The sequence below is a fragment of the Condylura cristata genome, unplaced genomic scaffold (genome assembly GCF_000260355.1).
Source record: "Condylura cristata isolate star-nosed mole 26May11 unplaced genomic scaffold, ConCri1.0 scaffold00008, whole genome shotgun sequence".
In the NCBI taxonomy this organism is placed as follows: domain Eukaryota; kingdom Metazoa; phylum Chordata; class Mammalia; order Eulipotyphla; family Talpidae; genus Condylura; species Condylura cristata.
In genome coordinates, this window is record NW_004567109.1 from 33,479,542 (window position 1) to 33,623,720 (window position 144,179).

The following is a 144,179-nucleotide window of genomic DNA, read 5'->3' on the forward strand; positions in this document are numbered from 1 at the left end:
ATACACCGGTGGTAAACATTTGCTAGCCATGGGACTACAGCAAGGAATAAGAGCACTCCCTGCCTATGGGGAGTTTACATGGACCGTGGGAGCCAGCCATGTAAATAACTAGAGGTGTGCATGAAGGCCACAACTGTGGTGAGCTCATGGTATTCGGCAAGGTAGGTTCTCCAATGCATTTGAAAGAAATATTTGCATTTGAGAGCAGTTTAAAATTATCACCAAACGTGTAATTTTATGAGCAGGGGTCCATGTTGTTATTGGAGAAGACACACCAGGGATTGAAATCAATCCTATTCCTCTCTGACTTAGTGAATTACCCCTAGAAACCTCTTTTTCTCCTGCCTCTTCAATTTATCCCTTTTTATCAGCTCTGTCTCATCAGCATGCAAACATGCTATAAAGTCAAACATCTTGAAAACAAATGCTATCAATTTCTACCTCCCTCTCATCTTTTTCCAGACAAACTCTCCAAACACTTGAACCTACTCTAAATATCCACTTTTTCTTTCTTCCTGTTTTGTTTTGTTTTGTTTTTAGTGTTTATTTTATTTATTTATACTTACTAGAGCTGGGGTGTAGGCCAGAGGTTCCAAGGTAGGCAGGGGTGAGAGGATTCACTGGAGACAGAGTGGGAGGCAGAACAGGTAGATTTACTGAAATCCACTGCTGAGGGGAGCAGCGGGTGAGACAGGAGAGGTCTGCTTCACCAAGTAGGTCAGCTTTTTGGCAGGGGATTGAACTTATTCTGCAGTGGCTGCTGCATAGTACTGAGACTTAACACCTGGCACCACCAGGGAAGCCCCAACTTCTTCTTCCTCTTGTCTCTCTTGGATCAATCATTGTGTTTTACTTTCACCACTGCACTGAAACAATATTGTCAAGTTGATGAAAGACCACCCTTTGCTAAGTCTGAAGGTGGATTCTTAGTCCTCACTTTTCACTAATTGACTCTATGGGTTGCTCCTTTCCTAAAACACTTCCTTCACTCAACTTCTAGGACTGGAGTCTCTGCTTTCTCCTCTCCCTTTAGTGAAATCCTCCTGCATGGCTGGCTTGCCAGGTACACTTCCTCTTTATTAGCCCTCACCATTGGAATGCACCAAGGGCTGGTCATTTCCTCTATCCCCACTCATCCCTTGGGGACCTCCGTCCAGGCCATTGCATTTAAAGAATGCTCAGAAGAATGGCCCATTAATATCTCTAGCTTGCTGTTCTGGATGCCTCTTTTGTCTTCTACTGGATCTCTCATACACAGTTCAAATATACTATATGTAAAAGAGAACTCTCTATTATTCCCACAACTTGGTTTCCTATTCCTCTCCCCTAGAATTCCCCATCTCTAAAAATGGCAACTTCAGCTTCCAATTGAGTCCAAAAGTTACAGTCATCACTGACTTCTCACTTGCCCCCTTAAGCCCTCATCAGCATAACCTGTTGCCTCTTCCTGAGAAATAAATAGATCCAGAATCTTCATTCTTACCACCTAACTGCATTCCCACTCTCTGAACAGCAGCCCTTTCTGACCTGATTGTAGCAACAGCCTCCCTGCCACTCTCAGACTGTTTGTTACTTACACGGGAGCCAGAGTTAGCCCATCTCATCAGATTGCAGCTTTTTTTTTGCCTGTGACTGCAGTGTCACTCAGGTAAAATCTGAAGTTTGCTCAGCCCCTGTGAGACCCTCCTGATTGGGACCCCTCATTCTCCTCCAGACTCACCCTCCTTCTCTCTAGCCTAGCTGGTCTTCTTGGTATTCCACAAACATACCAGCATGCTCCACGTCTAGACCGTGGGGCTTCCTCTTCTTCCTCCCCAGATGTCCTTCCACGGCATGCACATGACTAGCTTCCCCGCTTTCAGCTTCCTCGGAAAGGACTTGCCCAGGGATCTGTGGAAAATAACCCACGCTGTTACTCTCTGCACGCTGCTTACATTTCCTTCACAGGGTTCATCACTGCCTGATAGTGTATTTATGCGACTGTTCATTGTCTCTCTTCTCTAGAATTTAAGTTCCTCTATAGAAAGTTGCTTTGTTTGTGACCTTCCCTCCAGGGTCCAGAATTGATGTTGATACCTCGTAGCTGCTCAGGAAAGAGTATGTTGGGAAATGTGTGTGTTTGAACCCCCTTTCTGCCTCTGACTGCCTGTGCCGAGGTGAATCACTTCACCTTTGTGCCTCAGCTTCTTCCCTCTGGAAGGAACAATACTATTTCTTGCCGTCCCAAATTCAGGAGAAGTTAAGAAAAAATACAATGAGATTTGGGCTGGGAAAGCATGTGGTGATGAAGACATAATGTATAAAATCAGGAAAATAATCAATTCCTTCCCTGTTTTGTCCATATTGTAAATTTACCTCGATACGAGAAGAATGTTATAACATACACAGACTCCTGTTTATCTTCCATGGCTTGATTTGGAGTGTGAAGAGGGGAGGGAAGAAACTGCTGTAGTTTGTCTGGTCCCCACTGAGGCCAGGCCTGGGGTGTGATCCAACCCAGTAATTGATACAGCTCTGTCTGTACGACGTGTGTGTCCCTCGAGGGCAGTAGCCATGTGTTTGAAGTTCAGGGTTGGCCTCAACAAGAGTTTACTGAATTGGGGATTGGACTTAATTGTATTTTGTTTGTTATGGCTGCTGAGGAAAAGACTCAGTGATGTAAGTGACTTGCCCACGGTCGTCCAGGTAGTAGGTAGTGTTACTGTCCTCTGCTGAAGCATGGTTAGTACCTCCTGCTTGTAAAAGCTCCGCCGACAGCATCAGGCTGCTCAGTTTGGGGTACGTCTGTTAAGCCAGACCTGGGCAATTGCTTGAGTCTTTGCACGCACATCTTTCCTCGGAGCAGCAGTTGGCTGTGTGATGCCAGCATAATAGCTGCTCTTCAGTGCTCTTTGTAGGAGCCTGGAAAACTCTTCAACTAGAGAGGGGAGGGAAAGGTCCAGGAGAAAGCCTTCTCCCAATCAGGCTTGAATTTGCAGCACCTCCCTAGTTTCGATGTGCAGTTTCACGGTTTCACTATGGCCACTGCAGTTGCTATGGAGACACAGCAACAAATATTTGGAGGCCTGTAGCACTTCCCTCTTCCCTCCCTCCCCTCCCCAAGCCTAGTCAAGAATGTTTGGGACAAGGCTCCTGCCCATCAGGCTGCTGTTTGTGGCTGAATGCAGCCTTTGTGACCAGCCTCCTGGCCTGCCACCAGGCTCCAAAGAGATGACTGGGCCCAGATCTTTCTAAATAGTGTTTGTGTTTTAGTTATCCACAAGGAGGGTGGGGGGAGCTTTATATAATTGTAAGAAAATCACTCAGACTGTGGCTGATTTTCAAGACCAAAACGATGTTAGCTCTCACTTTACAAATATCATTCAGGAGAGCCTTGGCAGGTCGCTGTGAGAACAATACAAGTTCCCACTCACTGAGCACAGACAGCTATGTGCCTGGAGTTCTGCTCTTCCAGGGCCCCCAGCCACTACACAGCCAGATAAGTCTGTGCTCCTCTCACTCCCAGCTCCCAGATGAGGAAGTTCATGCTCATGAAAGGGACACAGGTTGCTTGAGGACGTCAGGCTGGTGAGTGGTGCTGCCAAGGTTGACTTGTCCCATTGTTATAACAATTATTGGTGTGATGATGAAGTTCCCTAGATCTCTGCTGCACAATGGCTGGCAGGTTTTTTGAGCCCCTACCTTGCCCTGTGCTGAGTCAGTCTTGAGAGAAAAAGTGAGACTGAGAACTTAGGCCTTAGCTGGGAGTTCATTTTCTTTGTCTGTGAGAACTTGATAGGTTTGCTTATCACTGCAGGCCAGGCATTGTGTGATCTTACCGGAGTGTAAGATCAGCCAGCAGGCCCCTGGCTTCCCATCTGGCTCCAGTTCTTTTTGGGGGAAGGAGGCAGTGAAGGAAACTTGACTTAACGGCAGGTGTTACTTGAGGGTTAGAAAGGTACCATTGTCTCCTCAGCAATAAACTGCCTGATTTTCACCTGCTGGCAAATCGCAAATTCACTTGCCATTAAAATACTGGGTCATTGCTTCATTAATTTAATAAGTCTTTATTAAATACCTACTGGGGGTCAAGCACCGGGCTGGGTATTGGGGGAAAGAGAAATGAATAATATTTGTTTAACACGTATTTATTGAGTGTCTGCTCTGTGCTTTGGTTCTCTGTTAGGCCCTGGGGTTACCACACATTCCCTCTCCTCTAGGGAATTATTTGCAGATAAGTAAATAGGCGCTTGTATAGGGAGGATTGCATCTTCACTTGTAAGGATAAGGTGCTAAGGGATCACCCAGCCAGAGCACTGAAGTAGTCTCCACCTGCATGATTCACTTCACCAGCCATCTGTGGCTGCTAAACACTTGGAATAAGACTGGTCTCATTTGAGATGTGCTGGGGGTGGAAAACATACACTGAATTTCAGTCTCAGTACAGAAAAGAGAATGTAAAACATCTCACTAGAAATTTTAATTGATTACATGTTGAAATGTTAATATTTTTGGCTAGATGAAATATATCAGTAAATTAATTTCTCTATTTTTGTGTGATGTCTTTGAACCCACCCTAGCAACACTGTGATATATGTATTATTTTATCCTAGCATCATTTAACAGATAGAGGGATGCGCTAACAGGTCAAATGGCTTGCCCAAGGTCATATGACTTAAGGAGGGCAATTATTTGCTCAAAATCAGACAACTGAACCTTCCTAGAGAAAGTCCATCATTTATTTGGCTTGGCAATTGTGTCTTTATTGAACAGATAGTTATCTCTCCTTAGTATGTGTTCATCTTTTCTTGAGAGAGCCCAAGAGTATGTCAAAAGCATGAGTCAGTTCTGGTCACTAATCAACTTATCAAGGAAGATACATCCTGAAACCAAATCATTCCCGCCTGTGTCGGAGGATGGCAGTTGTCCCTAAATAGCTGCTCTCCCTTCCTTAACAACAGAATCTTGGCTTTTTGGCTGGCACATGGCTGCTGGAAATGAAGTCTGTGTTGTTTGTCCTCCATTACACAAGTGTTGTCATGTCACCAACTTCTGGTCCATTGGATACAAGCAGAAACAGTGTGTGAAATTTCTGGAAAGTTCTTCCATGGGAACATACCCTTCACCCCACCCTTCCTCCTCCTTTTTAGAAGGAGCACCCTTTTGGGCAGAAAGTAGAAACCATGCTTTGAGGAAAACAGCATGAAGACAGACGGAGTCTGGGCCACTGGCACAAAGGAGTGCTATCCCAGTCCAAGATCACCTGATCACCTGTCTCTGCACTTCTATTATAGGTGAAAGAATTGAATCTCGTGACTACCATGAGTTTTCTGGCATATACAGCTGAGTGTAATTTGAACACCATCGATCAAAAACATTTCCAAATATTTGGGAAATGAGATGGTTATAGTAGCGTTATCTGTGGACATAAAAAATCCAAAGCTAAATTTTTGGGAGTGTGTGTCATCTTTAAAACTTCACAAGGTCCATATTTTAAATCAATTATTTTTCTTTTTTTGTAGAAAGAAACACATGAAAAGAATTAAAAAAAAAAAAACTCAAGCCAAATTTTAGATGATGAAAATTTAGTTAATCTCTCTGTTTTGTAAATGAGATTAACATTGCATAAATGAATGTGTGTGCGCGTGTGTACATGCATGTATGTGATTTGATGGCAGTGGGTACAGGACTAACACACAGTAAGTGCTCAGTAACTTCTGCCTTTTCTTACAATCCAATATGTGTCAAACATTACACAAAGAACTAACGGGCACAATAGATAGTTCCAAGTCTTCAGGAAGATTGCTGTGGGATTGAGTAGATGAGTCCTGCAGGAAAACACAATACCCAGCTAGACTCGCTAAAAGTCTGCAAAGAATTTGTTAAATAAGAGCCAAAGTCACTCAGGAACTTTGAAGACAGACAGACTAATGCTTGAATCTCATGAACTGTTTGGTCTTTTCTGAGTCCTGGCTCCAGTGAGAACAATAATATTGACTTCCATGGAAGATTGTTAGAAGTATCAAGGTAACAGAAGCATATAAAGTACTAATCCAATGACTTGGGCAGAATAAATGATCAATAAGCGTGACTAGTACCATCATTTTAGGTTGAGGGGAATCAGAGAATGCTTCCTGAAGGAAGTAACTTCTATGTTCAGATCAAAAGATTGAGTAAAACAAGAAAAAACCTTCAAGGGGAAAGAAAGTACACTAGTGATCGTAATGAGGAGGAAAAGTAAATGGCAGCTCCAAGGACGCCACATGTTGGATGAAGGCGAGGGACTCGGGGAGTAGAGAGAGGAAGAAGACTTGGAGAGTAGATTGAAATTTAGCCAAGAGGGTCTTGAATGCTAAGCTGGAGTTTTGACTTCATTCTCTACTTACTGGGGAGCTGGAACAGATTTTTTGAATGTAAGAATGACATAGGCATAATGGGTGACTATAGCAAATTACTTAGCTTCTTAGAAGGATGATTAATAGAATGGAGGTTGGGACCATAATTAAGACAAAAGATGATCAAGGCTAAAATTAGGGCTTTGGCACTAGAATGGAGAGGAAGGGATGGCTCTGAGTTAGAGTTCCCTGGGCACAGTGACTGGGTAGGTGTGGTCCTTTATACACTCTTGCAAGAGACAGGAGTTGGCCCATTGGCACAGTTCTGTACCCAACCCATCTTCAGTCCACATGAGGTGTTTTCCAGACTGTACTCTTTGCTCACCTGTGGGATCCCCGAGCACCTCTTTCCAATAGGACAGCCCTGCTTTCTCCTCAGGTTCCAGGTTCACCTCAACCCATGACTCCGGTGAGAGGCTGACAGATTGACTCAGTGACCCATGGAGATGGGTGAGTCATGTCCAGCAGAACATGCCACCCTACCTGAACCAGAGCATCCTGTGTTATGGAATCTAGTAGAAAGGTCATCAGAACAGGTTTGAAGCAGCCTGACTCGGTCATTGGTAATTTCTTGATCTCGATACACAACTTTTTCTCCATCTAAAAAAAAAAAAAAAAAAAAAAAAAAAGACACCTCTCTTTAATATCTGGGGGAATAAAATTAGGTAACAAATTTTCCCATCCGTTCATTCCAGCACTGATGACTGGCACCTACTCTTTGCCAGTGTACTGGGGACAGAGGAATGAATCTTCCACCTTGAAGGAGAGCAGGTTCTGTTGGGTAAACAGATGTGTAAATCAAAGCACTAACAGAAATAAGCTTTTCAATATATAGTTTGACATTCACTAACTCACTTGGGTTGTCTCGTGTGAAGGAGAAACAAATTATATCCACTTGACAGATGAGGAAACTGTGGGTCAAAGTGATTTATTTGCCCTCTCTGATTTTCTCATATTATCCTGAGCTTAAATTTCCCCCAGATTGGAGTTTCAGGTGTTTATCTTTCACCATAAACTTTAAATTCATTTCAGAAAGGGCTAGCTTATTTCCATTTTGACTTCCACATCTAGCCCAGGCTTAGAAAGAGTGCAGACAGGCAGAAGGAGGGGGAGTGGAAAGTAGCCAATAGTTTTGGAGCACTGACCAAGGGCAAGCTTGGTTGTGTTCTTTACCTTTGTTGCTTGTTAATCCACAAAAACTTGGCACAGTGGGTAATATTGTTTTATAGGAAATGTGCCAGAGGCTGAGATGAGTTATGGGATCTGCCCAAGGTCACATTGAGAGTAATCTGAGAAGTTTCAAACTCAGAGATGGTTCAGGAGATGGGGTATGTATGTGTGTGTGGGGGAATGAAATGGGAGTGGGCGAACTGAGTGGCATGCCCACCATCCAAACCCAGACCAAAACAGAGTAGAACATTTAGCTGTTCCCCAGAAACATTGTCATTTATCAAACCTGGTCCTGCTTCTAGGCTTGCATTGGCATTACCTGTTCCCATTGCAGTACCCAGCTGCCCCCACTTGCTGAATAAATGCTTGAATGGGAGAACAAAGCCATGAAGAAATCACAAATGCAGAACTCTTGCTACATGCCAAGGCACTGGGGTAATCTGTTTATTTATGCTTTCTCTTTTCTTCCTCTCAGCATCATGGTGAAGTAAGTACCACAGTGCTCCCAGTTTTACACAGCGACATTGAATATTAAAGATTTGACCTGAAGTCACAAAGCTGGTAAATGGCTTTGAATCTGAGGCTGTCAGACTTTAAAGCCTGAACTAGTAACCACTATTTAAAGTGGTAGGTGCAGGAATGAATGTAACTCCCCAGCTCTTCTGAAAATGAGTCTAATATAAGGGTCACAGCAGTACTTGCTACACCCCCACCCTCTGCCCAGGATAGGGATGTCTTCCATTCACTGACTGGTCGGATTCCTTGTGAAATAGTCTTCTGTCTGCCAGTTCCTCTGGAAGGGTCAGAGCATTTTCCAGTCTCCTACTGGATCCAGTAATCTAGTTCCATATATGAGGCCTCCCCCAAATTATTTGCTGAAGAATTCCTCCAGAATCCCAGTAGAATATGAACAATAGAGGTCTCAGGAAAGCAGACAGGAAATTAGATGGGCCACTAGACTGTAAGAGAGGACAGGAAATTAGAATGTAAGAGAGTCTTGCATAAGTAACTTGGCAGTGATAATACAAATAACATGAACTTCGGTTGTATCACTAGAAGCATAGTGTCCATGAAGTTAGGTGAACTTGCTCTTACTCTGTGGTCAGATTGGAGCTGGAATATGGGGTTAAAATCTACTGCCACTCTTTCAGTTTTCAGAGTCAAACCCAAGCCTGTCCAAAAAAGCAGAGCCAGAATGATGGGAATGATGTCATTCTTATAAAGATTGAAGGACCCAAGTCTCTTTCCTGAGGAAGAGAAAAAGCGAGGAAGTTCAGAGAGGGGACCCACCTCTTCTCCATCTCTAAGCATGGACAGATGCTTTATTTCCAGAGGTCTTCTTATGAACAAGGCAGTGCATTTCTTCTGTCTGAACCTAGAGGAAATATAGGAACTCAAGAAAAGGAATAATAGAAAGCCAGACTTAGGTACAAATTGAATTTGCTTTTCTACTCATCAAAATGATAGCCAAAGTAGGAAGTCATTTTGAAGAACAGAAAACTTCAAGGAACTTCTGTTCTCTCATCTGTGATCCTGCTCAAGGTTCCCACTTTTCCTGACCATTAGTTGTCTTGCCTGAAAGTGCACTGGGTTCCAGCCTAGAGATTGTGGCCCCCCGTGAGGTACAAATGCTTTCCCACTTGACTGCTGAGCGTTGACTGCTGGGATTGAAAACTCAGCCTAGGACAACCTTGCCAAATTATTTTAACTTTTTGGTGCCTTATTTTCATGGTCTGAAAAATGGGGTGAATTTGTATAAAGCACTCAGAACTGGTATCAGTCCAGCAGCAACTGTAGCACCATTTGTAAATGACTGTGAACAGTATCTGGAAGATGATAGGTGTTCAAAGAAAGCTTCCTCTCTTTGCCCTCCTCCTCTTCCTACAGAGAATGCTTCTTAAGTGTCTGAAGTACGTCAGGAAAATGCAGAATTCTTCCATTTGCCAAAATAATGAAGAATACTTCTGGATGGCATACCATCTCTTTATAGAGATTCAAAGGCAACTCCCTTGAAGGAAGCACAGCACAAGAAAAAAGTCTACTCCTACTTGGAGAAGTTCCCCTTCTTAACAGTGTACTTTGCAGCGTTTCTATATCCACAACCTCATTCCCTTACCAGGACATGGCGGGACAGGCAGACAGCACCCCTGTGGGAAGGGAGGCTTAGAGAGGCTGTGTGACTTCCCCAGCCACTAGCACCTCAGTGGGTGAACCAGGACTTGAATTCAAGGCTCTCTGACTTCAAAGTCAGCAGCATGTATGTCGGACAGCCCTAGCCCCTGAGCCCTGGCCCCACATACCCTCCTGCCTGGGATTCTGTGCAGGAAAGCATGGGAAAGGCACTCAGCCAAGCTCCAAACCTGGATGCCAAACCTTAGCAGTATTAGAAATGCCCAAGGAGGACAAACAGGAGTCTGCAGCCTCAGTGTCTCTGCCAGGAATCTAGCCCTTGCTTAGGCCAACATTCTGTTTCAGGTGGTTGAGACAGGCAAGATCCAGAACCAAGCTGCTAATGTCAAAAACCCAGTGCTCCTACCAGCTTTACCCAACAGAACTTTCTGTGATAATCCTGTGCCGGCACTCTCTAATACAGTAGCCGTTAGCAGCATGTGGTACTTGCCACACAGCTCCTGAGACTGTGCTAGCATTATCCCTGTTTTATGTCTGGGTCAGGGAGCCTGTCACGGTTACACAGTTGGCAAGTAGGGTCGTTAGGACTCAGAACCGTCTTGTCTGGCCCCAATGCCAACTCCGTCACTACCACACTAGCCGCTTGTCCCACTCCCCAGGGAGGGTCTGTGCACCCTTCTGAACCCAGACAGGTGATTGGGTCATGTCTGCCTGTGCAGAGGGGCCTCCCTTCCTGCCAGGCTCCACCTGGACCCAACTCTAAAAGCCACCTGTGTTGTTCTACTGATAACAGTGTTTGTCCTTCCAAAGCCAGGACCATAAAAGGCAGCTTTCAAAGTCACTGCCGCAGAAATGTCAACACGAAGCAGAAGCCAGTTGCGGTTTCTGAGGTGCAATGTCACCTCTAGGCTGCCCCAGAGGCTGCCGAAAAAGCCTTAAAAGAGTCCAGGAACCTGGAGTCTCGACTTGCTCCTACCATCCTCATGCTGTGCTACCTCGGGCAGGTTTCTAATGTTCTCTGGCCCTTATGATCATCGGCGTTGTAAAGAGAGGCTGGACTTGAAGACCTGAAAGGCTGTCTATCCTTAAAATGTTTAGTGCCCTCCACTCCAGATCTTGGATGGTAACACCCATACATTCTGTGTAAATGGCTGTGAAATGCTTTTTGTAGTGATCTTCAAAACAAAACCACCCTCAAACCTGGGCCTGGCGTTTTTTCAAAACCTCCAACAATGTGGCCATTGAAGCAGCAAAGCTACTCATTAATATCTTGTAAAAAGTGATTTTTTGATTTTCTTAATGTAGAACCTCCTCACCCCCCACCCCAACACTGGCCTCAGAGCCCCAGAATGTAAAACCATAGTCAGACCACTAGGAATCCACAGAGTTCAGGTGTTTGGACAAATTGCCTGAACTTGAGAACACAGGGCAATTTTCTCAACTTTTAAAATGTTTTCTCCCTCCCCCCCTTTTCTGGGGTTTTCGCCCTGGCTTGTAACTTAAACCACAAATAAAGCCTTAAGCCTCTGGCTGTGAGGAGTGGGGTAGCAGCTGCCAAGAACAGCATGGTTCACGTGGGCCCCTTTTCTGCTGCTCTGGAAAATAGCTTTGCAGAGGATAGCAGAATGTGTAGTTTTCTCTTTCTTTTCTTATTGCCAAAAAATATTGCCTTTGTAGGGACTGGGGTAGGGTGTATGGTGGGCAGAGAGAGACCTGGCTGCTCCAGATGAATCAGAACCCTGTGTGGAAGCACATATCCCTCTCAGATGAACCCCTAATATCTTCTGTAATTCTTTCACCCTGGTACCTGGCTCTTATAGGTGTTCACTACATGTCTATGGTTGCATGGATTGAATTCTACTCCCTTTTTTGTTCTCAAAACTGCAGTGAGCATTCATAGCCTCATTTTGTAACTGAGAGAACCAAGACTCCATGAAGACTCTACTCAGCTGGGGTCCTCCAAATACAGGATTGCCTGGAGAGAGCTCAGGGTCTGGTCTGGGGTCATACGCACCTGTCTTTTCTGCATCTTTCTCTCAGCCACAAAGGCTGAGCTCTCAGCTCATAGCTGAAGCTGGGGCATATGACCGAGAAGGCTTGGAACTAGACTTCTCTTCTCTACCCTCTCACACAACTTCCAAAGTATCCTTGTGGAGATGATGCCTGTGATGGAAAATGTCAGCTCTTCCTCTTTCCAGTTTCCCACTGGACTTCACAGCCTGGATTTTTGCTCATGCCCCATAGTTGGTGATTACTGTTTATTGAATAAATGAATCATCGATGGTCCACAGACTATCCAACCTGATGTCACCTTCCTGACTTTTAAGTCTTCAAATCTAGATAGGGCTTGCCAAATCATTGTTCAATGAATGATTGAGTGGAAGAATATATTTTCCCTTTCTACACCTCTTCCCCTGTCTCCCTGCCTTGTGGTTTCTCTTTTGAATTGCCTGTTTCTGCTCAAGTCAAAGGCCTGGGACCGCCCCTTGGGCAACCCTCCTTTTATATGATTCAGCAAATTGGTTACTATAGTCTTTCAGTTCTACCTCTGACATATCCATTATGCCTGTCCTCTCCTCACCAAATCTGAATGCATGTACTTTTGGCCTTTATTGTTCAAAACTGTTAATTACAAGGAACAAAAACTTGCTTAAGCAAGTTTAAGGGGAGATTTAAGTCAGAATAATATAAAGACAATCAAGAATTGAAGGTGAAATCAAACTCTCAACGCCAGCAAGGGTGGAGTTGTCTGGACCAGGGCGCTCTGATGCTGCCAATACTCTTTCTCCTCCACCTCCCTTTCTGAGTCTGTTGACATCCTGACTTCATTCTCTTTCATCAACGTCTGCCATACCACAGGGATGCCTATATAGTCCCATCTCTTTAGCTTTAGGATCAGGGTGGGAAAAAAATCTCTTTACCAAATGCCCCAACAGGGTAACTCATGGGTGGAGTCCAGTTTGCCATGCAAGGCACACGGGGCCATTCCTGGACCGATTGCTGGAGTTGGCAGCACACAGAGGGTCTGAAGGGAGTTTGGAGAGGGTATGTCCTCCTTTGGTTGGCTATGGCTTCACAGGTGCAGCAGAGCCTGAGCTGAATTCCAACCTCCACTTAACCTGACATGATAGTCAACCTCCTGCAGGGCACAACCTGCATGACCATGCATTGGTTAACTTGGCAGGCAGCGGAGGGATTAATGTGCATTCATTCGCTTACTTTGATAAGATGGCCATAGCGGGCCAATCACTATTGCCAGGTAGTAAGATCATATAATGGCCTCTCTTTCCATTTGGGCCATGGCTCAGAGTAGAGGGAGAATTAGGGAAGGAGCACTTTCTCCAAGAAGGTTGCATATTCACAGACTCGGGGGATTAGATGAGATAGACCACCTTTATAATTCCCAAACCTGACTTCTTATTGGCTCCCTTCACTGATAGAAGGGGTTATATGCCCAGTTACTCTGTCCAAAAACCTGGGGGCATTCCTTATTTTCTTTTTAGCATAATCTCCAGAACGAGTCTCAAATATATTCTGATCATCTCTCCATTTATTTTGCCATTTAAAACCCTAAGTTAAGCAACTGGTATTTCTTACTTGGCTCATTACGATGGCCTCCTAACAAAATGGCTGTGAATACATCCCATCCTTGTATACACAGCATTTTGTAAGTGAAGACTATTACTGATCATCACAAAGTGGAGTTCATTGCTCTGCCTATTGAATTTGTGCCTGGTCAATGAGACAGTAAGCAGCATGATATAAACAAGGCTTGAAAAGTGGGTGTGGGCCCTCCCTGGTGGCACAGCAGGTTAAAGCACAGCACTAAGAAGCTAAAGTCGCTTCTACATGAGTTTGATCCCTGCCTGCCCCGGAGGTGATCCGAATGGCGCGGCAGATCTCTCCTGACCCGCCCGCTGCTCCCCTCAGCAGTGTACTTCGACCATCTACCTGTTCTGCTCCCCACTCTATCTCTGGTGAATCCTCTCACTGCCCCTGCACCTCTGGCTTGTACCCCAGTTCTGTATGAATAAATAAATAAATCTTAAAAAAAGAAAAGAAAAAGAAAAGTGGGTGTGTAAGTTGGGGCTTACTCTCTCTTGTTTTTGGCAACTCTGCAATCCCTACCATAGGGTGAAGACTGGGATGATAAGAGACATGGACTCTAGTCACCTCCATTGCCCCTGCTAATAACCAGCACCCACCACACACGTGAGCAGCGTAATAGCTGACTACAGTAATGGTACAAAGTTGTGGATGGTTGATTACATGGTAGAGCTCAATGACCCACCAGTTTTGCTTTCTTCAGCCTTCTTCTCAAGTATATCTTCATTATATTATTTATTTCATTATATTCATTCATTATATTATATTATTTCCTCCTTTCCAAACTTTTGATAATGCATCATCTACTAAACAATGAACAAATACTTTAGGATCTGGGTCCCAATTCTCTTTTGATTTGCCCCTGTCTTCCATCCATGCCCTCTGTCTCCAGACACACTAGTGGATTTGACATGCCTGTAACACAGCTCTACTCCTATGCTTGGGTGAAATGATACATGTGATACAGCTGTATCCCCATTTCTCCAGAGATCCCAATTCTTCCTTGAACATTTGCTCTTTTCAAGGTCCAGTTCAAATGCCCTATCCCTTGCAAACTTGTGCTGCATCTCTGAATGTATTTTTACTGATTTCTCAGCCAGTCTTCTTTTCTAGATTGGTCTCATCTAAAAGGTTAATGTTTCTTTGAAGTTTTCTCCATAGTACCTACCTGATATAGTGTCTGGAACACAAAGATGCTAAATTGTGAAGTCTCTAGCAGGCTTCAAGAGGAGGTGGGTATGGTCTTTGAGACAGAAGATAATGTGGTTAAGAGTGTAGGTTCTGGGACCAGATTTGTGGGTTTGAATCTTAAACCTTTATTTACCACAAATAAGGACTAAGGAAGTTACATAATAGTGCCTCAGTTTCCTTGTCTACAAATCAGGAACAACAGTTGATCCTGTACCATAAGGCAGTGGTGAAGAAAGAATTAAAATAGGCATAGAATTCTTAGGAAGGTGCCTGGCTAGAATGAGTGCTCATTAAAATTTAACCATTTTTTGCCATAAAAAATGATTAAGAGGAAGGAGGAAGAGGAGAGGAAAAGGAAGGATGAAGAAGGTGGGAAAAAGAAAATGATGGTCACCATCTTGATGATGGCAATGGTCCCAAAGATTCAGTTTCCTCTTGGAGGATTTTCCAGGTCTGTGTGGAGAAAGCACAGGTTTTTGATGGAAGAGATTGAAATTCAAGTCTCTGTGCTGTCAGCTGAATGTCATTTACTAGCTTATTTCCCTTCCCTGAGATTTGTGTCTTCATTCATAAAGTTGGGCGTGGCCTCACTAGGTTGTGAGGAAGTCATGAAATAGGGGATGTTGAAGGAGATGTAAGTTTTGGGCTGTTATTAAGATATTATTCTGAGAAGAGCTCATGGGCATAACCAGGCTTCAGGAGGGCTTTCTGCCACAAAATATTTGTTCTCAGGTAAAAACCTGTAATACCCTCCGTGGAATTATTGGTTTATTTTGTCCATCTCTGTCAATAGAGACTAAGCAACTTAAAAACAAGGGGCACTCTTTTTACTGGCAAGGCTTGAATACAGTGCATGACCCCTTACATTCTCTTTAAAATACTTTTTTGAATGAGAAATTAAGTGAAGAGTAAAAGGAAGGAGGAAAGGAAGGCAGGCAGGGAGGGAGTAAGTGAGTGTCATCAGAGCTCTGCTCTTCCCTTCATCTGGGACCCTCCCTACACCGCCAGACTGGCTACCGTGCTCCTTTCTATCTTTGCCTCAGAGTCCCTTGCCCTCTCCTGAGGCCCAAGGAGCTCTTCTCAGATTCACATTTTAAAATGCATTAAGTAAAACTCACACGATGCAAAAGAAGTCAATTTTTTAAAAAGAATTAACAAAATATATAGAAAAAACAAGCTGGTTATTATGTCTCTTTTGTACATTAGAGAATCAAATGGACAGGTCTGTGAGCTATTGAAATTGCAAAGTATTGATGAGCATAGACAGTTACTAGATAATATGCAATAACTTTAAGGTGCTATGGAAATATTTGTGAATTCTGTTAATGATAAATTTTAGATGCTGCTGATAATACTGATTTGAATTTATGTTCATAGTCGAAGGAAATGTTAAATTTTAGGTAGAGGTATGAACTTAAAGATGGGATTTTCCTCCTTGCCCAACACATGAATTCACATGGGGAGCTCCTGAAGTCTCATGCTAGGTCAAGAACCTCTGTGCTAGAATTACATGTGAGGTGGTGGGATGATGGGGCCTTGCCCAGGCCCATCCCTTTTGGGTGGGCTTTTACCCACGAGGGGGTGGGTGACTTCAGGGCTTTGATTTAGCAAGTCTATCCTCTGTCTTTTTCTGTATTGCTCTAGCTCTGGGGGCTAGAAGAAGTCTAAAGAACCCCTTTCCAGAGGAGGTGACTTCTTAGCTATGTTCTAAAACCAGGGAAAAGGGGTGGAGGAGAGGGGTCAGGGGAAGGACTCCAGGCGGCATGAAATAGTGTGTCTCATGGGAGAACTGGAGTGTGGTGTGGCAAGAACACAGGCTTCATGTAGGTCTGGGTGAAAATGCAGCAGGAGAGTTAGATGATGGAGACAGATTCTTAGGGGTCCTGGTTTCTAAGCTACAAAACAGACCCAACAGGAGGTGTGGCATCCTTGAAGAACTTAAGCAGAGGAGAGACTTGTCACAGTAAGATTTGTGTGTCAGAAAGATGGTTTTATCAACTGTGAGGTAGATGGGGGTTGGAGGACTGAGGTCAAAGACACCAGTTCGTATGTTCTTTTAGTCATTCTAGTCCTTGAAGACTGTGTTTCAGGCAATGTTGGAGGGTTAGAGAAGGGAAGATGGATACTGGGAACAAGGAAGACTTAGAACTTAGGGTGCTAATCGATGGGGGGTTGCAGGGAGTGGGGGGCGGGGGCCGAGGCAAAGTGAAAGTGCAGCTCAGCTACAGGGCCTACTGCCATGGACTCAACCCTGCTGCTGGCATTTCTTTGTCTTTGCAAAGGCCGCCTGCTCTTTCTGGGTGTTCTCTCCTCCTCAGCTGCCCCCCTTTCTTGCCTCAGATCACTTCACCAGTTTCACTTCTTCATCTTGCTGCAGGGCCTCTGTAGACATGGCAAATAATATCCGAGCTGCAGCCTGAATAGAATAACCTCTGTCCAACTGCCCTAGACACCTGAGATCCAGTTCCTGGCAGAGGCCCTGAGGCCCCTCTGGTCCGTATATCAGTCACAGAGCCTGAGTGGAGTTGTCCCCCAGGGAGCCGAGGCAGGACCTGAGTCTGGCAGCTGGGCAAGTCACAGAGAACTGGCTGTCCATCTGCAAGCCAACAACAGTCGCACTGGAAGTCAACAAGGGAAATGGAAAGGGAGAGACCGAGCTTTGGCGGGGGCGTGCGCCCTGGGACCTGTGCCAGTGTGAACACGGCTTTCCGGGTGAGGATTTCCCCCAGCGGAATGGGAATAGCAGCCCAGGGCAAGGCGAGATGGAGAACTGTCTGTGCTTTCCAGAAGGCTTCCTTCCACAGTCTTATTTATTTAAGCTTTGTACCAGCCCATGTATGTGCATGTGTGTGCACATGTGCTTGTGTGTGTGTGAGGCATGGAAGCTAGTAAGGCACAGAAGGTGGATGAGAAAGAAGAGTATTGGGCATGAGCACACCCCGCACCCTGGGAACCTTTCAGGTTTATCAAGTCAACGGTGGCTTTAGAGGGAGGATTAGGGAGGGTTAGGGATCAAGGAGGTTCAATGAATTGTCACTGTTTCCCAGGACGTCTCCATCCTGGCAGCAATGAGCCCCAGATGCATCATGGGAGGAGGGGATGGCTGCCGGGGTGGTCACCAGTATGGTTTGTCTCAAATCATGTCTCCAGCCTCCTCTCATGACATTCTCTTGCACGGACCTGAACCCTACACTCAAAGCAACATGTTACCTTAACCTGCTGGTGAGGATGAGGAGAAAAAGGTGCCTTCTCCCATAATTACATTCTAACTCTAATTCTAATTCTACCTTCTATTTAAGATTTCATAGAATGACCGTAAAACAATATTAGAAATTGTGCAGGACGTTGGGAGACAAGAGAAAATGGTCAAAGCTGACGTCTTTTTAATATACAACTTTCTAACCAATCAGGAATGCATCCTGGTCCCTTCTGCCAAGCTAACTGGTCACCCATGAAAATACCTGACTGCGCTTCTGAGCTGTCAGCCCTGTGCATGGCTCATCAGAGGCCGCCAGGACAGCTTTGTGGAAGGACTGGGAAAGGAGCATAAGGAGCTGTAGGAGGCCACAGAGAAGGTCAGTCCCCGTCTCCTGTGCTGGGACTTTCCCCATTAGGAATGCAGTAGACAGTCATGAAGTCAGAAACACAGCTGTGGTGTAGCCTGGGAGGAAGAGAATAAGAATGAGGAAGAGGAGGAGGAGGAAGAGGAGGAGGAGGAAGTGGAGGAGGGGAAAGGAAAAGGGCTGGGAGGGGAAGTGGGAAATGGGGTTGGGGGGTGAGGGGGGCGGAGAAAGAGGATGGTGGGATTAGCCATGCCTAATTACAGTCCCTGAACCTCTTACAGCCTCTGAAGAAGTCTGGGGAGGAGGAGGGAGAGCACTTCCTCTGAGAAGCTGGGAGGCCTTGTGATCTCCACACGCACATCCGGGGAAGCTTGGGTGGGGACTGGGGATGCGTGGCTCTAGCTTCCCACCAGTTCTACCACCTTGGGGTCAGACTCTGGGAAAACTGGCTACCTGGGCCAGCTCCAGTCCCTCTGGGTCCAGATAATGTGTCTCAAGAACAGGTGTGTGTGTGCAGTTTGCAGATGTGCAGCTGAACCAGGAAGCCACAGGACTGACTCAGAGACAGAGCTTCTAGCATCTGCAGTAAGAGGGACACAGGCACAGAGATGGGCAAGAAGGAATCAAATGCCATTAAAAAAATTCACAGTTGCAGAAGAGGTTTTGTACAGACTACAGGTGAGCTGTGCAAATAAAGGGAACATCCTTGCTGAATACCTACTTTGTGCCAGACACTGCGTGAAGTGCTGGAGACAAGGGAATGGTCAGCAACAGCTCTCTGTAGTGAGCCTGCTGGGGGCCAAGGGCTTCACCCCTCTATCCTATTTATTACCCACCTCCAACACCTCAGATGGGGATCAGTTTTCTTACCAAGAGGCTTAATCATATAGTCACTGAACACAGAGCCCCTGCATTTTGAAGCCAACTCATTGTATTGCAGAAAGGGAGGCTGGGCCGGGGGAGAAGCTTGTTACAATTCAGAGCCTCGGGCACACAGTGAGAACTGAGGCAGAACTGAGCCTTCTACCCTGATTTGTGGTCATGCTCCCCACCACACCCATGTTCTCCCAAATCCTCAGGCCTTCACTTTCAACGGCCGAGGAGAGGAGCCTCTGCAACAGTTTCAGGGGAGAAGCGGTGACTGGTGGGTTTCCCATCCATCGCTAGCTGCAGGGTGGTCCTCTCAACGATGCAGCTCTTTGTTTATCCCAGTGCACAGTCACAGTTGGCCCTCCCAGTGGCTTTCTGTGCCCTGGGCTTTGCTTGGCAGTTGCTCACGGCGGTAATGACAGTGCACCCACGTGCTGATAGAGACAGGAAAGAGCAGCAGGAGAGAGGAAGGAAGGGCCAGTGGAGCCTGGGCGGCGGGTGGGGCTGGGGGCAATGTTCTTCTGTGGAGAGTGGCTCAGGGGACTGGCTTCCTTGTAAACAGTGCAGCCAGCTCTAAAAATAGTCCGATCCTAGACAGGGCACGCTGCGCTCCCGGGTCTCCTGCAGAGCCTCCCCAGGGCTTCGGCCTCTGTCCTGTAAGGTCAAAGGGATGGGAAGAGAGCGGACTTGTGAAGAGTAGGATTTCCTGAGCCAGGAGAGTAAACTAATGTTTTCTTCCTCTGAAAAGTTGAAGTAGGACTTTCCAAGTTTTAGCAAACAACAGCAAAAGGTAAAAGTGCAGTTCCCCTGGGCCCTGTTCCCTCTGCAGTAATGGCCAAGAAACCCAGAGAAGGCCCCTGGCTTAGGGGTATATGACCTATTCACTCAACCCTTCAATGCCTCAGTTTCCACAATTATAAATGGAATAATAAGTGTTTACTTCACTTGGATGTGGAGAGAATTAAATGAGATGCTATATATAAGACTCTTAGCACAGTACCTACTACATAGTAAGCGCTCAGGTAAACACTTATTATGATATATGGGAAGATAAAAGTATCCCTGAATTCTAAGTTAAGATGTAGTTAAAGGAAATGTTAATAGGTAGGCAGAGAGAATGTTGTAGAGAAGAAGAGGCAGAAAGAACCTGGGTTTTAAGGACTCAAGCCTATTATTTGATGGATGGAGAAACCAAGGCCCAAGAAGTAGAAAGGAGTTGCTGTAGGCTAGACACTAATTAGTAGCTACCTGTAGACCCAATATAAAATAACCATGTGCTTAGACAACTAAAAGTCCTAAAACAGACAACTAAACAGGTACTAAAAGGGTGGTCTGTGTCTTCTAACTAAAGCTTAGGAGAATTAGACTTTCACGTATGCAGCTCTTTCAGTTTGTAAGGGAAGCCCAGACCTCAGATCACAGCTGGATGGTCACATGCAAGAACATAGCCAAATAGAACTCATCCTCTGAGTTGGCACCTGAGTTAGGCATCAATAGACTTCCTTATGCCCTTGATCCCAGGATCACAGGGGTATGTGGGGTGAGACACAAGAAGGAAGACCTTGGCCAAGACTACAGAAGAATCCTCTAACCCTGTGCTATATCCATTTTGGTAGACAGCAACCACATATAGCTTTTGCATCCCTGAAATGTGGCTAGTCTGGATTTCAGACACTTAATGAAAATACAGAATGCATAGCCTAAGGAATCATGTCTTTATAGATACTGATTTATTGACTCATTGGCTCGTTAATATAGTCTTTCTGTGGGGCAGTGCTGTTCTAACCATTGTATTCGTGAGAGAGCAGGCTGGGCCTCTGGGTATCAGCCTCTCAGACTGGAAATGTTAGTGGGATTCTTAAAGATAGATAGCTAAAAAAGAATGAAACTCCTTTACTCAGAACTTTCCCAGAACAAAAGTGTATCATGGGTTTTTTGTGACAGGGAAACTCTATAAAACATTCCCTGTATTCAATTGGTCACGGGATTTAAGAAATTTCAGGAAAAAAAAAATTTTGGGGGGGGGGGATTTTCACAGAGCATGATTGACCTGTAGTCATTTCTTATTAAGTTCACTCTTTGAGAATCACTGTTCTCAAGTCCTCAAAAGAACATGGATTTTGTTGTCAGACAACACTGAATTCAGATTCTGGCTCAAATCCCAGGTGACCTTGGGCATCTCACTTCACTTTCAGCAACTGTAAAATAAGTATACTCACCAGTATATACTGTAGCTTTGAGGGTCACATTTAAAAAACACCTAGAAAGTGCAGTGTACTGGCTGACACAGAATAGGTGTTCAACAAAGGTAGCTAATTCACTGAAGAGAGAGGGAAAGTGGCTTCACCAAGCTCAACGAGAGAGGAGTGACCATGGGCAGCTTCCAGTCTCTTCTGAGCCTTCCATTTCACCTTACCTTTCTTACAACACCAAATAAAAAATACAGTTCGGGGGGGGGAGGGGATGAGACAGAAGCTTCCTCAAATCTGGTGTGATTTTACAGGTCAAATAGGTTTTTAAATAAGATAAGTACTTCCTTCTTTCCTCCCTGTCAAAGGAAGCCACCGCCTGCCTGGGCAGGCTCTCCTGTCCTCTCCTCCTCCCTCTACTCTTGTTCCTGTTGCCCTTGGAGCCCCCAGCAGATGGGCTGCCCATTATCAGCCGGCTCCTGGCCAGAGAAGGAATCCTCAGGTCACATGTAGCTCTCTGAGGGAGGGAGACCTTGTACATAAACACAGCCTGTGCTGAGGAAGAGGTGGGGTTTGGGGGACTGGGGTTGAGGGGAAAGAATCCTTGGCATTTTACTGACTGTGTCAAGATTAAGGCCACCAAGTATAGCTCTATTGGCCATTTCTGTGAGGAATCACCAATTCACGCACCTTCCCTGTATGACAGGGTGGCCTTTAAATAGCCCTGCGAGCTGGGGCATTTCCCAGTGTGCAGCTGGCTTCATCCTGGCCTAATCCCCTCTCTGGGACTGACCTTTCACAGTTTACAGAGCACTTTATCTCCCTGTTCAGTGGAGTCTCACAGAACTCTCCAGCAAGAAGGGGGATTTATCATCACTCCTAATTTACTAAAGAGTAAACTGAGGCTCAGAGTGTAAGTGACTCACCCCTTGCTGCCTCGCTGGCAGCGTTGAGTTTGAGTCGAGAGCCACATAAATCTGATACCAGTCCTGAGGTCACCCATCACAGTGCAGCATCCTTGTCCTCTGCCCTGGGTATTTCTTTGTGCCCAGTATGGAGCTCTGGGCCCTGGGTGAGCCTCATTCCTGCTTGGGGAGACCCACATCTCAGGGAAGAGTGAAGGTGAAATGAATGTCATCGTAATTGTGCTCAAGGAGCAGAGCCCATCAAAAGAGGGTACATTCTCTGCCCATTCATTTACATAAAAGACTCTAGAAACACACGTTGATCTACAGCACCTGCAAACAGGTTGGGAGTTGTTTGGAAACGAGAGGCAGGAGGAAATCACCCCCTTTGGGGTGATGGATGTGTTCACTATCTCAATGATGGTGATGGTTTCACAGGTCTGTGTACTGGCTGGTGCACTTCAAATACCTGCACTTTATTGAATGGCAATTATACCTCCATAAAGCTATTAACAAGAAAGATAAGGGCAGGGAGGCATTGATGGAGGTTGGCAGGCATATAATTGAAGAACTCGAGGAGTGTTTTAAAACAGGGACACAAAATTCCACTGGCACTTGGGGAAGAAGAGATTCTTCCCTGAATTAGTGCAATTCTTGGAGCAGGTATTTGATCTGGTTCAAGATGTGGACAGGTATGTGTTAAGCTTATGAAAGATTAGAAGATGCAGGTGAGAGTTTTCAGACTAGGAAGCAACATACTCCTCCCCTTTTCCCTCAATAGTGGACGTCTGAGGTTAAGACTAACAGTTAACAATTCTTTCTTTTCTTCAGGAGTTCAGACTCACACCCTACTTGGCAGGCAGTAGGGTTTGCTAACAACTCCTGCCCTTCTCCCTCCCCACAGCATAGCTCATCCCTCCGGCCTCTGATTTCCTCTCTACACTTAACTGCCAAATGCTCTCTGGGTAAGCCACTGACTGAGGCACCCTCACTTCAGCATCTTCCAAACTCCATAAAAAAGGAGGCTTCTGGGCTTTCATGTGGGAATGCGATGGGATTCTAGATCCAAATTGAAAATATCTCCTTTCTCTTCTGTACCCTTTGGCTTAGTAAAAAATAGGTGAGCTCTGGAGAATTTAAATACTGAGTTTATTAGAGCATTGTGATAAAGCAGTAGGAAATTCAGGAAATGTCATGATGCTGTATACTGATTAATTGCTTAATGTGTTCTAAAAACAGTTCTGATCATGTCAGCGATAGCTTTTAAAACCTTAATTTGGGTTTGGATGATGCCATTATTCCTGTCTTTACCTAAGGGATTTTTCTAATGATATAAGAAACCCACATATGAAATTGTGGCTTAGCTTTTGCATTTCAATTTCCTTGGCATGTTTGTTGTTTTTAAACTGACCCTTTTCAAAAGTTTCTTTATGAATTAAATAAACCAGTCTGTGCCATTCCCTGCATCTCACCCTGCACTCAAAAGGAAGCTTAGTTCTGAAGTCGACTTGCCCACCTTGATTTAAGCGACATGAGTCACTAGAAACAAAATGTGGCATTTGAACAGCTGTTTTGGGTATTCAGAGTCCAGAGCCTACAGGTTTAGAGTAGGTTGGGGAGGGAACTAATATTTATTTACTGAACACCTCTGTGCCTGGCACTAGGAACTTTACAAAGACCATCTTTTTTAGTTCTTTGTGTAGTCCATTCGGGGTGTAAAGTGTTCTTTTTTGCTTTAAGATGTGTTTCTCTAGCACAGCAAGGATAAGAACTTGTCAAAGATCACAGAACTCATCCATGTTTGAATACAAACATTCTGATTCTAAAAGCTTTACTCTTGAATGCAGTCCTCTATCTTGAACATTACCTGTTTAACCCTTCCAACTCCAAGGCCTAGATCTCATTAGTATCAGATTTGTTTTCTAGTGGAAAAACCAGAAGGTCAGGGAAGTAATTTTCCCAAAATAAAGTAAAAGCAGACCCTAGATTTGAACTCTGTTATCCTGGTCTTGTCACTTCATTCATTCATTCATTCATTCATTCATTCATTCATTCATTCATTCATAAATAAGATAATGGCAAGTTCTTATTCTGCCAAAGGGACTGTCTTGTCCCTAGAGATGAAATACAATGTACAAAATATGGCCTCTGTTCTTTAAGAACTAATAATCTCGTGAAGGAAGCTAACACCTAACCCACAGGAAACATAATTTTGACATGAATGATGCTATCAGAGAACGGTACAAAGGAACATAGAGGAAAGAGCATCAAATTGCTTGAGTAAAGTTAGAAGGGAGGAGGCATTGCATTAATAACTCTCTGTTCCCAGGTAAAGAAAGAGGGGAGTACTCTGGGATGGGAAAGCAAGGGCCTGAAAGGATATAGTATAACATCAGCTCGGATTTTGAGTATCTGTTTACTTAAGTACTGTCTGTAGAATTCCCACCACTCTGTGGAGCAGGTATTATCCACACCTTTTTACAGAAGAGGAAATCTATGCATGTAGAGGTCTGGCTTATGGTCACACAGCTAGCATTGCAACTCAGTAGGAATTCAGCTCCAGGCAGTCTGGCTTTGGAGCCTGCTCTTTTACTCACGTTCTCCTAGTTTGGGGATACCTGGCAGTACCTCTTTATATGTGTGGTGGGCAGTGAGACTGACCATGTAAATAGGAATTAGGTTCAAAAAGTCTTCCTTTCTTTTTGAGGTCCCAGTTGTTCTTGATATAAGAACTTGGCATTCTTGGTATTCATGAAGTAATAATGTAATGTGTGCTTGGGGTTTGTGTGTGTGTGTGTGTGTGTGTGTGTGTGTGTGTGTGAAGAGAGAGAGAGAGAAAGAAAGAGAAAGAGAGATTGTGCATTGCAAAGGGATCTTTATCTTTAGAACTGGAGCTATATCTACTCACTGCAGTACTATTAGACATTTTATGCTCAGTAAGCTTCCTTAAGGTTCAGTGTCAATATTTGAATCCTTGTTTGTATTCCTCTTTTCCTTTCTAGACTGGAGGGCCCATGAGGACAGACCTCTTGTCTACCTGCACCCAGCATAGCGCCTGGAACATAGTAATAACTTCATAAATTATTTGTTGAATGAGCAACTATTGAATGAAATCTATGTATTGGAAATTTCATTAGAGAGTAAACAAATAGTGAGTAAAATAAATATAAACATAAATCTATACTGGTTAACAGTCACCCTACCAGGCGACTATAATTGGGTAGGAGGGAACAATGTGAGGGTCTTTTGAACATTAAAAAATGTAGGGATTATTAACCTAGATACCTAGATCAGTGGTTTACAAAATTAAGCTGTACTTTTCCAAGTATTTCCTTTTAAGGATTTTGATTCAGTGGGTCTGCAGTGGTGCTTGAAGTTCCCAGGTAACTCAAGTGACCAGTTTGTATTAGGACATGGCAAGTTCAAGTCCCTTCCTATTCTCATTTTTTGTTTTTCCATCTCATCCAGCTTTGCTTGGACACTGAGCCGTTGGGAGTTCACTGTCTCCCAAGGCAGGCTGCCCAGCCCAGAGTAACAGCAAAGGCAGTGGCAACAGTAAAGAAACCAAAGCGGAGAGCACTTATGCTGGGCACGGTTGCTGAATATAAGGACTACATGTAATTTACCCTCATTTTACAATGAAAGAAATTGAAACTCAGAGGTTTAGTGGTTTACTCAGTATCTCTGAGGTGGTGAAGAGCAGGGCTGGACTCAGGCCCACTTCTTCCCACCACCCCACTCTTCCGCTCACTGCTTCCCCAAGCAGGCCCCAGGGCAGGTCCTGTGAGTCTGGCTGAGGTGTGGTCACTGCTGTGGAGGAGAGAGGGCAGAGGGAAGCCCCGCAGTAGCCACGTTGTCCCTGGGACCTGCTGACTCCAGACTCCGCTCCGCCCAGCCCTCTTGGTCCTCCCCATAGAAGGTAAAGCCGGGCATGATCCCAGGAGAGCTGGCGCGCCTGGCTTGCTGCTGGTTTCAGTTTCTGAAGAGCCAGGCCTTGAACAAACAGGGCAGGGAGGAGAGTTCTGGAAGCCTTCCCAACAGATAGCAGATTAACTCCCTGCTGCCTGGGAGCCACCCACAGGGGAGCTCTACATTCTGGCAGTCCTAGTCTTCAAAGGGCGGAGGGGCTAGGGCCCCCCAGGCAACCCGAACCATCCCAAGCCAAGTTTATGGAGGTGCACACTGACCCACCAAGACACCGTGGCTTTGGGGCCACTTGAATGTCCAGTTCAAGTAAGGCTTCCTCCAGGACATCCAGGCTCAGGCGAAAAGGCTGAATGGGATGGCTCTCATCCTACCCTCCAAATATGGACCCATCTTCCTGCTTCAGCCTGCCTTTTCTCTCTCTCACTAGTGTGTTCGTGTTTCAACGTGTTAGCAAACCTCTTAGAATGTTTGTTTTCTTTCTGAGAAGGAGGTTGAGAGACATTGCCAAGACCAACATGAACTCCAAACATAGGGCATTCTCTGTCGGGATATTTTTCTGGACAGACACACCAGAGTCTGAATACCAGTCCTGCTTCTAACTAGTCAGTGACCTTTGTGTAAAACAATCTCTCTGAGCTTCATTATCCTCATCTATAAAATGGGGCTAATGATACCTATCTTTAAGATATGTTCTGAGGACTAGATTAGATAAACGTAGATTATACATATTAGGCATTTAGTGCCCTCAATCAATGGCAATTAACATTATTATTAATTATATTATTATTATGAATGACTAATAATGACACTTAGATTATTATGAATGCTACTGTGAACATAAGTGTGAAAAAATAGACCCAATTAAAATGTTTTACTGAGGGAAACAGTTTTATGAGAGATAAATAAAGAAAGAGGAGGAACACTGGGTTGGGAAATGTACACACATGATCTCATTTAATATTCACACGCTTCATAAGGCAGGTGTTATTATGCCCATTCTACAGACAAAGACATCTTGCTTCCTTCCTGGAGGTTAAATAACTTGAACACAGCACACAGTGAGCTAGGCCTGGCCTCCCTCTCTCTGGCTGGCTCCTCCTTGGTGGCCCATGGGCCCTAACCCCATCACACCTGACTGCCTCAGCTCCATACCTCCATCTGCAGGGAATGGCCTCTCTTCCCTTATTCTTCATGATGAGTAAACTCTGGAAATTGGGTAAAGGTCATCTACAGGTGATTTTCCTAAATCTTTTCCCTTCCCCCTCAAAAAGCTAAACAAACAGAAATAAATTCAGTCCTCTCTCTTTTGTTCTTCTGGTCCAGTTCAAGCGTGTAGCTGTGGCTGGGCCTTGTGGAGGCTATCTGAAAGCCTTGTGGAGGCTGTCTCTCCTGGGAATCCCTCTCTGAGGCCAGTACCCCATGTGGGTCCTGCGTATGGTTTTGCTTTGTGATGTCAGGAAGGTGCTATGATCAAGCACTCAGGTTTAGAAGCCCCACTGCCCTGCCCAGGTCCAAGTCTTGTCTTTAGCACTTGCTGGCTGTGAGTCTTGATGAGATGACTTCTTCCTACCTCCCTTTTGTCATCCAGAATGTGGAGACTGACAAGAAGATCAGCCTCATGAGTTTGCTGAAAGAATCAAATGAGTCAGTTTCTCTACCTACCTACCTATCTATGATCTATCAATCATTTATCTATAATAATGTGAATTTCTAAGTACTAGATGTCTAATGAATGAACGCAGGATCACACAAATTCTAATTTTTGCTTATTAACAGGAAACGACTTAAAAAGAACGTTACAGTGTTAACAGCGTGGAGCAAACATCAGGAGAGAGAAGTTTTTCTCCTAGATCTGTCTTTGACGTAATGAGTGAATTTGGACTTGTCTCTTCCTCTCTCTGAAGGCATTTCTCCTTCTGTCATAAGGCCATAGGACCTTGGAAGGGTAACTTTCAGTGGCATTCATGATTGCCTGGAGGCTTTTTCCCTTGTGCAAAAATAGGTGATGTGTTCATCATTGGAAACAAGAAGCTCAACCGCTGGCAGATTGTATTAACCATGATGGTTGCAAGTTTTCTACATTCCTGGCTCTGGGCCAAGTGCCATAATTGTCCTGTTTCACTCAAGAAATTTATAAAGGTTATTACTACGATCCCCCTTCTATGTGAGAAACAAAGATTTGGAGGTTCTAAGACATGCAGCAGGGTGTAGAATTTTTTTTTAAAAGATTTATTTATGTGTATAGAATTGGGGTACAGGCCAGAGGTACAGGGGCCTGTACCACTCAAATACCACTGGGGACTAGGGGCATATTAGCTCTCAAGACAGTTCATTATGAAATATCCTGAATACCTGTATAGGGTAAAGTTGTCACTTTAACATGAGCTTTTCATGACTTTGGACTTGGATTCAGGGAAGACATGATTTGGGCAGATGACTGAGGAGTAGGGGCTTATAAAATCTCCTGAGGGAAGTTTTCAGGAGCATATTACAAAGTGGATAGAAGAAAGAATGCTGTGCTCTCACCTTTCTGGATCTGGTTGGTCCCCTAATCCACAGTGTGCTTCTTGGGGATAGAGCTTTGGATGCCAAGATATTCTCATGTAGTTGGGATTGGGCTAAACTCAAAGCATCAGAAAGTTGTCCCTATAATTAATAGTCAATTAATTCCTGTGGAGGTGGTATTTGAGGGGTGCATGAGGAGAAGAGACACATTGACAAAATGTTGGAGTGCATTATAATTGCAACGATAATAAATATTGATCCTAAGGTGGTTGACTTCACCTGACACTTTGGTTTAATATCATCCCACAGATAAATAGTCTACTTGAATAACTCCAGAGACTCATCATCTCCTGCAGGATGCACTCTAAATATTTTGGGGTGGTATATGAGGCCCTTCAAATTTTAGTGTCAATTCACCCTTTCAGTCTCTCTTCTCACTGTGCTCTCAGCCCCACTCATTCCCAGTTAGAGAATTCCATAAGATTGTGTTCTTTAGTTTGAACAATTTATTTGCTGTATTGATGTTATGCTAGAATCCAACGACAAGACAAAGGCATTTTACAACTTGTTCAGGAATTGTGCCAGGACAGAAGTCTTCCCTGGGGCCCTTGTAGCACGTCATTTCCATTACAAGATTCCATGTCTGTGGAATGATATGCAGAACCCTATTCTTTGCAAAAAAACAAAATGTTAGCAGGAAGTAAGATGACCGTCTGATTGCGATTGTCCAAGAAGTTCTGGTTCACACTCAATATCCTGACATAAGAATCAACAGTTACCCTGTTGTTATCGAGTCTCCAGTGTGGAAGACACTTACTTTTTTGCGTCACTCTAGCTCTAGATAATCAAATAAGAGCTTGTCTAGGCGGGCACTTTTCTAACTCTTCATTGTCTGTAGGATACCATTTCAGTCTCAAACACACCAAAATAAAACCCAGTTTTGTAAAATATTTGTGAGATTATTTAGATAAATCTTTTATTTTATATTCCAAAGGGAGGACTCTGATTATGCATATGAAACTAACAATCCAAGAGACCCAAAGCATTTAAGTGATCTGACAGAAGCCTTTTGGCCAGTCGTTGGACCCTCTTCTCTGTTTCCATGCCTGTGACCCCTGCACAATGCCCGCTAATTCTTTTGAACCAGCAAAAGTCATTGATTAGCGTTGACTTTATAGGCTGGGAGTCAGGCAAGATGACTCATTTCCCCATTACTTGCTGGGTGACCTTGGTGAGCTACTTAACTTCTCTGAGGTTTAGTTTTCCAATCATTTTTTTTTTTAAGATTTATTTATTTATTCATACAGAACTGGGGTACAGGCCAGAGGCTCAGGGGAGGCGAGAGGCTTCACCAGAGACAGTGGGGAGCAGAACAGGCAGATCGAGGAAGTACACTGCTGAGGGGAACAGCGGGCGGGTCAGGGGAGGTCTGCAGCACCATGTGGTCACCTCCGGGCAGGCGGGAATCGAACTCATGCGGAAGTGGCTTTAGCTTCTCAGTGCTGTGCTGTAACCCGCTGCGCCACCAGGGAGGACCAGTTTTCCCATCATTTAAATGAGGATAGCAGTAAGTTTCTTGTAGAATTTGGTGAAGTTTAAATAAATAGCATAAGTAAAGTACTTAACAATTTCTAACACTCAATAAATTATAGGCATTATTATAATTCTACCACCCAACTTGCACTGATGGAGAGTTTATTAATTTCAGTGTGAATGAGGCAGATAATTCTTTCTGCCTTAGTGCTTAATGCCTATACACAAGTAACCTGACCAGGAAACCTGTTTCAGAGGAGTTGCCATGGTTATTGCAATCCTGTGGAGAAGAACCTGTGTAACTGGTTTCCTGTCATCAGGAATTTTCTTATCTTCCTAGATTCCTTGATATCATTTTTTTTTTTTTTTTGGCTTGGGTTTTGCAAAACTTCCTGGTGGGTAATTTTAGTCATTCTTCCTTTCAGTTTGCAAGAGCTCGTTATAAAGATAGAGATAATAAAAAATGTCCTGATGTGTCAGAAAAAGGGAGAAAGAAGGAAGATGTTTCCTATATTCATAGGAACACTAGTTCTACCACCTTTCTCGATGACTTTCCTGTCTTTTTTTTCTCTTTTCTCCTTTACTATTGAACAGAAAAGCAGCCATGATACATGACATCTAGAAAAGGAGTTCACCCATTCTTTTACGTGTTTACCAGCTCACTTACTGCTAGGTATAGGCATGCAGGCTATGTGAACTGTTTATGGAACATAAGCTCAGCTGTCAGCATCTTTAGTTGCCATAGGTTTGGTCTGAGACAGGACAGCCATTTTCTGTATGTGCCAGCTCCTCCTCCCTAACTCAGCCCTACTGTCCCACCATTTTCCTGTCCTGGTTTAGAATCTCATAATGGTTTTTGTTCTCATTTACCTCCCTAATGTCCAACCAGTTCCCCAGAGATGCAGTTTAACTCTGAAGTATCTCCCAAGTATGTCTTCACTGTCATCTCCAATTCATTAAACAAATATTCATTGAGAGCTTACCCTGTTCCAGGCTCCCTGCTGGGTGAGACCTGTCCCCCAAAGCTCCCTGACTAGCCAGCCACATCCGTAAACACACAACTCCCCTACAGTGAGCGAGTGTCATGTTAATAAAAGCCCACTTTTATTGCATCCCTAATTACTGCAAGACACTGTACTAAGAGCTTTCTATACATTAAAGCATTTAGTCATCACAATAACCTTAGGTGATAGGTACTATTATTATCTTTACTTAATAGATAAAGAAATCAAGGCAGAGAGTGAATAGGCAACTTGTCCAAGATCATATAACTAATAAGCAGTGGAAGCAGGATGTAATGACTATTGTCTAGACCCTATCACGAATTAACTCTGTGGCCTACTGAACAAGATATTTACCTCTCTAAACCCACATTTGCTACAGTGAAAAGTTCAAGAGGGATTGGATGTTAAAACACTTTGTAAAGTGCTGGGGAGGCCAGTATATGTCAATACATGATTCCTCCACCTAATCTCCAAGTGTCAATCAAGATTGGGTTACTCGGTGCTACCACAGGCCATGGGGTGAGCCTTTCCCGGCCTTTCTTCTCTTCTTGGCCTGAGTCCAGGAAGATTTCCATCTGTACTTTGTCTGCAAGCCAGACTCCGAGCCTAAAGTTTGGAAAAAACAGGGAAATTATATTCGTCCAGGTGTATCCTGTCTATATACTGAGCTGTAAGGCCAAGTTTGTTCTCAGAATAAAATGAGTACACACACATGTGTGTGTGCACACATGCATGCTTTTTCACTAGCAGGCCAGAGTTCATAAAATAAAGGCAACTGTGGCATAGTAGTGAGAGCTCTCTGAACTTGACATCAGTACGGTGTATTCAGGTTTTAATTCTGCCACTATCATTTATGCACTAGATGACTTCTGTTCGTAACCTTATATCCTTCTCTCCATCTCTAATATGAGCCAAGACATTTGCCACCCATTCATTGTAAAGATTAAATTAAATGAGGGACATAAGGTAGGTAACAGAATACCTGGTGTGTGGTAGACATTATATAGATGTTTGCTTGTTGAGTTCTAATTTTCATTAATAATAATAATAATAATATAGAATATCATGTATTTTTATGCATTTCTAGCATTGTACTTTATACTATGAATTTCACATGCATTAGAGTGTTGAAGTCTCATCACAACCTTAAAAGAGAGATACTATTATCCTACTTTAAAGACTAGGAAACTGAGGCTTTGATATATTAAGCAACTACTCGAAGGTCACAATGGAGCTGATGATTAGAGTAACCAGGACTCAGGTGCATGTCATTATATCCTAAATTGATGTTTTAGGAACTTCAATGTAAATGTGTGTGTTGGAGTCAACATTTTTTCCCCTTATCCTATTAGGGAAGTAGACGAAAGACACAATAAAATGGGGAAAAAAGCTGAAGGCGCAGTGATAGAAGTATAAGTTTAATTACATAAATACAAGCTTAATTACATATGTTAATTATAAAAATATAAGTTTAATTAATGCTATTGACTAAAATTGGTATTATTAAGGAGGAAGAGGTAAACAAGCATGCTAAATTGTGTCATTACTTAATGAACTAACTAGTAATGAACTAATAGATACTTAATTAGTATATTTCAAAGTATGAACACTAAAAATGGAAGCTATACTTTTCAAATATTTATTTTATGCTCACGAAATTTTTTTAAATATTAGATGCATAAAACTCAAAACTTCTAAAATGCAGAAATACTTATAATATTCTTTTTGTAAAACAAAACTAGCAATTTATGATAGGATTTGAAAAATAAATGCAGAGACTTATGTACTCAGCTAAATGACTTGAAATTTAGACAGATTTTTTAAAGCAACATTAGTGGAAATATTACATATCAAAACCATGGGATATTATAAAAGCAGTTTCAGAGGAAAATTATACTTCAATATCTACATCAGTTAAAATGTGTAAGTATCAATAGACCAAACATATGTCAAAAATTCAGAAAAAGAATAGCCAAGTAAATTGCTGGAAGCAGAATAAATAAATTAATAAGGAGAAAAATAAATAAAAAGCAGATTAAATATAATTGTTGACTATTTAAAAAAAGGTAATGAGTCACTAAATATTTGAATCAAAGAAAAAAGGAAAGGAGAAACTATAATTACTAAAATAAGAAACATAAGTATAAAATCAAGAAACAAGATGATTTTATGACTTTTCTTTGTAGAGAATTTTTTTTTAAAAGATTTATTTATTTATTCATACAGAACTGGGGTACAGGCCAGAGATGCGGAGGGTGAGAGGCTTCACCAGAGACAGAGTGGGGAGCAGAACAGGCAGATCGACAAAGCACACTGCTGAGGGGAGCAGCGGGCCGGCCAGGAGAGGTCAGCCGCACCATGTGGTCACCTCCGGGACAGGCGGGAATCGAACTCATGCGGAAGTGGCTTTAGTTTCTTAGTGCTGTGCTTTAACCCACTGCGCCACCAGGGAGGGCCTGTAGAGAATTTTTTAAGAACCCGGATAATATTTAAGGAAATTCAGTTTATCAAAACAAAGCTTAAAAGATGGCAGAAAATCTAAGCATTGATTTATATAGTAGGACTGAAGTAGTCAATGCTGTATTCCTGGAGAACTTCACAAAATTTCAGGTCTGGAGATTTTCACAAGAAAGCCCTACAAAACCTTTAAAAGCAAATAGTGACATTGTCATTTCCACTGTATCAATACGGTGATAGAATAAAAGAAAAGCTTTCAAGTTTTCATTCTTTTCTATTTTGTTTTTAATTTTAGAAAGTGATGTCATAACCTAATAACAAAGATTGCACAAACACTGTTTCGTATTGATTCAAAAATCCTCAGTGAAATATTAACAAACAGAATGGAGCAATGTTTTAAAAGAATAACACATCATAAACAAGTTGGGTTTTTATCTTGTGCAAGGATGGTTCACTACAATTCATGATATTGATAGATACAAGAAGAAAGTTGCTTTATCATATAGATTTTGAAAAAATGATTTTTTACAAGGCCCCTTATTTTTAATTTAAAAAGATGATGAAATAGCATTTTTTGAATATTCCATGTGTTAAATATCTATCTTAACCCAAAAGCTAACATATGCTAATGAAGACATTTTAGCCCTCTGTTGTTGAAGTATATAGTCCTTATCCAGAAACAGCTATTTAAATTTGAATTTATTAAAACTAAGAAAATTAAAACTCAATAGCCACATTTCAAAGGTCCAAGAACCACATGTGGCCAGATGTAGCCTTTAGAGATAGTCTCACTTGAGAATGACTCTACTGGAGGTGTTGCAGGTCAGTGTAAAAAGATTAATCAAATAATTTGAGGCATAAATATTAGAAAGAAGAAAATCAAACTATCTCAGTTATATAGTTGTTTATCTGATAAAATCAAGAGAATGAACTAAAAGCTACAATAATTAAACAGTTTATTCAGTAAGTACATGGGAAATGAAATTAACATACAGAAATTGAATTTTCACGTATACATATCACAATTAGCTGGAATAGTTGGTATAATACAAGAAAATTTATACTTATTAATGAAACTATAAAATCCCTAAGTGTAGACTTTATAAGAAATAAGCTGTTGGGGCCCTAATGCACAGCACCAAGAAGCTAAAGCCACTTCCGCATGAGTTCGATTCCCGCCTGCCCCAGAGGAGATCCACATGGCGAGGCAGACCTCTCCTGGCCCGCCCGCTGCTCCCCTCAGCAGTGTACTTCGTCGATTTGCCTGTTCTGCTCCCCACTCTGACTCTGGTGAAGCCTCTCACTGCCCCTGCGCCTCTGGCCTGTACCCCAGTTCTGTATGCACAAATAAATCTTTAAAAAAAAAAAAAAAGGAAAGAAGCTGTTGAAGATGAAGAAAAGGTTAAGATACTCTGAATGTCACACTAAGAACTTAACTGGGAAAGTACTTCTTATTTCTGTGTGACAAGGTACAATACAATATCATGAATAGATCAATTTCCATTATTTTATAAATTTATCACATAAAATTTTATTTATTAAAGTGCTACTTTTGTTTTTAACTTGACAAACTGAGTTAAAATTCCTTTAAAATAAGCCATAATATTCAGGCAAAGTAAGACTATCAGTACTGGAGGATGACCGGATTTCTGAGAAGATTCAGCTGGGCCTCTCTAGGATGCCTTATGAAACTTCAGTCAGATGTTAGCTGAGGCTATGATGATCTAAAGGCTTACCTGGGGCTGGAGAATTTATGTTCGGGGTGGGTCTGATCATGTGGCTGACAAATTGGTGTTGGCTGTTTGCTAAAGTTTGTAGTTCCTTTCTACATGGGGGTCCTCATGGGGGTTTGGTGGCTTGCTTCCCTCAGAGCAAGTAATCCAGGAGACCCGAGGGACTCCTACCCTTGAATTCTCTTAGTCCAGCAAGTCACAAAGCTCTATTCACTGCCATCTCTCTATGAAGGACTGTCACTGTCACATTGTAAGAAGAGTATCAAGCATGGAATATATATTGACATGGCAATCTTTTTTTTTTTTTTAGAGATTTATTTATTGATGTTTACAGAACTGGGGTACAGGCCAGAGGTGCAGGGGTGGTGAGAGAACTCACCAGAGACAGAGCAGGGAGCAGAATAGGCAGATTGACAAAGTATACTGCTGAGGGGAGCAGCGGGTAGGTCAGGAGAGGTCTGCCATGCCATGTGGGTCAGTGTGGGGCCGGGTATCGAGCTCTTACTTAAGCATCTGCAGCTAGCTTGCAGTGCTGAGTCCTAACCCTTTATGCCACCAGGGAGGACACTAACACGGCAATTTTTAGAAAATGCCATATCACCAGTAAACACTTCATATACAACTTCACCTATTAGGTATCTACATGCATTAGAACAAACCCAAATGGATTCTAATATAAGAAGTGAATCCATAAAATATAGGAAGAACATATGGGAAAGAAAAATTCCTTTGCAACTTGATATTCTAAATTTATTTTAAGATAAGTGAGATGAATAAAATTAAACATTTTCTTACAAACATATTCTTCAAATTCTTCAGTCTCCATAGCCATGTTTCAAGGGCCCAGTAGCCCCAGGTGGGTTGCAATCTGAAAGGTAAGGAGTGATTGGAAAGGAACAAAGCGGTGTGAAGCCATGAGGAATGGCACCTATGCCAGCCAGCCTGGCACTCAGGGGGCAGGCAGAAGAGTCAGGCACAGCGGCATGCAAAGGCAGAACCTGCAAGGCATAGGGACAAGAAGGAATTCGGAGTGATGTGATCAGCAGGACTGCTGTGATTGCAGGATGGGGAAATGGATGGGAGGGGGAGAAAGGCAGAAGATTAGTAGAAAATACAGAGTAGGGAGATGGTGGCTGGTTTAGCATTATCTGCAGGGCCCTTTCCCTTCACTGCAGTTCAAGCCATATTTTAAAAGTGGGTTTAGTTCCAAAGGGGCACCTCCAAAAATCCTCCAGCACACCTGAGACTCCCAAGCATCTGGGCTGTTTGGCTTGGAGACCATTATACCTCTGGAGAAGCCTACCACTCCGAGCAGAGATCAAGGGATGGATGCAGGCTGGAGGCTTCTGGGTTTTCCCAAGCACCGACAACATTTATTTCCTGGGAAGAAATGCTGACTCTTCCCCCCTCTTCTTAATAAAGGCATCAGTCATTTGAGTCACTTAGAAATAAAACTGTTTTCGTCCAGAAGATTTCTGTGGGCGCCTGAGTAGGAGTTGGGATGGCTGCTGTCAGGGAATGGGAGAACATATGGTGGTCTGTTGTGAATATGATCTGTTTTTTGTGTTGTTGTTAAACTTCCTCTCTTTAGCATTGGGCCTGTTATGTAAGAGCCGGAGGGTCCATATGGTTTGTTGCATAAGACGCCAAAGAGGAACATGGGTTTCTGTTGCCCTGCAGCTAGTCCAATTGTGAATTTTGGAAAACACGTGGCCAGTGTTGCATTTGGGTAGTGGAGTCAAATAGCTCTGGATTTGAATATCAATTCTCTTGCATGGTTAGCAGTATGCCCTAGGACAGGTGACATAACCTCTCTGAGATTTAAACTCTCTAAGATTTCATTTTCTTCTGTGTAAAATGGAAAAGATGATATCAACTTTATGGGGTTATTGAGGAATTAATATACAGAATTAATAATACTAGTTACCATTTCCTGGGTATTCAAAATAGTCAGTGCTGCAGGCTTTATAAATATATTTTTTAAAAACTCTCAGAATCCCCTGGCAGTAGCTATTATTATTTTCATGTTTCAGCCATGAGGAAACTCAAGAGCCAAGTGGCAGCATAGTCCCTTCACCCAGTAGGAGGCCATGTTGTTAATATTCAATGTATGTTTTTGCACAAATGAGTCTCTAACATTATGGCTCTGTATCCTGTGCTAGTCAAGTGCCAGGCACAGCACATGTACCCATGACTGGAACTCGAGGCTGTAAGCTCTGAGAACAGGTGTGTAGAGATTTTTGTTCACTACTGAGTTCTCAATCCTGAAAACAGTGTCTTGGCAGAGCAGGCATCCAATAATCATGTTTAGACTAAATAAATGGATTTTGCCTTTATGGCTTTAGCTTGGGTTTGATCCTCAGTTCAGCCATTTACTACCTGTGACCATAGACAAATCACTTAGCATGTTCAGATTTCAGCACAATATTCTCATCTGTATATTGAGATTTATGGTGATTCCCTCATAACAATTACTTCTTCACTTGTCTTTGTTTGGACACATGGATCAACCTTCTGTGCCAAATTTAAACAAATCTTATTTGTTTAAAGTCAGTCTTCTTTACAAGAAAATAATATCTAAAATGTAAGAGAGACAACACTGACAAACTTACCTGTGCATTCTGGAGCTCCTGTATGTCATTGCCCTTAGTGATGCAAATATGTGCCAAAATTAATATGTTATCTTTATCACAGGGCTGTGCATTTCAGCAAGCACATTCTTGACACATGGTAATTTAACCCATGCATAATGAACTACTGACAGAATTATAGCCAAGTTATAGGAAGTTTATTTCAAAAGGGGTTCTCAGGTATCTCCCTGGCTCAATGGAAAAGAAGGTCATGGGGACACCGGCACAGGGAAAGGGGCTCTAGAGGACTTGAGAGTGTTGCCTGAAAAAATAATTAAGCTTTAATAGAATCAGGAAAGTGTTGGAGACTCAGAGCCATGCTCTAGGTATGGGACAGAGGGGCAGTCCCAAGATATGTAACAGCACAGGGGAGCTTCAAGGGCCAGGAAGGGAGATAGTCTGAGGCAGGTGGATCGTAGTGGTGCATTTTACATTCATTTACAAGTTCATTTGTCCATGATTGGCAGCAGAAATTCTTCAGAGGGACGTCGGCAGGAAGAGGTCCGCTGTCACCCTCAGCAAATGAGCTCATTTTTTTCATAACCATCGAATGAGTCAGGTTGTTTCATTTTCACTTAGAAGTCTCATTGTGGCAGCCCAGAGACTAGATGGCATCCTCTTGACTCAAAACAGGTTCCATAAAGGTCGCCCTGGACTAAACTGACCTTCCACATTTTATAGTTGGGGCCCTAACAAGGAAAGCTGACTTGTTTAACATCCAGTAACTAGTAGGACTCAGAAGCAGATTTGATCCTGGTGGGTCTGATTCAGAGTCCAATATGCTCTTGCCCTCATTTTCTAGCCTACAGGTTCAAGTCAGAGCTTCTCCCAAGAAAAGAAAAGCCTAAGAGAATATCATTAATGGAGCGCCTCAGCTGTGAGACACTTCCCATTTTCTTTTTTCCTCATTATTGGTGGGCAACTTTATTCCCATTTTACAGATGAGGAAACAGAGTCTCAATGTGCTGATGCCATTTACCTAACACCCCAGGACCGGAGAGGAAAACTGACTTTTATCCTTACCCCCAACCCTGCTGAGAATTTGAACCCCACTCCAGGGCTGACTAGTCCTCCACCACACAGATTTGAAAGTTAAGCATCTCTGCTCTCCTACCCACGGAACTAGCTTTGAAGCCTTGGACCAGGAATTTAACCTCTATGGCTCTTCGTTTTACAAAACAATCAGCATATAGTTCTCAAAGAGCACTGTGATGATTAAGCAAGTCCAAGGAGAGGAAAAGAAGGTGAGATCGCCTCAGCCATTGTAAGTGCTCACCCAATGTAGATTCAAAACAAACCAATCTAGTCCAAGCAGCCTCCTTCCAGTCCTCTGAAAAGGCAGAGCAGCCTGGGAGGCTGCGTCAGACCTGGCCTCCCGGGCGCCTCCTGCTTTTGTGCCGTGTTTGGCACCCAGCCCAGGACTGAGGAGTCCCCATCCCTCTCTCCTGTCAACTCAGCAGAACAAGCTGTTTCAAGGGAAGGTGGTTCCCCTTGAGAAAATGTTCTTGCCTGCCTGGAGGCTCTGGCCCTGCACGTCGCAGCAATCAGCCTGGACAGGGCTGGGCCCCACCCTGTACTATCAGTTTTTTTAAAGTCTGTCTCCTGCGAGTCATAAAAGATGCTGTGTGGTTGGAACAGCTGTGTCCCTTAGCATAGCTTCCTGCGACTAGTGGTGACTTTGAACCAGCTTCGCCTCTCTGTGCCTGAGTTTCATGCCCTTTAATATTGTTGGGAATATTTCATCAACTCTTTGGAAGAGTTTGGGAGGGACCACTGGAGATTGAGCCTCCCCAAAATGAATTGATGTCTCCCTCAAGCATTTACAATCTGAATTCTGCCTCCTCTTTCCCCAACTGCAATAACTTTTTTTTTTTTAAATTAAAGTATATTTGACATACAAAACTGTATTAGTTGCAGGTGTCCAACACAACAATTTGGCATTTGTATATGCTGTGTAATGATTATAAGTCTAGTTATCATCTTTCAACATATAGACTGCAAATTTGTAATGCATTATAACTGTGCATTTTATCACTATGTCTTATTTATTTTATAACGGGTAATATGTAGATCAAAACACACATTCAAAAAGCTATATGTACCTCTGTGTTCATTACAGCATTATTTACAATAGCCACAATATGGAAACAGGCTAAGTGTCCATTATTGAATGAATGGATAAAGAAGATGTAATCTATATACAGTCATGTTTAACTTAATGACCAGATTGTGTTCTGAGAAATGCGTTGTTAGGTAATTTCATAACTATGGGAACGTCATAGAGTGTTATTACGAAAGTCTAGATCATGTAACTTACTGCATGTGTAGGCTTTATGGCAATGCCTCTTGGGACCATTGTCATATATGTCATCCATTCTTGACCCAAACATAGTTAAGCTGATAAAATTGATTACAAAGGAATACTAGTTGGTTGTAAAAAAGATGAAGTTTTGCCATTTATGAAACAACATGAAAAGATTTTATTATGCTAACTGAAATCGATCAGATCAAGAAATACAAGTACCGTATGATTGTACTCATGTGTGGAATCTAAAATATAAATCTCATAGAAACAAAAAACAGTCTGCTGGTTGCCACGGTCACTACTATAAGTCTTAATAATACTTGACCACTAGCTTGCTTATTGCTACTATGTTCTCTTGATTTTCCTCCTCTTCTCATTCTCCTTTGAAGGGTCCTTTTCCTGCTCCAGTCTTTAAGTATTATATTTTCTCCAAGATTCAGCCTGCCAGTCTGTAGACTCCTTTCTCCTCATTCCACACTCTGTAGCTGTATCTTGTACCCTGGCTTCACTTATTCTCCCTGAATTCAGGACTCATCACTCAGTCTCCGTTCCAAAACTCTCCTACAACCAGATCACTTTGCCAGTTAGCCTCTGACCTCTGTCCATGGTTGTCAGACTGTGACGTCAAACTCAATATCCACAAACTGTGCTCATTTGTCCCTCATCCTCACTGCCTAATCATCCAACCTGTGGTCCAGGTCTCAGAATTGTACTACCATTCATCCAGGAAGTATGCAGTGAACTGATTTTGGGTGCTAAATCCTGTTTTAATTTTAAAAAGGACATCAGGGAACAGGAAAGTAGGGTCTCTACTTTCATTTATAATTCATCTAACAAAATATCCAGTGACTTGGGCTTATGGTGGCTCCCTTCCCTTACCATATCTTGTCAATTCTGCTTTTATAATACTCACACGTGAGTATTATAAATGGGCCTCTGTCTTTCTAGGCCCTTCTTACTGCCATGACTTAATTTAGGCAAGTACCTCTGATGCGGTCTCCTAGCTTTCACACTGACTCCCTCTAATCCAGTTCATTGTGGTGGTAGGACTTACAGATGAAATCCACTTAGATGGACAGTGTGCATCAGTCAGTCAGGGACCTATCAAAGAGAACCAATAATAGGACATTAGGATTATCTATCTCTGTCAGTTGTCTATCTATCACCGCTCTGCCTGTCTTTATCAAGAAATTTACTTTAATGAATTGACTTCCATGTTGTTGGGGTCTGGCTAGGAAAGTCTTAAATTTAGTAGTGCAGGATGCTAGAAGCTCTTGGGTAGGGATTGACATTGAAGTCCACAGGCAGAATTTCTTCCTCCTCAGAGAAAACTCAATTCTGCTCTCAAGGTCTTTCAATAAATTAGATGAAGCCCACTGAGATTAGCAAATCCAATCTTTACTTCAAGTCAGTCTATTGTAGATGTTCACCATATCCACAAAAGACCTTCACAGCAACACTGTTTGTTTGAATAACTGAGTAGAAGAGCCCAGCTAACTTGACATGTAAAACGAACCATCACAGCATGCTCCTTCTGGACCTGTTCCACCCTTGTCTCCCTCACCTCTCTTCGCACTCCACACTGTCAGCTCAGTCACCCCTTGCACTATGCCAGTTGGCTTCCAGCCATGTGTCATTGCACAGGCTTGGAACTGGCCCAACCCCTTTCCTAGATAACTCCTACTTGATTTAAAACCAGTCAGATACCACCTCTTCTGAAAGCCTTCCCTGTCCCAGTCCTCACTCTCCAAGTTAAATGCTCTGCCTGTGAGTTTGCAAAGCCTCACTATTCCGTGAGATGGGAACTGCCTGTTGGCCACTTGATCTGCCCCACTGTGAGCACATGAAAAGTTCTAGGACAGAACTGAGCAACTGACACTTCCTGTCCTACCCCTCTATAAGTGCCCACATTGCACAAATCTCAGGGAGCAGTTATCTTGTTCATTCTCTTATGTCCCACTCACCCCTCATTAGACTAAAAGTTCCATGGGGAAGAGATAACTTGCTTATCTGGTTCAGTGTCTGGCATTTAGTGGGTATTGACAAATATTGATTGAGTAAATTAATTAGTATTTGTTTGGATAAGTTAAACAGTAAATACTTAAGCTCTAGAGATATTTTTTGGGAGCTGTAAGTACAACCATGGACCAAAGAGGACAGAGGCCTCCTCTTACAGAGTTGCAGCACAAGGAGGAAAGACAGACAGCTCTAAGTGATCATCAGGAGAGCAACACAACAGTGAAATATGACGATGAATAAATGAAGGGTGAATGACTGACTGAATGGTTAGCAACAATATTTAAATACAAATGACTGCCCCAAGGAGAAGCACCGTGTTTGGAGAGAAGTAGGAAGTGGTAGATTTGGGGTAAGAATCAGGTCTGACTTTTTAAAAGATTTATTTATGCATACAGAACTGGGGTACAGGGAAGAGGTGTAGGGAGAGAGAGGATTCACCAGAGACAGAGTGGGGAGCAGAACAGGCACACTGCTAAGGGGAGCAAGGGGTGGGTTAGGCGTCATGTGGGTCACCTCCCTGGCTGGAAACGGAACTTGCACTGCAGTGGCTATGGATATCTTCACAGTGCTATAGCTTAACCCATTTCGCCAGCCAGGAAGACCAGGTCTTACTCTTTTTATAGTGTTAGCATGTGCTGGGGAAAATGATCTAAGGAATCTAGTAACTGTTTTGTTTCTCTTGCAGGGGCTGGTGTAGCTTAAGATGGTAAATGTAAAAGAATTTAGTAGCTGTGGAACTGTACAAATGTTAGGGGCAGTGATATTGCACATGCTGCAAATGGCACTTCGAGTTCCACAGGTAAATTGCATTGTTTAGTTGGTGAGAGGCAGAAGGAAATTTTGGCTTGAGACAGATCTGGATTCAGTTCCATTTCAGTTACTTAAAGATGAGCTCTCTGATACTGAACCTGAATTATTTCACCACCTTGGGCCTCAGTTTCTTGATCTGTAAAAATGGGAGAATGTTTGTATCCATCTCATAAGTCTGTTACCAGGTTTCAGCTAGATAATCTATTGCAAATGCTTGGCATAAGGTCAAGTCTATAGGAAGGGCTCAACTAATATTAGCTATTAATAGTCATTCTGTCAATCACTGGTGGCTGTTCATCAATGGAGTCATTCATGGTTCAAGTTCTTAAATCTCACACTTCTGCCAGGAAAATTTCCCAGTCTTGTTGTACCAACACCTGCAATTATGCAAAACTTGGTGTGAACCACAGTCAGTATTCAGATCTAGAATATAAACAAATGGAGAATTTGCTGTCCAATACCCTCTCTCCCAACTTTTCAGAAAAAACTTTCTCGAATGTAGCTAGAGATGGGCTCTTTATTTCTGCCACAAACAAGTGTTCCTAATTTTATGATCATATAACCCTGAAACTGTTATGTTTTCTTGTGTAATACATTTTAGAAGTCTCATAAAGGAGTCCTTGTCAAGAGAAAACACAGCTGGTGCCCAATTAGAGAGGTGATCGAGACCTATCGAGCACAGCACTCTTAATTAAGCTGGACCCTAAGCTGCAGGAGAGATGGCAGCTGGGGAACTGAGGTGCCCACCATGTGCACATGCGGGCAACAAGGGAGAAGAGCTGAAGGTTTTCTTCAGGAGGCAAAGAGTCCGTCGTTTTGGCTACAGCTGACTTAAAAAGTTTAGTCTGGCTCTACAGTGGCTCACTTCTAATTTTGACTCAAACAGCCTCAAGCTCTTCAACCTTCATTTAGGTAGCGGCTCCTATCTGGTTTGTTATCACTAATCCCTAGGAAGTTTCCAGAAGCACATAGAAGATTGATTTCCAGAAGGCCTCCAGTGACCCCCTGTCTGCACGTCTCTCCTAAACGACCATCTTCAGACAACCACTTCTTTATCAATCACCCACCAACACTCACTGTTGACATTCTTCTCCTTGGCTGCCACCTTCCCTACCCTTCCTAGGCGCAGGCCGGGATTATGCCAAGTATAGTCCTCCTCGACGCTGGTTCTCCTCTATGCCTCTGCCCTGGACCTTGGGTGGGACCTGAAGCCCTTGTTTTCTCTACACAGATGGTCTATTTTTCCAAGCCCTCTATTTCTTAGGCTCAAGATATAAGAGAGAGCTTCTTCCTTGTCCCACTGTGCTTCCTAAACCACAACCTGCTTTCTGTGACACACACGTACGTATGTGCACACACACTCGTGCACACACACACACACACACACACACCCCTGCTGCAAGGCATTTGGTAGCCACACAGGGAGAGGTGCTGTCCCTGCTATATGTCCTGAGTAGTTACTGGGTGTGTGGGGCAGCATGATGTGTGGGACCCGCTGCCAGAGGATGACCTGGGAGCTGAGCAACGCAAACTCTCAACTCCCTTTCTCAAACAGAGATAGATCTGTATGCCTAAAAGCCATTGGAATTTCTTTTTTTAATTTCTGTAACATGGCTGATCGCGACTGAGACACCTATCGTCTAGGTAAATGTGGCAATGAAAGGAGGTCTCTTGTAGATTGGGTACTAGGCTCAGTTCTCCAGAAACATGAGCTATTACTCTTACCACTAGAATGAGGGACCATGACACTACCTTGTCATGTGTCTCAAAATCCCTGATCAAATCTCTTTCCCACCTTACAAATGTCATCCTTTATCTTCCTGCCGTACCCTTATCCTTCGTAGAGAAAATAGAAGTGATCAGGTAAGAATTTTCTCATTAACTTTTCCCTATCCCTCCTGTTTTAGAGGCAATTGGGTTCTCTCTCCTGACCAGAGGAATTGGAAGGCAGGCATAAGGAGTGACTAGCAGGACTGGGAAAGGATAGACCTTCATCCATGCTAGCATCTGGCCATCCATCTATTATAAGTGCTTCGTAGTGGGGATCTGGGCTTGGAGACATTTGGTGTGAAGATGAAGAAAAATGAATAGCCAGGCCAGAGAATTTACTGTGTTCTCTCTTACCACACTACCTGGGTAATATACCCAGTGGCCAAAGCTGGGAAGCTGTGAGGATTGGAGTAAGTTTATGAATCAAGCCATCCTGTCACTGTGCTGGGAATATGGAGGAAAGAAAGAGAAGGCCATGGGGAACCTACGAGGGAACTCTCAGGAAAAAGGTGAATTGGGGACTTCTCCCATTTTCCTGGCTGCAAGATCAGCTGCTACACAATGAAAGGCCTGTGTGCTTCCTCCTCCTCCAGGCACGTTTCTCTCAATCCCAGACAGACAGACGAGATGTTTCTCCTCTCCAGACGACATTCTCAGCAGCTGCGACTGACTCAGCCTCTCCACTCACCCATGGGTGGGGTCGGCTGGCAGCCCAGTCCCCAGGGCTGCTGTTGGGGGTGGCACCAGGAGCATCATCACAGATGTCAGCAGACACAGAGAACTTTGGTTTTCCTCCAGAGCCAGGGATCTTTGTAACTGTCTCTCCTTTACCTGTCATTCAGCCAGCCCCTCCCTCTTCAGGAGAGAAGGATGACAGTCCTTGGAGACACAGCAGTCCCAGCCTTAGGGACTAGCTGGCATTTTCCTTGGGGAGAAGAGGATGCCCCCCTCTTTCAGGAGGGCACAGAGGTGCTGCAGCTGAGCACCTCACCCCCAGCTCCAGGGACACTTACCCATTCAGTGAGGAAGCAGCCCTCCTTAACCCACCAGACCTTAGGTCCAAGAAAATGTCTGAGCCTATTACATTCATGTATTTGCCTCTAGACCAAGCGGTTGTAAAGTATAATTATATACACACATTTATATCTATATCTACCTTTAACTTCGTAAAGTATAATTATATACACGTTGATATTGATATTATATTTTTATAATGGATAACCACATTCATATATTTATATTCATATTTATATCTATAATTGTAGGTACTTATTTCTATTTAGTTTTATGCTTATGTTTATGTCTACATTCTTGTAAAATATAACTCTAATACGTGTTTATGTTTAGTTTATGGAGGTAGGTCCACAGAGGCCAAGATGCCTGGGCCCATACTATAGCCCTGCTCACGTCACCCCCCCCCCCCCGCCATGGGTCTGTGTTTCTTCATCTGTAAAGTGGAGCTCGTGCCTTCCGAGTCTCCTGCCTCCACAATGCACAGTGCTCCCCTGAACTGTCCCCTGGACCCACCACTTACAGATTGTAAAGTCTGGAAGACTTTCAAGTCTACAGCATGTAACATGCAAACCTGCAATGTTGCCTTTGAGGCCCTTGCTGTTTCCCGCTGTGAGCTGCTACCACCTGCCCCTGCACAGGAGTCACCAGCTGGGAGCCGCCCGGCCCTTACTGACTGCTCAGGAACAAGCTGAGCTTCCAGTCCCATAAGCTGTCGCATTGGAAAGGCCCTTGGTTTCAAAAGTACCTGCTCTTTCTATCTGGTGGTCTCCTGCTCACATCTCTGCAATAGAAATAGTAGGCTCCTGTGCAAAATGAAAATGTAGGGTGCCTTGTTCAAAAATTATTAAAAATGTCAAGTGGACGTTAAAACAAGTATGGACTCTGAGTGGGAGTCCAGCGTGCCTGAGCCGGTCGTAATTCTAGGTAGCCAGTCCTGCCTCCTCTTTCAGGGTTGGCTCTGTGCCCACCTGCTTTTTAAAGCTGTCCAAGACAAGCGCTAAGAAATCACAAAATGAAGCATGGTTGTGTCCAAACATTTAATAACCAGGGTCTCATTTCATCCTCACCATCTCCCTCCCCCATGAGGTCAGTAGTATCATGGTTCCAATTTTCATATGGGGAATCAGAGGCTCAGGAGGAAGGGGCAGAACTGGCGAGCGAACAAAGTCCACCGGACTCCAGGGCACCAAACCTTCTGATCCCTGGCTTTTCATCTTGCTTCTGCCCTCTAATCTGAGAGCTGTAGGCCCTATGGCTGGTCTCTCAATATCTGAGCATCTTTGTCTCAGCACCTCCGACACCCCCTCACCAATAATCATATGCCCTTTTTTTTAGACCTAGAATAGCTTCCAGCTTCCCAGAGGACATGTGTCAATTTGGAACACCCTTTTCCTTGAACACCTGGGAATTATCAGTGAACTTTCCCACTTTTTCTGTGCCCCTGTCCAGTCCTTTCAGTCTCTTTAAGGTCTCTTGAGCTCCATGCCTCCTCCTAAGTGTCAGTGTTCTCTCAAACCCCTTTTATCCTTCGTTGGACCGCAGTGTCCCCCATACAAGACTGTCTTACTCTAACCTATCTGAAGCCCTGCAGCCATTCTGTCTTTTAAAAATGCAGACTCAATCGTATCATCTCTCCTTAGGGTCTTTGGCTTCCCATGTCCCTAAAGTCCCTTAGTTGGCACATGGACCCTGCCTTCCCCTGGATGTGTCTTCTCTCTCCCACATGATCATCACTAATTACTTATGTGTCATTACGGCCCCGTGACTGTACATATGATGCTCTCCTACCCGGAATGCCCTTCCCAAAATGCTTAGAAAATTCCTTCTGACAAGTTAAGACTCATTAACCTCACCTCTCCCAGGAAGCCTTCCATATTAGCCTTTCCAATGGCTTCTCATCTGACCTGCCCTCCCCATAACTCCCACAATTCTCCTCTGGCCCAGCACTCACAACCCAGACGCCCTCTGAAGGTTTGGCCATATCTAATTCATCTCTCCATTGTCAGCCTCTGGAATCAGATGTCTTTGAGATGTTAGAAAGCTCTAATATGAATGAATAAACACTATAGATGAATGATGACTAAAACAAAATGCAACTGACTCTTGCATCAGAGACCCTGGAAAGTCAGGTGTGTACAGCTATACCTGAGAACAAGTGTCTGGGTTTGAACAGGCACACGGGTAGCTCCAGAAGAAAGGAAGATCGAAAGATACATTGATTGTCTATTATTCTCAGAAGAGACTTATATTCCCGTGGAGTTTAGAATTTTAAAACCAGACTTTAATTATCGATTGTACAGAAGTGGACATTTTACCAGAATGTGATATGGTTCAGCTCTGATTTATAGGTGAAAGTTCTATAAATGCAGACCCTAACTACCAATTTTGTTAGAATGGGAAGTTGGTGGTTGGGGGCAAAGTTGATCTGTAGGGAAGAGAGCTCCATCCTTCGCTTCCATCATAGCAAGCCAACAGGACATTTTCTCAAACTGAAAGTGAAGAAAGGGCTGCTTAAACTTATTATTCAGAACACACAGTTTTTTTATTTTTTAAATTTTTTAAATTTTTAAATTTTTAATTTTAATTTAATTTTTTAAAAAGATTTATTTATTTATTTGTACAGAACTGGGGTACAGGCCAGAGATGCGGAGGGTGAGAGGATTCACCAGAGACAGAGTGGGGTACAGAACAGGCAGATCAACGAAGTACACTGCTGAGGGGAGCAGCGGGTGGGTCAGGAGGGGTCTGCCGTGCCATGTGGATCTCCTCCAGGGCAGGCGGGGATCAAACTCATGCAGAAGTGGCCCAGCTGCTTTGTGCTGTGCTTTAATCCGCCACACCACCAGGGAGGGCCCCGGAACACACAGTTAAATATTGGAAGAACTACTGGTCACTGGCTGACCCTGGTCAGGAAGATGGTGAGAGGAACGATGGGGCAAGAAAGGGCCTTAAGAACCAGCTGACTTTTTGAACTCTGTACATGATGTTGGTCAAGCACATAAATACTTTATAGTTTTGACAATATCAACAGTGATTTGAGGGCAAGGAGCTGTCACATGGCAAGCGTCTGTTCCATGGGTCTGACTAATCTCCCTGAAACACCACCCCTGGGCAGTACCTGGGAGCCTCCCGGCCCTGGAACCAGACTGGGCCGGGCACACGGTGCCCTCAGTGACCCCACCACACCCTCCCACGTATGTATGATGCCCTTTGCTCCCCAGAGACACCTCCCCCTTTCTCCGGCAGATACTGAACCGCCTACCTTTTGGCTTTTGCTGAGGCGGAGCCCTCTGGATTCACGTTAACACTTCTCCTCCCTCTGCCTCCCAGCTCTCTGACAGCAAGCCCATCTGAGACAAGTGTGCTTGCTTTTCCTAAGCCACATCTGTAGACTTTGAGGGAGTTTTGTATTCCCTATCTGTCTTTCCCTGGGTTTTTATATCATTCCTACTCACTGGATTCCAGTAAGAAGGCCCAACGGGCCTCATTCAAGCCCCATCTCTACCACTCTCAGTCCCAGGATGTCTCTGGACAGTAAAGCTCTTCAGGCCTCCTTGACAAGTTGCTCGTGACAAAGCTCAAGCTGACCACCCAGTTTCCAGCCCCTTCTCCTCCAGACAAATCCTGCCTAATAGCAGCAGTAAAAGCTAATATTTCAGGAGTGTTTATAACTTTTCAGCTACCTCCCGAGTCAGGCAGCATCTCATTTAGTTACTACAGTGGGTCACATTATCCCACTTTCACAGATGATGACATGGAAGCTCACTGAGGGTAACTTGTGGGTGAGTTCATGTGTCATCCCTTAGGGCTCAAAGCACAGCTCAAAGGCAGGGAGACCTGCACTCTCAGGCCCAGAGCAACTTATTCACAAGGGCCGAAGGATGGAAGCCCTGGTGTCCACTGATGCATGATGAATGAAAGCACACTAGCAGTGGCATATCCTTCGGCCCAAAGGACACTGACACGCACTCCAGCATGGATGAATCTTGAAGGCATGATGCTACAGGAGATAAGCCAGTCATAAAAAGACAGATATTGGCTGACTCCCCTCATCTGAGGAGCCTGAACTAGTGACATTTCTGAAGACAGAAAGTAGAATAGAGGTTACCAGGGGCCAAGGGAGAGGAGGGCAGGTTAGTGTTTAATGGGTACAGTTTCAGTTTGAACAATGAAAGTTCAGAAGATGGTTGGTGATAATTGTACAACAATATGAATATTCCAAGATCACTGAACTATGTAACATGATTAAAATGGTGAGTTTAATGTTATACATTTTACGACATGAAAAGTAGGATAGAAGTTACCCGGGGCGGGCAGGGGGTACGGGAAGGGAACTTATTTTTTAGTGAGTGCAGAGTTCTTTGGAGATGATGAGTGGTGATGGTAGCTCAGCACTGTGTGTGGAGGAGACTGGACTCTCACAAGAGGTAACGATGATAAATAATATGTGATGGTTATTGTATCTCACACATACCAGCCAGGAAGACTGTGTGCCTCTTTGGTGTCTCGGCACCAGAAATCTCAAGCAGGGCCTGGCATAAAGTAAGTCTCCAAATGTTGATTTAAGTTGGGAGGGAACAGAAGCCTGAGAGAGTCCAAACCCTATCAGAATCCCCTCTTGCATTAGTTCTACAGCTACTTTTTAACTTTGCATGGTCAGAAGTTCCAGAGGAGTGTGGGATTCCCTGAGACAGAGACTGTCATAATGTGATTAGAGAGTTGCTATTAATTGTTAGGCACTTTGCATACCTGTAGTAAAAGTGAGCAGTTATTGAATACCTATGCTATGCTACCTACTACTCTAAGAGCTTTCATGCCTTCTGACACTACTGAGATTGTTATTATTGTAATTCTTGTTTTGTGGCTGAGAAAACCAAGATACAGAAAGGTTGAGTAACTTACTAAAGGTCACAAGGCAAGTCTCAGGAAATCCAGACGTGTCTTCAGGAGGTCTGGTTTGCTCTATGCTCGTGGTCTGTGCTTCTGCAATGTGACATGTTCCTGATTTTTACTGTGCCTTCCTATTCTCACCCACCCTCCCTACCCTGCTACCATCACCCTGCCCAGGGGGGCAGGGACACAACCTTTAAAGGAAGGAGGGGTGCACAGAGCAGGGATTTGGGGGCAAGAATATGAGTTCCACATGGAGTAGTAGCCCAGGCCTGGGCATCACCCAATAAGGAAATTTAAGATCAGGCTTGGTGTTTGTTGATTGCCTGTCTGGGACAAACTGTTTCACCTCTGTAATCCTCTGTGTTCTCAGCTATACCACAACTATAGCAACAGTGTCTGTCTCCTAGGGTTTTGTAGGGATGAAATAAGTTAGTAAGCGTATACCTCTTAGTGAGTGTGGTGCTGGGATGTGGGGAGGGCCCTTCAGGTGGGAGGTGAGATTGTACTGGCTGACTTCCTGGAATGGTCTTGGGCAACCTCACTTCCACTGCAAGCCCCACTGAGCTCAGTTATGAAACAGAATTACTAAAACCAATCCCACAGGTTTGATGTGCAGATTAAAAAAACGCCGCATTTTGTATTTGTGTCTATTTATAACTCTGCCTCATTTTCCAAGAGTATTTAAGGCTGCTCACAACAATGCAAGATTATTTTTAACTTGAAAATGAAGAATTTGGGACAAAGAGAAGGGACGGCAAAAAATAAAAGAGGAAATAAGGTAATTTTTTTTAAAGGCTTGGTTCCGGGGACAATCTTAGGCAATTAAACTCTATGTCCTGATAGAATATCTGGTGGTTCCAGCCACCCAAGTTTGGTTAGTAATAGCCTGCCTCAGGTTAGAGGTGAGAGGGCAAGAGGCCATCAAGCTGTGATCTTACCAGGGATAGGTGGGTGTAGTTAACATTGAGGATTCGATCCACCTCTCACTTCAGAGAAGCTCAGATCTAATTTGTATTGTATTTGGGCTTCTGAGTAAGATTTCTGTTAAAGACAGCATTCTATGATAAAAATAAAATTCAATAAAATGATGTTTTATTAAGAGTTTGCAAAGCACTGATTATTCATATTCATTTTATAGAAACAGTTAATAGGGCCCAAAGAGAAGCCAGACGCTAAGTGCAAGCAGCTATGTAAGTCTCTTGTAAGACTTTTCACGTGGATAGTCTACCAAATTACCAGCAAGATTCTTTATGAATTGCTCTTTATTCAATAGCCACTGAGTCCCTCCTAGGTCCATGCTCTCATGCTAGGAAATAGGAAATTATGAAATAGGCCTACTTCTGCCCTCAAGGGCCTTATGGTCTAGAAGTGGGCTCACACACTCAGAGTGAGAGGTGCTGCCACAGGTTGGGGGCCTGCTGAAGGGGTAGTTAGTCCATGGGAAGAAGCCCCAGGGGAGGGGATGCTGAGTTATGTCTCAGAAGAGGAGGGTTTTGCCACAGCCAGTGTAGGAGTGGCTCACACTCTTTCCCTGATCTCAGCATTCCCTGAATGCCTTGTTACTACTTGTCATCCCTTGCCTAACAGTCTCCTCTGCCAGGCTTTCAGTAGTCCGTGGGCTGCAGGCTCTTCCATTTTTCCTTGTTGTATTCAATGTCCCCAACACAGAGAGAGGGGAGAGAAGATGGGATAACAGGAAAGAGGGAATACCCGGTAGAAGGAAAGGCACATTAAAAAGTCAGAAGTAGGAGCCCTCCCTGGTGGTTCAACAAGTTAAAGCATAGCACTGTGAAGCTATCTGCAGCTACTGCTCCACGATTTCCATCCCTGGCTAGGGAGCTGACCCATATGGCTTGGCAGGCCTCCTGACCTGCCCGCTGCTCCCCTCAGCAGTGTATTTCTATCAGTCTACCTGTTCTGCTCCCCACTCTGTCACTGGTGAATCCTCTCACACCTCTGGCCTGTACCCCAGTTCTTATGCTTGTACCTCAGTTATTATATGCATAAATAAATCTAAAAAAAAAAAGTGAAAAACAATATGGTTCTGAGAATTTTAGGTTGTTCTGGTTGATTCTAGTCCCAGCAGATGACCTGAGTTAAATCTGATGTTGAGTGCCTGGATTTCATCTTGTAGATGAGATATCAGATTCAGAGAACAGGACACTGATGGTTGGGAGTGTTATGGTAGCAGATAGCATGTCGGGGATTCTTAACTCTTGAATTTGGAATGAACCTCTGGGCCCTTTGGGTACATTCATTCATCCGACAGATTATGAATGATATTCTATGAACAGAAAATGTTACTCCTATTCTCCAACATCTTGGCATCCTTGTTGGCTATCTTCAACGTATTGAAGAATGTGTTAGAGAATACAACTGGCTCTTGTTAGATAGACAGTGATAGCTCTAGTTATTGATGATTTGTACATATTATTTCTTAGATTCCAAAATGTGATAGCTTATAGAAGACACACTCAAGTTCCAGAGATGCTAAACTCAGTGTCTCATAGCCTATCCCTTGAAAGGCTGAGGACAGTGCTGAAGCATCCAGACATGGCAGGGGTGGGGAAGGAGTAGGAACAAAGAGAGAAGGAAGCACATGGACTGTGTTGGTGGACTCTGGGTAATTTGGTTGGGTATGCTATGAAGGTGATACCTGATGGGGAGAAATCCTAATGTTACCACAGTTGAAGGAATAAATTATTTAAGAATAAAATAAAATAAATGCCTCAAAATCCAGGAGCTGTAATGCAGTAAGTGTTGTTGTTGCTGTTGTTGTTTTTTTCTAATATGTGTAAGTGATGTACAGATTTACACACAAGAAAGCAAAGCTCAGGGCTTTATCTTCAACCTCACAACTCATCCTGGCAGCCCCGTGTGGCTGCAAGAGTTCCTCTCCCTGGTCCTTCCCATCTCAGGGTGCTGAGATGTATGGAAGCTTTTCCCACCATCTTTTAAAACAACTTTTAAGATTTCAGTCAATTTTGCTACAACAGGAGGACTTCTCCCCCATCTCCTGCCACCCACCCCCCAGAAATATTTTGGGGTATTCCTTTATTTCCTCCTCCTTGCATTTTCTCAACAGACCAATTTCCTCCCATTATTTCATAAATGTCCCTAGTAGCCAAGGACTCCATGTGACCTACCTTCTCAAATCTGTCATTTGAGTGGTTAAACTTGGGCTTGGGCACCCCACTAGGAAGAGTGTTGCATATGGCGCTGGTCTTCCTGCCTTTTTAAAAAGATTTTGTTTAATTTTTTTGCTTAGAAGAACTGAGAGGAAGGCCAGAGATGCGAGGAATGAGAGGATTCACCAAAGATAGGGTGGGGAGCAGAACGGGGGGATCTACTGAAATACACTGCTGAGGGGAGCAGCAGGCGAGACAGGTGAGGTCTGCTGTGCTATGTGGGCCAGCTCCCTGGTTGGGGAGTGAACTCAGGCCATTGTGGTGGTTGTGGTGGGTCTTTGTTGGTTGTGGTGGGCCTTTGTGGTGGGTCTGAGATTTAACCCGTAGGCCATCAGGGAGGCCCTGTCTCCCTCTTATTTCCCCTTCTTCCTCTTCTCTTTTCTTTTGCTTCTACATTAACTCACTCCATAGCAGAGCTCTTTGCTGTCACTTATGCAGGTCTGGTGTCCAAGATTCAGAACCAGGGATAGCCAGACTGGTCAGTGAGAGGTACCCTGGTTTAAAATTCCCTGGAAACTTGTCTCTTGTTTTTATTAGAGCTTACAAGGAATATGGGCAAAGGCCGAGTAGGTAGAAACTAGCTAGATAAACAAGTGGAGAACTGGTTTGCTCATAGGTACAGTAGTTATTGATAATGCCCACAGACATCCTGAGAGGTAGATTGAAGAGCAGATGGAGACTTTAGATGGCAAAGTATGTTCCCTCATGTGTCGAGGAAAGAGGAAGACCCAGAGTAGTGGATGCATCTGACTGAGGTCTCAAGGCTCCTGATGGCACCAGTGTTACAATCTATTCCCAGCCCCTCAGGGAATGGCAGACACTAATAGGTGGCTAAGCCAGGGGACTGGTGGCGGGCACACGTGAAGGTTGGGTGCCTGATTCTGCACAGCTTAGCCTGTACCTCCCACTGCTGGAGCCACTTGACATCCTCTCCTGGACACTGCACTGGCCTGTCCTTTAGGCTCTCACTCAGCCATTTGTGCCAGGTCCCCCTATTCCTAGCTCCCTGACGAGCCTTCAGGCTAGTTTTTGCCTCCTGAATATTTTGCCTTATATCTCCGTGGGAGTCTGGTTCCTGCCTTTTCCTCCAGCCACTTTCCCCAAAAGTCAAAACTGGTCTCTGCTTCCTTCTTTTCTGGATGTTCTCTTCACCTGCTCTGAGAATTGATGCTCTGATGCTCTTCCTAACTCTGGGGATCCCCTTTGCAGCTATGCCAGACCTCCTGGATTGATGCTTACTCTTCCACACCTAAACTCACTATGGACACTGCATTTGGTGCTTTCCATGTCCTTGATCTCTTCCCCCTAACCCTCATCTGCCTCTCCCTAATCCTGACATACAAGGTGGCTTTTCAAGCTCTCTATGTGTGAGGTTTGCTTGCTGAAAATTGTCCTTCTCTCTTCATCCGTCCATCCAGTGCTTGTTGGATAATTGATCCCCAAAGACAGAGGTTCTCAAACTCGAGCATGCTTTGAAATCACCTGGAAAGCTGGCAGTTCTGTTTCTGTGGCTCCAGGAAAGAGACCTTGGAATCTGCATTTTCGATGAGGGAGGCCTCTTGGCTACTGAGGTGCTAGGAGAACCAGGCTAGGAGAAATATTGTTCTTCTGAAGGAAGATCGGCACCGTAGCAGTTAATAACAGGCATTTCACATGTGACAGCTGATCTCACAGTTTGCTAGTAATGTTAGTTTGCGTATACCTCCCATGGGTTGAAACAAAAGTGAAACATAACAAAGTACATGTATGAACTGGTATAGAAAACAAGGACTGTGGAGCCAGGGAATCTGGGCTACCTCCCACCAGCCAGGAGACTTGGAATGGTCACTTAACGTTTCTGACACTATGTTCACTCATCTGCTTAGTGTGGATCTTATGTCCTGCCTTTGAGTGTTGTGAGTATGGAGTGGGATGCTGTACGAAAAGTGCCTGTGTGCACCCCACCCTTCTTCTGCTTTAGCTCTGGGTTTCAGCACTTATGGCCCTGGATGGCACTGCCAGGAGGGGACAACCACATGCCAGTCTCCCTTTTCACTTCCAGCATCTGCTTCTGGGAAAATACTAAAACAAAAGCAAATACCCCACACAGTAACACAGGCTGGTCAGGCACGATGCACACTCAGGCCTCTATAGAGAAGAGATTTACTCTTCCTGCTGGGAACATCAGAAACAAACAGAGGGCTGGGAACGAACTGGGTCCAAAGATAGTAACTCCAAACCAGAGCTCTTCCTGGCTCTTCAGGGCTGAGGTAGGCAGTGTGCGCTAGCAGGGTCACCTCTGGGTTCCTGCTCTTGCTCTGCTACTCACCGGCTGTGCAAACTTGGGCAAGTCATCCGACTGTGGAGTGTCAGTTTCTAATTTAAAAAATCTGGGTGATAATAATAATAATTATAATATCTGCCTTGTAAGTGTAGATGAGCTAATGGCAGGTGTACAGCCAACGTGTGCTCTTGTTCAAACCCAGGCTAAGCACAGAGAGCTTTGGTCTCTTCCTCTGTCATCCGGTCCAGTCTTCCAAACTTTACTAGCAGTTGATTACTAATGCATAGAGTTTTGGGCGTTGTATATACAGGAATGCATAAGACGTATGCTTGCCTCCAGGAATTTACAGACTAAAATCCCTGTTGACCTTAATATTCATATACTAGAAGTAATAACGTGGTAATAATAATCATAATAGTAATGAACACCTTGTGCCATTTACTGGACAAGTACTTATGCAGGGTCAGTGCTACACCCTACACATATATTACTTTTAACATTCACAACAATCCTTGTCATGAGCATGGATGTAGGTATTATGTATATATTCTGTATTATATGTGGGAAGGACATATATTGGGTATATATATGTAATATGTGTATGGGTATAGGTATAGGTATAGATATAGATAGATAAGGGGCTGTCCGCCTTGATGAGGGAGGCTGAGGCTGGAGGGAATGGGTAGGATTAAGTTGCTTGCTAGTGTCTACAGCCTAGGTGGACTATAGTCTCCTGAAATCCCCTTCCCACCAGGATCCTCTAATGTGCCTAAATACTGCCCTTCTAGATACAAAGCTTCCCAGGCCAACTGGTATTTCCACAAGGCCTCATTTAGTCTGCACCACCACCCTGAGAGGTAAGGACCTTTACTGTCAGCCACATTTTCCAAGCGAGGAAACCCAGGGCAGGTGAAGTAATTTGCCTGCTGTAGCTCAGCTCCAGAGGAATGAAGATATTGCATGTCTTAAGATCAAATAAAAGGCAACTCTGAGGCTGCAGCTTGGTGAGAAGCCTTCTGCAGAGGCGAAAAATATGTGCAAACAAAACCAACAGCTTTCTTTATGTTCCCCAAAGTTGCTAAAAATGCCTGTGGGTTTGCACACAAGCAGACGCTGTGCTCACAATGCTGTGTGGCTTCTGTCGTTGGCTCTGGCAAGAAGAGACCTGGCAGGTATTTCTCACATCTTTGTTAAACATACACACCAGACAAGGGAAAGAGTTCCAAGGTATTCCCAGGGTGTGGATTTCTGCCAAGTTTTCTTTTATTTGTTGTTAAGTTGGGGGGGGGAAAGATACCTCAAGAGGGTCCCACAATCCTTTGAGGTAACCATGAAAATGCATTCCCTGTGCATGGAGTCAGCCGTCCGGTAGCCTAGTTCAGAGTCTTTTTATGGGCAAGTCCTATGACCTTGGCCAGGTTGCTTAGCCTCCCTGCACTAACCTCAGCATGTCCATGCAAATAACAGGTATGGTGATACCTTCTTCAGGAATGTAAGCTCTTTGAAGGCAGAGGTTTTAGTTTGTTCCATTTGCTCCTTGCAGTGCTAAAGAAAGTGCTTGTCCCAAGGAAGGGCTCCTACTCAGTGGAATGGATGAATGAGTTGCTCTCTTGTAGGGTTGCTGGAAGGTTGAAATTAGGTCACAAATGTGAAATTGCTTTACAAACTGAAGATCGTCACACAGACGTGAAGGTTTATTATTCTACAGAATATGGTCTGCGTTCTGCCAAATAATTGTATTCGATCCATCAGTCAGCTGTTGCTTAGTGGGCTTTATTGGGGTCTGACACTGGAATACAAAGAAATATGAGGCCTAGCCTAGTCCTGTTCCCTTGCAGGAGGAAAACGTCCAAGTATATCATGTACTAAAAGATCGTAGAGGTAAATATAGGCTTCTGTGGAAACAGATTGGAGGGAGTGACTGGTTCAAACTGGAAATGGGTGGGAACTTTCTAGAAAAGGTGTTGAGACAGTTGCAATCTGAAATCTGTTGTCAGAGCTTTCCTAGCAAACTCAGGCCTTAGGGCCACTGGGCTTCCTCAGTACACTCTGTCTTTAAGTCCTGTATTGTCATTTTCATCATAGTTACTCCCTGACATACAATTTCTCTTGTTCCCACCTGACTCATTACACAGCTGGGCACAACCCCAACCCTGGTTAAAGGTGACTCTCTACCTACTCTGCTGCCACACCTGTGCACTGAACCATGGCCTGAGAAAAACATCCAAACACACTAATTGTTGCCTGGTAAGCTACCATAGTTTTCTTTTCTGGTCACTCTCTCATTCTCAACTTTTCCAAACTTTCTGTTCTATCCTCCAAGCACAGCGCTTCCTTCCCCATCATCACTTGCAGCTGAAGGCTTTGTTTTCTGCCTCCCTGAGGAGATAGAAGCCATCATAGAAGAATTTCCCTGTGTCCCCACCACCTCCCACCTTAATGGAGCGCCCGAAAGAGCAGGCCTTACTCCACCCACAGGCAGAAGCTGAGGAGTGACTTCCGGACATGTTCTCTAGGCAGGCAGCTGGAGAAAGGACATTCCTTACCCAAGGAGCAGCCTCCACCCTGTCTGGAGGTGTGAGAGAGAGTCCCTCCTGTTGACTCACTGGGTACATGGCAGGGTGAGGCTGGAGGTGGAAAGGTTACTGAGAGTCAGATAGAACATGATTGGATGAAGTTCTAAGAAGGGCCTTGGGGAGGAGGGAAGACATCCAGATGGTCATTAGAAGGGAGTAAGCACTAGGCTTGTGGGCAGGCAGCCCCATAGGGAGAAGAATGGAGGTCACCTCTTGCAAAGTCAAAGCCCACATTGGCCTGTCTTGTAAGACGGTCTCTGAGAAAAGCCCATCTGGTGGAGGCTCCTGGAAAAACCTGATTGATATGTCCCAGTCCATGGGCTGCTGTGATAGAGCTCATCTTCCATTGGTCCACTTTCCCTTTATTCCTCTGACAAATCCTCCTGAGAGACTGGAAAGTCTCTGCTGGATACCAGGAGGAAGCTATATGGAGAAGAGGCAGCAGCATCCTTCACAATGAACAGAGGAAGAGAAATTCAATAGAAAATTCACTCACTCTTTAAATACTGACCCCACATTCACTACACGTGGTTAGCAGTTAAAAAAAAAAAAAAAACAACTCTGTTAACCTCCTGCTGGCATAGAGCTAACTTTTCTAGAAAGCCTGACAGAGAGGCAAATGAAGAAAGCACCTAGTATGAAAGGTGGGGAGTAGAGCTAGAGAGGAAGTTAGAACAGAATGGGGAGAGTTGTGGGGCAAAGGTGCACAAAGTGATGAGCTGAGGAGATGGCTTAGAGCAAAGATAGGAAAAAGGAGCCTCAGGCATGTCTCAGACGCAGCAAGGAGCAGTCAGGAGGGCACAGGAAGACAGGTGTGGGGTGCCTGGGAAGGAATTGGATCTAGGTTTTTATGCACTGTTGTGCTGCCCAGATGTTTATCCTGATGGTAACAATCAGAGGAGGATTTCGATTCGCGAGAGACAGGATCTGATTCATGTACTAACAGGATTGTTCTGGGGGCTCTGTTGAAAAGAGCAGAAGGGGACATGCATGGAAGCATGGAGGCCCATGAGGAAGACTTGGTGACCATCCAGTTGAGTGGATGGGTGGCAGAAGTGGTGAGACGGGGTCAGCCTCTTGAAGGAAGAGCCGGCAATATCTGCTGACAGATTGGAAGGGTACTGTGAAAAAGGCAGGAGTCAAGAATGACTCCAAAAACTTTTGAACTGAGCACATGGAAAGATTGCACTGCTGTTGCCTGAGATGAGAAAGATGGCAAGAGATGCAGTTGGAGGATATTGGGGGAGGTAGGAGTGAGGAAACTGATTTCATTGTGAGGATCCTAAACACATCCAGGCAGGGGAAAGGTGGGGCTGGAAACCAGAAACATGTAGACTGTATTGGAAGCCAGGAGATGTAGGGGATCTTTAAGAGGTGATGGTAGTTACAGAAGAGGACCAGGGCCTGGATCCCAGTGTAAAGTGTTTGAGATGGTGGGGAGGAGCCAGCAGGGGAGACCAAGGAGAAGTCACTGAGGTAGGAAGGGAATCAAAAGGTTTATCCTAAAAGCTGAGTGTAGAAAGAGCTTCACTGAGGAGGAAGTGCATGATGAGTCTAATCCTTTCATCTGCTTCCTAAACACTGATATGTGACCCTTGAGTTTACGGTGAGGGGTCTTTTTAACAATGGGACTGTTAGTGGTGAGACATGTATTCAATTCTTTTGAGGAATTTTGATAAAAGGAAGGGCAAAGTGGTAGTTGGAAGAGGATGTGGACTCAAAAGAAGGGTGAAAGAGAGAGAGAGACAGAGACAGAATAGCATGTTGGTATGTCCATGAGAATAAGACAGTCTAGTGGCAAAGATTGATGATGCTGTGAGGAGAAGCTTGCTGGGTCAATGGCCTTGAGTGGATGAGGGTGGGATCTGGTGCCCAGTGGAGTGGGTGTTTGCTGGGAGCACAGGCAGGCACCCCTAATTGCAAGAGAGATCCTTGTAGACAGAAAAAGACAGGGTGGTATATTCCGCATGACTAGCACAGCGTAGTAGACAGCCACACTTCCAGAGGATGCACTGATTCTGGGCACTGCTCAAGGCCAATGACATGTATCAGCTCTGATTCTTACAGCATCCCTATGAGATAAGTAACATTATTGTGTCCATTTTACATAGTGTCTACAGGCATAACAACATTAAGAATTTTGTCCCAAATCACCCACGTAGCAAGTGGCAGAGCCTGGCTGCTGACTACTACTCACTATGTTGGTAGGAAGAGTTGGATGAGTGGGTGGGCAGGAGACCTGCTGCACAGTTTTGGTGAGCCCGGGGCTGGGGTGTGCTAATTGGTTTCTCCTTCTGAGACGCTTGTTCATTTGCAAAGCACTTTCGGTCATTACCTACTGAGTCAGGGTAGGTAGAAGGTGAGGACTGGTGCAAGTTCCTATTTGACCTTGGCGCTTTCTGGAAGATCTGATTCTCCCAACTCTCATGAAGGGAAGGGAGGGAGAGAGAAACTGAGATTTCCTTAGACCTGGCTAACTGAGAGACCTATCACTTCCTTCCCCAGACACTCAGCTCTAAAAGGCAGGGGCTGCTGGCTGATGTCTTACTTTGTGGATTTCATGTGCTAGTGGGGTATATGCAATGAGTCCACTGTGCACCAGACAGCATAGAGGGCTGGAGAGATGACAGTGAGCGAAAGGACACATCCTGACTTTGCATTCTTGGGGGGCGAGGGTGGCAGAACAACTGACCACCACACAATTATAAGTCATGACACACATTTTGAAGGGGTCTTCAAAATTCCTCAGAGAGTGCTTTTTCTTAGCACTTTGGTGATTTTTGTGATTCTGACTGAGATTTGACCCCAAAGCAGAAACTGCTTTGTTTAACTCAAAGCAGAAACTGCTTTGTTTAACTCAAAGCAGAAACTGCTTTGTTAAACTCATTGTTGAATCCTTCAGTGAATTGTCACGAACACCTACCTTTCGGAGGAAGCTTAGCATTTTGCATTGCCCAAGGAAAGCACATATCAAGGCTGACAGGAAGACATAACACCAAATGGGGCTGGGAGCTAGTTTATTTAGTCAACCAATTTAAGAGAAATTTCATATGTGCCAGATACTAGAAACACAATGTGCAAAGACTAGCAAGCCATGGCAGTGACATGGAGTCTGAGGTATCAAAGATGGGGAGTGTAGAGAGTAGGGAGACCCAGGGGGAGACCACTGGGCTTGAATTGGAGCCTTCAACACCAGTCTGTAAGACCTGAGTCATGGAATGATCCGTAGTCCCATTTTTCTCTTCTATATATAGAATTAAACAAATTATAGCGAGTATTTGTAAAGACTAATTCTTTTCTTGGAGAAAATTAAATATACATGAATTAAATAGATTAACTAGAAACTTAAAAGTAATCTACTTAAAAATTGTTCCTTGCTCCCGAAGAGTTATTGAGCTCTTAGAGACCACTTACCTAGGCTGCTTTAAGGGGGAGGACAGTCCCCCCCAGAGGGGCACACAACTTGGCCAAGTCGCTCTGTTGGTAGTAGAAGAGTGCGGAGATTTTGCCACCAGATGACTCTGGGCAATGTCTCCAGACATTTTTGGTTATCGAAATGTGTGTGGGGGGAGGGGCTGTAGAGATGCTCCTGGCATCAGGTGGGTAGAGACCATGAATGAGGTTACTCCCACCCCCATATGTGCATAGTAGCAGCCACAATACTAATTTTTAAAATATTATTTGTGCATAGAGAACTGGGGTATAGGCCAGAGGTGTGGTGTATATGTGTCTGTGTGTGTGTGTGAGAGAGAGAGGATTCATCAGAGAAAGAGTGGGGAGGAGAACAGTTCAGATCTACTGAAATACACTGCTGAGGGGAGCAGCGGGTGAGAAAGGAGAGGTCTGCCATGCCATGTGGGTCACATCCCTGGTGGGACTAGAACTCTGGCTGTAGTGGCTGCAGATAGCTTCATAGTGCTATGTTTTACCCTGTTGTACCACTAGGGAGGGACCCCACAACACTAAATTACCCAACCCAATGTCAGGAATACCCTTGATCCTAAAACCTGGATTGAAATTAGGTCACTGTAGAGTCTCTGGGGCCAGATGGTCTGAGTATCAACCCACAATCTACCACTTGATGCTTACTGTGGGCACATTACTTAACCTCTGACCTCCAGTCTTTTTAGCTGAAAAGGGAAGTTAATAATACTGCTGAGATACTGTCTATTTGAAAGTTCAGGGTTCATTTTCACCTTGCCCTCCCAATATCCTTCTCAGTGGTTTCACCAAAAAGTCTAAACATTTTGGTGAGGCTGACTGGTGTCTTAGGGCTACTGGGAAGGGTTATCAAGTGTTAAACTTGAAAAGTTGAATGTTATGAAGTGATTTAGATTTAGAAGCCCCCTAAATGGTAAAGAGTCAGTCTAATACAGTTGAAACGTGCCAACTTGTTTAGGGTGTGAGCTGTGTGTGTGAGCTTTTTACAGGAAGGATCTGTATGCTCACTACCTCCCCAGCTCCACTTCCTCTCTGAAACTTTCCTGTTCCACCTCTCAGAAATCTCTCTCCTCCCTCCTTTCCTCTTCCCTCCCTCCATATTTTTCTTCCAGTGAACAAACTACAGGTGCCACAGCACAGAAACAACACAGTCCTGGCCAGCACTGACAAACATACATGTGACAGGTTCTCATGTCCTGGTGTAAAGGAAAGAGGTGGTCAGTGCTGTCTGAGAATGGAGGGAGGGCTGGGATAGGGCTCTTAGTGGGGTTTGTGGAAGCTGGAAGCTATTCCCTCCCACCCCATCTGTAACCAGGTGAGATACTTCTGCCACCAGGTTGTTGGTAGACAGTAGACATCATGTGATCAGAGACTTCTATTTTGTTTCCTGATATAGCCTCAATGGCAAAAATAGCCCCTGGCATATCGTGAACATTCACTATGTATCTGTCGTATCTGTGGAATGAATTAAGTGTTTTGAAAGATGACTAAATATTTGCTGAGTGGGCCTGCAAGGAACAGAAAGACATTCCAAGCACCAGGAACAGAATGAATGAAGGCATCCAAATGATGAAAGTTATGAAGGATACAGGAGGAAGCAAGGGGATATTTAGTCAGCTGAGCACGTGGGGCCACATGTGGGCATGCTGCAAACCCTCGTCTCATCATCCACTTTAATGGCTTTGAGATTTGGGGCAGGTTTTAATCTCCTAATGCCTTGGTTTCCTCATTTGTAAAAAGGCCGTTGTCTGGAGAGAGCATGACACACTCATTCAACTATATCTTATAGAGCATGCTGAAGCACTAAGCACTTGTTTATTGAGGAAGGAGGAGAGGTCCAGAGTCATGGGGATGCAATGCAGCTGGCTTCAAACCGCAGGAACTCACAGAGTGCTAGAGCCAACAATGTAAACAGTGAGAAGCCACAAAAAGAAGAGTTCAAGTAGAAAGGGCACTGTGGCCCTTGGGAATATTCCTTCTGTGACTCGGTTATTTTTAATATAAAAATTATCATGATGGCCCTCCCTGGTGGTGCATCGGGTTAAAACACAGCACTAAGAGGCTAAAGCCACATCAGCACGAGTTCAACCCCCGCCCTGGAGGAGATCCACATGGTGCAGCAGACCTCTCCTGACCTGCCTGCTGCTCCCCTCAGCAGTGTATTTCAGTACATCTGCCTGTTTTGCTCCCCACTCTGTCTCTAGTGAAGCCTCTCACTGCCCCTGCACCACTGGCCTCTACCCTAGTTCTGTATGCATAAATAAATAAATCTTTTAAAAAATGATCATGATAACATACCACGCCTTTACTAGGAACTTCACATACCCATTTCATTTGATCCTTACAATAGTTCCAGAGGCAATAGTATCTTCTCCGTTTTACACAGCACATTCAACTATTGATCAAAAGTCACCTAGCTAGTAAGGGGTTGGGAGAAGAGCTGACTAACGTTATTGAGCTGAAGGCAACTTAGGCCAAACCCATTTCTTTTTCCCTCCACCCAGCTCAAAGAAGAACACTTCAGTCACTGGCTTCCTGGCCATCAGCCTTAATCCTGAGATGTCCAAACTGCCTCTTGGCAACCATCCAGGATCACAGATTCTGAGCTGGCATAATGGGGCCTGTGTCCCTTACAGTTGGAAATCTGCCCTGTTAGGAATGGCTTATTTTCTATTGACCAATTCCTTCATTAAAACTTGAAAGAAGATCAGAGCCAACATTCACATTTTGACCAGAGCTCCTTGGAAAAGTGAAATCTTAGCCTAGATTTGATTGCACCGGCTTCTATAGGTGTGATTAATAATGCATCTCAGGTTGCTGGGATTATTCCATCAGTCCTGCATCTAGAACACCTGCATTGTGTCTCTTATGCAGTGATGCCTAAGAGAATAGGGTATAGGGTAGTGGAGGATACAGGTGCCCTGGAGGCAAGATGCTCACATTCAAACCTTAGTCTCATCATCTACTTTAATGGTTTTGAGATTTGGGACAGGTCTTAATCTCCTAATACCTTGATTTCCTCATCTGTAAAATTGGTGTAATACATTCTCCCATGTAGGGTAGTATAGAGATCAAATGACTAAAGTCATCTGGAACACTTAGAATAATGTCTCTTATCTCCCTTTTTTGATTTGAGGTCCTGCATACCCATCAGGCAGAATCCCACAAAGGTGGACGCCTGGAACTATGCTCAGACAATAGCACATCCACAAAGATGAGCTGCTGATAACAGATTTGGTTAAACAAGTAAATTGTATGGAAGAAGGTTGTGATTCATTCTTTTCTCCAAGTATTTACTCAACATTTAATTTGCACTATGTCAAATGCTTAGGTGTTAGGGATTCTGCAGTAAGTAAGAGATTGGCACCCCCAAAGAATTCACGGAGGAAAATGGGGTGGACAGGGAGTAGAGAATGGTTGGAGGCCAGAAGCATGCTCCATGGCCACGTAGAAAAGGGCGAGTTTAATCCTGCCTGCAGGGTGGGGTGGCCTCCTTGCTGTTGCTGGAAGCCTGCAGTATTAGGCCAACTGGTGAGAGAAATCTGGGAATTCCAGTTAGGAGAACAGCATTTGCAAAGCTACTGACTGTTAACATTTACCAAGTATAATTATTTGCATTTGGTAAGAGGAAGCTATGGGTTTTATTATCGGAATGGTTGGTGATGAAAATGAAGATAATGATATCCCTGGGAAATGACTCTGGCATGAGGAAGTGGGGACAGACATGGGAGAGGAAGTTGAGAATGGGATAAGTAGAATCTGCTCAAAAGGTCCCAGTTGCCAGAGTAGGGAGTGTGGCTTTTATTCCTGAGGCCACAAGAACCTTGAGGGAGTCCACATAGGAGTCAGACAGGATCAACTCTGTTTTAGTAAGATCACTATGGGCTGGGATGAGGTTAAGTTGGAGCGAGAAAGACTGGTGACTGGAACCCATAAGAAAGATAACTGATAACCCAGCAGTTTACTTAACCAAACAAACAGCCCACCCTCCCTAGGATTTGACCTGAGCTGTGCCACATCTGGCCTCAGTTCTATCAACCAAGAAATGCATGTTGACCTTGATCTAAATGTCCATGACTAGAAGGGAAAATGTCTGCGAGCTTCCTACGTGTGTCTCAGGTTGAAGGTTGACAAATTAACCTTTCTTTTCTGAGACCTCAGATAACCAGAGGGCCAGGATCCTGGGCTGGGGAGGGTAGGAAGATGAATGCGCTCCATCCCCAAGAATTTCTATGTCCTATCCCTAGAATGCATGGATATGTCACTACACACGACGAAAAGGACTTCACAACTGTGATTTAGTAAGGATCTGTAGACGCAAGATTATCCTGGAGTGTGTGGATGGGCCCAGTGTTATCACGAAGTCCCCTAAAAGGGAGGCAGAAGGGCTCAGGTCAGTAGGCAGGTGTGAGAACAAATTTGTAGATCAGAATTGAGAGAAGATTCATTTTGAAAACGCAGAAAGGGGCCATGAGTCTGGGCACTTCTTGAAGGTGAAAAGGGATTCTTCCCTAGAATCCCTTCCTCCAGGAGGAACCAGCCCAACCAATGCTTCATTTTAGCCCCAGGAAGCTAATATTTTAATTTCTTTCCTCCAGAGCAATAACAGAACAAAACTTTGTTTTTTTTTTTTTTTGTTTTTTTTTTAAAACTGTGTTTTTTAAGCCACTAACTTTGTGGTAATTTGCTATAGTATTTGTGCCCATATCAGAAATCTGGAGGTAGCCTCTTTCCCTTGACTAGGTGGAGGGAATCCTTTGGGGAAGTTCCAAGCCATGATAATTGACAGACACTGGAGAGGGTGAATGGGTGAATGAGTGAATGTGAACATAAGGGAGCATTTGCTCATCCGGGGTTTTATGTTAAGCACTCTTGTGTATCACCTCATGTAATCCTCTCAATAACCAGGAGAGATGGCACAGAGATGTTAAGTAACTTGTTTGAGGTCACACAGCCATAGGTGGAAGAAATGAGCCCACACCATGTCTTTTTACCATGAAGTCTTGCTTTCTGTGCTTCTGTCCAGATTCTCCCTAACCTGACTGGCCCTGTCCCCACTCTTCGCATCATTCCTCAGGGCCTCTCCTAGAATTCACTCCCACTGCCCAGCCTTAAAAGTCCTTTTCGTCGTGTGTAGTGACATATCCATGCATTCTAAGGATAGGACATAGAAATTCTTGGGGATGGAGCGCATTCATCTTCCTACCCTCCCCAGCCCAGGATCCTAGCCCTCTAGGCCTTTGTGTATGCTGTTCCTTCTCTCTAGAATGCCTTTCCCTTTCCCTTGTGCCTTGAAAAGTCTACCCATGTTTGGGGATCCCACCTCGAAGCCTGGCTACTCTCATCCCATGCCATTGCAGAGTTCCCACCTTCTTGCTCCTGCAGCACTGGGTGCGGTTCTCTGTGTGTGGGCTGTGGAGGGCTCCAGACTCTGGGTGGCTGAGCTTGTGCCAGCATCCAGTTGCTTTTGCCACACATTTACCTCGCACTGGTGACATGCCAGGCTCTGGGTTGGGCTGTAGGGACAGGCACAAAGGCTTGTGGAGCTTGCAGCTTTGGCAAAGGGCTGAGTCCTGGGGTGGGACAGTACAAGGGGCTTGAGTGCTCCCCTAGGGAGCATCTACTGGGGACTTGGGACATCTAGGAGGCCCTGTGGCGCAAGTAACAGTAAGCCAGTGGATTTACTTAAGCCATGAGGGGATTAGGGGGAAGACAATATTCTAGGCCAAGGGAACGGCCTGTGAAGAGGCCCAGGGCCGAGAAAAACTGGGTGCACTCAGGATATCACAGAGATTGGTGCACTTAAAGCTCCTAGGGTCAATGTCACAAGACCTTTTTGGAGAGGCAAGCTCTCACCCTTTGACCAAAAGGTTGGGAAAGTTTTGCTTTTCTCACTCATCTGTGGACTTCAGTTTGCTTTAAGGATTACTAGGCAAGGTACCAGCAAAACTGGACTTCACTTGAATGACCCCGGAAGCTACCTACCTGCTCTGGACCCTGCTTTGCCCTTTAAATGGAATAGCAATAACCAGCACCTCCCAGGGTTTGGGAGAGGGTTGCTTACCTTAACAGGGTTGCTTAACTTAACAGCACACTCTAGCACATACGGTGATCTTACCTGCGTGGCTATTACTGTGATGTGTTATTATTTTTATTATTGGCCCTGAGTCACTCTGGCTCTCTCGTGAGTGGCAGCAAGGACTCCCATTGTTAGTGCAAGCCTTGATCCAGGGGAAGGAAAAGGAAGATGAATAAGGTCCAGGATAATAGAACCACCTTTTTGGCTCACAGCTTTGCATGGGCCAAGCTAGGAGATGTCCGCTCTGTGTGGACTCTTCTGGAAAATTCCCTGGACACAGATTCTGGATGTGGTGATCGCTCCAGACTGGTGGGGAAGGCAGCTTTTCAGCTGGGCTCATTCTTCCCCTTAAATGACACTCTCTTTTGTGGGGAGGAGTTGATGCTCTTAGGTTGTCTAATTCCAGTACCCTCCCTCCCCCCAGGATGCCGGGACTCCTGCTGTGTTTGTAGTTCCTTCTTTGCCATCACTCTCATCCCATCAGTTTTTCCGCCCTCTCTGCATGTTCTGAGCCCCAGAGGACTGTGTAAGAACAGTATATCCCAGACTCCCCTAGCCTTACATTCTGCCTTGATCTGGCCAAAGGGAAGCTGAGATGGGAGATAGGTGAATGGGAGGAGAGATTAAGCATCCACCCCCTCTCCACCCCTGCTCTGGCATTTCTCCTGTTCTGGCACTGACAGTGGTTTGTCTGTATTTTCCTGAGGTGACTGCTCCTTCTTGCCTCTGACTCTTTGGCTTCCCAGAGTATGTGCTTCTTCTTCCTTATGACCTCTAGAGGGGTCTGGCTTCCTGGTGCTCTAGCCTTGGTGCCTCCACTTCTCTTATTGGTCTCTGCAACCCTGTACGCACCCCTAAACAGAGTTCTACCCTCTGATCACCTGTCTTCTAGAAGGGCAGACCAGGGTCCCATGTGGCACCCATCCTGGAGGAACTGGTCACTTGGCTTCCAGAGGCTTTCCTGACCCGCCTATGGGGCTGCAGATGAAGCCGGACCCCATCCTGGGGACTCAGTAGGGTTTGGGGTTCTATTGTAAGAACTATGAGAAGTCATGGCAGAGTGTGGGGCTGGAGAATGACATGATCTGACTTACAATTTCAGAAAAAGTCTCTATTTTGAGACACTGGAGGAGCAAATGCAGATCCTGGGAAATATTTGGAGATATTTGGGAGGCTGGTGCAGTAGTTCCCATGAGATGTGATGGCACTACCACCATTAGAGACCTCTGCCACCTCCTCTTTGCGGCCTCATCTGATCACCTATGATGAGCTAAATGCTTCCTTCTCCTTGTGAGCATAACTGTCAGAGCAGCTATCACAGTTGGCCGCTGGAACCTTTTGCTCCTTTCCAGAGTGAGCTCCTTGCCCTGAGTGCCCACTCATTCCTGGGAACTTGAGCTGGGCACAGAGCTGGTACCAGCTTGGTAAAGTAGGGTCTGACATATCACTGAATAGGCTGGTAAGCTCTAGTTAAAATGGAAATGCCTTTGAAGGTATATCATATTGTAATACTGTCAACTGCTGGGGGAGGTCTAACACCAGATCAGCCTGAATCATCTTGTCAAGTAAGGAAAGAAAGCAAACACCTGTCAAACATCTGCTGTCTACTTGGGTCTTTCTATGGATGCTCCTTCAATCAACGCACTAGCCGTGGGGTAGGCTTCATGATTCCTGTGTCAACATGTGTGAGCAGGGGCTCAAAGAGGTAGTCTAACCCTGGCCAGGTCACCCAGCTTGCAAGTGACAGGGCTGATGCAACCCCAGTTCCCTCCGTCTACTAAAGGGTAAGTAGACACACACACACTAGTACAAGAACTGGGCCAAACCCACCAGGCCTAGAAAGGTCTGTTTTAGTAGTAGCAAAGCAATCCAGTTGGTACCAGTGGTAATTAGCTTTAGTCTGTCCCCACCACACAGCACAGAGGCAGGATCTGGAGCTTAGCTCCCTCACTGTGGGCTGCAGGACTTTGCATTACCACTTTGTAACTCCAACTCAGTGTCAACATTATTCCTCCATGAAGCCTTCCATACCTTCCCAGCCTTGGCTAGGTGCCTCTTCGATGTGCCTGCAGTGCCCCTTGGCATTGCTTGTGTGCACTCACATACCTGTACACACACATGCATACTCTCATAGAAGGATGTCCATGTGCAAACACATGTACACACATGCACACACAAACACACATAGCCACATAAACATAAACACAACCACATGCAGGCACATACATGTATACATATACTCACAATACACATGCATACCACACAACCATATGCATGGACACACATATGGAGACACACTATGTATATCACAGCACATAAATGCATATACACTATACACACATGTCCACACACATGCACACAAGAGTCATACACATTTATACATATGAACACAAATGCATATGTCCATACACACATTCACATGTCCACATATGTACATGTCAACGTGTGCACACACATGCGTATAAATAAAGGCTCAGAAATTCTAGAGGCACCTCAAGGAGCACCTGGGAGCCATCCTCTGCAATGGAGAAGGTTGCATTGGCAACGAGAATGCAGACTGATTTTTAGTGGTCCTGAGTGCAAAGGGCCCGTCAGTGAACGCTCCAACGAACCATCTTTGAGTCAACTCAAGAAGGAACTTTCTGGTAGGTGCATTTCTCCAGGATGACTTAGCCTGCTTGGAGAACCTGCAAGCACAAGCTGGAAGAGGCCGGGAGGCTACGCGTTAGGCAGATAGGGGAGGGCCTGGATTGGATGCGTCCTGATGGGCCCTTCCAGCTCTCTGATCCCATCACAGAAAACTCCACTGATTAATTTCCCACACCACATATGTGAACTCGTTTAATCTTTACGCTAGCCCTGCAAGGTAGATGTTAACCAGTTCAAAGACGTTAGGCAACTTGCCAGGAGACATTGGCAAAGTCACAAGCCCTGTCTGCCCCTAGTAAACCATGGCCTGACTCCAGGACATAGATCTCTGAAAGCTTCACCAGTACAACTTAGTTCATTTCACTTTGCTTCTGTGTGCTTCAGTTTCCCTTCTAGGGTCTTCAACTCTTAAGATTCTGGAAGTTGCCTGGCAGGCCAGACCATTGACTACAGTTTGTTCTGGGAGAAGAAGACCTGGCATGGGTCACAGACAGTTTCCAGATTGGTCCTTGCCTTTTCTCCTTCTAGAAGGGCTCTACTGTTTACCAGCTTGTGACAGGACCTCTGGACACATTTATGGATCCACGTGGCAGGGGAGGGGTGAGCAGGTGACATGAAGCGAGGCAGCTGAGAGGAGGTTTCAGAAAGGTCTGTGGCTTCAGTTTCAGGTCTGATGAAGGGGGGGGGGGAAACTAAGTCCAAACCCAAATCCAGCAGGCTGCCTGCCAGGAGTCTGTGAAACATGGTCCAGGCAAAGCCAGCGTCAGCCAAGAAGGAAATTACAGGCCTTAAATGGGAGACAAGTCTGCAGAAACCTCCCAGGCTTGTGCTTGGCATGTTTGTTTGCATGCATGTGTGTTTACACAGACGTGCTTTTCCAAAGTATGTCTCTTTTTTATTTGTGTATTTGGCTTTGAGATCCTTTTTAAAAACTTCATAGAAATGGCACTTTAAAATGTTTTACCCTTTAATGATATCTGAAGCAATTCTGTTAGTTCACGTGAGCCAGGATTTACTGACACTGTATTACATGCCAGGCCCTGTGTTAGGTACTGGGGACCTAGGAGTACGAAGAGGGGTTCCCCTTTCTGAAGGGGCTCAACACCTGCCATAAGAAATAAACAAGCTCAAATGTCCTCTTGGCTGAGACCGTTTCAGTTGGGTATAGCTGGCACCCCTTAGTTGTAGAGGGGAGAGGGGTCAGGGAGAATCTTTACAGACAGGCAGTGGTGGAGGAGGTCATTCCAGGTGAAAGCGAGAGTGCTGGGGTACTCACTGAAGGCCAGAGGCATTTGACTTGCCCAAGGTCACACAGCTAGAAGCAGCCAGAGGATTTGAGCCCCCTTCTTCCCCTTCACCTTAGCAAAGAAAGCTCTATGACTTTATTATTTTTTTTAAAGATTGATTTATTTATGCATACAGAACTGGGGTATAGGCCAGGGGTGTGGTGGGTGAGAGGATTCACCAGAGATAGAGTGGAGAGCAGAATAGGCAGATGGACTAAAATACACTGCTGAGGGGAGCAGCAGGCGGATCAGGAGAGGTCTGCCACACCATGTGGGTGTGGGGGATTGAACTCATGCTACAGTAGCTTTGGAGTGCCTCATAATGCAATGCATGCTACCTGTTGTGCCACCAGGGAGAGCTGAAACTTCTGCCTTTAAAGCTCAATGACTTGGCTGGAGGAGGGTGTCCAGCCTCTTTAGTTCCTTCCCATCCTTTAAGGACTTGTTGAATCTTAACATGTACTGGAATGGCTAATTTAATATCCCCCCACTGGAGGCCTAGACGCTGTATGCATCCATATTGCAAGGTATCACTTTACAGAGCTTTGCTTCTCTCTTTGACAATGTAAACACATGGATTTCTTTATTAAAAAATAAAATATTGGGGCCCTCTCTGGTGGCGCAATGGGTTAAAGCACAAAACTAAGAACCTAAAGCCACTTCAGCATGAGTTCAATCCCTGCCCCAGAGGTGACCACATGGCACGGCAGACCTCTCCTGACACGTGTGCTAGTATACTTCTTCAGTCAGCCTGTTCTGCTCTCCACTCTGTCTCTGGTGAATACTCTCATCCACCACACCTCTGGCCTGTACGCCAGTTCTGTATGCATAAATAAATCAATCTTTTAAAAAAATTTAAAATAAAATAAAATATTGATTTGTGATTTCCTACTCTGTGCTTGGCAAAGAAGACAAAAGAAGCAAAGAGAGTGTCTTTTGAGAACAAAGATGGATTCAAAATCATTTTTCTCATCACACATAGGAGGTACTAAAAATTCCTTGCTGAGCTGGCTTGACTTGGCTGTGCTCCTTGATGGTGATGTATTCATCAGATATTGCCACAGTGATGCTGGGTAACAAACTGCCTGTTACTGAGTTGCTAACAGCTAGTTGCGTTTGTTTTTCTCACTTGCAGGCTTTGGGGCTGGCCTGGTGACTAGTGTTCAGGCTGCAGGCTGTGTGGGGCATGGGTTGGATTTGGGTGTGACCTGTTTGTCTCTTTCTGGGGGCTAGTATGTAGGGTAGCCTCTGGTTGCATTTCTCATGGTGAACGAACAAGTGAGAAGACAACAACAGATCAAACATATGATGCTTTTGAGGCCTCATCCCAGAATACCCCTCTGGCACTTCTTCAGTGGCCAACCCCAGCTCACTGGGTGGGGTGATATATTTGTCCACTCTAGTGGGTAACCCTGTAAAGTGAAATGGCAAAGAATTTAATTTTAATATAAGGAAAGCAGGGAGAACTGGAGAAAGATATCAGGCTTTACAGGTAGATGTGATGTCAAGTTTAAATTATTTTTTAGCTGCTTTGGTGACTAGAGAAACCACTTAGCCCTCTGAATCTCTTTCCTCCTCAAAAACTGAGTGCTTACAATGGAGCCAGGGGCCAACTTAGCATTTTATGAACATTGCTATACAGAAGGTAAATAAGGTAGATATTCAGCTCACATTCAATGGATGAGGAAACCAAGCCTGAGAGAAACAAATGACTTGCCCACAGTCACAGACTTACGTTCATGCTGGGTCCATCTGCCGCACAGAGCGTGCGTGTTTCTCATGAACTTCTGCCTTGTCATTTGACTTTTACTTTCTGATGAACTTCACCCAAGGGAGAACCAGCTGATGTGACTGACTACCACCCCTCAAGTCTCAAAGTTCATTGTTGCTTGAAAGAAAAAAAAAAAAAAGCCACGGCTATTATTAGCAGTGATTGGAGGGCGACCACACTTCCTGGTCACAAGTCTTCAGGGGGAAGGACATTCAAATCAAGCCTGGATGGTGCTGGTGCTGTGGTGCAACGTGTTTGGTGTGGAGGAAGTTTCGTAACCACTGTGCCTGTCCTGTCAGGTGACACTGAGGCCTCTGCTCTCCTCTTATCTTTCCACCCCACAGTCAGCTGCTCTCACATTGCTGGGAATGACAACTGACAATTCCTTTTTGCAAGACTTGATTCATGAGCTATGGAAGATAATAGCAAGAGCAGGCCTTTGGTCAGACAGACCTGATTTGAACCAAGGCTGGGTGGCCTTGCCCTAGGCGATGCTGTTCCCTGTGCCTCATGCTTCTTCTCCAAGTCAGCTCTCTGCCAAAATGTCCCTTCATCCAGGAGGTCTTCCTTCTCCACACCTGTATTTCCTAAATGCCCCAGGCAACTTAGGTTATCCTAGTTGCTTGCATAATTGACTCTTTGCTGCTAGAATAGATGTCCTGTGAAGAGACAGACTCTGGTCCTTGCTCCACTGAAATCTACCCCTTAGAATGGTGCCTAAAGAATAGTAGGTACTCTGTGAACCTGTATTAATCTGGTATATTCAATAGTAAGTTACTGAAAGCGGAATATCACCTTGTAATCTTTTGGTGGTAGATCTGTTCTTGTCTGTGGTAGGGAAGCCACTTGGCTCTCAAGCCTTGCTACTCAAAGTGTGGCCCTCTGACCTGTAACCCAGGAGAACCTGTAAGAAAAGCAGCCTCCAAACCCTATCTTGGACCCACTAACCAGAAGCTGCATTTTAACCAGATCTCAGATGATTTGGGTAAATATTAAATTTTGAAAACACTATTCTATAGGACTTTTGGTTGGGTTTGGAAATTAAAGCTAATGGAAGAAACATGTCTCCAAATATCTAGTGACTAACATAGCCTCTAAAACCATTAGTTCCATTAGTAGAACCACCTGCTAGTTTTAAGCATGTAACCCTGGACGGGGGTCTTTGTCACAGAACCGATGGACAGGTGACCTGTTTGTTAAGCGATACATTGCTGATTTCCTTCTAGTAACTAGCTTTAAGAGTATTCTAGATGCCCCATAGTTCCAGGCCAACTTCCCATTAACTTCCTAACAGGGACTAGGAGATGCCTTTTGAATCATTTCAGACACATCTCCTATTGGCTTATGTACAATTGGGCTTTTGTTCAAAGGATGCCTTCTCAGGGCCTCCTCCCCCTGCCCGCACGCCCCACCTATTATTGCACACCTACCATCACTAATTCTCTTATCTTGATGTGCCATTCATTTTAAACCTAATATTGTCCAACACACTATATATGTTACTTTGCTATTGCCTACAGTCCCTGCTATATTTTCAACAATATCCCTCTGTTCTTAAAACTTAACATATCCCCTCTCATCCAGATCTCAGAACTAATACTAGTATTTGCTCCTCTATACAGATGAGGTAATTTGCCCAATATTCAAAGGTGGTAGGTGGTAGGGTAGTGATATCATTCTAGTAGTCTAGCTCTTGATGCCTTGCTCACATCTGCCACACTGTTCCACCTTTAGGATGTGAATTATACAAGAGCAGGTGCTTGCCTGTTTGATTCCAAGGGCTTATTGAGCACCATAGTGCTTAATAATTATTTGTGGAATGAATGATTAAATGGAGTTTATGCTACTTTACTGCCTTGAAACTCCTCCTGTCTCTGTTGTACAGAGTCAGCCACTGCCTAAGAAGCAAATCTCTGGATTATAGGAAAACAGTGGGGCAGGTAGAAATAACATAGGCTTTTGTGTGAGAGAACAGGGATCAAGACTCAAACTCAGTCAGTCACATGTAATGCTACCTGAGCTGTGTGATCTTAATAAATTCACCAAACCTCCCTGAGCCTGAATGGCCTCCATTTTAAGGTGGGTAAAATGGTAGATTCCTTATAGGATCAGACATTAAGATGAAAGCTCAATACAAGTGAAGGGCCAGACAGAGAGCAGGGATGCAGCAATGTCACTGAAAAGGGATGGAGGAAAGAAAAGTGAAACCCCATCTTCTTTTTGCTGAGCAAGCTCTTTTTTTATTTTTTTATTTTTTTGAAAGCCTATGTTAGGGTCAGGATATGAGAAGCAGAGAGGACCAGGAGATGGAAAAGTTTCACTTTTCCCTACTACTGCAATTAAGACTGGGATGACTTCAGTCAAATCAACATGTATTTCTCCTGGTTCTCAGAAAATATCATACTGACATTTTTTTTTTTTTGTCGTTACCGTATTAAGTTTGGTTCCTATAAGATAAAACACTGGCTCTTCAGAAGTGGTTTTTACTGTATTCTTGAGCAGCCAGGAGGATTTCAATCCATTTTCCACAAGAAAACAAAGTCTGCTTTCAATTAGAAAGAACAAAGCTACGCAGCTGACATCCAAGTTTCCCATCCTTCCTAATTTGTAGGCGGAGCTTTGAAAACTCTAAATATTTGTCTTGCTTTTAAAACTGTTTTCTTCAAGAGTTCGTCAGAGATTCTGCCATGAAACCAACTAACTGGCTGGGCTAAAGATAAGTTGGACTGCGGTGCTTGAAAGTTGCTTCTGCTTTCTGCATTTGGCAAAACCCTGACATCAGATCACACTGGAAACTTCCATCAGAGAGCTACCTCCTTCTCTGGAGAGTCTCAAGGTCCAAGAACCTCCAGCATGTGCTCTTTTCTTTCCTGGACTCCTCTGCTGCTTATAACATAAACACTGCATGGCAGTTGAATTAATGCTAAATCTCTGAACTGGCTTTGCACATGCTGTTCCCTCTTCTTGGAACACCTTTCACACCCCTCCTCTGACTCAGGAGACCTCCTATCTAATCCTCAAGACTCAGCATAGTTGTCCCTCTGGGAAATGTCTTGGAGGTTGGTGCTGCTAGCTCTGTATTCTTTTCTAGCAATTGGTCCCCTTTTTCGTCCTCGTTAAGTGTTCTTATTTTCCTCTGTGAGCTTTTTCAGAGTAGGAGTGGCATTATTCATTTAAATACCGTTAGGCCCCAGCACAGGGCTGGTCTATAGCAAGTGCTCAGCAAATGATACATTCAAAGAGTGATGAAGTTTAAGTCTCATGCTCAAAGAATAGGGAGCTGGGTCTCTCTAGATCAGCTGACAAGGGGTTTGTGGACTGTTCATTAGGAGACTTCTAGGGCCAGTCTGGTCCAGCCTCTTTTCTCTGCACATGAGAAGAGGGGGAGAGCTTAGAGAATCCCCGAGGCTACCTGCACCACTGGCAGAGCAGAAGTCTCTTGACTCTCAGCCCGAGGCTCAGCCTGAGGTCTCAGGACCCCTCCCCCATCCCCATGAGCATGAGAGGCAGCAAAAGCAGGCCGGTGGAGTGGGGCAAGGCATGGTGGGCAAGGTACTGCAAGTGAGCAGAAAGCACTGGAGTGTGACCTGCTATCTTGGCAGTAGGCTGCCTGGCAGACTGGAATAGACTAATAGGAGACAGCCACAGGGAGGGCCGTGGGAGGAGCTCTGGGATGAAGACTTGGACTTATCAGGCCAGACCCATTGGTCTGAGTCAGCACAGGAATCAGGAGAAAGTGCCATAGAACCGCCCCCAGCCAAAGGCTTCTGAATCCTCATAGCCGGGCATCTTCCCAGATATTTAGAGAAGGAGACATTGCAAAAAATCTCTAGTAGAAGGAAGTGGTTTGAGTTTCCTCCTTGAAGGAGGATGCTTCATTGGAATACAATTCAGTAAAGTGACGGGGGAAATACTCATAGCCTTCCGCTAAGACCTTTGAAGTCTGCTTTTGCAGGGAAGGATTCAGCAAAGGCCTTCCAGGGAACCAAAGACTTTTGGCCGGGGTCAAACAGGTCTAACATTTCCACCCATCGAATACGAGTTTGGTGCTGGGCACTGGCATTCTCCTCACATTCTCCCCTCAGAGAAAGGGGTAACTCAGAGAAGTGATTTGCTGCAGGGCACACCACAAGGAAGGGCTTGCACTCGGGTTCACTCCTCCAGGTTGCTGTATCCAAATTTGCTCTCCAAGCCAGCAGATGTTTTCCAAGACCTTTGGGCCTCAGCTGAAGTGAACTTCTCTGTCTGTGAGCTGAGTTATCAGGCTGGTCCTCTTCCTTGCTTTGCAAAGTGCAGTTTTGCACAGCTAATCCCCTTTGGTGACCCCAGAAATATGATTAGACTGTAATTAGACAGCCCCCCCCTTTCTCATGTGCAGAGATACATGTTCTCAAGTGTCTGAGGACAAGGCCTGGTCTAATTCATCCTGTCTTCACAGTCCAAACCAAGTTCAGCAGACAGAGCAGGTCCTCAGAAACAGAAACAGTGGCTCCCGACCCCCTGTGCCAGGCTCTTTCCACCTCTGCTTGCAACACATCAGTGAGGTGGGTTTATCATTCCCACCTTCAAGGTGGGAAGACCGAGGCTCTGGAAAGGAAGTGCTATGTTCTTTGTCTTTTTTAAAACTAGGTATTTCTGGAGTCTAGTACAGGTTAAGATGTTTCAGGTCACATCTGTGCACGAGGTTTAATTTTGTATTTCTTATTCAAACAAATTGAACTTGCTTCTATCCCCTGCATTTGGTGGGAAATCTGTTTCAGTTAAATGAGGTGTGGTTTTTGCCAAATCCTGCGGACTTATAAAAATGGTATTTAGAGAAGATTTCTGTCTTTATTCTTCACTTCCAAGATATTTCAACTAGAGGGAGACATTAATGAAGTCTAAGCTTTGGAACTCCTCATTTGTACAAGTCGTTTCTGAGGTGGATCCTAGTGTTATGTCCACCAGTCAGGTATAAAATATGCAAAAGTCTGATATTTTAACCTCAGTGGATAAAGACATCTACTGTCCATTCCCACCCCTACATCTCCTTCATAATACATTGCCTCCTATTGGTTAATTTGGCCTGACTGTGGGCATTTAATACTTGTAGGTCATTTTTTTTCTTACAGGAAGCTCCCCAAATTAAATGTGCTCCAGACCCCATAAAGCCGAGATCTGCTCCCACTGTTCTTTTCAAAGGAAGCACCTCCTCTTCCACACAGGTTATGGGCAGCTGTCCCTGGAACCCCAGTAGTCATGACTCTTCCTGGGGGGTCTTTTGGGCTTTTCTTTGACATTTTCAGTGATTCTTCCCATCCTGGGCAGGGTTTGCACAGTGGAAGTGAGAAATGGCCCCCCTTTTTGGAAATGGCAGCTATCTCAGTTTATTTTGCCATCTTGGAGAACCCTGACCAGATTCGGGCTGTTCCTTCCTTCCAACTTGAGTACCAGCCTTGAGGTCTTCACCTGTTGAACTAGGGAAGTGAGGAGTTGATGCCGAAGGACTACTCGGGCTGCTTAGCGATAAGAGTTATCTCCCCTTCTCTTGGGGGAAGAGATAATTGTACAGCATGCTGGCAAGCAAAAAATTTTTTGCTTTACATCAGAGATGCATGGATTAAAAGGGAGGGGTCTTCCTGGAAGAAATGACATTTGAATTGCTCATTCTAAACAGAAGTGCTTCTGCTGTAATGGGGCTGTGATTAAAAGGACCCAGAAGTAAAGATGTTTTTCCAAACACAGTGTCACAGTGAAAGAACAGAGGAAAAGCCAGCAGTGAAACAGCAGGCATGTCGAATGTGCTTGTTTTATTCTCTTAGATGAAGTTCAAAGCAAAGGTCTTTGATAGCCCCTGAAGAGAGAACATCAGGTTGTTTTCTTGCTCACAGCAGAATAAACAGGACTTTTGAATCCGTGGTGGCCTCAGCTGGACACATAATCTGCCTGGCTAGCTCTGGGAGATAGTACAGTGGGGACATGGCTGAGACTAGCAGCTGCCCTGGCCTCTGGACTTGGGTCCCCAAGGAAACGCCTATGTTGGGACAAGCTGTCTCAGGCCCTGGAATCTATATCACAGGTCAGAAAATATGCTTAGCCTTTGCTCCAACGATTCTTCTTCTAGGAAAACAATAGGAAGAAATAGTTGATAGGCATAAAAGATAAACACAAGGATGTTCAAGGTAGCATTATTTATAATGAAGAAGAATGAGAAGCAAGTTAGATATCTAGCAGTGAAAGTTAGGGAACCTAGAGGGCATCACCATGAATGGAAATTACTAGCCACTAACAAGCCTGTAATAAAGGGGTATTTGTTGATTTAGTGTACCCAACTATAAAAGCAGCCTATGTACTCTTTGCTCTCAGCTATGTAATATATATTACGCTGACATTTATTGAATACCTACTGTATACCTGCCATGACTCTAAGAATTTTAAATAGTCATACATTGACTTATGCAATAAACTTGATGAAGAAGATATTTTATCTATATTTACCCTGTAAGAGACCGAGACATAGTGTTTAATTTTCCAAGGTCATATGGCAGAACTTGAATGTGGATAGGGCAGCCTGCTTTCAGAACCCGTATGGAAAATCCTCAACTGGCCAAGCCTTACCCCTCCTCCCGCTCTTTTGCTCTTCTGAGCATATGTGCCAATGTCCCAGCAGTGCTCTCAGTATCCTCTCCCAGGACAAGATACGGCTGAGGTTTCCAGGAGTGAGTGACTCCGCAGTGGGTGGTACTGGAGGAGGTCTGCAGAACAGAGACCACTCGGGCTTGTAGGTACTAAGAATTCAGCAATGAGCAAAGCAAGACATACAAAGTGAAATGGCCCATGAAACTTTGATCCCAGTGCAGGAGGCAGGGAGGTATCCACCAAATAGCCAGACAAATATTAGCTGGAACTCAGTGCTGTTGAGAAGTGCAGTCACAGTGGTGTGATAGATATGGTGGGAACTTGAGCTTAAGGGATTGGATGGTCAGGGAAGGGGATCTTGATGAGGTGGCATTTTGGTTGAGACTTGAATGGCCAAAAAGGACAAGGTACAGGTATAGAGCCAAGATATATCTACATATCTATATATTTCTATGTATATCTATGTGTGTATGGACACTTATCTGTAAGAGAGAGAAAGAGAATAGAGGGGAGAGAGACATAGAGGAAACAAACCCAGTAAACTATTAACATTGGGAATCTGATTTGTAGGGTACTTTTATATTTTTGTATAAGTATTACAAATTTTTTGTAAATTAATATTATCTTAACATTAAAGGTTAAATATATTAAAAATAAAAAAGATCACTCTATCTCGACAGGAGTAGAGTCCCAGGGCTTGCTGATGGATGGCGTGTGGTGGTGAGGAGATCAGGGGATAGGTCAATGCTGGTGCTTGGACCAAAGTGGAATGGGGCTCAGGTTTGGGGAGCAGGACTAAGCAGTCTTCCCAACACCCCTCTTGAGGCAGCTTTGTTAACCTAGTTTTACAAGGAAGGAAACTAAAGTTTAAGAGTGTTAAGCAAGACAGAGTGGGTGTGAACCACACTGCCCAGCACTAAAGCCTAGACCCTTTGCACCATGCCACATGATCAGATTGACCCTCGCTGCCCCCAAAGACAAAAACTAAACCAATCACAGGGGGGCAAGAACAAGTTGCCTTGGAATCCACACTGTTTGCAGGTCTTCACCACCCTAAATCAATGATCTGCATTATTTCATTGGGATGGTATGCATGCTTGATTTATGTTGGCACAGAGCAGGCTATAAATTGTGCTGTGGACCCATTGAAGCCTTTTCTCACATTGAAGATGTTTATAGAAACAGGAAACATGGCCTGTGCATGAGCATACTGGTCCTTTCTATGTCAACATCGTCATAAATAGACGTATCCAGGATCTCGGCCTACACTGTTTCCATAGCTACTCAGCAACCCATGAGGTGGGGCATTATATCAAAGGAGAAGGAAAGAGGCCCTCCCTCAAGTCTAGAACTTAGCCTGACAAGAGTCCCCTTGACTGGAGACAATTCAAAAATGCCCCACCCTGCCCCACCCTTTATTGTTAAAAGCTGAGTCTTGTCCTTCTAATGTCCCTCCTCCTCCACACTTTTTGCAGCCCTGATATTTCATATTCCCAATTTGGCAATCCAGAGGTCTAGAGATGTTCTCTGCTCCCGGAGTGGTGGGCCCACCTCTCCTCTCACTGCTCTTTCCAGTTTACAAAGCTGCCCCGTTCTTTTTTCACAGTGGACTTCCATTTCATGAGTCATGTGAACCAGTGTTTAGCACCACCATCTTGCAAATGGGAAGAAAGAAGTACAGGGTGGAAAGAGCCATTATTTGACTTTGAAGGCCTCACAGCGTTCATTACTTAACGTTCCCTTCGCAGGGAATTTTAGAAGGGTTGTAGGTTATTCCCTCCCAGCCTGCCCCTAAACCCATCAATATCTGTATTCATGAGAGGCCTCCCAGAAAACAGCCAGAACAGCCATATTTCTGTTTAAATTGCTGCTTGTAGACCCTATCACAGAGGTGTGGGTAGAATAAGGACTAGCCTCCATGTAAAACTAAGTTAACAGGGCCCTCCCTGGTGGTACAGTGGCTTAAAACACAACACTAAGAAGCTATCGAAGCCACTGCAACACAAGTTTGATCCCTGGACAGAGGATGACCCACATGGTATAGTAGACCTCTCCTGACCTGCCCACTGCTCACCTCAGCAGTGTCCTTTGTCAATCTGCCAGTGCTCCCCACTGTCTCTGCTGAATCCTCTCACCCCCCGTACCTCTGGCCTGTACTCTAGTTCTGTATGCATAAATAAATAAATCTTTATAAAACAAAACTAAGTTAACAAAGCTGCCTCCATGTGACAAAGTCCCACTGTGCCTCAGAATGTTACTAGAGTTCAAAACAGGCCCTTTTAGAGGTAATTAAGTTAAAATAAGTTCATTAGGGTCCATGACTAGCTAAGGGGAAAGACCTCAACCTTGTCCAGAAATCAACCTTGTCCACATCTTGAGCTTGGGCTTCTAACCCCCAGGACTATGATAAAATTATTTTTTTTTTTTAAGATTTATTTATTCGTACAGAACTGGGGTAAAGGCCAGAGATGCGGAGGGTGAGAGGATTCACCAAGGACAGAGTGGGGAGCAGAACAGGTAGATCGACGAAGTACACTGCTGAGGGGAGTAGCGAGTGGGTCAGGAGAGGTCTGCCTTGCCATGTGGATCTCCTCCGGGGTAGGGATCACACTCATGCTGAAGTGGCTTTATCTTCTTAGTGCTTCCCTTTAACACACTGTGCCACCAGGGAGGGCCTGATAAAATAACTTTTTGATGTCCAAGCCACCTAGTCTGAGATTCTTTGCTATGGTAGCCCCAGAAAACTGGCACACCATCTTTTAAGGTTGAAAGGAAGGGAGGAGCATAATGGTTTGTCTCTCCTTCCAGCCTATTATTTCCTCTCAGGGTCTCCCTTGAAACCACCTGAACCCACCTGAAAACCAGATCAGTGTATAATTAGTATGTGATCATGGCAAGAGCTCTGGAAAAGAACTAAGCAGACTCATTTATTCAAGTATTCAGTGACTAGACATCAGATATCCATAAAGTAGCAGGAGCTAGTCTTGGCACCATGGAGACCGATGAGCAAGTTACAATCCTCTGCCCTACAGGGCTCCATTGTGGCTTATAAGGCAGACCCTACCTTGTGCTCTACTCTCCAGTGTCTTGTAGATACTCAGTCTGCAGGCTGATACCTGCAGCTAGAGCACTGTGCTGTGGCCTACTCAGAGGAGGCCTACTCACTCATCCAGGCACAGGGGACAGCACCACAGAGGAGGAGCACCCTGGTCATTCTTGAAGAACATGTGAGATTTCAGCAGAGAGACAGAGGGGACAGTGATTTTTCGCCGAGGGACATGCAAAGATCCAGAGATGCAAAAAGGAGGGGTGTTCCTTTGGGAGAAGAGGCTGACACATAGGTGTAAACCCCTCATCATTAGAATCACTTCTTATCTGGGATGCCTCATAACACTAAGGTCTGTGTTTTGGATACCTGTGGTCACATGGCACAGTGGCAAGAGCCTGAGCTCTGGCTCTAGCCGCAGTACCTGCTCTCCATGCACCTGTGGGCAAGTATCCGCACTGCCAAGCTTCTGTCTTCCTGACAGTCAGTTGCAGCATCCGGAGGGGCAGATCCTCTGTGCATTGAGAAAGGCTCCCAGCATTTCTCTCAAAGGTCTCTGAGGGTGCACAGGCTAACTCATTTCCCAGTACTCTTCTAAAAGAATTGGAAAGCGTGTGGAGAAATAACACAAGAGTACCTGCCTGTGAACTGCTACTGTGGTAGGGTAGCCTGGTGGCTACCGACACATTATGTCAGAGTTCATGTTGCTCTTCTCATCATCTCCACACCATGCCACGTCTTTCAAGGTCAAGGTCCAGATCTACTCTGCTGCAGAAATCCTGCCCAAAGCACCACAGGACACAGATATCACTGTCCTCTCAGCCTTTGACCTTTATCCATCAAGAAAAGATAGCTTTGTGTTTTTCTAGGCGTGTGCTGGTCCAGCGCTGTCTGGATCAGAGGCCACTAGAACTGGATAGGATCTTAGGAGCCCCCCATCGAGCCCCCAGTCTCATAACAACAAGTGCATGTAGTAACCAGTGAGCACCCAAACACAGCCTGAAGCATTTTCTCCTGATTCTACGGCTTATTGTCTAAGTGGGTTTACTTTAAAGGGCAAAAGGGAGCACTATTATTATAATGTAGGACAACAGAGTGATACCACATCAGTTAGGACAGAGGCCTGACGTGTCTATCCCTCCTGTATTCCAGCCCATCTGCGGAGTCTCTGCCTCCACTGAACAACTTGCAGTGAACTGAATGTTTTTCACTTGCTCTGTTCTCCATGTCTTGCATGTGTGGTTCCTTCTGCCTGAAAACCGCGCTCCTCACCCTACCCATTTCATTCTCAGGCCAACGTTGTGCTGATACCTGGCCAGGAATTTCTTCCAGCCAACTTTGTCCTGCCTCCTAGCAGATGGCTGTGGGTTACTTGTGAGCCTCTGGGCTTCTCCCATTCCACTTGGTCTCAAAAATTGTGTCTCAGTCTCCTTTACCAACCTAGCCACTCATTCAACAACTGTGCCTGCTCCCAGTCAATGTGCCGTGTTCCATTGTTATTGTTGCGATGAGGTAGTTCACCTTTGCAATTGCTGCTCTGCTATGATTTCATTCTTTTCCTACTGAACTTTTGATGTGTAGCTTGGATAGCCCATGGATGGTAGATTTCTCAAACAAATGTCTAGAGATTTGTATCAGGGAAAATGCTGTTGCTCTAGAATTTTCAGCAGCTTCAGTAATGGAGGCATACCATTCTGTAGCTCTGAGAAAGGCAGTCATCCTTTGTGGCTATAGACATTAAACATATAAAACATTCAAAAGTCTTTGAGAATCAAGAAGGGCTCTCTAGGCTCCCAGGGGCTCTCTGCCCTCCATTCTCTGTGATTCCACCCTTACACGCTCAGTATCTCAGCTCAGTGTGCATATTTAAGCATGCCCGCACCATGCTCCAGGTATCCACCATCATGAGTACCCTGGATTTTTGCTCCCAAGTGTCTCCTGCATTCAAGGCTGGAGGTGATAGTCACAGGGGCCAAAGGCACAACAGCCTTAACTTTTAGTCTTCATTTAGCCTGCAGAGACCCAGCATGATACTGGCGGAGCTATGGTGTAACTGGATCCTAGGTTCTGGCCTGGGGTTGGAGGGGAAACCCTAAAGCAGGCATGTGCTACCTGGCTAGAACAGAGTCCTCCATGCTGTCTTCAAGCAGGAGGGGAGAGTTAGCCCATATGAGGAAGACTGAGCCACCTTTGCAGCTCGGAAGGGTAGGCAGACTTGAGTGTTGAGATTCTCTGATTCCCAAGTGCAGTAATCCACATACTCTCAGCAACCGTGTGATGGGCCCATTTCTCCACAGTCAGGGCCCTGACTTGAGTGACACCAGGGTAGAAAATCAGATTTCCTCTGAAATGCTGCTACCCTTCTGATTAAGATCTGGGCCTAATCCTCAGCTTTCTCTGCCCTCCAGCTGCAGAGGTGAGATGGGGTTCTCTTGATAAACTGCCAAGGATGCCCCTCTCACTTTCACATTTTGTCTTAAATTAGTGATTAATCACATCAGCCTTTCATTGACTTTCTCAAGCACATTGATAGTACTCAGTAGAGCCATATCATCTCACAGTCTTAGTAATTACTGCTTTCCTTCAGATATATTAAATGTCCGATATATTGCACCTGCCAAATCTCTTCCTTTTACCATCATTCCCTCCCAGATCTCCAAAAGTGGAGAGCTTCCTGATTGCAGGGCTTCGGTGCCAGGTGCTCTCCATGCTCTCCCTGCCCCAGGGACAGACTTAATTTCACCCAGCTGGCAGGTGACCCAGCTCCCAGAATTTATCCATGAGTGCTGGTAGGACCCCAGTGGTGGAAAGCACAGAGTAGGATTGGGGGAGATGAGTTGGGGTGAAGTGTCACTGGATGGCCCCCCTTTTTTTAAAGATTTATTTATGCATACAGAACTGGGGTATAGGCTAGAGATGCAGAGGGTGATAGGATTCACCAGAGATAGAACAGGCAGATAGATGAAGTACACTGTTGAGGGGAGCAGCGGGAGGGTCAGGAGAGGTCTGCCACGCCATGTGGTCACCTCCAGAGCAGGCAGGAATTGAACTCATGCGGAAGTCGCTTTAGCTTCTTAGTGCAGTGCTTTAACCCGCTGCGCCACCAGGGAGGGCCGGCCCCCCTTTTTTTTAAATAAAAGATTTATTTATATATGCACAGAAGAACTGGAGTACAGGCCAGAGGTGCAGGGGAAGTTAGAGGATTCAGCAGACACAGGGTAGGGAACAGAAAAGGGGGATCTACAGAAATACACTGCTGAGGGGAGCTGAGGGGAGCAGTGGGAGAGATCTGCTGCGCCATTTGGGTCACCTCCCTGTTTGAAAATCCTGGGGAAAAAGGGTCTTCTAATCTGTGGTCTTTCTAGACCCACTGTGCTGTCCAGTTTTATGCTTAGTATTTATTAACTTAGTGTTAGAATCTACTTGTTTTCCAGATGAGAAAACAGACATTCAAATGTTTAAACAACTAACCTAAGATCCCATGGTAAATTGTGAGTGAGCCCGATATCATAAGTGTTGCTATCAGCTTCAGAAACAGAGGCTTAGACACACACCTATTTTCTCACTGATGTAAATCTAGAGTCTATTGAGACTTTATAATTAACAAATGACCCCCTATTCTAGCCCATGGCTTTCAGCCTCAAGCTCCAACATGGCTTCCACACATCACATCTGGTCTAGTTTTATCAGGAGAAGAAACTAGAGAACACAAAAAGGGCCCTCTCACTATCCTGTTCTTTGATGTCTTTAAAGCCCTACTTGCCACTCCTAACTATATACCACTGGCCCGAATCTTGTCTCATTACTTCCAACTGTAATGGAGGCTGGGAATGATATCTTTATTTTGGATCAGTTTTCCCAAAAGGGAATAAGGGTTCTGTTTTAGGCACAAAGGGGAAGAATGGATACTTGGTCAGTAATTTACAATGTCTACTTCACTGATAATGGGAAGCATACATTTGGGGATTACCCCTGGACAGGTGTCCTCCTTTATACAGTACTAGTTGGAAGTTATTTACCTTCTAGAGCACAGTGTGTTCACATATGGGATTGAAACCAGTCCCTCACCTCACAATTCATAGTGGACTAACCTGTGGAGAGTACCTTGCACTATGTCAAGTACCTGAGTTGGCAGAATGTCCTTCCCTCCGCCTCTCACGTAATGGAGTAACCTAATGACAACTGAATTACATAGAACCCATTGTCCTGTTAAAAACAACACCTCCAAAGAAGACTTCCCAATCTCTCTCTTGGATTACAGTTTGGTTGAGACATGCTCCCAACACCAATCTTCAGATATTGTTTATGAGGAAAAAGAAGAAAAGTCTGTCCTGATGCCTTCCAGTGGCTCCTCCGTGACTTCAGCTGGTGGCAGACAGACATAAAATCAAAACAGCTCCCAGAGCATTTATGAAATGAAAACCTTTCTTGCCCCTTCCCTTTTATTCAGGAGACCAGGGGATCTAGGCTCTAATTATTGCCACACACATTCCTTGGCACCTCCTTCCCAGGCAGCACAGCCTCTGCCTACCCTGCCTGGGCTTCCCTGTCCTTGGGTTAGCCCAGCTCCTCAAAAGCCTATGTTGATTGAGTCAGTGAACCAGATCCTAGAGGAGGACCTAGGAGAGGTATGTCCTGCAAAGCCCCTACTTTGCAGAAACAGGTCTGGTGGAGAGACCAGCGTGTCAATAGGTCATTCCATTTCTGCCAGTTGAACACTCATGAAGGAGCTGGAGGCAGAGAGGAGCCTCTGCACTAGCTTTGAAGACAGAGAGAGCTCAATGGGGACTCCCAGAGGTAGCCATATTTGAGCTGCATCTTAAGTTTCACCTTAGGTGAAGAAAGAGGCAAGGAAGGAGGGAGGGGTGGTTCCTGGCAAAGAGAAGAGCAATAACAGAGACTCAGTGGGATACTAGAATGAGGGGTGAATTGAAAATGGGATAGTTCAGTGATGGGTGACTTATAAAGAAGGAATCAGAGAGAGACTGTGATTGTGAGGCACCTGGCTCTGATTTGTTACAACCCACCTCTCTTTTTGGAGAGGCCGTTCTGGAAGGCAGTGAACTCCCCCTCAGTCCCAGCATTCACGTAGTGGTGGACGGTGGAAGATACAGAGTATTGAATTTGCTGTAATTATTCTGTAATTGATAATTGCTAGAATCACTTCCAGTTTTTAGGATATTGTGAATCAAAATGCTCCCAAAGCTTGTTTTTTATGGATGTGTTTGTCTGAAAACATCTGGTCTTAAGTTTCTTTGTGTTTTCTTGGCAATGCCTGATTCTCTTTAAATAGAAAACACACAAGAATAAAGATGAGCAACTTGGAACACCTACGCTGTCCTAAACATGCACTTTCACATGCCAACTCCTTCAACCACCCAAGTAATTGCGAGTAATACTGATTTTCTTAGCAGATGAAGAAAGGCCCAGAGAGGTTAAGTGGCATGCCTAAGGTTACACAGCTCGTGATCTTGAGGAGTTGACTCCAAGACCACCTGGACTGAAGTTTGTGCAGACTCTTTAACCATCCTGAAAATCTTGACTTAGTTGTTGGAACTTTGCTTTGCTTCCTTAGTCTCTCCATGCTTTTGGGAACCTTCCCTCCAGTTGATGTTTAAGTTGAAAGGGCAGCTGGCTATTCCAGAAGAGACACCTGAGTTATCTGAGGTCAGATTCTTCCTAAGAGAATGAGCCTTTGTGTGATGGTTCGTTCTTCTGTTAGTAAGTTCTTGCTATGGTGGCTTGTCATATCCCAATGTCATGGAGAGTTAGATCCAGAAGGACCTCATTTTACTGAAACCTTCTTCCATTATATTATGGATGAGGGTGTCGAGCCCGGAGTGGGGCTGTGGGGTGCACATGGTCTCTTAGGAGGGAGCAGAACTGAATATAGTTTCATGAGAATGTTGTGTTTGGATTCACCATCTCTCATCTCCTAATGGATTTTTGGCTTCAGAAAGAGGTGCAGTAAGCCAGGTATGAGCCTAGACATGTAGAGCTGTGGCAGGAGTTGCTGTGCTAGTTCAGAGTCTGGTGAAAAAAATTTCAAGAGTGTGGGAGAGGATCATCAGGTTTCTGCTGACTTAGGATCATCACCACAGTGTTTACTATTCTCAGTGGGAGCCCTAGATAGAAAGAATGTGTGGGACAATGTAGGCTGCAGAGAACTATATCTCCATGAAAGAAGGAAATTTACAGACCACCAAGCAGAATATTATTTTACAAAGGAGGAAACCGAGGCTCAGAGAAGGGTAGTGATTATGAAGATTGTTCAAGAGTATGAAGTGAGAAAATGACAAAACCCAGAGTTAAACGTAGTCTTTATGAGCCAGGAAGGGCCATGACCAACAATTGGGACATCAGACACTTGTATTTAGCTTCTGATTCTCCCACTTTTTGCTGAAGAGTGTGCAACTGTGTGTTTTTGTGAAGTTGCTTAGCATCTCTGAGCATAGATTTTCTCATCTGTAAAATGAGGTCAGTGGCCTATACTCAGTATTGTTGTGAGAATTAAATGAGACTTTCACATGGGTGAAAGTTTCTGGCACACAGTAGCTACTCATTTCCAGGCCAGAGCCTCTCACTCCACCTCAAAGCCCTGATAATATTATTTTGGAGCAGGGGAGAGGAAGTTTTCACAGTTATTTTAAATATAAAAGCGTCAGGAAGCCAGTGTGTGAAGATGCCTGGTGTGCGTGGGAGAAAGGAACAGTACCGTGTGTCTGGACCACAGATGTGAGCAGAATAACACACAAGGCATAAGGAGCCAGCAACGGCCAGCGCCTGTGGGGTGTTTTGTCGTTGCTGTTTGACATGGGGTGTATCTTACACTTACTCATATAGTGAAGGAAAACCACTGAAGGTTTTTAACCCAAGACAGTATCCTGGTCTGACTTGTGTTCAGGACAGTCCTCTTCAGAAACGGTGTATTTAGATGAAAGTGGAAATGGGGGAACTGCCAAGAAAATGAGTGTAATTGTCCAAGAAAAAGTCAGAGTGGGCCTGAACCAGAGCAGGAGCAGATACTGTGAATTGGAGAATAGAGATAAGAGGAAACAATCATCAGAGCTTGGAGACTAACTTAGAGAGAAAGAGGCTTCCACAATGATCCTCTCTTCTGGCATTAAAACATGAAAATGTCTGTCTATGAAAAGCATTATAAACAAATTGAAAAAGACAAGGATGGATGGGAAAGCATCTGCTAGATATATTGAAAACAGCAGATGATATATAAGAATTAAGTGAGGTGTCAATAGGAAAAAGAAATTTAAATACAAAGGAAAAATCCAAGAACCAATATGAACAAATAAATCATAGAAGAAGAAATATGGATGGGCAATAAACTTTTGAAAAGAAGCTTAATCTCACTAATGATCACTGAGGTGCTGTTTCAGGTATATCAGGCTGGCAAAAACTTAAAAATCTGACAATACCAAAAGTTCATGAGTATATGGAACAAAGAAAGGTCATACACATTGCAGTGTTTAATTGTTACCACCACTTTGGCATACATTTTGACACTGTTTAGTAAATTTGATGATGGAAATACTTTACGTTCTGGAGAAATTGTACTTACAGAGAAAAATGAGGAAAGAACCCTAATGCCTACCAATAGAGAAGTGATAGAAAATTTCTACCTGATAGAATATTATACAACAGTTAAAAGTAAATGAACTGTGCGTTTCTGGTTAGAACTAAGATGAAACAAGCATACTTTCCAAGTCTCTTACTAACAACAACTGAAAATCCTGGAGAGAAAATATAAATCAGCTATTTGAGAACTCTGAAAAGCAAGCCATCATCAGAACTGATTTGGAATGTATTAGTCAGGATTCTCAGAGAAACAGAACCAATTAGATGTGTCTAAATAAATAGAGATTTATTATGAGGAATTAGCTCATGCAATTATAGAGACTGACAAGATCTAAGATGTGCAGAGAGAAAACCAGAGAGCAAGGAGAGGTGGTGGTATATTCCAGTCCAAAGTTCAGCAGGCCAGAGACCAAAAGAGTGCCAATGTTTCAGTTTGAGTCCAAGGGCAGAAAAAAACAGTTGGTGCAGTCCAAAGGCTGTCAGACAGGACATGGGAGAGTCAGCCTTTTTGTTCTGTTTAGACCTTTAACTCGTCGGTGATGCCCATTCCCATTAAGAATGGCAGTCTGCTTTATTCAGTCTACTGATTCAAATGTTGATGTCATGCCAACACCCTCACAGACACTCCAGAATAAATCTTGACCAAATGTCTGGGAACCCTGTGACCCAGTCAAAATGACAAAGTGAACTATCACAAGTATTAAGTTTTCTTAATATGGATATGTTTTCCTTTCTGTAACTCCTTTCTTATACACCAAAGCAGCCTGAATTCTACAACTGTGAAGGATGGAAAGTAAAAACTCTGAAGCAAAGTCTCTCCTTCTGGCTATAAGACTAGGAAGACAGACTTAACAGACAGTGAGGTAGGGATGGAGAGCACAATCATCCCATCTTATTTTACTCTTGTGTGTGTGTGTGTGTGTGTAGAAGAACTAGGGTATAGGCCAGAGATGTGTATGTGGGAGAGTGAGATGATTCACCAGAGACAGAGTGGAGAGCAGAACAGGTGGATTTCTTGAAATACATTGCTAAGGGGAGTAGCAGTTGAGACAGGAGATGTCTGCCATACCACATGTGGGTTAGCTCCCTGGCTGGGGATCAAACTCAGGCAGTAGCTGTGATGGTGTTGAGACAACCTCTAGGTCACTAGGGAGGCCCTTTATATCTTCTCTTTCTAACCCTCTTGATTCCATCTTACCAAGACTTTTGTGATTATATTGGGGCTGGTGGAATCATACGGGCTAATCTTCCCATGTCAAGATCCCTAACTTAATCAAAGTATCCAAGATGCAATTCAAAATTAATCAACAAAGAAACGAGAAAATCTCAACAACTCTTAAAGGAAAAGAATCAAGCAACACAAACAAAAGTTGAATTAGATTTGAGTCTAATCAAGCAATCTTAAAAATAATCATTATACCATGTTCCACAAAGTAAGAGCAAAAATTGAAACAACTAAATAGATAGATGCTTTCACCAAAGAACTCAAAACTGTTATTTAAAAGAAGTGAAAACTTTGTAACAAAAGGATAAACAGATAAATTGCCAAGAAGGATGGTGAATTCATCCAGTCTCCACTTTCGAGTAATTTATTTGCTGTGTCTAGGATTAGACTTGGGTGAGGCTGAGAGCAGACAGATAATAAGCTAGTGTCTAAGCCTTTTCCTTTTTTTTTTAATACTGTGTTTTTATACATTTTTAATACAGACCTTTGTTTTGTGTGTTTAGCAACTACTTTTGCCATTCCTGGTTCTTCTTTTCCCTTCACTTATGGTGGTTCTCATGCAAACATTTTTAACTTTCCTTGGAAAATAGGAAGTAAAATAGAGGTAAAAGTGGGAGTAAAAAAATCAAGTGAGGTCATAAGGGCAACAGAAATAGAGGAATTTGATAAAATTTCTTATCTCTATATTCCTTGTAGAATATAGCTTTTGGGAGAGGGGTATATTCTCATATTCTATGCATGTCTAGAGTCCCCTCAAGGCCACTCACCTTGGCATCTACCACGCCATCTAAGTAGTACCTGCAAGTCTGGGTCACTTGACTGTGGAAGTCAAGGGCTGGCCACAGTTTGAAGCATGGCACAGTCCTTACTATGGGTAGTAAGGTGGTCAAAAAGTTAAGTTTGTTTAGTTGAATAAACACTATCAAGTGTGTGTGCTTTTTTCCAAAGGGTGTGTGGTTAGAGCTTCTTCATATGAAAGAAAAGCATCATTAGATGGCAAATTAATTACTTTCCAATGTTCTTGTTTTGCCAAATGAAACTTGGCAACATTCTCCTCACCTCAAAGTTATTTTTAATTATTTTTTGCCTATTTTAATTAAAAAGTATCTGAAAACAACTGTCATAGACAAAAGAGCACAAGCTTCTGAGTCTTAAAACCACATGTTTATAGTTCTGTCACATATATTAACTCTGTAACCAGAAGGGAAGTTATTTAATTATGGTGAATTTTGGTTTCTTCCCTTACATTCTCACCATGGGGTGACTGAAGATTCAATGAGTTAATATCTATAGAGACTTACTTTCCTGCATGGCTCAATTCAGATTTGTTTTGTTGCTGCTCCCTTCCTAAAAAAGCTGGGACTAAAGTATTTATATGTCCTGGCAATCATCTACTTTAGACCTGGGTCAGAGTAGATGCTTAAAAGTTGTCTATTGAAAATCACAATGAAATTCTATCTCATGCTCATTAGAATAGCAACTAAAACCAGTCCAAATCTGCAAATAACAAATGTTAGGAAGAATATGTAGAAATTGTAACATTTGTGAAGTTACTAGAAAATGTAAAATTGTTCAGCAGCTGGGAAAACAGTATAAGTGTTTCCTCAAAAAATCAAATGTAAAGTTATGACATGATCTAGCTATTCTACTTCTGGATTTATACCCAAAAGTTATAAAAGCAGGGATTCTACCATATTCATAGTAGCATTATTTACAATAGCCAACAGATGGAAGCAACTCAGTACACAAACAAGGTGTAATTTACACATGCATGGAATATTATTCAGTCTTTAAACAGGAGGATATTCTAATACATGTTACAGTATGGATGAACTTTGAAGCCATTATGCCAAGCAAAATAAACTGGTCCCTTAAGGACAAATACTGTAATTCTACATATGAGGCCTCAGAGTAGTCAAATTCATAGAGACAGACACTCCAGAATACACAGACACAAATTCATAGAGACAGACACTCCAGAAAACACAGTCCCTGGTGTTTTCAGGGACTGGGGAAACAAATATGGGAGGGCATAGAGTTTTAATTTTGCAAGATGAAAAGCATTCTGGATGGAGGTGCTGCTTGCACAACCATATAAATATAGTTAATGCCACTGAATGGTATACTTAAAAATGGTTCAGGTGGTAAATTTTGCGTTCTTACCATAATTTAAAATTAATTATTCAATGGAAGAGCTAATAAATGAGTAAGAAGAAAGAGAAAGAGCCACATGATATCTCAAGCAGGGGCTTTTTGAGCAAGGAGATAGCAAGTGTGCACACTGTGTAAACAAGCAGCTAATAGGCCTTGCATGGGGTAATGTGACAGAGGGGGAAAGAGGAGGAAATGAGGGCTAGTGGGCAGCCAAGGAAGCAGTGGACTTCATAGGACCTTGCATTTCATTGTAACTGACTATGATGGCAGTGATGAGAAGGAACAGTAATAGAATAAATGAATGTAAGGAAGAAAGGAGGGAGGCCTGGAAGCCTGGATGTGTGCTGGAGGTGCTGTGGGCAGTAGCAAAGCCTCAGTGTCCCTGTTCCCAAACACATGCCTGCTCCCAGGACTCTAGGAACATTTCCAGCATTCCGGGAACTCTACCCTTGAGTGTTCTGCTGATGGGTTTGCTTGGATAGTACAATTATATATGGCTTCCCCAGAGACGGTTGTGGCACTGACACATATGCAGATCTTTCTCTTGGTTTCTTACAAGGGAGAGGAAGTGTGAAGGGTGGAGAAGCTATTCTTTTATCACACAATTAGATTAGAAGCTGGCTGGCTGCTCAGGGCAGAGAGCCACCCCAAAGAGGCCTACAGCAGAGTTGCCCTGCTGGGTGGCCCAGTTTTGCTTTGGAGGAACTTGAGTTTTCTGTATCTGTCTTCCTTAGCTTTTTGTATTCATGTGGAAAAGGCCTGTGGTGTGCTTCATATGAGAGTTCAAATCAGATCTCAAAAATCTCCCCGATAGGTCTCATGTCATTCATGTATCCCCCCTTGTCCAATTATGCACTCACTGACCATTTATTGAGCACTTATTATGTAGCAAGCACTGTACTAAGCACACGGTGTGACAGACCTCTCCTGACCCACCCAGTGCTCCCCTCTACCGTGTATTTCAGTCATTCTGCCTGTTCTGCTCCTCCCCACTCTGTCTCTGGTAAATCCTCTCACCTCCTGCACCTCTGGCTTGTACCCCAACTCTTGTATGCATAAATAAATAACTCTTTTTAAAAAGATTTCCACCAATAGGGGAGGCACTATTCTAGTGATTTGAATACATGACTCATTTAATCCTTAGGCAAATCCTATGAGGTGGATACTGTTGTCATTCCATTTTAAGAAGTGAGTGATGGTAAGGGGTAGGAGGGATTGTCGTCAGGAGTAGCAAGGTGGGCATTCTGAATGTGCAGCCTTTCTCCAAACATTGTGCTGCCTCCTCATGAGAGCTTAGCAGAACATGGGTAGGGAGTGCTGTCCAGAGATGGTGAGGCCACCTGAGTCCTGCAAGAGGAATGAAAGTTAGCCAAGCAGATAAGACAGGGCCAGAGGGCGTGAGGATGCTTCCTGATCAATTTTTCACAATCAAAGGTTAATATGCAACTATAAGTACAAAACAGAGGACAGACTTATGCATCGCAAAAAATGCAAGTAAGGGAGAGGCAAGAGATGAACCCCGAGAGAGGGTCTAGAAGTTTGCAGGGATAGGAGTAAGAGGCTCATCATCTCTGAACCATTGCAGGATTTTTAAGACTAGAGTGATGTGATTACAATTTTCACTTTAGATTTTTGCAGTTCTGTTTACAATTGGGTTGACTAATAGTAGCCAAAATGCAAATCATGAAATATTCCTCCCTCTGAATTTTCCAGTGACTCACCTTGTATCTCTGCACCTGGAGATTTCATTTTGGGTCTGCGCTGTGTCCTGGGAGGCTGACCCCACGATTGCATCAGGGATTCTTCCAGGTAGGCTTGACCAATGACAGGCATCAGTAATGGACTAACGGGTACATGGGGGCAAGATATTGCCCAACAGGGAGGGCCCTTCCTATTTCTGTGCCAGGGTCTATTAGTAGTGAGATTCTTACAAAATTACAGCAACTGTTAGTGGCTCCTTCCCACAGCTCTTCCTTTGATTGGGTTCCAACATCTGGTCTATTTGTCCCTTCAGGTGCTCCAGTCTCCCTTACTGCTGAATCCCTCTAAATTATCCATTCATAAAGTCCTCTCTGGAATCCCAGAAGAATAAGCCTTCTTATTCTTGTCACGAGTCATACTGAGAACCTCATAATGATGACTATTTACTGACTACCTACCATGTGTTTGGGAATTGGTATGTGGGTTTCATCTTTAATTTAATGTTTACCCATTAGTTACAGATACATTATACCCATTTTCAAGATGAGGAAACTGAGGCAGCCACCTGATGTTAAATATCTTATCTGAGACTATGTTAGCTTTTTCTCCAGAATTATACAGCTGATCAGGATAAACATTGGAATTCCATCCCAGATCTCTGGATTCAGGAATTCACTATGTCACTGAGTAAATTCTTATAAATGCTTAATTTGTCAGACTGGAATCATCAGCATGGCTTTTATAGTAACATAACTAGGGGAAGTGAAGACAGGCTATCTGGTGGAGGGTATGTATGTCAGTAGATGAGTGGTGGATCTTTAAATAAAAGCTTCAAGACGTACCTCTCCCCTATTGGTGGAAAACACAGTAATGAATGGTCACCCTGAGCAGCACAGCCAGCACACTCTGTACTCCAATGTGGTGGGGAACTTAGCTCGTGATGCATTCAAAGGAGAGGAAATTCGTCCCTTAAAGACCCACAATAGAAAGCAAAAGGGTTTATTTATAGAGAAGAATTTTATTATTTTTTTAAAATCAATTGTGGACTTCTACACCAAAGCTTAGGAAAAGGCACATATTCATGTACAGTGGTCAAGGGAAACCACCCTGCTTTCTTGGCAGTGCTGTAGCCGAAACAGCCCTTCCCAACAACAATATGTAGGGGAAGGAAAGCAAGGCTGATCTTTAAATGCTGCAGTTGGCTTAAATTTTTTTTTTTTTTTTTATATTTTCAGTGGGAGAAGGCAGGGGAATGGATTCTGCGAGGGGCCAAGAATGTAGTGCCCCTATCTGGGAGTCCCCACTTGCCTCAGATCTCTTGTCAGACCATATTTGAAGGATAATACTTATAACACTACCATGACACTTTTGTCCAAAGTTCCTGGCTCCTTCCCTGTGACTTTATTTCACCTGGATGACAATCCTTTGGAGACAGGATCACTATCCTTGTTTGACAGCAAAGGAGGCTGAGGCTTAGAGGATTCAATACCATACATGGTATTATAGGGCCAGACAGGAAGCAAGCTGAGATTGGGCTCTTGGCTAAGCTGGTGGTTTTGGGCTTTAGAACTTTCCAGAAAGTAGCTTTGTCCTTCTGTTTTTCCAACTGAAGAAGCCAAAGTAGAGAGAGGTAGGAGAAAGCCTGTAGAACAGTGGGTATGTTGGGGATGAACTTGAGCTGAATGCATAACTCAGGATGCTAGGCAGTACTCCGTTACAGCACACGGCTGCGTCTCGTGAACTGTATTAGTTGGACGAGTGGACAGACTGCCACTGGCTGGGCTACATCAACCAATCAGAAAGCTTTTGTTTCAGCACCCAACAGGGATCTAATTGACTCAGGTAGCTCCATAGCCTTTCCTTGAAATACTATCTATTCTTAAATATGTTAAAAGCAGAGGCCTTAAACACTCTAGAAAGTCTACAGAGTAGGTAGTGTTTGAATCCACCTATGAGAACTCAAGGACAGATATGAGTTTACAGATATGTTCAACCCTAAGGGGAGTGAGAGCTAGGGAAATAGTCTTTGGCTGTTACACTCTTCACAGACTCTTCCTGTCTTCTAGCTTTGTGCTCTGAACTCTGATTGCCAGTCATTCACTTGCTATGTGTTCTCAGGCTAGTTTTTGAACCTCTCTGGGCTTTTTGTCCTCCTACTGATTTAGGTTTAAGTGAAGAGCTTATTTCTTGTGAAAACTTAATGATGTTGAGGAGGCCAAATTAGACTTTCTGGGCCTGCACACAGAATGAAGCATCAAGATTTATAGTTTCCAAAACTTCTCATGGTTTGTTTTACCATTGAGCAATTCGAGCCATTACAAAGAATAGTACATATATTTAGAGTTGTAAAATTCTGTTCTTATTTCACAGGATTTCAGACTATATGGGTCCATACAAATGTATTGTCTGACAAGACCTTCATGGTAGAGTGATTAAGGTCTAGAAAAGGAACATCCTGAATTGAGAGGTGGCCAGGACTTGAATGTACACATTAGTGCTCTTTGCAATAAGTCCTCCGACCATTTTAAAGAATCTTCTATTCTGCACATGGAAAGAATAATCTTTAACTCATAGTATTTTTCTGAGGGTGCTAAAGGAGTACGAATACATTTCATACACTATAGCAGCATACATCTGGCAAAAATGACAGTCACCTCAGAGTCATACCAGTGATATCCAAGAAGCAGCATAGGATTGGTCTGTGAAGAAGTCTTGCTTGAAAACACAATTGTCCTTTGACTTGTTTTCAGTCAATTTAGAAATTGTAACTAAAACGAAGGTAGGGATATCTGGTTTTGTTGCACGAAATGGGTGTCTGGATGTTGAGAGATACTGTTCTGTCAGGACTCTCAAACTCACTTGCCTTTAGAGGCCTAGAGATTAATGACTTAATGTGAGTGGTAAGCTCCTGTCCTTGCCATTGCAGCTGATTCCTGCCAAGCAAGAATGAAATTTGCCCTCCTTACAAAGCTGATGGATACTTTTTACATTAAGCTGCAAGGATGGACTTTAGATTCTCTTTAAGCCTTGGTTGAGTCTTTCTAAAATTGATCTGTTACTTTGACACAGGCTGCAGGTCACTGGTTATGCTGTGTGGTTTCTGTTCCTAATTATTGCATTATGAGCAGTTCCCCCCCAAGTCCAGTGGCCACTGTAATCACGTTGCCATTATGTGCCCCTGAGGCCAGAGTTACAGGTCAAGGGGGTTGGAAAATGGATGCATAGTCAATACTCAGGGTCCTGGTAAGTGGCCTAAGGTTGGGTCTTATTTCTGCTATTCACCAGGCTGCACAATGGACATCATCTCTCTGATCAAGCCCCAGTTTCCTCATTTGCATGAATATTATACCCACCACTTTGGATTGTGGTAAGGAGGAAATGAGATGGCAGTTTACAACGGTTTAGTCCACTAACATTGCTCAAATGTGGTAGCTCCCTTGACTTCTTACAACTGTTGGTCAATGATCAAAGCTCATTATAGGCTGCAACCCTTCCAGAAAGATTTTCAGGACCTTTTCTGCTCACAGAAGTCCCTTCTTTTCTAAATCCCAGTTGTCCTTCATGACTTGGCATTTTTTGAAATTTTTTTTAAAGATTTATTTATTTATGCATATAGAACTGGGGTACAAGCCAGAGGTGCAAGAGCAGTGAGAGGATTCACCAGAGACAGAGTAGGGAGCAGAACCAGCAGATTGAGGAAGTACACTGCTGAGGGGAGCAGTGAGTGGGTCAGGAGAGGTCTGCTGCGCCATGTGGATCACCTCCGGGGCTGGGGACCGAAGTCGCACTGAAGTGGCTGCGGCTAGCTTGCAGTGCTGCGTTCTTACCCATTGTACCACCAGGGAAGGCCTATGACTTGGCATTTTTAGTGGACAATACTTGATGCTACCAGGTAACTTTTCATATGTATGTGATGCTTTGCCTCAGTCATCAACTCCTCCTCAGTAATACTTTTTGTCTTTTTTCACATGTTTAATTCCTTACACTTTACTTTGCATCAGCTTTCTCTTAGAAGTGTGTAAGGGACTGAGGGTGGTGGACTGGATACCTAATAGGGCAACTGGCACCCAAAGCTAGATAACTGGGAAGAAACAGGTAAATATTTGGTAGTGTTCATGATCACCAATAAGACCAGACAGAAGAGTAGAGGGCAAGACTCACTCCCACTTCCACTCCTGGAAGAGTAGCCCAAAGTGCCATTTAGAAGAAAAGCCAGCTTGGTAATCTGAAAAAAATGGCCCCCAAAGATAGCAGATCTTAACTCTGGAACATTGTAAATATCTGATATGGAAAAAGGCACAGCTAAATTCAGGATCTTGAGTTGAGGAGATTACTTTAGCTCATCATCCAGATGGACCCACCTGCAATCACAAGTGTCCTTAGAAAATAGAGCTGGGGGGAGCTTTGATGTTGTCTGGACAGAAGGAAACATGAGCAGTGTGCAGGTGGAAGCAGGCGATGAGATTTATCCGCAATAAAAGAGAAGAAAACTGAGTTTTTGAAGAAGAGAGAAGAAGAGTCAGGACAAAAGATGCTGTATCATTGGCTGCGAAGATGCAGGGGCCAGGAGCCAAGGAATGCGTGGAAAGCTGCTGTCTGTGCTGGAGAAGGCAAGGGAATGTGTTCGCTTCTAGTGCCTCCGTAGGGAACGTGGCCCTGCCAACACCTAGATTCAGCCCAGTGGTCCTTGTTTCCAACCTCTGGCCTCCAGCATGTAAGAGACTCAATCTGTGCTGCTTTAAGCCATCAAGGTTGTAATTAGTTATAGCCGCAAGTGAGGAAGGAAAGACATAAGGATGAGGTGTGGAATTAATTGGGTGCTGGAAGTAACTTTTCAAAAAATACCGAAACTTGAGTGCTTATACTGTTTTTTGTTTGTTTGTTTGTCTTTTTTTTTTTTTTAAGATTTATTTATTTATTCATATAGAACTGGGGTACAGGCCAGAGATGCGGAGGGTGAGAGGATTCACCAGAGACAGAGTGGGGAACAGAACAGGCAGATCGACGAAGTACACTGCTGAGGGGAGCAGCGGGCGGGTCAGGAGAGGTCTGCCTCACCATGTGGTCACCTCCGGGGCAGGCAGGAATCGAACTCATGCGGAAGTGGCTTAAGCTACGTAGTGCAGTGCTTTAACCTGCTGCGCCACCAGGGAGGGCCCATGTTTGTCTTATTTTTTATTCCCATCACCTGGCTATCTCATTCTGGGTACTTATCCTCTGTAAGCCAGGATTATTTATTTCCCATCTGGAAAATAGGATAATAACTTACCTGTCTTCCAGAGATGCTCATAAAGGACAGATGCTGTTCTCTTAATATTAAAGAATGAGAAAATATCTTAGCCAGATGGTAGGACAGACTCCGACTATGCTTTTATGGACTGTAAAAGCTGGGCCAATTCAGCCTATTGAAGAAGCTTGTGTCGACATCTTCTTTACTGTTATCACAGGGAGAGAAAGGACAAGAGGGATAGTTTTATAAATATTGTGTTTTGTTCTTCTGCCTTCAGTTAGGGGATTTTGTCCATACAAGAAATGAAACAAAATGACATCTGACTTGACGCAAAATTTAGTTATTCTAAGTTAAAAAAAAAATTCTGCTTCTAGATACTCTTCTGCAGACTACTAAAACCTTGACATCCTTTGCTAGAACCTATCTTTGAACACCTGCTGGGAGCTAACCATCACCTTGACATTGACATCACTTACTGACAAGGTGACCCTCTCTCTGACTCATCTCATCTGTAAAATGGGGATATATCTTCCTCAAAAAGCAATTTTGTGGAGTAGTTGAAATTATATAAAGTGCTACATGTGAGCATAATAAGTGAGCAGTAATTGGCAGCTTCTTAGCAATATTTACTGTTACTTATCTCTCAATGAATCCTAACAACATTAGAAAAATTTCACCTACTATATCCTTTTACCATTTACATTTCTGACAAGAAGGAAACTTATGTTACGGTAACAGTAGAACTTAATGGTTAAAAGAAATGAAGTTAGTTTGCATCCTCCTCATACCCCTGGCTGTGTGATTCTGGATTATTCCTGTGAGCTTTTTGAGTTTAATTTTTCTAACATCTGTTATTTGGAATGATAATGGTATTTATCCATAGAAGAATTATTATGAGGGATATAGAAGATGATGATGCATTTAAAGGGCTTATAGTAGGCATCTGTATTCAGTGACTAAAATTCCCTTGCTTTAATTTCCATTCAAAAATTTTGGGGAAATAAGTTTAGAAGTTCTGAGGCAACCAATGTTACTAGTATGTTAACTAAACTTGGAAACTGGAACTTCATGCCTGGTGTTTGTGCCACTTTAAAAGGTTTATGGTTCTGGGTTGCTCTTGTTTGTTCTTTCTAAGAGATTGACTTAACAGGAAACAGGACCTCTCTCTCCCAGAAACCTGAGACAGAAGGCTGGACAAAAATCCCTTCACTAGCAGGCTGTTTAGTTGTGACCTTTCACAGGCAAATTTACCCCAAGCCTGGGTGAGAAGAGACAGGGGAGCTCCCCTCCCCAGGAGCACAGCGCTGTGGGAATTTCCTCCAGACCTTCCTGGGCCAGCCCTGGCTGTGCCTGACCGAGCTCCTTGTGGTTTCTGTCACGGCTGAAACTGCTGTGGAAAGTTCAGCTTGAGAAGAAGAGGGAACTAGGGTGTTTTGATTTTTTTTTTCCTCTCTCTTTCTGAAAGTCGAACAACTCTACGACTGAATTTCAAAAATCTTAACCCAAACCAAATGCTTTTCTGAAGGGGGTGGCCACCCAGCACAGCACGCTGGACATTTTGACTTGATGAAGACAGTAACACTGGGCAGGAGCCAGATCTCTTCAGAAATCAAACGGTACAGGTTCACACGCCACCAGGGACTGCTGGAATGCTGCTTTGTTTTGGACTCTGGATTTATAGTCCTACCCCTCCTTCCCCACCCCCGGGACTGGATTTATTATTGTGCAGACCCAATGGCTTTCCTCCAACTTTATTTCTTTCTTCAGAAGTAAACAAGGATTTTACAGCTCCATAACCTCCCCAAAGTTTGTTTGTTCTTCTCTCCGTATAGTGTGGGCCATGTTTGTTCCCTGGGAAAGTCTCTTCTCTAATTATTTTCACATTTCAACAGCTTTTGTTTCTTCTTCTCTCTCTGAGGTTTATAAAAATGCTGATGGTGGATTTGCTTCAGGCTAAACTGAACTGTAAACATTTTCTCCTCAGCACATGGAAGCCTCAGTGACTGTGGACCATGTTTCTTTTCTTACTGTGTAGTGTGCCAGAAGGAAATCTGAAGATCCTGAAGTGTCTCTTTGGACCGCTGGACGAAAGATATGTAAATTGGTCAGACAGGGAGATTTCTACAAGGAGATTTGACAACACTGTATGTGAGAGACGCCACTGGAAAAAGGTTGCCTCGATGACTGAGCTTCATTTTTAGTTTGAATCTTTCTGTCTCCAAGCAGCAGAGTGGAAAATTTGGTGCTTTTTAAGGTGATAAGGATTTTGAAAGTTAAAGGCTAATATAGCCCAGCAAAATCTTGTTACGGGACAGGTAATGGCTTGTTCTGACCAAAAAGTATAAATCTACTCTTGATGTTTGCACATTCAGTTTGAAGATTGGAGAATCTCTTTCAAATAATGGGTTTTGCAAGAAATCTAGACTCAAAAGGGTGATCCTCTGTCCCTCTCCTGCTTGTATGGACTTTCATGCCTTGGGGCAGGCATTCCTAACTCCACCCTGGGGCAACACTCCTGCCTGTGGCTCCAGAATCTCCATCCATTCTTCAAATCAGCTGCTGTTTGAATTCAGAAATCTGCCCCTAGTGGCTGATAGCAAACTCAGAACCACAGTCCAAAAGAATTTGTGACTTTCTCTCCAATGCAAACTTGCTCTGAATTCTCTCAATGTAGTAGGGGCACCATCACCCACTGGGGTTACAGGAAGTCTGAAGCATATTTCAACTTTCCATTTTCTTATCTGATCAGACCTTAAGTCATGTCCCTTCTACATGTGAGGGAGCTGATGAGACACAGAGAGGTAAGGCCCAGATGACAGGACTCAGATTTCCTCAGGACTGGCCTTCAGCACTCCCCCCTAACATCTTCAGGCAGGATGCATGCATGGGCATTGCCCATAAAGTAGGATCCTCGTCCTTGGGCATTCACAGTGTGGAGAACTTGCCCTCGTCAAAGTGTGGGATGTGGCTACGTACCCAGTACAGTGGCTCTTGTTCTGTAGGTGATCAAGAATATTGGTTGAATAAACAAAACAGAAAGAAACCTATTAAAGAAAGCCCATTTGTAGAGCATCTACTGTATATTATTTGTGTCACAAGGAGGCACATACAAGTTCAAGAACAGGCAGCCTGAGCTGAGGCTGTGTGTAGGACAGAAACTTGGTTCTGTTGACTAAAGGAAGTTTGTTTATGTTCAAGGGAGCTGGGAAAGGGTCTGTGAAGGTAAGGAGCTCAGAGTTACCCTTGGGTACCTTGACCATAACCTCTTGAACCGCCATACTCTGGCAGATACTGGAGTTTTTGAAGAGAGGCTTCTATCTCAGACTTCATATTCCTGAGTCTGGCAAGGAAAAGCACAGGATCATATATCCAGAGACAACACATTTTCTTGGGATTCCCTACAGGTGGTGAGGGGGTGTTTATCTTAGGAAAACTCTTCCACTCTGTCTTTGTCTCTAGGTATTTCACCATATTGCTCTTATTCTGTGTCTGGGTGTGCCTATGCTTTTTCATGCTCTCATGAGATCTTCTATTCCTGCCCACCTCCTACTTTCTTACTTTCCTTTCTCTCTTGTTCAAAATGAAACGACTTTAGTGCTGACAGAGGTGGCTTTTAACCTGGAAGTTCTGGGAACATATGCCCCTTGATGACAGAGGCCCAAGTTTGCTCTTCACAGTGTAACTGATACCTAGTGTATTGACTCTACTCAGTAAGGACTCCACATATCCTTAATTAACACCTACAGAAGGTGTGGTTTATTGGGAAGGCTGAGGAGGATCCAGACAGGTTCAGGAAGCTCCAAGCAAGATCACAATTTGGGTCTGACTTTGGCTTAAGGTTTAAGGGCAAGGACTGAAAAATCCTTTGAGATTTTTAATTTTTTTTTTTTTTTGTCCCATTAGCTTCCTATGTAAGAAATGGGACTGATTCTGAGTGAAAACTTCTCTCAGGAACAAAGAGTGTTTTTAGAGGCACTCATAAGGATCTCATTCCTTAGGAAAATGAGGATCTGGGGAGTGGAAAACCCTGAGGAAACCTCATGCTTGAGGAGCATGTGATACAGAGTTCCTGCCCTCAGGATGCTGATAGTCACCTCATGGAGGTCTCAATTACAGCTGGACCCTGTCCCTGACTTGTCTCTGGATCGCTTATGAATCTGCATGTGTTGCCAGCTCCTCTGGCCTTGTCCCATCTATAAAGGGGAAGCTGGGGCTGAGTGGTCCCTAGGGCTCTGCTGTCTCTGCTCTTATATCCATGAAATTAGGGAAAGATGAGCTGGCAGTCTGAGCAGGACTCCATGTCAGAAGCTGTTACTCTCACAGGGGAGATGGAAAAACCATAATTTGATGACCTTACCACTGCCAGCTCCGAATGTTCCTCTGAGCTGTATGCTCACTCACATAGGTCCTTCTAGAAGGATTGCCTGGCCATAGTAGGATGCTGCCTTTATTGTCAGTGCAGTCACTATATGAGTTTAGAGTATAGAAATCCAGGTCTCTGAAGACCAGTGTCCATTTGTGGAGTCAACCCGAAATTTTATGAATTGAATTGTTAGAAATTTCCTAGCTCATCTTTCTGTTTCCCCCTTCTCCTCTCACCTCCCAGTACGCACATATACACATATGACCATGACCGATGAGGTCAGACAATAAATGTCTTCTCAACCACAAACACATACATCTACCCACATAGACACTGAGCATTCATACATGTGCCATGCAGACAGATGCATGCCTTACACACATAGGGATTCTGTATGTTCCACGCCCCTACAGACCCACTTGCATTTGTAGACAATCTCTTTTTCCCCTTTGGTTTAGCCACTGGGGAAATGCAGTGTGGTATGCATATCCCTGCTCCTCAGTGTTGTATTAAGCACTAGACTCTATGAATATATTGTGTTACATGGCAAGGGGAATTAACATAGCAGATGGAATCAAGGTTGCTCATTAGCTGGCATTAAGATGGGAAAATTATCCTGGACTGTCCAGGTGGATCCAATACAACCACAGGGTCCTTAAACAGTGAAAGAACAGGCAAAAAAAAAAAAAAAATCATTGTCTGAGTAATGTGATGTGAGAAAGGTTCCATCAGCCATTGATGGCTTTAGAGGTGAAGGAAGGAGTCAGCAGGCAAGGTATTTGGGTAGCCTTCAATAGGAAAAGAACTTCAGAAAATATAACCTACTCCTTGATTTTAACTCAGTAGAACTTTGCTTTAAGACACAAAGTGGTATGTGTGTGGTGGGGGGGGCAGGCAGGGAGAGAGCTAATACAAAATAATAGTCTAACTTCTGAGAGAGAGAGAGAGAGAGAGAGAGAGAGAGAGAGCGCCCTTATGGAATCTATAGCAGAAACAGATATGAGACCAGGTGTAAGGATATAGAGTAAAAAGGATGCCAAAGGTTTAGCCCAAGTTGCCACAAAAACAGAAGAAACCACCAATCCAGATTTGGGCATGACAGGAAGGTCTCATGGAAATTCCATGAGGAGCAACACTGTCCTAACTCAGCAGCGCCTACCACTGTTTCTGCTGCCTAGTAAATATGTGTTTGAGGAAGAAAGGAGGGAGGAAATGAAGCAAGAAAGATGAAAGATAGGTCAAATATAGCATCTGAGAGATAATAGCATTTAAGATGGGAGAATAGAAGGCAGGGGAAAATGTTTTGGACAGAATGGACAGCGTGGGCAAGGACTGAGGGCTATTTAGAGGATGAAGTAAAGTTTAGTTTGGCTGGGACACAGTGCCTCATGTGGAGCGGGGAAAGATGAGCAGGCAAGGTACAGATCACAAGGGGCCTTATCAGCTATAATTAGACGTTTGACCTGTATCCTTTATGCAATGGGTGCAATTAGTGCTTCTCTTTCTCTTGCTTTCCTTCTCTTTATTTTTTCTTGGTTGAGACATTAGTATCTTATACAAAAACATGTGTTTCTTCAATCTCAGTTATGCCAAATCAAGCATCTTAAAATATTTAGGTTATAAGTGAGTCACTCCTCAATTTTAGCAATGCTTTATGATCTAACTCATCAGTTTTTGGGTAAGATGGGATGTCAGTAGACAGAGAACATTGGGTATGTGACGGCTGTTAGGACTTTGAGTCCATACTCCTCCACTTACCAGTTTCCCAGTCTACAGAATGGGTCCATGATACAGCCTACCTCATGGGTTTGCTGTGAGGATCAAATGATTTAGTTCATGGAAGTTCTTTCAAAGGTCCAGGTAGATGCCAGTGATAGTGATCTACTCAAATCATCATTCTTTGCATAACTCTTCTCATCTGCTTGTGACCAACTTGTGCCAAATATGGTGCTAAGAGGTGCCTATGCCCTTCCAGGTAGCTCTTACCTGCAGCATTCTACTCTGCACCCAAAAAGGTTGACCTGCATGGGCCATATCAATGATCCCTCTTACTCTCCAGCTTCAAAGCCTGTGGAAGTGGAGCAGGAGCTTCCAAGAGTGGAGGGAAAGTGAGATCGAGGTGTCTCTTCTCCTCTATGCCTTCCTTTCCAAGTTGCTGGTTTTTCGGATTTCTCTATTGATCAAAGGCAGCCTTGTCAGGCTCTCCCCACAGCTGTCCTCTTTCCATCAAGTTGCTGGTCCCTCTTCTAGTCCCTTGAAGACCCAAATATAGCAGTGGTTCTCTGCTGTTGTAAGCCTCAAGGCTTCTTTCCTACTATCCCACATTGGTTTCTTTGACATGCAAGTAATGGTCCTTTCATTAAATATCCCCTGAATAAACCCATCTGAGCATATTTTTCTGTTCATGTTGGCACTCAAAGTGAGAGGACTTTGCCCCCAAAACCTCATTTTATCCCTTGTTCCTCTGGTCAGCTGTGGACCATTCATTGAAGTTATTACATTGTCATAAAACTACTTCTTTTTAACATCACATGGGCTTAGAAAGTGTCAATGAATGTGTAGCCATAATATATCTGGTGATCATAATTCACCCTAGAAAATGAAACCAAAACCAGTGACCTGGACAGAAAAGTAGGTGGCTGTGGGACCATGAGTCAGGGCAACTTGCTCATGGCTATGAGGGAAAGTAGGCCAGTGGGTCTAGGGGCCACTAGCCAGCATGCTGCCCTGGGCTGCCTCCTTCTGCTCCTTCTGCTGCTTCCTGCCATCCTCCAGGTCAGGGTGGAACCCTCAACCACATTCTTCTCCAGCTACCAAAAGTCAGTGGACTCTTGCTTCCATAATTGAGATGGGATTCTCAAATGACCCTTTCCCACTACAGTCCATTGTTGCTCTGAAGAACTTAAAGTTATGTCACTTTTTTCTTTTAATCAAGATAACATTGGTTTTCAACATTAAGTTGTAACTTTCAGCTGTAGCGCTTCATCCCTCGCCATATCTATACAACACACCATCTATGTATAGCATGCTGCACTCAGTACCAAAGGTCAATTTCTGTCCACCACCATGCAGTTGACATACTCACCCTTTATCCCCATTCCTTTCTAGTAAGCACCATTTTCTTATAAGAATCTAAGGGTGGTTTATTGTTCTATTTCATTATTTGCTTTGATTCTTTATTTCCACTACATATGAGTGACATCATATTTACCTTTTTCCATCTGACTTATCTTGCTTAGTATAATCCCTTGAAAGTTCCATTGATGTTGTCACACATGGCAAGACTTGATTTTCTATAGCTGAGTTGAATTCCGCTGAGTGTATACTAGCATCTTCTTCATCCACTCATCGTTCCTGGTAGGGAGGTTGCTTTCATATCTTGACTATAATTTTTAATAAATTATGTTTTCTATCCTCAGGCTCCCAGGACCCAGCACTTCCACAGCATCCTCCTTTCCCTCCTCCCGGTACCCTTAGCTCCTTTAATGTTCAAACTCATCTCACTCTTCTATGCAGAGTTTACTTTATTGTGGGCAGGGAGTAAGTCTTTGCATCCTTAGGACTGAGTTAAGAGCCAGGTCAGTCTAGCCTAGCAGTTAGGGATGTAGGCTTTGATGGCAAGGAGATGTGAGTTTAAATCTTGGTTTCCTAGATTTTTATCAGCCAACTCCCAAATTATCCTCTGATTCTTGTTTTGATGTTGTTGACTTTAGGCAAGTGTTTGAAGTAATTTTAAGCAAAGTATCTCATCTTTCTTTTTTATTTTTTCTTATGTGTGAAACAGAGATAACCTTACCCACCTCTTAGAGCTGTGATGAGGACTAAGTGATAGTATATGCAAAGCTCTGTGCATATTGGCATACATACATACTATGATGCCAGTGAATAAAAGCACATGAAATTAGATCCTCACTTTTCATATTTTCAAAATGGGTATGGTGATACTCTGCCCTCAGGTTATTTTTTTCATTGCATGATAATTGAGCACCTATTATGTATCCGGTGCTATTCTAAATTATAAATGCAATGATAGAGAAGACAGGCTAGTCTTACTCTCTTAAGACTCCCATTTTAGCTGGGAAAGAGGCAGGAGACTGGCAATATACAGTAAATAAATCAATCAAAATGCTAATTTCAGGTGTTGATGAGTGATCCAGGGAACTGGACACTGAAACTGTTTTTGTCGGGGAACTGTTTGGGTTCTTGCTAAGGAAATCAGGGTGAGATTCTCAAAGGAAGTGACTTTTAAACTTAAATAAGAATAAAGGTAGGGCCCTCCCTGGTGGCACAGCAGGTAAAAGTACAGCACTAAGAAGCTAAAGCCACTTCAGCAGGAGTTTGATCCCGACCCTGGAGGTGATTCACATGGCCTGGCCAGTCCTCTCCTGACCCACCCGCTGCTCCCTTCAGAAGTGTGCTTCGTCAGTCTGCCTGTTCTGCTCCCCACTCTGTCCTGGTGAATCCTGTCACCACTCCTGCACCTCTGACTTGTCCCTCAGTTCTGTATGCATAAATAAATAAATCTTAAAAAAAAAAAGAATAAAGGTAAAGAACCAAGTATGGAAATATCTGGAGTAAGTGTTCCAGCAGAGAAACTGTCAGTGTAGCAGGCAAGGACGAACAAACTTGCACATTGAAGCTATTAAAAATAAGCCAGTGTTGGCCCCTCCCTGGTGGCACAGTGGGTTAAAGAACAGCACTAAGAAGCTAAAGCCACTTCAGCATGAGTTCGATCCCCTTCAACCCCCCCTCCCAGAAGTGACCTATATGGCGTGACAGACCTCTCCTGACCCACTCACTGCTCACCTCAGCAGTGTACTTCGTCACTTTGCCTGTTCTTCTCTCCACTCTGTCTCTGGTGAATCTTGTCACAACCCCTGCACCTCTGGCCTGTACCCCAGTTCTGTATGCATAAATAAATTAAAAAATAGTGTGACTAGCACCAAGCAAGGAAGTGGGAGGGACAGGTTGGAGGATGATGAGAATTAAATGAGGTGGTGTGACTGAACTGCCCAGCACAATGTTTGAGCCAGAGGGTATGCTTGTTAGGAGTTGTCTTTGCCCTAACTTTACTTATGCCTTGAGGACCTACTCTGTGCCAATGTAAGATGAAAACATTGGTAAACCATACTGCTAAGGAGCTCATGGTCCAATAGAGGTGAAAAGATACCTACTTTCAAAATAAGTGACTCAAAATGAGGCAAATGATGAGAACTGAAGACAAATGCAATTACCTGGGTAATGACATATAGAACAGCAATTGATGTGGGTATGTACAGAGAAATCAGATACAAGTGTGAATGACCCAATGAAAAGGTAAATGAGTTAGTGAATACATAAGACAGAAGGTTGAGAGGTATGGGACAGGGGACCAAGGAGAGGCTTCCTGAAAAAGACATAGGCAGCAGAGGTGGTGATCTAGAAGACATATGCATCCCTGCCTGGCACCAATTGGGCTGGGGAGCGGGTTCCTGTACAGAAGAAATGGTTAGAATGTAGACAGGAATGATTATGGAGGATTTTGGATTTGCTCCACAGCCTGTCATGCTGCTTACACTGTAACAATCAACAGGCATTTATTTCTATAGCATGTGAATGGGCAAAGCCTGTCTTAAACAGACCTGAGTTCACACGGACATATATTAGGCCCCTGCTTTGCACGTGGGAAAGTAGAAATACAGCAAGTGCCTTCCAACTGCCCTTTCTCTTGGCCTGTTTTGAGGTCAAGTATTATGTCCTCAATTCAACAGGCAGTGACAACATAAAAATAAATCAGTTGGTCTCTAATGTGGGAAAATATATGGAGGAAGGAGGAGTGTTAAAAATGTGTTTGTTTGTGATTTTTTTTTAATTTTTACTTTTGTTACTGTTTTTATTGTGGTAACATTGGTTTACAACACTATGATTTAACGGTAAAGGTCACACCTCTTCAGATGTCTGTCACCACTCACACCACCACCAAGGCACCCATAGTCCTCCACAACAGCCCAGAGGGTGACTCCTCCTTTGTTCTTACCTTCTTCGTCCCCTTTGTTTCTCTAGTCAGATTTCTAGAGTTGTTTTGTCTAAAGTATATTTATTAAATGTCAAAATCTAACTATGAAACAAATATTAGGAAGGTTCAAAAATAAAATTTTTACAGATGTCAAAACTAGGGTGACACAGTAACACAGACTTGCAGACTGCCAGGACTGACATGATTTCTAGCAGTGAACTATCCATTTGATTCTGTGCTGCTTCTTGGCCAAAACCAATTACAGAGTCAGACCAAAGAACTCCACACACAGATGCAGAAACCCTGGGTTAACAGTGATGTCAGAGAAGTTGAAGCCCTTTTTCAAAAAGGACAGAGCCCTGATGGTAGAATCTTCTTTTCTTTGATTGTTAGACAATGGAATGATCTGGAAGAGTTTTTTTTTTTTTTTTTTAAAGATTTATTTATTTATTCGTACAGAACTGGGGTACAGGCCAGAGATGTGGAGGGTGAGAGGATTCACCAGAGACAGAGCAGGGAGCAGAATAGGCAGATCGACGAAGTACACTGCTGAGGGGAGCAGCGGGCGGGCCAGGAGAGGTCTGCCACGCCATGTGGTCACCTCCAGTGCAGGCAGGGATCGAACTCATGCGGAAGTGGCTTTAGCTTCTTAGTGCTGTGCTTTAACCCGCTGCGCCACAAGGGAGGGCCTGATCTGGAAGAGTTTTAAAATCAGCAAGTGTGTCTGCTTTACTTTCCCCTGCTGTAGTTGAGTTGATTTGCATTGGAGGTACTTGGAAGCTCAGTTCTGGTATAGAGCTTGAAATCATCTCTGGTCCTGTTTGACGAAAGTGTCTTCCCCTTCTTCCCGTCCTGTACTCTCAATCACTGCAAAGACCAAGGCTAGAGGTCTTTCAGTGTTTGACACTTGATCTAAGATTCTAACCTGCTCTCAGGTTATTGCATTTTCACCAAAAGGACCCAAACCCCAAATATCCTGTTTTACCTGAGGCTGTCTGGAGTCAGGCACCCCTTGTTGGAATCCCATAAACTGAAGTAAAAAAAAAGTATGACTCCTTTCTCTCCCTGATGTTTAGTTAGGTTCGAGCTAGCAGGTGTGAATCACAACTGAATTTGAAACCCCCAAAGAAGCCAAAGTAATCAACTCCACCGCACAAAAAGTTTAGTAAAACCTGTAGGAAAACTTCAGCTGTGGCACCTCCAAGCAATTATCAACTCCCTGGCTGATTTCACAGTTCCCACAGGCCCCCGTGTGGATTGAATCCCCATGATCGAGCCTCAGGTGAGGACTGAGTGGGCTGTGTTTGAGCCAAATGTCTGCGGTTGTGGGTAAATATATTGATATCCTAGCAACCTGAAAAGCCACACAGTACCTAAGAAAAGTGCTTGCTGTGGCATTTTGTAAATAAGAGGAAAGGGTTGAGATGGGGTTCTGGGATATTTTGAGCCACGTAAAGAGGTTCTCGATAAAACACTCAAATTCACTTCTTCTGGACATTCTTGGCTGCCCCATGTAAGCTGGAGGTGTCTTTCCATTCCAGCAACTTCCTGAAATTTGTTTGTTTGCTTTTTTTTATATAGCTTTTTCACTAGAATCTATATTCTATTTACAAACCTTTACAAAAATTTTGTGCAGACATTCCAACTATTTATAATACAATACAGAAACATGATATTTGTAATTTAACTTATTACCCTTCATATTTTTTATACTGTTCAGAGAATGGGAAAACTAGGTTCTCACTCCCACATGCTTTAATAGTGTGGTTTCTTTTCCCCACGTCTTAGATCCCCTTGTCCCTGTTTCCCTCCCTGCTCCCATGTGCTCTCTTTAAAAAAGGGTTTAAATCAATATCCATTATTCACCAATGTTTACTAGTTTGGGGTGTCTAGTTCCAGGTGCAGTGCAGGGTTGTGGAAAGGGAGTTTCCCCCCTCAAGCACGCTGCTAGTTAGGAAGACTTGCTGCAGTGTGAAAACTAGACTTGCTGCCTCCCAGCTTCATGTTCTTGCACCTGCCTGGTTTCTGTTCCTTCTCTTAGAATCTTCTCTACCCCTCACATTGCCCACCTTTCTGGGCTTCTCTGTGCCTTCACACCCTATCTGCATCATATTCCTCACTCAGCGTGGGGCTACCTGAGATCCCGTTTATGCCTTCTTCCAGTCATATTCCGTCAGCCTAGGATATTCCCTGGCACCTGGTAGGTTTACCATCTTTTTTGGTAATGCATTCACAAGAAAGGGTGAGCACTCTAAATTTCAGTGCCTCTGCTGAAATGCTGGTTCCACTGCATCTGAGTTGATCAAACCTAGATGAGTTATTTAAGTTCTCAAGACTCTCCTTTCCTATCTGTGACATGGGAATAAAATTCTTAGCAAAATGTCTGCAACCTGTTAAGAGCTCTCTGACTAGTAGCCATTAGTGTTCACCAACACACAACTACTGATGGCCCCCTGTGTGACAGGCACTGTACTAATCACTGAGGATATAAGATGAATATAGACAGGTGCCTGTCTTCAGTGAATGCCCAGCCTGACTGGGGAGACAGCTGTCTTAACAGAAATTAAAAGGCTGTTGTACTTGTAAGTGAAATGGGAAACACCTAAGTATGGGTTCTGACCCAGATTGGGGTGGAGGGGCTAGGTTGATGGGGAATCCTTTACAGAAATGATGATGGATATCATGAGTTCCAAATGGAAAAGCAAATTCAGATTCTTCTCTCAACCCTGTCCTAGATATTTCCAACATAGTTCAGCATTTCCTGTCCCTAGGGAACCATCTTTCTCTAATGATTGTTTTTATTATCATTCATTAAATTCCATAATTGTATTGCTTTACCATTTATGAAGGGCTCCACACACCATGACATTTTTTTATTTCAGCCTCCAGTTTCCCTGTGAGGTAGATAAAGCAGGTAAGCTGGCACCAAGTTGACAGATGAGGAATCGAGGCACCCAGAGACACATGGTTTCTGAGTAGTGACATCATTCAGACACCTCCCCTGGGGTTGAAGAAGGCCAGGTGCCTTCTCACAGTCTGTGAGCCCCACAAACACATCAGGAGCACACCTCCTCAGCACCTCTGGGACATGCCACTTCCTTCACTTGAAATGCCCTCTCATGCTGGACATGTGCATGTACATGCAGGAAGACTAAAGACAAGACATAGGTCAAAAATGAGATCCTGCACTGAAAACTAGACTTGTAGGAATAAGCTCTGTGTTAATGAGAGTGGCATACATTTCTTATTATATTGTCAGGAAATAAAGGTAAACAATTCTTTAAATTATTCTTTATCCCGTCATGCAGACATAATCACTGTAATGTGTTAGTGTAGGTTCATCCAGTCTTTTTTTATGTCTGTCTTAAGTCTATCTAGCTATATACTTACTTTCCATATAGCTATGATACATCCATCTGTCTGTCCATCTATCCATCCTTCTGTACTCTACTAAAATAAAAATAAGCTTAGATGATACTTTATGTTTTGTAAACTAATTCTTCTAACCAACTTGTTGTGAGAAGCCAATCTCCCTATTTTGCTATCAGATGTTAACAGTGGCCTAATGTTGCATCATATCAAAGTACCACAGCTAGTATTATGGTCATCTCCTTTTATTCCATTGTCAATGATACTTCAATGAACATTGATATTCCCCTTTTGGTCCAAAATTATAACAGAGAGACTACCTTTCTCTAAATGCTAATGAGACTCTGGGTGGGTTGAGCAAAGCTTGAACCTGATAGATCTCCAAGTAAATCCTCTGACATAATGAAGCTGCCCTCTGAAGTGATGGTCTTTGTCTCACTGCATCTGTCCACACAGCAGCCTTGTAGGGTGAAAGGGCTCCCCATGGTGCAGGTACATTAGCACAGCCTTCGTAATCGGGGCTTATTTCCAGCTGATGTTGCTTTGACAGCACCAGCTCTCCTGGCATCTTCACAGCACCATGATTCAGAGCTGTCAGCTAATGCAGCTGCGAGGAAATGTTGATGATGGATTTATGAGTGTAACAACGACTTCATGGCCCACAGGTGGAAAAGCAGATGCCTGTGAAATAGATTCGTCCATGTGGAAAGCGGGGAAGAGAAGGAACCACTTTGTAGTGAAATAGAACCCATGTTGTCACTTTCTTGAAACTTCATGTAGGCAATGGCTTCCCATTACTTGCAGGAAAAATACCTAACTTTTTAGTTCTGCAAGAAGTGATATGCTAGAAAGAAGGCTTGCTTGAAAGCCAGAAGCCATGGGTTATAGCTGCCATTCTACTCACTACTAACTGTGGGACCTGGACAAATCACTCTCTTCTTGGGTTTATTTTTCTCAGTTCTAAAATGAGCATGCATAGGTGATGTATGAATGTTTGAATAAATGAGTCAGTGAAAAGTCATGCATCGTCCAAAAATCATTTACTTGAGAGAACCACCCTCCACACCCAAGTGCAGAAATGAACACAATATACCAGCCTCTGACTTTGGAACTGTACTCTAGGGGGGTGCAGCTGTGGACAGCATAAAATAATTGAATATATGGTCACACAGCAGTAATTGCTCTATTGAATACAAAGAAGGAGGAATGGTTAAAACTCTCTCAGGGCTTAGGTGGTCAGGAAGGGTGGTGATCTGGCAGCTGAGCTTGAATGACAAGACAAAGCCTCAGGACAAAGTGGGAGAAACCATCCAGGCTAAGGGAACCACTATAGTGCCATACAGACAAAGGTGAGGTTGATGTCCAACTCACTAAATGCATCTTTCCTGGCAGCCCCTCCACTAGATGCCAGGGATGCCAAGGGCTAACAAAACCACCAGCTTTGTCCTCACTGGGCTTAAGGTCAAGAGGAAGAGACAGATTCTTAAACAGGTGATCGCAGCATAGAATGATGTGTGCTGTGATTGATCTGCTTCCGGGAAAGGTGACAAGGGCCTCTCACCTAGCCCAGAAAATTTGAGGTTTCTCTAAGAAGTTGCCATCAAAGCTGAAATCAGAGCAACCAAAAGAAAATTACAACTAGAACAAGCCAGCATAGGACTTGAAGCATTACCTATCTGATGACCAGCCTACTCACCTCTGCTCTTTGGCCACACCTGGGGTTCTGATGGACTCAAGTGACATTGCAGAAATTCTTTACTTTGGGGGTATCACAGGAAAAACATAGGGTATTCACTAATGTCTTCAAGAAAACATCCATGAGCCATCTATGGTCTTACTGTCATGGTCTTTAAATTAGCTCATCGCAGAATCCCCTAACAGACTTGAAGCAGAGAGCTGGACTCCACTCCCTAAGATTCTGGTCCAGGAAGTGTGGGAAATGCTCAGATTGAACACTGGCCCTTCTAACAAATTCCCAGGGGACAGAGTGGCTGCGGGTCCAAAGACGAAGCATTGAGAGTCACTGTTTTAGAGGGGGTATGTGACTGTCTTTTAGGGCCATGGAGTGCTTCCTAGTTCTCCACAAAGCTGATGGAGGCCAGAAAAGGGAGCAGAGCTGGGTCAGGAGCTCAGAATCTAGGGTATTCAGAAGGATCCTCTCTTGCCTGGCATCCTCTTTGTTGTTCCTATAGCTGTAGATTCCCCAAAATGACACCACACTTACTTTGGCATTTGTGTTATAATAGGTAAACTCAGGTTTTGCTCAGCCAGATGTGTTCTCTCTCCAAACACATTTCAAACTGTCTGTCCTCTTGGGTAACTTACCTTGTCTTCTTTTTCATCATTTATTTGGCTCCTGAGGGTTCACATTAACTCTCTCCACTGGGCGGACTCCCCAGAATAACATTCTCAGGGTCTTTGGGCTGTGGGCAGACAGCAGTTGAGAGCACGTGAGGGTAGCAGACCAGGTGACCGCAGCTTGCCTGCTCACCTCACCCTGACCCTGGTCCTGACTGGGCTGATTTTCTGCAGAACTTTGAGAAAGTCACTGTCTCACTAACCTTCAACTTCCTCATTTATAAAACCAAGAGATCAAACTGTTTGGCCTGTTACTTTCTTTCTGGATTCAAAACTCGTTTATACTTCTCAAGTTTCTAGAAGAGTTCACCCTCTCCATCTTAGCCACTGGACGTTCTTTATTCAAGAGGGGCTTGACTACCTCTTGGTGAGCCTTCCCACTGGAGCCAGGCTTGACTTCCAAGGACCTGGCTGACAAGCCACTTAAACCAAGGCAGTCATGAAAGAACAACATAACATCTGTTCTGGGCCTCTGCGGAGGACATGCCTCACATTCCTTCCCTCAAAGCAAAATGGATCGGCCTTGACCTGGGGCCACACCAGAGAGAAGTAACCTTTGGGAGACTGGAGTGCCATTCGGTGTTCAGATGAGGTCAGTTAGCACATGGTCCTTGGTAGCCCCAAGGAATGAGAGGTATTTCTCCCCACCCCATTAATCACTCAGAAAAGTTATGAATATCTTGGGTCAAATAGACAGATTGCATTGTAGCAGACAAAGGGATTTCAGGTTTGACTCTCAGTGGAACAAAAGTCCATGTCATTTTGTCCCTGTGAGATAGAGTTAGAGGACTAGAGATAGGAAGGGGGGCACAATATTGTGATTTATAAGAAAAATATATTTTGTTCATTCAGATGACCAAAATATATCTGTCATACATATGTGGTGTCCATCCACAGCCTGATCTGCAGTTTCTAAATGTTTCCTAAGTGTCCTCAGTGTTCAAGGTGTCGCTTTTATTATGTTAATAAGGTAATGTTGGGAAATCACCTGAAGTTGGGAGCTGGCTGTCAGGGAAAGGAATGTGACTGAGGGCTGAAACTTCAGGTTCCACTCCCAGATCTCTGCGGGGAGAGCAGGCCTGACAGCTAAGCTCAGTTGCCAGTGGGCAGTGAATGAGTTAATCACCCAATCATGCCTATGTAGTCAAACCTCCATAAAAACTTAAGAGGAAGGGGTTTTGGAAACTCCAGGCTGATGAAGATTTGGGGAGAATGGTGTGCCTGGAAGGAGCGAGGATGCTTTAATGACATACCTTGCCCCATTCATCTCTTCCATCCAGCTGTTGACTCATATTTTTTAGTATCCTTTGATGATCTAGTGAGCAAATAGGTCTCCTAAGTTCTGTGAGCCATTCTAGGTTAATCGCTCCAGAAGGGTATCCTGAAAGCCAGTCAGCCAGAAGTAGCATTGATAATTTGGATTTGTGAGGGGCAGCCAAAGTCTCAGAAGGGAGCCATAGAAGCCTCTCACCAAGGCCAGTTGGTCTGAAACCAGTAGCCATGTGGGGCTTGCCTGGGACTTTCAACTGGCATCTGAGGTAGAGGGGAGGTTCAGGAGACTGAGCCCTTAACTCGTGGAATTTGATGCTGTCTCTGAGTGCATAGTGTCAGCATTGAGTTGAATTCTGATAACCTGTTGATGTCCAGGAATGCTTGTTGGTGCACAACTCTGTTGCTTTTGTGCTGTGGGCCACCAACATACAGGGAGCTTGTGGGAAGAAGGGGTGAGGAGCTTAGAACTTGTTGGTCATCTAGTCCAGTCTCAGGTGTGATATATTTCAACATAGCTAAGAGGGTTCCATCAGCCATTCTCCTGCAGAGAGCACATTTCACTGTTGGATGGGGAATATCTTTTATAATGAGGCCCAAATTCGACCTCTTTGACATAATCATATATTAGTGTGGAAAATGAAGAAGTCTATTTCTCATGCAAATAGTTTTCTTTCTTTTCTTTTCTTTTTTTTAAAGATTTATTTATTTGTGCATACAGAACTGGGGTACAGGCCAGAGGCTCAGGGGCGGTGAGAGGCTTCACCAGAGACAGAGCGGGGAACAGAACAGGCAGATCTATGAAGTACACTGCTGAGGGGAGCAGCGGGCGGGTCAGGAGAGGTCTGCCGGTGCCATGTGGTCACCTCCGGGCAGGCGGGGATTGAACTCATGCGGAAGTGGCTTTAGCTTCTCAGTGGTGTGCTTTAACCCGCTGCGCCACCAAGGGAGGGCCTCTTTTTTTCTTTTTAATAGTTGTTCTTAAAACAGTGTGAGACATAGCACATCCTCGTTGGACCCTCTGTCCCCCATGCAAAACATCTTTGCTACTCTTATCCCATCCTTATATCCCAAGTTTTCTAGGCACCTGACTCTCTTTGGGTTATCTGGAATCACAGTGTATTGGTGACCTTCACACAGAAATGCACATGGTTTTGCAAGTATGGAAAGCAGATCAGTCATCTCAAGTCACAGATACCACTGGGTAAATGACAAAGCCAGGACAGACCACCATTCTGCTCACCTATGTACTTGTGTAGATAGAGAAAATATCAATACGCCAGCAAGAGAAAGGGACTAGCCTTTGCAACATACTAGAATTTTGTATGGAATTTACTATGTGTATACTGCCCATGGGCCTCATCTAGACCATGTGCAAAACCAACAAGCTCATAGATGCATAAGCCAATCGAAACACATTATCATCACATGACCAATTTTAAAAAGCAGTAGTGTCATAGCAGGAACATAAAGGACCAGAGGGAAAAATAATAATAATGAACAACTGTATACCAAAACATTGTATGGGGGCAGAGTGGGGAATGGGGTCAAAAATGGGGGGAGGGGTACACTGGACTGTGGTGATGGCACATGGATGATCTGGTGATGGGAAGCCCACGGGGATTACAACTGAGATGGAAAAGGAACAAAATGATGTAAAAATAAACGATTACGTTATTAAAAAATATTAAAAAGCAGCAGTGGAGGACAAAGACCTGGATGAGAACTTAGGCCTCTGATTTACACCCATGCTGCCTAAACTGCCTTCCTTTTTTTAGTTTTTAACCTTGTAACTGCTCAGTTTTCATTTATACTACACTTCCAGGAAACAAACCTGTGTGTGAGCTAAATTTTCCCAGCTTCCCATTGCCTGATATTATGGAATAATAATACCTCCTTTCATGATAACCAAAGTTCTATTCTACTTTTAATGGTCTTCAGATTTCTTCCTTAAGAGATAGCTTGGGCTCTTTGGTCTTACAGGGCCTTGCAATGGAAATGGGAGAGGACTCTCTTCTCGACTTGCCCCAGGGGCTTCAACTGCCTCCTATATGATGCCCCCCAAACTCTGATGCCCCCCAAACTCTCATACCAAGGTATCTCTGGAGCCTCTATCCCAAATCGTGCACTGCACCTTTGTAAGAGATCGCTCCCAGGTGGTTGTCATTGGGTACTTGAAATCATCATCTCTTCTCCTCATCCACCCCTTGAATAATCTATCATAATGAAGGAGCTCCTGTGATCCCTGCCAGTCACATCACTGTCCTGCTGAGAGAGAAAAATTCTCATTTCTTGAGCATCTACTATGAAGTTTGACAATTGGATCATGCAAATATTATTCCTATTTTATAGGATAAGGGCACTGAGGTACACCCTCTCATGCCCGACACCTGATCCTTTAACACATCCAGTGGTCTCTACTTTCAAAGAACTTCTAAATGCTTGTGTGTCATATATTTGCAATGTAACTAACCTGGTCCCAGCTGCCATCATTTCTTACTATAGGTAGTATGAAAAACTCCAAACAGGTCTCTCTTCTCTAGGTTTATAAACCCAACTGTATCAAGTTGTCAGAGAGCAGCCCTAAGTGATTCAGATCAACTTCCCAGTAAATTTCCATCTGGGAGGGAGGCAGAGGAGGTATTGGCAAAGGGGATTTGGTGGAGGATCAGTAGGACCTGTTCAAATATAGAAGAACAAAAATGTAAGCCCAAAATTAAAGATTTTTAAAAAAAATTAATTCGAATTTAAAAACATCTCCATCTCACTTAAAATCATGTTCTTGTCATTGCCCTTGAGCCCTTACATTGTCTGCCTCCGGTTCCTAGAACTCATCTGACATCACTCTTCTCCCCACACTCCCACATGTTATATGGGCCTCCCAGTGCCTCCAAACTTCAGGACACTCTTGCTCAGGGCCTTGAACTCATTTTCCACTCCCTGTGGAATACACTTCCTCAGATAGTCACATGGTTTATGCCCTTCTTTTCTTGAATATCTTGCACAAATAGGATTGTGTTAGGAAATTATACCCCATCAATTTATATATAAATTTCATAGTCTCCTGTTTTCCTTTTAATCTTGTCTCCTAAGTTTATTTTTCTTCCTGACACACATATATGTATATAAAAACATACTTTTTTGGTGTGTTTTCCAGAATTTAAATTTCATTAATTTATATTTTTGAGAGAGATCTATAAATTGTCATATCTAGTAAGTGTTCAGAATATTTAATGAGTGAGTGACTAAGAGAGCCCTGGCAATTAAGGTAATAGCCAAAGATGGTATAGTATTCAGAGATTATCATCAAGAAGATTTGATGGGAGGATGGAAATTTGATCTGGAAGGACAAGACAAGGAACAGAGTCATGAGGAGAGGAGTGACACCAGCTAGTTGAAAAGTTGGCATGCAGAGTAGGGACAGACTTAATCTGAATTTTCCATAAAGCAATACCAGGATGACTGGGCAGTTCCTCAAGGGAACACAAGGGGGCTGGCATTCGTTCAAGACAGAATTGTATGAGCACTGTATCGATGGTGAGACATGGAAAGACATGTTTGTTAGTTGAATGCCAATTAATCATATTAGCTGGATGGGAGGGGTGTCGAATGAGACCTGAAAGATACACTGGGTGGACTATGAATGTCATATCCTGGAGTTTTGACTCTTATTGCATTGCCATTAATTTATGTAAGCATGATATATGCCACCTTTGAGGGGCATGTATTATATGCCAGAGTCTCTGTTGAATCCTATGATGTAAAGCCTGGTAACAGATTATCTATCAAGGTCTTAATGGTCTCTGCATATAATAAATACTCAATGGTATTGACTGTGTGAATGCAGACTACATTTTCTACTTAACATTTATAACAATCTTGGGAAGAAAATGTACTTATACCAATTATATAGAGGAGAAAACTAAGATTCAGAAGAGTTAAGTTTTCTGTCCTGTCTTTACGTTGTTGGATAAATTTTGAACCATGATTTAAATCCAGCTCTATCTGACATCAACTTTTCCTGCTGGATTATGTCTCAAAAGAGATCAGACTTCTTCTAATGCCTAGAAACTTATTAATGAACTTAAAATAAACCATCTCCGCAGTTGGATGATGGGTAAAATAAAAAATTCCTACTTTGTTAAACACAAAACCAAAGCGAAACAATATATCAAGAGAATGAGAAGACTTCTTCAGAGGAAGTATTTGGTGAAGACACATTTGATAAAGAACTCTTATCCAAAATATATAGAGTGCTTTCAACTTTAAAAAAAGAAAACAAACAACCAGATTAAAAAATGGGCTAAAACTTGAGTAGACAACCTCACCGAAGAATAATAACGGTAACAGAGAAGCATATGAAATGTTCCACATCGTGTGTCATCAGGAAAATGCAAATTAAGCCAAAATTATACCACTACATACCTATTAGAATGGCCAAGATCTGCAACATTGATGATACCAAATACTGATAATGGAGTGAAGCAGCAGGATGCTCACTGACTGCTGGCAGGCATGCAAAAATGGTCCAGCTACTTTGGTCCAGCTACTTTGGACAGCTTAGTAGTTTCTTACAAAGCTAAAAATAACTTAACAATAAGTTATTATTGTTTTTTATTAATAAAAACAATTGTTTTACCATATATTCCAACAATCATGCCCCTTGTTATTTATGAAAGAAGTTTAAAACTGATGTCTATATCAAAACCTGCACATAAATGTTTATAGTAAATTTTACTCATTATTTCCCCAACTTGGAAGCAACCAAGTTCTTTAGTTGATGAATGGATAAAATTCCAGAGAATGGAATAAAATTCATCACTAGAAAGAAATGAGCCCTCAAATCTTGAAGAAACAAGGGAGGGCTCTTAAATGTGTATTACCAAGTGAAAGAGGCCTTTCTGAAAAGGCTACATATTGTGTGATTCTAGCTATTAGACATCTGGAAAAGGCAAAATGATGGAGACAGGAAAAAAATGTCAGTGGTTGCTAGGGTTTGGAGGCCAGGGCAGGATAGATAGGCTGTGCATAGAGGATTTTTTTTTTTAAAGATTATGCATACAGAACTGGGGTACAGGCCAGAGGTGCAGGGGTAGTGAGAGGGTCCACCAGGGACAAAGTGGGGAGCAGAACAGACAGATCAAGAAAGTACATTGCTGAGGGGAGCAGTGGGTGGGTCAGGAGAGGTCTGCTGTGCCATGTGGGTCACCTCCAAGGAAGGGATCGAACTCATGCTGAAGTGTCTTTAGCTTCTTAGTGCTGTGCTTTAATCTGATGTGCCACCAGGGAGGTCCCTGAGCATAGAGCATTTTTAAGGCAGTGAAAACATTGTTTAATATCATAATGATGGATGAAAAACATTACATATTTGTCCAAACTCATGAAATGTACAACACAAGAGTGAATTTTAATGGAAACTAGAGTTTAGGTGGCTATGATGGACCCGTGCAGACTCAACAATATGGAAAGTATTATTCTGGTGAGAGATAATGGAGGAGGCTGTCACGCTTAGCGGCAGAGGAAACACCATACCTCTCTGCACTTGCCTCTTCATTCTGCTGTGGATCCTAAAGGGCTCTAAGAAAATTGTCTTAACAAAAAATTGTATGGCTCATAGGGGATCACTATGAAGCTGGCACAAAATAAATCATCAATGATGCTCAGCTATGGGAGGATGAAGATAATGATGAAGAGGATAGTCTGGCTCCAACTGACAAAGCTGAGAGTGTATCTAACAGATAAGGTCAACTTAGAGGCTTCTGTTCAAAAACTATTCAGAAAAAAATGAAAACAAAAACTACAGCCCTGTCCTTTACAGCCTCACAGTGACAAGTGCTGCACTTAGGAATGGCAGGGCCACAGGAAAGTTGCCATCCAGCTCAAAGAGCTATAAAACCAAAGAAGAATTTGTTCTTGCTCTGTTCTAAACCCTTTGTAAATGAGTTCTCCTTAATAGTGTACTATGGTCTTTGCCTGGGCCTGATCAGGAGGCCTGTTAAGTGTGTGCTTTTGTAAACATGGGTTTAATACACTTTTTAGGCATCTCTCTGCTGGGTTCTGCTGTGCTGCATCTTGCACATGTCTCAGCTCTGCTCTGGGCAGCTACTCCAGTATTTCTGCTGAGGCAGGCAGGGTGCACCCACCCAAATGTATTTCATCTAAATGTGATTTGGTCAGGAACATCTTGTTAATCAGGGGAGACAAAGCAGATTGAAAGCATGTGAGAGGCCGAATTCCCAATGAGCTGAAACATGCTTTGTTGATAGAAACCACTCGACATGGGGCATGGGTGGGACGTGGTGAGGTTGGGGGAGGGGGGAGAGGGGTAAACATCAGGTCAAGTTGTGGAGAGGAGGTGGGAATTGGGTCAAGCTGAGGAGTCTGTGTAGGAGGCCAGTCCTGAGAAAGCAAACGTGAGCACAGAGGACTGTGGTGTATAGTAACCCCAAATATTTATATTTCAAAACTGATTTCCTGGGGAGGGTTTTTGGGAATCACAACATGTTACTAAGGTCAGACCATCCTTGTTGGTATTCTTATCCTAGGATGCTATAACATTAAGTATGAGGAAATCGCCTCTTCTCCTGACCCCAAATAACTGATTTTTCACTCCTGACTGTGGAATTTTGAGGGGGTTACGTTTATTGAGAGGCATCTTTGTGCTTTTTAATTTTTTCAAACCTTGGAGGAGGTTTTTAAAGCTAAGAAAGGTTCAGTGACTAGTGTTTGAAGGTGAGAATGTCCTAGAAGGACTCTGAGTATACACTTGGGCGTAGAGAAGGAAGGAGGTGTCTGTTGAAGGCACTTGCTGAGTAGTGAAGTATAAAAGCTTAGCCAGGTGTATTGTTAGTCAGCGAATAAGACCTGTTCCAGAACATTCTGAGGAGGTCTGCTGCAGTTCAAAGGATTGCTCCAGGTTTTCCTCAGGGGTAAATTTTGGAGGTTCCAAAAGACATCCCACCTGATGTGAGAGAGGAGAAATCATCCCTTGAAAATGATTCAGCTAAGCCTGTCATGTCAACCTTCTGGGCCAGTGAGCAAAACAGTAATACCCACGCCGTCATTGAAAGGGAAATTACCATCAGTTGTCTTTTGTTTGCTGTCCTGGAAGTAGGTTTGTGGGATAAAATTAGGATGCCCAATTACATTTGAATTTTAGATAAACAATGACAACTTTTTTGGTATAAGTACATCCCAAATGTCGCATGGGCTCTACTTACAGTGAAAGAGATTTATAGATTGTTTATCTGAAATTTGACTTTAACCAGGTTCCCTATAATTTTGTTTGCTAAGTCTGACCACTCCTTCCATAAGTCCCTAGATAACTTCTTACAGTGGGGTCCTCTGCAGGTGACAGGTAAAGTGACAAAACATGACTGCAAAATGGGGAAAGTGATGATATGTGACTGGGGGTGGTGAGTCTCCCATGGCTGAGAACTCACTTGGCAGTTTCTATGCCTTTTCTTACCCTTCACTTCTCATTATTCAGGGACAAAGAATGTGGACCCTAAGGCAATTGCATGGGTTTGAACCCTCATTCCACAGCCAATTAGCTCATTACTGTTAAGTGGTGTAACAATAATAACAATTGCTTTGTGAAGTTGTTTAGAAGCTTTAAAGTGCTTAGATCAGTGCTTGGTCTATGGGAAGAACTAAAATATGTTAATTATTAGCATTATTATCTTGTTATTATTCCCTGGCAACAATGGTATTGGGCTGGTGTCATCATCTCAAAGCTGAGGCAGAGTGTGGGGTCTTGGAAGTCTTTGCAGAATCACTAAGGTTTAGAGAAGAAAGACTTCAGGAACACTAGTTTCAATCTTCATGTTGCATAGATGAAAAACCCTGAGGTAGGAAGGCTAAATAACTTATTCCAAACCTCACAGGTGGTTGAGGTAAAAATCTTGGGGTAAAAAGGCAAATAGAGGGCAAAGAGTCCAAAGAAATTGAGCTAATCTGTGGAGTCTTTTGCTAGCATCACAGAAGTGCAGGGTTATAGAGCCATCAAGAATGGCCTGGCAAAATCTGCACCAGGGCCAGCCTAAGACAAGATACTGATGGAGGAGTTGATGTCTGTCAGGTTCTACTCTGAGTAGCTCTGCTGTTGGCTGCATCACTTGGCAAGGCCTGACTTTCACTGGCCATCAGTTTTCCATCTTCACAATGGAGATGATCATCTCAGCTCTGTCTGCTTCCTAGAGCCACTGTAAAATATTTGGAAAGACTGATACCCGGGTTGACTCCCCGAGTATCAAATTCATTATCCCACTTTGTCCTTGCGACTTCTCCCCAGTTCCTCCAAGTGCTGTCTTTCTGCATGTTCTTGGCTTCCAGCCCTCAGACATGGGATATCTGGGCCCCAAATGACAGATAACCAGCACATTCCAGTAGGTGGGGTAAGGGTGGAGATGGTTTATTCTTGCCTAGTTGGCTTGAGTTACCCTCATGTAGATTTCAGCTGAGTGAAGGCCTCTGAGCTCAGTTTTCAATCTGTGTTGTTGTTTTTTAATGTACACCCTGGTTTTATCTGTGTACACTGTGTACACATTAACTTTGACTTGGTTCAGAGGGGTCTTTATTTTTTTTTTTAAGATTTAGTTATTCATGCATACAGAACTGGGGTACAGGTCAGATGTGCAGGGGCAGTGAGAGGCTTTACCAGAGACAGAGTGGAGAGCAGAATAGGAAGATCGACAAAGTATACTGATGAGGGGAGCAGTGGGCAGGCCAGGAGAGATCTGCCTCGCCATGTGGGTCATCTCCAGTTTGGGGATCGACCCATGCTGAAGTGGCTTTAGCTTCTTAGCACTGTGCTTTAACCTGCTGTGCCCCAGGGAAGGCCCAGAGGGGTCTTTTACATGCCACTAATCCCCTTCATTAAAACTTTACAAACTTCTGCTTCACCAGATACAATCGAACTCCTTTGTCTGTAGAACCAACAGCCCTTTACAATAATGACTCCTTCCTACACCATTTTAATTTTGGGGTTTCTTGGTCTCAGTTGTCCAAACTCATCTTGCCTTTTATCTCACCTCCTTGCCTTTTATCAAACTGTGCCCTCTGCCTGGAACACCTTCTTTCTTTCTCTCCTCCCTGATGAGCTCCCTCATTTGTTTAACTCCTACTCAGTTATTATCATTTAGCTCAGAGGTCCCTTACCCAGCATGCTTTCTCCTCTCCCCCACATCCACAGTGGGGAATGTCCTCCCTGGGCTGCCACATGGAGAGGCATTCATCTTGCTGGAACTGTGCCGTTCACTCTTTGTTCCTAGGAGATGAGACTTCTATGAGGAAAAGACTGTGTCTTACTCATCCTTTATCTCCCCCAATTTCCTGAAGCAGCAATATCTATATCACTTGGGAACTGATGAAAAAATCAAATTTGCAGGCCCCCCACAATACCTGCAAAATCAGAGATTCTGGGGATGCTTCAATACCCCTTCTAGGTGATTCTGATACCCACTCAAGTCTGAGAAGGATTTCCAGCTGAGACTCCCTTCTCTTCTGCCTGTCTACTGTGACATTGTCTAACAAGGCTTCCTTTTCTGTCCTCTTCCAGTCTACTCTCCACACTGTAGTCAAATGTGATTTTTTATAACATGTAAGGGCACTGCTCAGAAGCTTTCAATGGCTTCCTATTGTTCTTGGAATTCAGTCCCCCACCTCGCCATGACCTGTAGCGTCCTGTGTGATCTCCCCTTGCTTTTCCCTCCACTCTCACCCTGCATCTCTCTCCGCCTTACACTGCATCTCTTTCCACACTTACACTCTCATCCTGCATCTCTCTCCACCTTACACTCCCACCAGGTACTTTGGTCAGCTTTAATTTCTCAGACCCCAATTCCTTTCTGCCTCAGACTGTGTGCTGGAGCTAGAGAGGCATCTCGTTTGTGTGTGTGTGTGTGTGTGTGTGTGTATGTGTTTCCTTGAGAAGGGACGGTTAAGTTGGGGAGAGATTGAGATGGACACAAATAAACATGCAGATTTCAGGAAGCTAAGTAACAGAGCTGTGCACGTGGTGCAGAAGCAGCAAAGATTAAGTCTATCTTGAGACTTCCATTCTGGAGCAATTGCCAACTGCTCCTGAAGCTGTTCTAAAGGTAAAATTTTACCATTTGAACCTCCTGACACAAGTCATTGCATTGCCCTGAGTCTCAGTTTGTCACACAGCAGTGATGCCAGCAGCACCAGAGTGTACAGAAAGCATGCTTGAGCACAGGGCCAGCCAGCAGCAGGGCCGAGGAGGTGTTCATTCTACCTTATGGCTGGGTCTGATTCAAATTTAGATCGTGGGGGTGGAGGGCACCTGAGCTTCAGTGGAGGGTGAAGTATGTCCTGGAAAAATGAGAAGTTAAGGAGTTGGCTTCAGGTTCGGCCTAGGGAGATAGGAAATTTCCCCTTGACATTGAGAAATCTCCCTCCTGTGGGTGTGGTAGTGAATGTGAAAGTGGAACTCCCTTCTGGCCCCTGCATTTACCAGAAGGAGCAGTGGGGTTTGCAAAGGCCTTACAGAAAGAGCAGCAGCTGAACAGGAACTGGGGCCACCGGTTCTGGGAAACCAGGGGCTTCAAGGGCAAAGCGCAGCAGGCCCAGTGTTTACAAACTCCGGGTGCACCTGCGCGCAGACTGTGTTAGATGAAGAGCAAATAGCTGTAAGCTGTTGGCACACGTCCTGTGGAGCTGGGAAGTTGAGGAGAAAGCCAGGATCACTTCTCCCAGACCTGGAGCTCCCAGCTCCTGAGCAAGCAGCTCCTCACTGGGAGGGAATAGAGCACAAAGCAGGCCGAATGGGTAGAATGTCCACTCATTTATTCATTCACTCTTCTGTTCCTCATCTATGAAATGGGAGAAGGAATTCCTTCCTAGTCTATTTGGAGTAACATAGTGGAGAAGTGTTGCTATGGAGATGAACTGAGATAATAAATTTAATCATCCACTTATTTAACGTACACTAACTGAGCATCTACTATGATGATGGACACATCACATCAATGATGGACACCTACTAAGATGGACATCCATCAATAATGGATGCCTACTAAGGGCCTGACACTGTGTTAACTACTTTAATTTCTAGAACCATTCTTTGATATAGTTGCTGTTATTTTCCATTTATAGATGAGGAAATTGGGACTCACAGAAATGAATCACCCAGATCACACAGTGCTCAGTGGTGGAGTTGGAAACCAGGGGATTCAGGGCCAGAACCCAGAAGGCCCAGAGTTGGGATTTCAGCACCAGCAGACTGTTAACTGTTCTTGTAAACTTAGCTACAAATAAGGCTAAGTCTTATCTCCTGCACCAGATAGGGGGATCTCCAAAGTGAGGAATAATCATCTATTAACCTTGAATCTGTACTGCCTTGGTGGTCATGGCCACTAATTGTGGGCAACTTGAATATCTATAAAACTGGGAAATGAAGCGGGCTGGTGGAGCAGACATAGAAGAATATAGATAGCAGGTGATATAACAGGTAGTTGCCTATGAAGGGCTTCCCAAAGGTCATGCCAGGTCAGTGTGTTTACCAGCTGGAGTCTCAACAGCTCACCGATGGCTTCCATGAATTACTTAGAGGAGTGTTTATTTATAAAGGTGCAGATGTGAAAGGATCCAAGGGGGAGTACAGAAGCTTAGTCACCACTGATTTTTTTCCCATAAAGGGAGGGAGAGATCGGTAGAGTCCACTACCTTAGAAGGAACAGCAAGGGACCTGGCCAGCTTCAGGACCTCACGAGGAGAGAATCTGGGGGAACCATTCCATTTCCTTCCCCTGTGTTCCTCAATTGGCCAAGAACCCATTGATACTATGCCCACAGATTAGCTTTTTGGGAACACAGCCAGTAGGGAAAGGCAGAGTGTGGACCTAGAGGAATAAACAAAAGATAATCTGCACTGATGGGAAGGATGTGCAGGTGTTTTCTAAAAAGCAGAGCTAGGAAACTTGTCTTGTCCAGGGAAAAGATGTATAGTTACATTGTCCAGGAGGTTTGGCATAGAAAAGTACCTTGCATATAACAAAGGCATGGGGGATGAGAGATGGTGAGGTAGGAAGCGAGACTGGAGAGAGGGACCAGGCTGGGCCCTGGGGACGCATACAGGAGACATTGTCCTGCAGGCCTGAGGAGCCACTGATGATATTTGAGGAGGAAATTCACTCAGGTAGGTTAGTGTTTTAGAGCAATTGTTTAACTACAAAGTGGTGAATGCTTCAAGGAATGTAGAAGGGATTTAGAGGTAGGGCCCTCTGGGGGCCCTCCTTCAAGTCTTGGAGAGATGAGGTAGTAAGATGAAGGCCCTCGGGAACCATAAGACCTAGGCATTTTTTCCCCTCAGCACCTCTGTATCCTTTAAGGTCACAGGTGGAAAAGGGTGGCCAGACTGTTGGAGTGAGCCCGGTGCTGAAGACCAGAGTTGAGATCCTCATGTCATGGGGAAAGTTCTGGATTTGGTTTCCTTTTTGGATGGAGAGGGATTTGAGAAGACTTTGGATCTTTAAGGAACAAGACTGCCTTGACCATACAAGGCTGAAAGAGAAGGAGAGAGAGGTCAGCGGATGAGAAGGAGTTGCCTTTGGTCCTGGAACAAGACTGCCTTGACCATACAAGGCCTAAAGGGAAGGAGAGAGAGGTCAGAGGATGAGAAGGACCTGCCTTTGGTACTAGACTGTGTGGGGAGACTGTGGCTGGGGTGAGAACTTTATCCTGAAAATCATATCATATATCTATGGCTAGTTTTGAATGCTTTGAAGAACAGGAGAAGAGTGGGATAGGAGAAAATGGGAGGATTAGAAACAAACTTTACTGGGAAATTAACAACTCAAAATGCCAATAGGCTGAGAGAATAAGCGAAGAGCCTAAATGGAGCTTGAAAGAAGATGCCTGTGTTTAAGGCACATCACAGAGGGGCTGATATTTTGGAGGTGGGGCATTTTTTTAGTTTCCAGAGGTTATTTTGGGTTATTATGTTTTTTTTTTTCACCCTTGAAGTATAATTATATCTGAATTCCTTACAATAAAGGAGGTGACAGAATAATAAGCTGGGAGGTAGAATAGGAAAAAACATCACCTTCTACCAGTGTAGCAGCAAGGCAGCACCTTCCATCAGCGCAAGTTTTAGCTGGAAGAAGGCTTGCAGTCTCCATCTTCTCCTTTTAAGTGAGGGAAACGAAGGTCCAATGAAGGATAAACAGCTTCCCTGAAGTGTGTTCGTCAGTGTGCTCCCCTCCATTGCTTCACCTGATCCTTGCATCCAGCCAGGAGAGGAGATAGCACAGTGTGGGGTTGGCAGGCTTTTTCTATAAATGTACAGAAAGTAAATATTTTAGGATCTGTGGTGCCATGATGATTTCTGTTGTGCATTCTTCTGTTTTCTTTCCTTTTTCTTAGAAAACCCTAAGGATGTAAAAATTATCCTTAGCTTGCAAGCTATATAAAATCAGACCCCACAAAAATAGACTGCTATAATGTATGAAACACTCTGTACCTCAGCTAACTCATCTGAGAAAACAAGATAGTACTAGTCTCAACATTATGTTGTTATGTAGCTGAAGTGACATACATGAGATACTTGTAGAGTAAGACTGAGCGTATATAAGCTTGATGGATTATTATTGCTAGTATGTAAACATTTTAGGTATCCAGTAAAGATAGATGCTTGTCACATGGTAGCTAATGACGACAGCCCTTTTGCAAGGAGGAGCAGAACCTTAGAAATTAAGGGAGGGAGGCCATACTGAAGGATCTGGGCTTGCCAGGGTTCAATGAGAGTTCACTCTTGATTTCTGTCCTGTAGCCTGAGATGAGCATGATTGGCTACATGCAAGTGGGCTCTGTCTCTGTGCCCCATATGTGGGGGTCCCCCTCCATCAGATAAGTACTTGCATAACCTAAATCCATTTTGATCTCAAGAGAAATGTGTGTGCACATGCACCTCCTTGACAGCCACACACTGTAGACTTGGTGCTCTGTGCTGGTGATGTGAGCCATGTTATCAATACTTGTGAGTGTAAACTTGGAAGATCAAAGCTCTGCAGGTCAGAAAGACTAATATTTAAATTCCAGACTTGCAGGCACAGCTCAGAAATTCCATGGCTCAGAATCAAGTTCACATACAAAATCAAGTCAAACATTTGTTTGAGAGTTGTAGGACTCTAGAGTGTGGGTGGAGTTTGCATTTGGGAGAAATTGGGGGCCTGCCCAGAATGGAGTCCTGTGAAATTCTGGCTGAGGACAGTTTTTGGGTTCAAAGCTCTCTGTGACCTTAGCTGAAGCAAACACAGATTCCTGGTCCAACTTTGATATCACAGAGAAGGTGTTTATAGTCTTTGGAAATAATACATTCTACTGCTCTCAAGTGGTACGACCACTTACCTTGAAACATAATACAACAACTAGAAATAATGGCCATAAACATAACAGGCTCTCGACACATGGTAGCTGCTATTCTAATTGTTTAATCCCCCTCATTGCCCCAGATGTACAGACCAAAGATTACATCCTTGGAAGATGAAGGATATTTTTTTTTTTTTGAAGGATCTTTTGTCTTTCAATGCTCTCAGTTCTGTAAAGCTTGGGTGAGTGTCTTTTATATGCCGGGTAGAATATAAGCCTTACTTTGAGTGTGAGGATGAAAAAGATGGACCTCTGGGAGATACACTGATATCCCAGTGGCAGATACACTCATTACTAATTTAATATAAACCATATTACTTGTCAGTAGAAAATACCCAGGCATATAGATTCACAGATTATAGGAAAACCATTTTTTCTTAGTAACAGTGGATTGATTTTTAAGCCTCTTCTCAATTACATTGTAATAAATAGCTTTAGATCCCAGAAACATAGCTAATCCTGGTTCTGGAACTTTTTGAAATGAAACATATTGCTCAACCTCACTGAACCTCAGTTTTCTGGTCTGTAGAATAGGAATAATTTTAGTATTGAAAAAACAAACCAAGATTTCTGTCTTACCCATCACTCTGCACTCTTGTACCACAATAGGTACAGTAGGCAAAGTGAACCTGAAAACGAATCAATAGAAAACCTTAAAGGACAGTTGTCACGCAGTTGGCCATATGGTCCCCTGAACTTCCCATGGATTAGTCAACAGGAGACAGTCTAACCAGCAATAGTCAGCATCATGGCAAAGCACAGAAAGGTATCAAGACACTATTAAGAGGCATTAGAAGTGACCAGGTTAGTCCCACCAGGAGAAGCAAAGTTGGACATGAAGGGGGACATTCTGGCAAGGGCATCCTGTGCTCTAAAAGGTCAAAGATGGCAGGACCACAGGGGACTCTTGTGACAAAATTAATTCTAAAACAGGAGGTCAGTGCTTTATTTACTAGGGGAGAGGGCCATCACTAGATGAAACAGCAAGGAGGAAGAATACTTATTCTTTTTTCACTCATTCACTCACTCACTCACTCACTCATTCAACAAGTCTTTATTGAACCCAATCTTCAGGCAAAACTCTTCTAAGTACAAAGACACAAATAACAGATAGAACAAAGACCCTGCCTTCAAGGAATTTGCATCTTTCAAGGAAAGACTGATGGTACACTGGTAATGTAATAGGGACACATACGTACTATGGAGAAAAGTAAAGCAGCTTCTGTATTTTGGGTCATTTGAGCCTTTGTTCTCTGCCCAGTAGGGCCAGACTGACAGAAAAAGTGGGTGTGGAGTCCAGTCAGCCCTTGCTCTGCTCAGTGAGCTCTGCCCAGCTGCTGGTTTCTGCCATGCATGGAAGCCTTCTTCCGCTTCTTGGCACAAATTGCTGGTGCTGAACATATAGGAGAGAGAAGGATGAAGTCAGAGAGGTAACAGGGCCAGTCTGCAAGAACTTTGCAAGCCACTGTCAGAATCTTGGGTATTACTGTGCCCTAGTGGGAAAGGGGTGCAGAGAGAGGTGCCCCAGTATTTTTTTCCAACCCTCCATTAACCCGTACCTTCTCTGAAGCTGGATAAAGAAGGAGGAAACGTCCATTCTCTCTAAAAGGGCATCTACCAATTCTCGAGTCTCTATTTCTCCTCTTGCAGAAACTTCACCAGAAATGGTTGAGTGTGAGTGGGGAGGAGAGTGATAAACCTACTATTCCCCCCCCCCAAAAAAAACAGCTATTTTAGCCTCTCTATCCCCAATGCAATCTTTGTGGTGGGGAGCTTTCTGGGTGAGGAAGAGAGATATCCAGGCACCTGATCTTGCTTTATCCTGGTGTCTCTGAGTACCCTTGGGTAAGTCAATTCCCTTCTCTGTGGGTGAAGAGCAGACTAGTGCTGGGATTTAGGGGCTCAAACTTCATTTTCATTCTTTCTAAATTTTCTCCCTGTTCTAATATTCCTTGAACCCTGTAAATCTGCTTCTCAAAGTCTCCTCACCTTTAGACTTGGAAATGTGTAAACTGTTGAAGGAAACAAAACAAAACAAAACAAAATAGTAGGAGGTTCAAGGCAGGAGGGGACTCCTGGCTGGGGGTGAAAGGCATCCAGGCCTGGTATGGCCCAAGCCCAAGGGGGCTGGGCAGCTGGAGCTGGGGGGGGGGGGCTGTCTTGGTGGCTGCTGGGAGAAAGTACAAGCTCTCCTTGCAGAGGGGGCTCTGACAAGCTAAACCCGAACCAGATGTGCAGCAGAGAGAGCAGGGTCTATTACAAAGTGTTGTGAAACGGCCCAGGGGAGGTAAATAAGCAAAAACAGGCCAGTTGCCTAGCAGTACATACAACAAAACAAGCAGCAGCTCAACTGGCATTGGCCAGCACAGAACTGCTCTCTGCAGCGGGGGAAGAAAGGACAGGGAAGGTTGAAGTGTGATGAGGACCCACGGGGCCTGCTCCTCGGCAGCCCGGCCCCACTCCCTGCAGGCCACTCTTGCTCTCTGGGGTGAGAGGGGCTGCCATTGGATGGGCCCAGCCTGACCTCATAGCCTCTGGGGTTTTGTACCCAGCCAGCCCCATGGGATCAGGGTGGGGACCTCTCCTTAATGCTGGGGAATTGCGGTGAAAGAAGGAAAGTACCCACTCCTGAGAAAGACACTCTGACTCTATGCACCAGGAGGGGGAAGAAACAGGACATAGTTGCAGAGATGGCTAAGGGGCTACTATCTACCCACTACCTGTGCCTCTTCAAGAGTTTCTCCTTCTGGCACACACCATGTATTTCTTGAATACTTGTTATAACTCAGGACTGTGACTGACTCCAGGAATAGAGAAGAACAAAAGAGACACGTTCTTTATTCTCACCCTTAGGAAGGAGAGAGACGTTGAACAATGAATCAGACAGTCAAGTGCATGATTATAAGCTGTGTTAGGGCTTCAAAGGAAGAGTGGTGTGAGGCACTACCTTCAGAGTAGTCCTCTCTTAGGCAGGGAGGTTGAGACTTACAAATGAGTAGTCAACAATCAGGTGAAAAGAGGAAAAAGTGAAGTCCAGGAAGTCAGAGTAACAGGTGAAAAAGATAGAGCCTGGTGTTTATAAAGAAATGAACAGAAGAGAGAGGGGGGCCACAGAAAATTCTGTGAAGAGGACGGTGGGTAGTGAAGTCACAGGGCCAGCTCACAATGGCCATTACATGATAGGATGTGGAGTTGTGTCTGAAGTTCAGAGGATAGTTTGTGGTTTATTTGCTATGCTATTCTAATATCTAGGAGTAGCAGGAGACTTAGATTGATTAGAGTGGCATTTTAATAAATATTATTCTTGGGCACAGTATGACAGTGTTGAAAGAGAACAAGAGAGGGGACAGTTAGGAGACTTGCAATAATCCCAGCAAAAATATCAAAGACTTGGTTAGGGGTAGGGTGTGGGCTAAATCAACAAACTCAAGATACACTTTATTGGCTGCAGTGTATTGTTAGAGTGAGGTGTTATCTCATGAGTGACTGGCCTGGGTCACACAACTCCCTCAGGGACAGTTCATAAAAGACAAATCTGCAATTGGAACCCAGACCTTCTTGACTCCTAAGCCAGTGCTCTGTTAATAGCATGGCACCACCTGTGAATGGTTTTCTTCAAGACCTACTGAGGCTGCAGAGCCAACCAGAACTTTGTGTGTGTGTATGTGTGTGCGTGTGTGTGTAAAAGAGCAAGTTAGCTAGTAAGTGAGCGAGCAAGAGAGAGACAGAGAGAACACTGCTTATCCCTCACTGATGATGGAGACATACACCCCATCCGTGGAAAGGGCTGAAATGGCTTCCACAGCTCAGCGACAGGATGTTCTGGGAGTGGAGTTTGGACACAGCATGGCAGTTACTGCTTAAGTTCAGATGTAGGTGATACTTCTCTGTCTGCTGGGCTAGCTTGTGAACTTTCCTGTTCTCAGCTTGTTAGTCTATAAAGAAGGCATAGTGATACCTGCCTTCTGGAATCACTATGCTTAAAGAGATATTGGTGCTTGACACAGAAGGAACACATGGAGAAGTGTCCATTTTGGTCATGGTAATTATCAAGGTGAAGCTAGGAGGTCTATATTCCACATTCACAGTGAATGTCTCCCACTTCTACCACTTTCAGCTGTTTGGAAGAACACTGGCCTGGAAGCTGAGAGACCTGATTTCTGACTCTGCTGAGCTTTGCTGTGTGACCTTGTGTGAGATCCTTCCCTCTCTGAGCTCCAGGTACTCTAACTGTTAAAATGAGGGGATTGTACTATATGGGATCGTAATCCTGAGATTAGGAAAAAACTTATTATTTTGGGACTTTTTCTCCTTTGATAGGAGAGTTTGGAGAGCAGGACATAGAGAATGTGTGGAGAAGGCACAAACAGACTCTGAATACCTGCTAGAAAGAAGTCTGTTTAATTTGATTTAGTCCTGAGTTTCTCACCTTCTGTGGCATGGAGCCTTGTCTGTGGTTTTCCTTGGAAGTCAGTGGGTGCCTTTGTTCTGACCATCAGTGAAAGAATGAGAGGGTGCAGATCCTAGAGGAAGGCAGCCAGCACATTGGCCCTGCAGTCTTGGCAGCTTCCCCTCTGGGGACTCAGCAGCTTATTGCACCTCCAATGATGAGACAGGACAAGCTGAGAACAGCACCCACTTCGATGAGCCCCATTCCAGGAGACAGGAGATCACGGGCTGTGCAGCTTTGATGGGAAGCAGAGAGCTGCCTGCTCCTGGAGGGTGACTCCCTTAGAGGTCGGCTACTGTCACAGTGGGTGGTGGCACCCTGAGCACCTTCCAGTGACAGCTCCTAGAAGGGATCTCTCTGCCTGTGGAAGCTGGTGAACAGGCTATAGTCTTCAGAGCAGTACTGAGGGTCGAATGGCCAGCTTTAGGTCATGGGAAGGGTCATGCTGTGGGGTATCCTTGTTGTGGTGGGGTGCCCAGCCAGGGAGGTTCCTCTTGACCACAGGCCTCCCTCTGCCTTTCTTGGGAGTGCTATGCGCTGGTGGGGAGCCCTCAACAACCAACCACATTTGGGGTTCTTGATGATCTTGGAGAGGAAGTATTCATAGAAACTATGTTTGTTTATTTATTAAATAAGGAAGTAACCTTGTTTGGAAATTATATTAGAAAGTAATTTAGAACTGTTTTGAATTAAATGTGGATCTTTCTTCAGAACATGCTATGGTTTGGGCAAATTCGTCCTATGCAATAGAGTTGCATAGAATGTCACAGACAGGCTCTGTGGTCTCCAGTTTCTTCCACCCAGAGATAGCTCCATGAGGATGTATATTTTGTTTCTTACATGCAAAAAGCCTCCCTTTGGAAGTTTCTTGCTTCGGAAGAAGAAATAATATATAAACAAAAGCAGCATGCCAACATGAGCCTTTAGGTGCTGGGCTAGAGTTGGAGTCCAGCCTAAACCCCCACTTAGTTGAATGAAGACACACCTGGGTAGAGATGTTTGTGTATCTAGCATAGACACATGTACCTTTCCTAGTTCTGTCTACCGAGTCAGCCAAGACACAGTGATACTGCAGTAGTAGCAGGAAAAACTTGGTCTCGGTTTCTAAACATCATGTTCAATCCAAGGAATCAGCATTCCTGGCAGAAATACTGGAACCTGTAATATTTTATTTAGGAAGAAAAAAGTACCCCCCTTCCAAAAAAAGAGTGTTTTATGTCAAAAAGGATATAGGAACTGAGATGAAAAGTTCAACACAAGAACAATTTGAGCAACCAAATAAATAGATAATAACTGTGATTATAATCTAAAAAAAAAAGAAAATAGAATAAATATCCGCAAGTTCATACTGATATAAATAAATGGGGGGGGGGAGGGGAAATGGTCAGTTTGCCTTACAGAACATTTCTAACAATTAATGTAGAATGAGGAGAATAAAAAATCCACTGATGAGTGACAGAAGTGGATAGAACCTTAAGGTGAAACAAGATACTTGCCTAACCCCAAACTACCTTCCCCTAAATATGGATTAAATACTGTGGTGGTTTTAACATTTGGCCTAACTCCCTTGATACTCTTCTTTCCAGAGGCAGAACTTAATTCCCTGCCCTTAAGCATGGATGAGATTTAGTTACTCACTCACGACTACCAAGTAGAGCATGGGAAGGGAAAAGAACAGAGGCGAGTTGATACAGTCGCCCGTGGATATGACGCAAGAACACGGCACATCTCTGTGTTCTTTCCCCAGATCCATGACCACCATCTAATCATGAGACGAAACACAAACACAAATTGAAAAGTATTCCACAGGATACCTAAACAGTATCAAGGTCAAGGTCAAGAAAGGAAAGACAGAGAAAACTGTCACAGGTAGGAGAAGACTCAAGAGCCATGATGAGTGGCTGCTATGTGGGCATCCTATAGAGCAAGGCCATGCATGGATGGGGAAAATGGGAAATCTGAGTAATAGCTGAAAAAGTTCAGAATAATGCATTAGTGTTAATTTCATAGGGTTCACACATGTACTGCAGTATGTAAGGGGTGTATAGAAATCCCTCCACCATATTTGCAATTTTCCTATAATCTAAAATTATTCCAAAATAAGTTTTAAAAACTTCATTTTTAATTTTTTAAGGTTTATTTATGCATCCAAGAACTGGGGTGCAGGTCAGAGGTGTGGATGGTGAGAGGATACACCAGAGACAGAGTGGGGAGCAGAACAGGCAGATCTACAGAAATACACAGCGGGTGGCAGCGGGTGGAAGAGATCTGATATGACGTGTGGTCAGCAACTTGGCCTGGGCGTGAACTCATGCCACAGTGGTTGATGTAGAGCCTGAGACTTTAACCCCTGTGCCACCAGGGAGGCCCGGTTTTAAAAACTTTATGTAAATTCTTCCAGAAAAAAAAATGCCACAATGTGCACTTTTTTTTACTATCTTCTCTGAATTCTCAGTAGAACCAAATTATTCTCCAGGAATTCCTGTAGAGAAGAGCTCTTTGAGTACACAAAATATGCCCTAATCAGTCTGTATCCTAAGTATTAACAAACGGTGGCCCATGATTGGAGGACAGGGCTCTGGGAGACAGTAGAACAGGTTCCATTTCAGGCTTTGCCATGAATGACTATGCCTCAGGAAGCTCACTTAATCTCTGAGTCATACATTTCTTCATCTGGGGACAAAAATACTACTTGCCTATTAGGGTTATGAAGATTAAATGAGACAATGCATTGTGGGAAAAAGCTTTGCGAATTGCAAAGCCATGTGTAAATATTCATTGTTGTGTTGACACACCAGTGCTGATCAATCAGAAGTTCTACTTGAATGGCTCGGTGTTTCCCCAGCCCTCTACCTATGCCACACCTGTGCACAGTCACGGGTGTAGTCCTCACTCCTTTAATCCAACCACCTGTCCATACACACCCTGATATATTAAACTTTGGAAAAGATACTCTGTCTTTTCCAACCACAGACCATCCACTTCTGTTTCCAACCACAGACCGTCCACAGACTGTTTACTTCTGTTAACCAACTGGCAAAGAGAAATGAGGAAATCCTGGTTGCCCCTAGCATCTAAACTTCTTTCCATAATGCCAGGAAACTACCAATTGTAATACATGAGATCTACTACTACTGCGCTGCTACTACCACTAAAAATAACAACTACCACTGATAATAGTAATCAAAATAATAAGAAGAAAACAACAACAGCATCTACTATTCATGGTTGTTTTAGGGCTTACCCATGAATTAGCTCACTGTTTCCAAGAAGTTAGCCATTTTTGCTGTACCTTTATCATTTTTGCCATATATGAGTATTATTGCATTAGGTGATCTCCGAATTTGCTTTACCGTGACTCAGTGTATACTCAGTGAACTCTGTAAGTCTGTGTTAGTCTATTTTGCTCTATAACCTGGAATATCCAGTTGCATTAAGCAGGAAAACAGCCTCCATGTGTATTTAGTAGCATTTAGTTAGGGGTATTTAGTCAAGAAGCTATACTTCATGGGTATTTCCATAATCTTGATCTCTACTCAACACCAAAAGTTTTATTAATCAGCATAACAGATGTGAGAAATAGGATTTTATTGATAAAATGAATGATTTTAAAGATGTGTGGATTGATGTAATTACTGTAGAGACAATATTCACTTTTGTGTGAATAGTACACATTAATCTAGTAGCATTTCCCTACTTTATTCTTTGGGATAGTGGAAGAGGTGTGATTCTTGTTATGAATTAGAGCACTCTGATTGTTGTTATGGTGGCTGTGAGGATGGTATGGAACATGAGGGTCCTCTCTATTGGGCTCTGACGTCCATCATTGCATAAGGCTGAGCCATGCTCCCAATGAACCTGAACTTGAACTGAGCATTAGAACCTGATCCATGAAGCCAACAATCGAGCACAACAGCCATAGTAAGGTAAACTAGTTGCTGAGAGGCAGGGGATTCCTCTGATGATCAGCACTGGCTCGGGACTCCCATCATCTTTGCCAGACTTTCCTTGGGACAGATCTATCCAATGCTCCTTCCTCAATTCCCTTTCTTCTTCATTGAGGGTCAGACTAGAAAACCATGCGAGTACTAGAGAAATTATCCCTACCCTCATATCTTCAACACCACACCTGCCAAAACATACTGCCCAGAGGGCAGTGCTGATTGCACAGCACCCCAGATGTCCTGCTCTGTCCCACTTTGAGCCCCATGTAAAACTATCACCTCTGTGTCACCTAGTATATGAACCAGAGCAGGTTTGTGGACTGTGTTGTCTCAAGACCCCAAATATATCTAGCTAGTGCCATGCTTTGGATATCCTCTGGGGAGACAGTCAATCTGTAGCACAACTTGTCAATATAGCAGTGGATGTCTGGTATGACAGAGTCAGCAACATCCTAAATAATAGTCCATACAATAACTTTTGATTAATATTGAGCTCTCCTCCTTTTGGTTTGCCATTCATTCTGTGAACTAGGCAGAGGGTCACTAGCACTTATGTCTCCACTGTATGAATTCCTTAAAGAGCATTAGAAAGATGCAATTTAGCCTCTGCTCACCCTCCCGCCCCCCTTCTCCAGGTGTCTTTCTACAGGACACAATCTGCACAGCTCTATTTGGTAGCATTGGCTATGCAAACGTCATGCCAATCTATTTCTTTTCTCTCTATTTTAATAAAAATTGGTTTCTGTTGTGGCAGAAATTGCTGCATGTTCACCAACCCTCACTGGCTTTCCTCCCTGAGCATGTATTTCCTAGCATCCCTTGCAGCTCTTTTGCTCCACAGGACTTAGTGCTGGCCAAGGGAATAAAAAAAAAAAAGTATACATAGAGCACACTTCCAAGGCTATAAATGCCATAAAAATCATCCCCAATGTCCATTATTTTCTCTTGATCCTCAGGTGTTCATGGAAGTCACCCGGAAGAGGGTGGAACCACAAGATGGGTAGGGTTTGAGCTCCTAATTTTTAAAATTTTTTTGAGTTTGATTACTTTTCAATTGCGGTCATGTTGGTTTATAATACCTTGTATTGTATGTTTTGGGATTGCAAGTAAGTTCACACCTCTTCAAACGTATGTTAGTATACCATTCCCACCACTAAAATACCAACAATCCTCTTATCAATCTATCTGTCCCCCTCTCTCCCTTCCCTCTCTTACTCCTGCTGTGAGAATCCAAGATTTTGGGTTTGTTTATGTCTGTTCCTTTGCTTTTTTCCATTTTGTTCCACATGAGTGAAATCGTTTAGTATTTGTTGTTCTTCTGACTTATTTCAAATTGCATAATCACCTTTAGTTCCATCCATGTTGCAAATGGCAAGATCTCATCTGTGTTTTTTTTTGTGTTGTGTGTTTTTAACATGTGTATATGTATCACATCTTCATTCATTCATCTGTTGCTAGGGACCTAGGTTGTTTCCATATCTGGCTATTGTAAATAGTGCTGTAATAAACATAGGCGTGCCTATATCTTTTCAAAATTGTTCTTTCTCTTATTTCCTTTGTGTAGATACCTAGGAGTGATATTGTGGGAAGCAGTTCCTAGTTAATGGAATGAGTTTGTAGAGCACAGTGCCGCCCCAGATGCCAAAAACAAAATGTATACAATGTTAAAACACTGATAGTTTGTGCTTGCCTCTTTAAGAAGTTAGCCTACTGTAAAAATACACTATTTGCAGAAGGATCCTTGTGAGTCTTGGTCTCCCTAAGTTACTAAAATTACATGCCATCTCAACGAACTCATAAGCTTCTTGGAAGTGAAAAATAAAGTTTGAAATGTTATTTTTCTTCATCTAATACCTAGTACAGGGCATGCCTATAGGTAAATTAGCACCTAAATTTTCTTTAGAAATATGTAATTCAATTCTCCTCCACTTTTCACAGAAAACTGGAAGCAAGGTTTGGAGAAAGTAAAATGATAGGAACTAAATGAATATTCAATTGAGTGAACTTAAATTTAATGGCCATTTAATTTTACATATTCCCTGGTAAAGTAAATGAAGTCCAAAAAATGTTTCCTTTTGACCTTCCATAGTTTATAACTAAAAAGAACGTTATTGGCCACCTATGCTACATCTATTACCCCAAAACTTAGTGGCTCAAAACAACAAACATTTATTAGTGTGATTGATAGGGTAGGAACCTGGCAGAAGTAAAGCTGGGTGGCTTTGACTTCAGGTCTCTCTCATGAAGTTGTAGTCAAAGGGTCAGCTGAGGGACAGACTGAGACAGGGGAGAGGGGTGATCTTCCAGGTGTTCTCATCTGTTGGCAGACCTTGGTTCCATTCCATGTGAGTAGCACTATAGGATTTCCTGTCTGTGACAAAGTGAGCAAACTAATAAACACTCCAGGATGGAAATTGCAGTCTTCCATAAGCACATCTTAGAAGTGCCATTCAGTCAGATCCTCCAAGGGTACCAGGTGGTAGGGATCAGTGAGCACCATCCTAAAGGACTTTTCACAGAGGAGGAGTATTTCTAGATATTTTCAAGTAGTCTTTATGAGGGATGACTGGAATTTCTTAAATTCATTGTACCCAAATTCTCCTCATATTTCTTCTCTAAATCT